This window comes from Rhinichthys klamathensis, unplaced genomic scaffold, assembly GCF_029890125.1.
Source record: "Rhinichthys klamathensis goyatoka isolate OS25496 unplaced genomic scaffold, OSU_Roscu_1.1 h1tg000048l_1, whole genome shotgun sequence".
In the NCBI taxonomy this organism is placed as follows: domain Eukaryota; kingdom Metazoa; phylum Chordata; class Actinopteri; order Cypriniformes; family Leuciscidae; genus Rhinichthys; species Rhinichthys klamathensis.
This window is the reverse complement of record NW_026606594.1, coordinates 454,233-598,411: the sequence shown is the minus strand read 5'-3', so window position 1 is coordinate 598,411 and position 144,179 is coordinate 454,233. Positions and strand designations below refer to the sequence as shown.

The 144,179-nt window shown below is 38.4% G+C and overlaps 2 protein-coding genes across 6 annotated transcripts; both read left to right on the top strand.

Annotated features, from left to right (window-relative positions):
- Positions 1-4,332: 4,332 nt before the first annotated feature.
- rps16 (ribosomal protein S16) lies at positions 4,333-9,678 on the top strand. The gene is made up of 6 exons (XM_056247461.1): positions 4,333-4,423; positions 4,513-4,564; positions 5,417-5,518; positions 9,093-9,189; positions 9,351-9,398; positions 9,489-9,678. The coding sequence occupies exons 2-6, from the start codon at positions 4,517-4,519 to the stop codon at positions 9,632-9,634; spliced, it is 441 nt and encodes a 146-aa protein (XP_056103436.1). The 5' UTR covers positions 4,333-4,423; positions 4,513-4,516; the 3' UTR covers positions 9,635-9,678.
- Positions 9,679-54,126: 44,448 nt separating this feature from the next.
- ppp1r12a (protein phosphatase 1, regulatory subunit 12A) lies at positions 54,127-141,164 on the top strand. Of its 5 annotated transcripts, XM_056247452.1 has the most exons (28): positions 54,127-54,467; positions 98,055-98,185; positions 102,844-102,962; positions 107,509-107,668; positions 108,336-108,480; positions 108,604-108,678; positions 108,769-108,860; positions 110,969-111,129; positions 111,226-111,356; positions 112,745-112,852; positions 114,992-115,213; positions 115,358-115,446; positions 115,665-115,781; positions 117,472-117,618; positions 118,627-118,740; positions 118,829-118,975; positions 119,754-119,844; positions 123,159-123,338; positions 123,438-123,597; positions 127,021-127,148; positions 127,796-127,858; positions 130,247-130,263; positions 130,399-130,525; positions 130,616-130,720; positions 132,297-132,344; positions 133,374-133,424; positions 135,510-135,711; positions 139,446-141,164. In XM_056247452.1, exons 1-27 carry the CDS (start codon positions 54,231-54,233, stop codon positions 135,642-135,644), a joined length of 3,300 nt encoding a protein of 1,099 aa, XP_056103427.1. In that variant the 5' UTR covers positions 54,127-54,230; the 3' UTR covers positions 135,645-135,711; positions 139,446-141,164. The 5 variants fall into 5 exon arrangements, with proteins under 5 accessions (XP_056103427.1, XP_056103430.1, XP_056103429.1 ...); XM_056247455.1 differs by lacking the exon at positions 117,472-117,618; XM_056247454.1 differs by lacking the exon at positions 112,745-112,852 and having other exon boundaries at positions 54,128-54,467.
- Positions 141,165-144,179: the final 3,015 nt, after the last annotated feature.

Sequence of the window (144,179 nt, the reverse complement as noted above, 5' to 3'; positions counted from 1 at the left end):
TGACCCTCACCTTTCAACCCGTGACATCTCACCTGCCCTGACCTGCTTCCAGCACCTTCCAAGGCCACGTTCACTCATTTACCAATACTAACCCTGACTCTCTGAGAGCAAGAAATGGGAAAGAATAAGAATAAAACGAAATAAATTTGATTTCTACATTTTCTGAAGGAAATGTAAACGGCATTTGCCAATGCAAAACTTGCTGGCATGATGCTAGAGTGCTGTGGGTCTCTTGGTTTCCATTTCTGTGGCATTGTTCAGGGTAGCCCCATCACTATGAAATCTGATTGGTCCAAAATCCTGTTCCACGTAACTCTATATTAAACATCAATTATCTCCTGTTCGGCTTTAATAGCGTGGCATCCGTTTCATCCTCAGTCAAACAGAAATAGATTTTACAAAGTGTGAGAAACACTGCTGTTTTTGAAGACAAAGAAGGATGTTTTCAGTGGGACTAATTCCCTTTTAGTTCAAGTCTGGGCTAAATGCATTGAGAATGAGTCAATGCTGGCCACAGTGAGCGTGACTAACCCACACTGGTTCAATAACTTGATCTCACTCTCTGACTACATATAAATAAAGCTAAATCTGTGAGTTTTGGCACTGTTTCTTTCATACTAATGCTATCTTTTCCCAATAATGTGCTTTTCCACCTAAAACAAAGAAACCTCGATGAGACAATGCTCTACGCAGAACAAACCAGCAATGAATCAATCATCATTGTGGTTTTCACCATTGTTCCAGTGGAGAACGTTATGGAAAACATGTTAAGTATCTGAGAGGTGGCAGTGACCAATCAAAACTCTCAACAGGATCCTTGTCAAAAAAATTCTAAAGGAATTTCCATCATAATATAATTTTGTATCAATGTGGAACTAATCTTAATGGTATGAAATATAAAATTCTACCAAATGAAAATCATTGAAAATGAAAATGAAATTCATTGAAAATGAAAAAGAAATCCCTAAAGAAGACAATTCAAACAATATTATGGCAGATTAAAGCATTAAAAACTTAAACAAACTTAAAACAAAGTGGTTAAAATAATATAATATAAAAATACAATAATAATTCTTGACAAATGACTTAAATGAGACACAGAGCTCAACTGTTATATTAAAACATTTTAAATTATTATTTTATTTATTTATTTATTTATTTTAGAATGTAGGTCTTATTTGATTCTTATAGGATTCTTATTTAATCAATCTAGGACTTATTCCAAATGATAAAAGCCTGACTATATGGTCTTTTAGACTGCCCAAGCTGGTTAAGCTAGTCTGTTATGCTGGTTTTAGAACGGTTTTGGGTACTCTAGCCTAAGACCATTTTGCCGAAGAGTTAAACACCATCTTGGCAAAGCTGGGAAACCAGCAAAAAGCAATTAGCTTTTTCAGCAGGGGTGCCATTAGCATCCATTAACATTATTTTGGTGTTAATGCATTAACATCTAACATCCATTAACATCTATTTCTAACAGCACAAGGACATCTACATGTGACAATTCTTCCAGCATTGCTCCACCACCCCAGCACCTTTTTTTCTCAGATTTCTAATTAACTTCCATTTATTAATTAAGAGGATGGAGCTTACACCCCAAGTCACGTCATGCTCCAGCTTGTCCATTTGCCAAAACTCTTCATCTGTATCATTGTCCTATGAACATGCGAACTTTTGAAAGAGTTTTTGGTTTAGATGCAGCAAAGTGAATTACCTCAACAAAAGGATTTTGAATACAAATGGTGGCTGTTTTGAATGAACTTCATAGATCTCTGAGAGGAACTAACCTACTAAAGCAATTACCATCAGCAGGAACGATCAAACCAGACTTTACAATGGTACACTTCAGTGATCAAAAGGTGTTATTAACATTCACCATAATGAGCAAACCAGATCTGCATTTTATGCCAATGTATGTATTATATGAACAAGCCAAAAAGGATCAAAGCTGCATGTTGAGGTCCATTCTAAAGAACAAAAGCAAATATTGTACTCTGAGCAAGATTTTACACATGAGCTTTGAAATGAAACCATGTTCACCATATTCACACTTGAAGTGCCAAAGTTGTGATGGCACATCTGTTTAGTGTGTTATAGCCAAAGAGGGAGTGAAAGGAAGACACTGGGTGAGTGTTTGTGTGCTGGATAGTGACAGGCTGGTATAAAAGTGCTTTGGCAGGAGTCCTCATTATCTCATCGCAAAACAAACATCAGCGTGTCGCCCAAGTGAGCTCCATTTCCCCCACAATAGACCCAACATCTGCCCGACTCTGCTACTGTTCAGCTAGCCCTCTCTCTCACACACACACACACACACACACACACACACACACACACACACACACACACACACACACACACACACACACACACACACACACACAGCACACAACTTCTCCACTAATTAACACCCTTTGCTTATTGTTACACATCTCACAAGCACACCTCAGCATAAACAGGGCAAAAGGTACCATGAGGAAGTGTGAAATGCAAATCTCACAATCCTTTTCAAAGCAGCATTGCTAACAGAGGGCGTTAAGGTGGAGGGAGAGGGACGGGATGACAAAATGCATCCTGACTCTGCACCTCCAGTGTTTGTGTAATTAGTGGCTGGAGAGGTAAAAAAAAGTGTGAAAGTAGGAAGATGACGTGTATATGAAGGACAGAGAGAGGATGGATAGATAGATAGATAGATAGATAGATAGATAGATAGATAGATAGATAGATAGATAGATAGATAGATAGATAGATAGATAGATAGATAGATAGATAGATAGATAGATAGATAGACAGACAGACAGACAGACAGAGATGGATGGATGGACGGACGAACAGAGAGAGAGAGAGAGAGAGAGAGAGAGAGAGAGAGAGAGAGAGAGAGAGAGAGAGAGAGAGAGAGAGAGAGAGAGAGAGAGAGAGAGAGAGAGAGAGAGAGAGAGAGAGAGAGTAATATCAAATATTTCTATTTGAAATAAATCCAGTACTCTTGGGAATTTCTCAAAGACCATCCAACTGTTCATACAACAGATCAATACTTCCAACTTTCAAATCCCTTTGAAACTCAGACTAATTGTTCAGCGTCTCAGTCCAGAAAAAAACTTGTGTTTGTGAGTGTGGTTCAATGAAGCTGCCAGTTGAGTACCTGAAAGGCATCATTTTCTCAGTCTGAAGACTCTGATGTCCTCTTGTCTTGTGGTTGTGCTTCTGTGCCTTCAGTTCTCTCTCAGTAGTTAGATCCACTTTGCTTTTTTTCTGTCAAGACAGTAGTGCACACATGGAACAGCCTTCATATCTCAAAAGAACAATAGACTGATTAGAATGACTAGAGAAAGCGTTTTATAAGCATGTGCTAACTGCTAAGATAATAAAAAAGTTTCCCTATACGAAGCTAGCAATCTGATAACTTAGTACGGTAGGCTACTAGAGTATAAGATAACAGTAATGGTTGCTTACAATGGTTATTTGCCTTCACTGATAAAGATCAAATGTATAAATAAATACATGAATAAAACCCTCATTTAAACACATATAAAGACTTTAATATAGTATAATAATACATAAAAGTCATGTTCTGTGACTATTTAGTGCAGTTTTATATATATTGCAGGATCCATTGATCCATTCTAGTAATTTTGCTTCTGTTTAGGGGCCATTTGACCCCAGCAAATACACATTGTAGAAAAAAATACAATAAAATAAATCATAATCACAACTGACTTAGTGTACAACAGTCAGATCATCTTATTAGCTAAAACTAGAGAAGCTATTAACCCTTGGGCTATAAAAAGAAAAGAAAACGAGGGTTAAAATTATTAATATGATGCTTTTAATGGTCTCCTAACCTAGCCAATACAATACATTAAAATCATCAAAAGTATTACCTAAATCTGAAAGATGATGCACTTGGTTTGCCAAACTCATTTTACTCCAATGGTGTTGATTCGAATGATTCTCTTGTAACAGAGCGTCATCTAGTGGCGAGGTGTAACATTTATGTAGCATGTTTCTGTTTCAGTCTGAAATACTGTTAGTTCTATATATAATTACGTTATATAATAATATAATTTTGATGTAATGAATAGTACGTAGTACCATTCAGAATGATCGGATCTCTTTTTTTAACCTCTATTTCAACATGATTCCAACCCATCCTTTTAAATGTGTCTGAATAGATATGCTTCCTTCACCTTCAACGGAAAATGAGGTGGATCATAATTGTGTTACAAATTAAATCTATAAATAATAGTTAATCTATTTACTTACTTATCTTGTGAATGTGAAGTGTTAAAAATGAAATGTTAAAAAATATATTTTTTTACAATTACGACTGTCGTAAACACAAGATTGTTTACGACAGCGCCCCTGCTTTTGCGCACGGGAAACCCCTGTGCGGCCTCTCCGAACAGCGCTCGAGCTCTGAAAGGTGGGTTCCTCAAGCAGTTGTCACTAAAATACGCATTTAAAGAATAATTTATGCTTTAATTAAACGACAATCATTTTATTTTTTTCCAGAATCATGCCAGCCAAAGGTCCTCTACAGTCTGTCCAGGTTTTTGGACGTAAAGTGAGTATTTAAACGCTGTATGTCCTCGTGCACGGCGGTGATGCGGGTTTGAGATTAGCCGGCTATGCTAAAAGATGTATGCGGTTGTAAATGACTGTGAATCTAATGTTTTATATAGTTTATGTACTAAACGTAACCGTTAGAGGTAATACAAAAGTATATGTGCTCTTAAACCATTGAAATGTAAAATAAGCATATGTCCTGTGTAGATTAATAGTGAGTGATGAATACAGTGTTGGTAATGGCTGTTTGCTGACACGTGGGAAAGTTCAGTGTGTAACGTTACATATACAGCAGTAATTCATACAAAACAGTTGCTTTTACATCTGATCTGCGTGTTTTCTGTTGTTCAGTAGTTATATAGATATTGTAGAGCGGCGACTTTGTCTTACTAACTGTTAGCCTGTAACGTTACTTGTATCTAGTATAGCAATGGGTCTTAATTCTGATCATAAGAATATCATCTAATAGAATATTTAACTCCGGTTTCACAGATAAGCCATTAGTCTAGTCCCTGGCAAAAATGCATGTTTGAGCAGTTTTAACTAAAAGCAACTTGCACTGGCATATCCTAAAATATATCAGTTCCATTGTGTCTCAAGATGCACACCAGTAATGTGTATTTTCCTAAGGCACATTTATAAAAAGCTACTTAAATGCCCCAATTGAACTAAGCTTAATCCTGGCTTAATCTAAGCCCTGTTTGTTAAACTGGGCCTTTAGAAAATATCCTAAATGTGCAATGCTTTGGTTATGTACAATGACAGTAGCAAGATTTAATACCACCGTGCTATAACATCTTAATAGTGTCATATTTGATGTGATGTCTGATCTGTTTTTCACTATCCACAGAAAACAGCCACAGCTGTTGCCCACTGCAAGAGGGGAAATGGGCTTATTAAAGTCAATGGAAGACCCCTTGAGATGATCGAGCCTGCCACTCTTCAGTACAAGGTAGAGTCCTGCGCGGGACTGTTTTCTTCATCCCGCTCCCGCCCGCCGAATTTTTGACCATTACCGCCCGCTCACGCAAGTATGTGTTACACTCCCGCCCGCTCCCGCAATATGTATGTCCACTCCCGCCCACACCCGCAAAACTCGGAGAATTTATTCCCGCACAATAATAGAGATGCACTGACTTTGTGTCTTCTCCCGTCCCGCAGGAAAAAAACGCGTATTTGTATTGCTATTGTTAATGAGAATTCATGGGGTTGTTGGTTTCGTTTCCCTGGCCTGCATGTATTCTGACGCACTGATCAGGAAGATGAATAGTAAATGTCAGACTTGCTTTGCTCAGGTTTTGTACTGTAAATACCTCGTTTAAGGTTCTTTTCCACATCATTGACATCTCCATCATGTCGTTAGGCTACCTCCCAATCCCGCAGGGGTTTTATTTGTCCGCCCATTCCCGCCCGCAGCAAAGTTCAAACCGCCCGCTCCCGCGAGATTTGCGTTGGGTCCCGTGGGACCCGGCGGGACTCAATCCCAATGCAGCCCTCTAGTACAAGGTACTTTAATTACAGATATTGAGTGCTTAGAATAGAAATATTCAATTAGATCTCTATTTCAATCAATTCTTGAATGAATTGTTAATGGTCTAAACGTAGATTGTCATTCATGCCGTTCCAAACCTGTTTTCCCTCTGTGGTAAATAAAGGTGTGTTTTTATAAGAATATCCTGATTTTTTTTTTTTTTTTGTATAATAAAAATGAATCAGGAATTGGTGCTGTCACATTTGTGGAAGAAAAACACCAAAATGTCAGGTTTTGTTTACCGAAAAGCCTGGCATCCTCCACAGCACTTGTTGCCATGTTCATCAGAGAAGTAATAATGTCAGGTTTGGGAAAATTATGCCGCTTTTCAATGTATTAATCTAATTTGCATTCATGAATCAAATCAGTCCAGTTTTCAAGTCTCACTCTGAAATTAAAATTGAGACTTATTTTTTTTATGGGATATTTCATTATTAATGATTTATCAGTGTACTTAATAACTAACTTTCATGTGCCCCTCGTTATCATTAATCAGAAACATTAACTTTCCCTCCCCTTCACGACGGCATCTTTTCTCATCCGTCTGTCTCTCGCATTAGATTGTAGCAATTAGCAAACAATGACCCGTTCAATTCCTGATGGAGAGTCAAGTCTTGGCTTTTTTCTTGAGAAGCCGTACCACTAGGATCTGTGTCATAACAGTAAATAATAGATGATCGCAATTTCCATTGCATCAACTTTAAAGGGTTAGTTCATCCAAAAATGAAAATTCTGTCATTTACTCACCCTCATGTCGTTCCAAACCCGTAAGACTTTCGTTCATCTTCAGAACACGAATGAAGATCTTTTAAATGAAATCTGGGTGATTTCTGTCCCTCCATTGACAGTCTTCGTATAAAGAGATTGTAAAACTAATCCATGTGAAATGTATTGAGTCACTTTATATAATGAACAGAATGTTTATATGTAAATAAAAGCCTAAATGTAATCCATTCATCATAAAGCGATCGAGTCTCTTCAGAAGATTTGTACTATACCGCTCAATATGGATTAGTTTCCCGATCTCTTATGAACTTTTTGTAATATTTATGTGGTTGTTTGGTAGCTGTCAATGGAGGGACAGACAGCTTTTAGATTACATTTAAATTAGTGCTGGCCGGTTCGTGAACGAATCGTTCTTTTGAACCTGTTCTTTTTTGAACCGGTCGAACCAGTACACTAAATCGGACTGAATCGTTCGAAACAGTTCGCGTCTTGCGTCAGTGCTGATACACAAGTTACTAAAGTTACTCACTTTCAGACATGCCTGACAGTCCCTCTGACTCGAAATAAACCAATATCCCGGAGTATATTTCACTCCAGTATTTCAACTCCAGTTTGAAACGTGTTGTTTTTGAGAGAAGTGATGAGCACGAGCAGCTGATACTGCGCATGCGCGTACTACCGAACGCACAAGTACAGCGGTTATCGGATCACCACCAGTACAGAACCGAGAACTGTTTCTTTCGGACACGTTCGACATAATGAGAACAACTGATCGATGAGCTGAGCATGCGTGCAATTTTTTTCTGAGGGACGAAATGTACCTTTCTTAAGTATTTATTTAGTTGAACATCAGTAAGTGTAATAAAAAAAAAAACATGTTGGAAACATGTTTATCACATAATTACTGTATTATCACTATTATTTTAAAGTTTGGAAACACAATGAATGGATTGTAAAACTGTCAAACTAAACATTTATTAAAATAATATTTTCAGGAACAGCTCATTTAATTTCTAAGTAAGTTGATATAAATAGTTGATGTAAACTCTTGCCAAAGTTTTAATGGTGCACACTGCACAGTACTGCTTAGTAAATGTTTATAATGTGTTAAAACATAACGTATTAAACATATTGGAGAAAAAAGACATGCATCGATTTTTTTTTTTAGTTTTGTCGACTGTATATTCAGGTTTCAGCAGTTCTCAGCTCAGCACACAGGCCTATGCTACGGTTCTCGAGTCAAGAACTGGTTGTTGCAGTTCTTGAATCACCAGTACAGAACCGAGAACTGTTTCTTTCGGACACGTTAGATACGGAGAACCGATGAGCTGGAGATACTGAGCATGCGTGATAGCACTGTCTCTAAACAGAACTTTCTTTCGGCCAACTGATGATGTGCTGATGAGCACGCAGCACGGGTGAACCGAGGACTTAAATGAGGGGCCGAATTCGGCGAAATTTAAGTTTATTACAAATAAAATGAAGACCACTTATGCACTTTTTTAAGACATGTTAAACATCCGCGTTTGCACATCGCCTGTAGGCTACAGGGTTTGTTTGCAAAATGTAAATGTAAGAAACTTATCCAAGAGGATTATGACGATGAGTACTATTATTTAAGTGAAGTTATGATTACAAATGCCTTTAAGTATTTTTATCCGCCGGGACGATATAATTGACGTCATTACGCGAGGACGTAAAAGAACTGGTGAACCGGTTTTTTGAACCGGTTCATTGAAACGAACTGTCCGAAAGAACCGGTTCGCGGAAAAGAACCGAACTTCCCATCACTAATTTAAATATCATCTTTTGTATTTCGAGGATAAAAGTCTGACGGGTTTGGAACAACATGAGTAAATGACAGAATTTTCATTTTTGGGTGAATTAACCCTTAAATTGAAGTGACGTGAAGTCCAAGTATGGTAACGCATATTCATAATTTGCCCTCTTCATTTAACCCATCAAAGTTAGTGCACACACATTAGGAGCAGTGAACACACACACCCATAGCAGTGGGCAGCCATTCACTGCGGCGCCCAGAGAGCGATTGTAAGTTAGGTGCCTTGGATCAAGGGCCATTTCCTGCCGGTACTGAGAAATCGAACCCACTACCTTTGGGTTAAAAGTTCAACTCCCTAACTATTAGGCCACAACTGCTCAACTTTAAGTGTACCCCACTTATGTACATTAATCAGGATAGAGTTCTTTAGCTCTGTGTGAGGAGATTTTGTTCATGCGTCTACTAACGGAGTGTTTCCGTTTCCTTTAGCTGCTGGAGCCTCTTCTGCTGCTGGGTAAGGAGCGCTTCGCTGGCGTTGACATCAGAGTTCGCGTGAAGGGTGGTGGACACGTCGCTCAGATTTACGGTTAGTAACACTGGCTGATGGTGTAAGCCGTTTGCTCTGGATTGTCTTACCGTGAAAACATTTGTACATGATAATCAGTGAACGGTAAATGGAATCTTACCTAAGGCCGCAGTGTTCAAAAACTTCTGTACGGACATTAACATAATTTATTCTTCTTTCAGCCATTCGTCAGGCCATCTCTAAATCCCTGGTTGCCTATTATCAGAAATGTAAGTGTGTGTTATTGTAGTCATTATGTTGTGAAGATGAATGTGTATGTGTCTGCATTTGTCATATTTTTCTATTTTCTCTTCTCCCAGATGTGGATGAGGCTTCCAAGAAAGAGATCAAGGATATCTTGATTCAGTATGACAGGACCCTGCTGGTCGCTGATCCCCGCCGCTGCGAGTCCAAGAAGTTCGGTGGACCTGGAGCTCGCGCACGCTACCAGAAGTCCTACCGTTAAAATCTCTCTGTACATTTTCATATAATAAAACTGAGGGGGAACAATTCTGTTGTCTTGAGTTCTTCTTAAAGGGCATATTGCAGGTTAGAGGACCCAACGAGTCAATGTATAGAAAAACAATGTAGTAATTAGATTTTCTTTAAAATATACTTATAAATACATTACATTGGCTTCTGGAGTCGTTTTTGTGAGAATTTTACTTCCGCATCTGAAAATGGGCGTGACGGGCGTGACGTAACGGGCGGGAGAGCGGTCGATTCAAACCATTCAAACAACAGGAAAACAATGGATCGCAATGACATTTCGGACTTACTCGTATGACAGACCACGGACGACAGCCTTACAATTATGAGCCTGCTATGCTGCCGAGAGAGCAGGCACAGGCCAGGATTAATGTTAGACAGAACAACGGTCAGAGGACACACACATTATTGTAAAAGTATTATTATAAAAAAACTTGTGTGGAGTGAGTGTGCGCAGCTGCAGTTTATTGCATCACTTAATCGCGTGTATTTTTGATTAGCCTAGCTGTCAGATACTGAGTAAACATTAAAAGAACAGGCCTATTCAATCTTCCCTGGATGTTTTTTTAAGAAGAAATTAAATAATAGCAATCAGGAGAATGGAAGCAGCAATAAAAAAATGAGGACTGTAGTGCTGTCGGCAAAACATTATACCACTGCAATAAAAACTGCACTGCAACAAAAAGGTAAGGCATATGTGTTTTTATATTTAATGCTGTTCACTGTGAGTTTTAATTAAGTGTAATAGAGTTAATAGTGCATCGTTCATTCTGTTTGGTAAAATGTGAGGTGAATATCGATTATTACCATCGTATCAGTTAATAACAAAGCTATTGGTCATCTAGGAGTATTGGATTTTACCAATAAAAGAAATAAACTATTGGCCTATAAGCTTTGATCAGGCGCGTTTGTCATGCTCATTAATATCCGTCCAGACTAACGTTAAGTGATATAACTTAGCTCATCGAGAGACAGATAGATATTTTTATTCCTGATATACACGTTTTTGTTCCTCAGATCTGGTGTACGCTACACACGATCGCGATTTTGGAAGCCGATGCGGAAGATAAATCCTGTCTCTACAGCTGCACAAACCGCACACAGGCACGATAGACAGCACCGTCCCTTTTCTTGTTAGGAAACCTGATTCGATGTCCTGACAGGCCGGAGTTTTTGCAACCTCCACAAACACAATAATTTACCATGGTGACGATGATAAATTAAAATATAAAAACTACCGAAAACACTAATTCACGACCACTCTTACTGACTTTTTTTTTAATTCGATGCCACAAGAACAGGTTTTACATATTCACAATATCACATTAACATTAGCTGCCAGGATATAAAAAATACAAAAAAAGTTTTACATAAAATCCTGTGCTTTCAAAGCATTACATGTTTTCATTGCTTTTTAGTTTTTAGTTTGTTTGTTCCAAAAGATGTACATAGGCTATAAGTCATTTATAAAACGTGAATAAAAGCCCAATTCTTTTTATGTATATGGTATTTTCCTAATAAAACAAATAACTGTAAAATATGTTGTTCTTTACATTCCAAATTGTCATTCTGAGTATAGAAAAGCAAATTTACCCGCTCGTATTGAATACAAACCTATCTGCGCTGCTGAGGCTCCCTCCCTCTGGTGACGTAAAATGACGCGATGTTGAAAAAAAAAACGGTTTTTACCAGCAGTCAAAGAAACGCTCACTTTATCTACTAAATTTGTGCCCTTATGTCGTTTTAAAACATTTTAAATCCTGCATTACCTTTTCATATGGTATTTTCATACAAGGTTATATATTAATTTAGATTTTTTTTTTAACCTGCAATATGCTCTTTAAGACTGTGCTTGTAGTCTTGAGTTTGAATGTGTTCTGTGAATCGCTGATGAATGCATGGAATGATTATGATAGTAAAATTCAACAATGAAAGAAATGGCCTGTTTATATTCTGCAAAAGGATAGTGATGTGAAATAATATATAGAGCTACATCACATCTAAGAATGTGTTTTGAGTGAGTATACATGCTGATTATTGAACCACAGTAGCATTCTATTATTCATTTTGCCATAGAAATAATTGAAATGTGGCTCTCGAGTTCAACAACAGTGGTAGATTTTAAGTGCATGCCTAAGGAGGTTCCTAAAGCAGCACGAACTACGGGTGAAGTACACTAAATAGTCATTTGGAATTGAGTTCAATATTATTAATCAGTAGTGTGAATATTCTTATCTTAGAAATTTGTTACAAATTATTGTAGGCCTAGTGTATTTTAAATGCTCTATATGGAGTTAAATTATTCTTTGAATAATATTATAAACTAGAATTCATCTGTTATTTTGTAGTAGCCTAAATGTGGTGCTGCACCTCGGTCATATCGGGTTCTTCTAACCAGTAATACAGAGATTTACAGAACATTTCCTTGAACGATGAAAGCAAAAGCAATGTATATTTGTATCCACTAGAGGGAGCAAACCTATATTATAGTCCTAAAATGTAGATCATTCAGGTCAGCCGAAATAGTAGGCTACTGATGATGATGACTGATATCTGAAATTTCCAGAAAGACAGCAAAGCATTAGTGTGAGCACAAGGGAGGAAACAGTAAAAGCATTCAGATTAAAGAAGCATGCATACTTGTTTTGTTGGTTTTAATCTCTGCAATACATCCTCTGAGTGTGATTCATCTGTTCTGTAGCTCTCAGATTCTGGGTGAGGTAAGAGCAAGAGATAATGAAATAAGAGCTGTCTTGCTATAGGCCACTGCTGCTGCACGGTCTGATGTGATTCACTTATGGTAAATGGCTGGTATTGATCCATTACTGGCAGTTGGATCACCAAGTGGACGCAGATGGTGAAAATACCGTCTTCCAGCTCTTTTGGACATTTGCATCCTACTACTTTGCCTGAGGATGCTTCTTTCATTACGGTCTGATTCATGTAGATCGCAATGAACTGTGTTGTCATACAGATATGACACTATGGACCTAGAAAATGCACGGGTTTGATCCTATGATACTATACAAAAATATTGAATTTAAGTAAGTTTTCAAATAATGATAGAACAGTAGTTCGCTTCTTAGAAACAAGTGTAGCTAATTTGTCAAAGCACATTTTAAAATGATAAAATATTACGAATAGAACTTTATTCTACGTTTAATCATTTCTGAGTTACAATAGTTAAAATAAGTTAGTCCGAAACATTCGCGTGTTTTTGTTTGTTTGTTGGTTTTAACTGAATTGCTTTACTTGAAGATATTTAAGGGCGCATGCCCGATATTGCTCCCGCGCGAGAGAGCACGACGTGAGCGAGCAGGATAGAGAGGTGATGACCGTGGTCCGTGAGTGTAAATTATTGGCTGGGCACGCGCTCCTTTATATATAATAATGAAGATTAGACAACATAGAACGAGGATATCAGGGTGAGGGTGCCTGCACATTTAAATTTTTGGCGAATATTCAGGGGCGAATGTTTTTTTTTATATATATTTTTTTATATGAATATGTGATTGAGAGATTGAGAGTGAGTGAGAGATTGGCGGGGCTAATTTGCATATTCATAGAACTGCGTAAACTATACGAGGCAAGGTGTAGAGTCATATTCAAACTATTATTAGGCATGAGTATTTTCTTTCCATATTTTGTTTAAATATGTAATTTTGGTGATCAAAGACGAGTTTTTTTAAAGGATAAAATTATTGACTACAGGGGGACTTTAAGGAGAAAATACTAAGCGATGGTGTCGACTGATTAATTTGCACGTGATATAACACCACATAGATATTAAACAACATAAAAAACTTGATTTTCACCACAGGGGTCTCTAAGGACAAATTTACGTGCACATGTGCTGTCAGAAATTTAGAGTGAATTTTGCTTAGGCGGGCCTACATAAATGCATAAATTGTGCGAAATTATAAATTGAAAGAGGCCTATTGGCATTTTTTTTTAGCTGAGAAGAACCAAACGTAATTGAAATACTACATGGCGCATAACTTAATAATATGGATGGAAGAGTTTGTGTTGTTAGCTGCATTCAATTGAATATCCACCCCTCTTGTTGCTGATGAGTTTCAGACGGAGACAGGCCTGACCTGAGGTGAAACTTAACCACAGAGTGCAAACGATTCACCACTACTGCTGAGCTTCCTGGACAAAGACATGAGAACTCTGCTGCTGTTCACATGGGATAGAGAGGAAGTACATGGGTAAAAAAACAGACTGAGCCAAACTTTGGGGGAAATATTATGGTAATATCGCTTAGTAAATAGAGATAGATACCATATTGGGTTTTGAAATGCTAGTATGATGGTATTCCCACAAGGATGAGCAAGTTAGTCAACCTGCTTCACTAGGTCTTTTCAGCTGCGTAGAAGGAAGTGAGCATTATGAGAAGATATTTTTTAAGTTGTTGAGAAGGTTTTTGTTCAAGGAAATTGATGGAGAGAGTTACGATAAAGCAGATAGTTACTAATACAGGACATTGGCAAAATAGAAGATACTCTACATATTGTATCATTGCACAATGTGGTGGTAAATATGCTGTTGTTTGTCAGTTCAACTGTGTTGAAAGTAAGTTGTCTGTCTGAACTAAACTAAACTAAACTAAACTAAACTAAAGCTTCCATAGTAGCTTTTGGGGATTCTTACCCACTGCGAGGAGGAGCAGAGAAGGTCCACTCCTCTCTGTTTACTCGGTGAGAGGTGATTGGTCAGTCAAATGAAAGGTTGCAGGCAGACAGATTTGGGAATCTGTACACTGTAATATGACTCATAAGCTTATCTTTCTATCTGACATTAACAGAGCAACTTAAGCTGTTTATGGAGATGGACGGAGTTGGGCGGACACCTGGCTTCTTTTGGCATCACAGATGTCTCCCTGACAATATGACCTGTATGTTTAAAGTAAGAGTCCTGGTCCAGAATCAGCTCATCCTTGCCAGTGGGGCTTGCAAAGGTAAAACTGTATGTATGAAATGTAAAAGTAACTCATCCAACACCCATTTGCGATGGAAAATCAAAATGGACAATTCTTATTTTTCTTACATAATTTTGCAATGTTTATTATAAATGATTTATACGTGCACATCATTATTATTATTTGTAAATTCACATGCCTTCATAATCTTCAATATAAAATGTTCACCTCCCCTTCAAAACTTCTGTTCTGTTCATGACGTGCGTCTCGGTGGAGGATTGGGCTCTATACTGAATGCAAACTTACACTCTGATCTGCCGCTATTTACTTTACAAGCCAATCAATTCCCGAAGGACAAAATTAAATTCCGGCCTACATTTTTCTCATTCCAGGAGTCGTTTCATTCAGATATATATATATGTCACAATAGGGAAGAAAAGACTATCACAGCTTCCGTTTCATGCCAACTTTAACTTCAGGAATGTAAAACTGTAGTTAATATTACAGAACATGGTAAGAAGACCAAAGGCTGCAAACTAAACATGAATAAATATGAATACATACTTACACACTTACTAAATGTACATTTTTATTGACAAAGCTGTACAATACCAAAGCATTAGTAACATATGCACATTTATATGTATAAAAAATTTTAGCCTTACTTACCAAGGCTACACTTATTTGATAAAAAAATTGAGTTGAAACATTAATATTGTTAAATATTACTACATTTTCAAATAACTGCTTTATATTTGATTATATTTTAAAATTTAATTTATTCCTGTGATGCAAAGCTGGATTTTCAGCATCATTACTCCAGTCTTTAGTGTCTCATGATCTTTCAGAAATCAGTATAATAATGCTGATTTGATTCTCAAGAAACATTTTTTAGATTTTTTGATGAATGAAAGTTCAAAAGAACAGCATTTATTTAAAATAGAAATCTTTTGTAACACTTAGAATGTCTTTAGTCTCATGACTTTTGATCTTTTTTTATCTATCTTTTTGATCAATTTAATGCATCCTTGCTGAATAAAAGTATTAATTTATTTAAAAAAATTAAAATCTTTCTGACCAAAAACCATAGAACTTTAGTGTACATGCAACGTAAAATAAATAAATGAATAAAAAAAACGAACAAAACAAAAAAATCTGACTAACATTTAAACTAAATACTTTACTTTAATATTTACAATTTCCAGGTTTTGCTTCTTCCTGTTTCGCAGTATGATTTTTTTTATTTCCATGCCATTTTCTTACCATTTTCCTCTTAGTATTTTCTCTTTAGTCTTAATAATCATAACACACAAAGACACACACACAGTTATATGAGTATACTTAAACTGCTCTACTGAGGTTAACCTATGTTATATCCTTCCATCCTTGCTCTGTTTTTTTGCATCTGCTTTTCGTCATTTTCTGTTCTGAGAATCGCCCTCCTCCAGCCCTCCATCTCCTCCCACCCCCGCACTGCCTTTCTCACTGTGTTTTATCTATATCTAACATCTCTCTGGCTCTTATATCACAGTTTTGTAGGCAATCATTGTAACGGCCGTCTTGTTGGACAAATACACATGCTTGTATTTACAAATGCAACCCCTGTGTGTCTATTGAGAGATTTTGCAAAGCACTAGGCTAAAAATTGATTTCAAACCGTGTGCATTTCAGATCAAGCTTTCATTTGTGTATTTAAGTGGCGTGTGTCTGGTTTAGCCATCTGTAGTAATTCATTTGCATCACTTAATTACTACAGTATACTTTATAAAGACAGAAGTCAGACTGATTTGTGGCTGATAATGGCCAGACCAGCAAACCATCTGCCAAAATATGCTGTATACAACAGAGCTCACTGTGTAGAATACTGTATCCAACAACGCAATGCACCTAACCTTCAGTTTCCAGTGTGACACTGAAGCAAAATCAACACCAACATCTCCTTTTCTAAAAGCAAAGATCTTTATAAATAATAAATACCATTACAGTGAGATGGTGAATCTTTCTGACCAAAAGATTATATATATACACTATATATGTCACTGGTGTGGTGCGGGCAGATGAAGAGGCAGCAGTCAACGGATCCAATTCAAATAAACTTTACTTTTAACAAAACTCAAACCGGTACAGGCAGGCAAAGGGTACACACAAGATAAATCTACGTGACACAAAACACTATGACAATAACAAGAACCGACCAAGACAGACTGAACACAAGCAAACTAAATACAAGTCCAAATGAACACTAACGAGGTGAAGACAGGTGACACAGATGGTGAAGATGAACAGGTGGATGATTGAGGGAGTGAATTCAGGTGTGGAGACAAGAGGATGCTGGGAAGTGTAGTGAAGATGACGAAGACAGAATGGTGCAGACTATGACTGTGACAATATACTAATAATATACTATATACTAATAATATATACCATTTCATTCATTCAACTGATTTGTTCAAAACGTTGAGGACCAAAAGTGACTGGCTGAAATTGGAATAGGAATAGCTTCTTGTTTATTGAACTGCTGTGTAAAAGCAATATCACAAAATGTGGTTCTGCTACTCCAATAATTTACCAACAGCAGATCCTAAATCTGTGGTGAAAGAAAACCGTAACTATTTTACATGGTGATGATTTTGTATGTAATTTGTTGGCGTGGTAGATTTCCCCTATGCACCTGACTTATAGGGTTAGTTCACCCAAAAAGGAAATTTCTTTCATTACTTACTCACCCTCATGTCGTTCCAAACCCGTAAGACCTTCATCTATTCTCGTCGCTTCATAACATTAAGGTTAAACCACTGTAGTCACATGGACTAAATTAACAATGTATTTACTACCTTTCTGGGCCTTAAAAGTTGCAATGACGTTGCTGCCTATGGCTGATTCAGAAACCTCTCGGATTTCATCAAAAATATCTTAATTTGTGTTTCGAAGATGAACGACGGTCTTAAGAGTTTTGGAATGAAATTAGGGTGAGTAATTAATGACAGAAATTTCATTTTCAGAGTACAACAGTTTTTATAGAATAAGTGTATGGCAAAGGTGAAATGATTCATTACATTATTTTCTCTAATATGATTGGTTTTTCTTATCTGCAACTAGATAAAAGCAAATTTAGATTCAGCTTGTTGTTAGGGGATTGAAGTTAAATATAGATATTCAAACGTCTAGCTCTCTTGTTCTATTCAGACAGTATCTAGTTTTGTTTCCTCTTTTGTTATATTCAGACACATATTCAGACACTTTGGCCAGATATTGGGGACATTTAGTTTTCAAAGCATACAAATGTTAATTCAAATGTTAATTCTGCACGAAAAAGCAATATATATATATACAGTATATGTACATAACATGTTAAGTGATAATGTATGGATGCTTGCTTTTAAACATGCAATGTAGAGAGGTCACGTCACAAAAATGCTTGAAACATTTGCCACTGCATCCTGGGTTCACTTTTCACATAGTACTTTGAGAATTAGGCAGCATACAATGCATACTGCACAGTGCGCACTATTCTAGTATTTCAATCTGAACATAACCTGTCACAAAACCCACATGGCCTGCTATCGTAAGTGTGCTGTCCCTGTCAGCCTTCTCAACCGAACGATCTCCAGACCTCAGGACCGTGTCTCATTAAACTCTCTCACATCACTGCTAAAGTCATGGTATTCCTGAGGCTACGTCAAGCCCCTGGGTTCTGCACAATCATCATATATCTGACCCAGTTCATACATGGACAAAAGGAGACATTTGCAGAAGCATAAACAGTGAAGCCGTTTGCTTGCCACCTACAGAAGTGAGCTTGCGCAGTCCGCCCGTTTCATGCTCTGCAGTTAAACAGTCACCTAGTAAAAGGCAAGAGAATGTCATATAAAGAACTAGCCATATATGGTCTTTTCCTCTGTGTGCACAGCGCTATGGAAACACATCACCTGAAGGGGCGACCCCGTGACCCCTTCCTGTCACTGCACTAGACGATGGGTGCAGATTTACGCAGGCCCAGGCGCTTTTCTAGGCCTGCCATGTCGTCTCGTTTGACCGTAATAGGTACTGCAGCGGGAGGAAAAGTAATTGAAGTTTCTCTCTGCGTTCGAAGGTCTGCCAAGTGCGGAGGTGGGGGCTCACTTTAGTGAGGGATACAGTACTGCCGTTGGCATGGCAACAGAGAAGTACTGTTTGGGCATCGCTTATTTAGCAGAAAAGCGACATCCCAGAGAGAAGATAGAGAGATGGTGTGAATAATTGTGAATTGCTATTTGCCTGCCAACAAAAATAATGGTTATAGCAACAGGTCCTGCCTCCCTATATATTTCCCTGTGACTGTCACCCCAGCTGACTCTGTACAAAGTTCAAAAGCATGTAGTTTTAATAGACAGAGCTCTTGTTTAATTAAACAGACAAGTCAAAGAAAGTTTCTGTATATAGTGCTCGGAAATCACTGATTATAACATCTATAGTTCCACTTCTATACATTTTACCTTTTGAAACTGTGATTGCTAGGGTGGTTGCCAGGGCATTGCAATTTGGTTGCTGAAGTGTTTTGCAATTTGAGGTGGTTTATAGTTGGTTTCAAGGTGGATGCTTATAGCCCAAGCCAAACGAGCGGGCATTCTCAAGACTCTGATATTGTAGTCTCTATGTATGGTTCAAGTCCCTCTTTCAATGTAAATCTTTAGAACTTTTTTGGCCCGTTTTATTGTCTGCCTGGTGAAGATCAGACCTTGTTTTTGAGGTCTACTAGAATAGGTTTTCATGATTGAATGTTCAAAACACACATTATTTAAAATATTTTACACTATTGCAGTGTAAAATGTAATAGTCTGCATCAGTAACACTATGTTTGTCAGTAACACTATGTTTAGTTCTGCTCTCTATGAAGCCCCTCCTTCTGAAAAGCATAATTTGTTCTGATTGGTCAGCTGGATACTTGTGTTGTGATTGGTCAACTGCTTCAAGCATGTTTAGAAAATGTCACGCCCCTTAACCTAACAGTGAGTTTCACACTACTAACTGAACTCAACCAGGCCTCGGCCACTTTTTTTTATTTATGCCTTGGGTCGGAATTATTTAAATGAGTTATATTGTGACGTGTACGTTTCTGGAAGAAAACTCAAGACTACAATCGAGGCGTTTGAGGGAGTTCAGAAACCGTGCTTACTGATGTATAGAGAATAACTCCCTTTGGACTGGAGTGACTTTGTGCTTTGTAACTTTGCAGACATTTTTCATGCTTAAACGGCAACATTACACACTAAAGAAAGTTGAAAATGCAAAAAAGCATAACCTTTACCTCTGATTTAAATACTTATGTTTAGTGGTTTGTTCAAATCCCTATAACCTAGCTGAGCAATACTAATAGTGATGCTTCATACATGAGTGATTGAATGAACAGCTGTTGTTTGTTCACTTTGTAATTAATTTAAAATTAATCTCATAATGTTTACGGGACATAAAGTGCTTGTAATCTAATGTAATTCATTATAGTTTTGTAAGAACTAAATATAAAACAAACAATTTAAAAGCTCTTTTGATTCAGGTTTTTTTTTAGTAGGGATCAGAGCAAACCCAAAATAATCCTCATCCAACAGCAGTAACTATTGCTGTATGCATGTGTTCAGTCTCAGACAGGGTTCTCAGAATAAGCCAGACTGAGCCCTTTTGTTAATTTGGTCATTTTATGTCTGTACTTGACAAATCGCTGCCTGCCGAGGCAGTTGTCTCCTACACCAGGGTATTGAGTTCGTCTTGCTCAACTAAGAATCATGTGGAAGCTGAGCAGTTATGGTTTTAAGTTTGCGAACTTCTTTGAAACCAATACAAGAAAATTTTGCTTTCACAGGTGTGCACTTTTTGGTGTGCACCCGGGTTCCTCAGGGTTTTAACCAAGTGTAAAAGCACACAATTTCAGAATCAAATGTTCAGGAGGTACTGTATGTGTTTTAATATGATTTACTGACCAGTTGCCATTTATTTCTGTTTAAACCTGAGTAGTTAATCAAAAATTAGAATGTCCCTTACAAATATTCAAGTGTGCTATTAGTATACTTATTTTAAACTAAAAAATAAGAAAGTATACTTTTTGTGTACTTCTCAGAAATATACTTAAAATTACATTTAAGTATTGGCCCATATTTGTAATCAATGTATTTTTTCTGTTGGATTACGTTCAGTTAAAGTACAGTTAAATATAGGCTATCTTTCAAGTATAAAAATGAGTACCTAAATAGGAACATAAAGTATACTTAAAGTGCAAAAATAATATTTAAATAGTAAACTATAAGTACGATGTTAAGTTCACTTAAAGCACACTTACAAGTTTACTTGCAGTATAAAACTTCTAAACTAGTAGTTTACTTAATGTATACTTCAAAGTGTACTTTCATAAACTAAAAATGTGCTACAAATATTTAACTAGTAAACTATCAGTATACCTAAGTTCACTTGTAGTATACTTGCAGTACAAACGAAAAATGTAGTTGCAAACTTGCTGTGTGCTCAAAGTAAATGTACAAAGTATACGTTTATTCACTAAGAAGTGGGACAAGTTAGTCCCAAGTTAAAAATAGTACACTTACAAGTATACTACTAGTACACTGATATTAGTATACTGACTACATAAAGCATACTTAAAAATACACATGCACTTTACTTAAGTATACCTAATAAAATGAACTTGAAGTATACTTATTTTTTGCAAGGGATAACAGCAAACCCAATAGCCTTCAAGAGCATGATGGAAAAAAATGGCTCCAGTTTGACCTCACCTGGTTTCTCAGTTGAATCATTTCAATGCTGTTTATCTGATGGGCAGCAGTGCAGTGGACTGTGAAAGCATTATGATTCATATGACCCCCTACCCCTCTGCTAAAGCTGATGAGCAAACTTGTCATGTGACACCAGGTTTATCTGTGCAAAGACTGAATGCAAGACAAAAAAGAGTGGAATAGAATAGAATAGAATAGAATAGAATAGAATAGAATATCATTTGTCTGTCATTGTTTATTGAAACTATGTTAATATAAACCTGTATTACTTTATTTATTCTATGGGGAAAAGTAATAAAAAAGAGACTGTTCCTTTAAAACTGTTCCTTTAAGACCCTGATTGAAGAATTTACCATGTGATTTTTGTTGTTGTTGTATGAATACACATGAGACTATTTTTTATCCATTTAAAATCTACTTTTCAGCTGTCTGTTTTATGCAGCATATCCCTTTTTCAGTAATTATAGCAAGCATGTGTGAAACTGGGCCAGCTCCTCATAGACTCCGCAGGAGCTCTCCTTAAAAGGTCAGGATGGATGATGTCGACTGTCTTTTTTTCCTTCCACTTTCTCGCTCTCTCCCACTTATTTCTCTGAGGAGAGGCCCAGTAAGCTTTGGGAATCTCATCATGCACATTAGAGAAACTCATGAAATGATGACTTACGGGAGAGGAGGTGCGTTAACACACATACATGGCCCTGGCCGCTGAAGAACCGTAACTCTCCATTAGCTGAAGTGGCAGAAACAAGACAAAACACATATATCTACCTGAGCAATGTTTTCTTGTAATAATGCTGAACAAGATTGTAACAAAGTATCATAAAATTGATCCATTTGACACCTGCTCTGCATTACAAGTCTTCTGAAGCGATTCAATAGCTTTGTGGGATAAACAAACTGAAATTTCAGTCGCAATTCATGGGTAATCTTATCTTCAAATTCGCTGTTAATCCCTGTGAGTGGATTTTTGAGTCAGTGAGTTTTGAGGCCCAATTCGTAAATGAATCATTTAGACTGTCATGATTAAGACCATTAATCATGAATAACCACTACAATTCCTCAATAACTTGTTTTTGTTTTTGCAGAGCCTCCAAAGATGCATAATGAAGAAAGAAAATATGAGATGGGAGAAAAATATATATTTCAGTTGTTTTGCATCTGCTCATAAAAACATTGTAATTCTCCCGTGAACGTTTGCTTTCGCCAACAACAGTTTTGTGTTCATCCGAAAAACTCACAAAGAATGCAAAAGTTTAAAAAGTGACCATGTCCCTTTAGGGACTCTGTACTTTAAAGCTATTGTATGCATTGCAAATTTCTTCTTTTGTGTTCCTCAGAAGAAGGTCAGTCATACGGGTTTTGAATGGAGGGTGACTAAATGATGACAGGATTTTTATTTTGAGGTGAACTATCCCTTTAAGTTTCTTGGTCAATTGTCTATGTTTCTCGGAGTGCCTGCCTAACACAGTGGTTCTGGCTCATTTGCAAAAATGGATTGAGTTTAGGAAGAGCATGTCAGTAATAAAACCATAAATGGCTACAGCTCAGGCATAACGCAGCAGCACTGGACCAGGGTCAGCAGGTGCAATTTTATATAGGGAAGTGATTGTGAAATGACTTCCCCCTCATTGCAAAAGATCAGAACAGCACAGCAATTTCTGTAGAACAGTTATATTTCAGCTCTGAAAGGTGAATGGCGTGAAAACAAGACTATCAACGAATGTGAAAGTGTCTTGCTTGATAAGTTAAGTCATGATAATTAGCATAAATGTGGGATATGGAATAGTTAGCCTGCCAGTGAGCAAGTTTGATAGGCCGTTACACGGTTAAAGTGAGTAGATGAGTGGCACTCTATTTCAAATCTACATATTTTTGTCCAATTAAATTGTCTCTAAAACAACAATGTTCTTCCTGTAAAAGTTCCTTCCACCAACTAGCATTATAATTTGCAAATCAGTGTTCATGGCCATGACATAAACTAATGGCTATTGGCTATATAAAAACTCAACTTCCGTCAACAGAGGAGTCTTTAAGTGTAGTTCAACTGTGTCCAAAACTATTTGCCACCATAACAGGGTCTGTCCATAATAAAGGTGCAGACAAAGAGAACGTGCGTTTTCGGACTACAGTTGCCAAGCTATAGCGCTTTTTAAGGGATTCTGACACACTTTTCCCACCAGGACCTTTGAAGTGCTTCATATACAGTACACAGCGAAAACATAAAAAGTCCCCCCCCTTTCTGTCTGGAGGCCGTATTATGCAAGCTTTTGTGTGTTTGTGAGCAACTGCACCTTGGGCCTAAGGATGCTCTTGTCTGAAGTGTGTGTGCGGGCTGTTATTGTTTCCCGAGAAGAGGGCAGAATCTGCTAGCCATCTGCTGTTATCTCTGGAATGCCGTACTTCTCTCATGGACATATATGTACCAGTGCGTTGACGTCTCTGCTATTTTTAGCCCCTACCCTCCACTAGAGGTTGTCGTGATGATGTCTGTGATGGCCACAGCCATGGCCTCACAACCAGTCTAAGAGCGGTAACCTCATACACATTATACATTTGTTGCAGATATTTATTTAGTTACAAATAACTCACAGGACACTTAGTTCATTTCACACACATTATACTTTATTTAGTTGATCATATTTAAGTATCTTTTTGGGAGCACGCAACATTAGTTACTTTTGGATTGCCATTCTGTTTCTATAATTATTTTGTTTCTGAGCTTACCAGTGTTGGATTCCACACCCGGGAGAGATTCAGGAAGTCGGCTGGCTTAAAGGGGTGGCGTTTGGAGCAGGAGCAGCTTTATAGGGGAGGTGGCCTAATTGGACCCTACCACTGCTTGTTATGTCTGAGGGGTTGCTTTATTCTCTGTTTAGATATTATGGGGGTTAGATTTATATTATATTGAGTATTTTTGTTTAGTTGAGGATAAGTAAAAGCATATTTCTTTTGGAATAAGTTTTTAGGTAGGTTTTGCTGTTATTTGTAGTTTATGTAGTAGTGTTGTTGTTAGTCTTCCCTTGTGTGTCAATTGGTTTGGTCAGCCAATATATAAGTCCCCTTTGTTTCTTTTGTTGGAAGGTCAGTTGTGTTTTTTGAGTCTGTTACGTTCAAAGCTTTATTTACCGTCTGTTTATTTGACCTCTTTTATGGGCCCAAACCTTTATCTTTATTTTTGTTGTAATGATTTATGGGAAATAAAAACCCTTACTTTTGGAACTTCCCTTGTGACTCCTCTTGCTTAACTGCTTGGTCCCTGACATATGGTGGCAGCGGTGGGACTAGCCAGTTGAGGAGTGCAAGGTTTTTTTTTTTTTTTTTTTTTTTAAGCATGCGAGGAGGGAGAGTGACAAGAGGCGGCCAGACAGAGAATAAGAAGACTGAGTCAACCCATATAGAAAGAGGACACCGGGCAGAAGGTGAGGACACAATGGAAGGTGAAGCACTAAAGGGAGCATCAAGTGGTGAGGGTGAAGATGGCAGAGAGCCAACGCTGAGTGACCTGGCCGGGATCATGCGGTCATTTATGGGTCAGCAGGAGACCAGGGAAGTAAAATTGAGAGAGGAAGCTAACCGCCAGGAGTACCAGTTCAAAGCACTACAGCATCAGTTTCGCCTTCTGCAGCAAGAGGTAGAGGTTCGCACATCTCCAGTACCAGAGCCTGCTTCCACAGTGCCAGATCCTTCTGGGGACTATGATTGGAATGTGGATCATCCAAAAGCCCAAGCCTCACCCTCTATAGAGTCAATCCACCCCACCATGTCTTCAGCAGGTCAGTCTCGATCTTTTCATGAGCCTAGACTGGAAAAATTAACAGAAAATGATGATGTTGAACATTTTCTAATTACCTTTGAGAGAATTGCAGTGGCATGTCGGTGGCCAAAAGTGGACTGGGTGTTTCGTCTCCTCCCACTGCTGACGGGTAAGGCCAGAGGAGCCTATGTGCATATGGATATAGATGATGCTCATGATTATGATAAAGTGAAAACAACAATTCTGCAAAAATATGATATTAACCCTGAGACCTACAGGCAGAGGTTCAGATCCCTCTACGTGGAACCTGAGGAAAGCCCCAAGGAGCTGTATGTGAGGCTAAAAGAGCTGTACGTAAAATGGATCCAACCACAAGGTAAAACACTTCATGAAATTGGTGAAATCCTGATCATGGAACAATACTTGAGAATGCTGTCCCCTGAGCTTCAGGTTTGGGTAAAGGAGCATGGGCCGAAATCTGCTGCTGAAGCTGCCACACTTGCTGATGTGTTTGTTGCTGCCCGGAAAAAAGGCCAGCCATGGAGTAATATGGGTGGGAAGGCTGGTAACGATGGCCACCAGCCAATACCCCCTCAGTACCAACAGAGGGCGGCGCTAGGAGGAAGTAAACCTCCCATGAGGGAGAGCCAATATGCACCATCTAGAACTCCTAACAGAACGCCCATTTGCTACTTGTGTGGACAGGAAGGTCATATTAAACCAATGTGCCCGAAGAACCCAGCCAAGCTGACCCAAATGTGTTTTGTTCCACGCCAGAATGCTAACCCTGAACCCAAAGGTAACCACACCATGAAAATGGCTTGGGTTAAAATCAATGGGGAAAATCTCAGAGCCCTGATTGACACTGGCAGTACTCAGACCCTTGTACAGAGGAAATATGTACCAGCTAATGCTATCTGTACTATTGAGACTGTCCCTATTTGCTGTGTTCATGGTGATGAGAAGCATTACCCCACTGCTGATATTTATCTGGAGATAGAGGGACAGATGTATCTGTTAAATGTGGGAGTTGCGGATCACTTACCTTTCTCGGTAGTTTTGGGTGAAGATCTGCCAGTACTCTATGATTTGATAAAGCAGGTGCAAAGTTGTAATGTGGTCACTAGAGCACAAGCTAAGCAGGTAGACGCAGACTCCATAGCCCTCAGTGCCTTGCCCTTCTATAATGAAGAGTTTGAGACATGTCCCGGGAAAGCTCACAAGACTCGTAGTCAGAGGAGGCAAGACAAATTTCAGGGCACGGCTATACAACCATCAGCTGAGGCTACTCCAGACATGCCCCTGGGGTTTCAAATACCCACAGATATAATGCAAATGCAGGAAAATGATTCAACCTTGTCTACCCTTTTGCAGAGAGCACGAGGAAGGAAGCAGGAGACTAATACTAATGGTGAGCAAAAGGAGTATGTCCTACAGAACGGTGTTCTTTACCATCAGAGTGGCCAGGTGAAGCAGCTAGTGGTCCCACAGGTGGCCCGAGAAATAGTACTTACCTTGGGTCACTCCATTCCCTGGGCTGGCCACTTAGGGAAACACAAGACCACTGCTCGTATTAAGCGCCATTTCTACTGGCCAGGTTTGCAAACTGATGTCGCCCAGTTCTGTAGAAGCTGCTCTCAGTGCCAAAAGACATCAATGAAAAGTCCCTCCAAAGCTCCACTCCAACCTCTCCCAGTTACAAGTATCCCCTTTGAGCGTCTTGGGATGGACATTGTTGGTCCGGTGGAGAAAAGTAAAACAGGAAACCGTTTTATGTTGGTAGTAACTGACTATGCAACCAAATATCCAGAAGTCTTCCCATTGAAATCAATTAAAGCAAAAACTGTGGCTTTTTCCTTGGTGCATTTTTTCTCAAGAGTTGGTTTCCCTTGTGAAATTTTAACGGACCAAGGCACTAATTTCATGTCTGAACTTTTGAAACAGGTTTACCAACTCCTTGGCATAAAGAGGGTGCGCACTACACCGTACCACCCGCAAACAGATGGGCTGACAGAGCGGTTCAATCAGACCCTCAAGCAAATGCTCCGTAAGTTTGTGAATGAGACTGGATCTGACTGGGATCACTGGCTCCCCTACCTCCTCTTTGCATACAGGGAGGTACCTCAGGCGTCCACAGGTTTTTCCCCTTTTGAACTACTCTATGGTCATGAAGTGAGGGGTCCTCTGGCCTTATTGAGGGACACTTGGGGAGGAGATCAGCGGAAGGAAGGGACCATGAATGTAATCTCCTATGTTGTCCAGATGAGAGAGAAACTGCAGCGAATGGGGGAACTAGCCCAGACACACATGCTGGAGGCCCAAAAGCACCAAAAGACTTGGTATGACAAGTCAGCTCGACAGCGAGGCTTTCAACCGGGCCAGAAAGTCTTGGTTATGTTGCCTACCAGTGAGAGTAAGCTCCTTGCAAAATGGCAGGGGCCCTTTGAGGTGAAGAAAAAGTTGGGGCCCACCACCTATCAGGTCTCCACTCCAGGACATCAGCGTTCTAGCCGGGTGCTTCATGTGAACCTCCTTAAGGAGTGGGTCCCAAGAGCTGAGGTGTTCCTGATTCAGGCGGTAAAGGAAGAGGAGGAGGCAGATGACGAGTATCTGCCCTTGCCAGTGTCCACAGAGCTTGATGTAAGCCATCTGTCAAAGGAACAGCAGTCTCAGGTACTAACTCTACTTCACTCAGACATATTTCAAGAATATCCAGGGCGCACGAACCTGGTGGAACATGACATTGTATTAAAACCTGATGCAACAGTGAGACGTATGAGTTACAGGATACCAGAGCGCCTCCTGGTGTCCCTGAAGAAGGAAGTTGACCTCATGCTGTCTCTGGGGACAATTCAGCGATCTAAGAGTGAGTGGTGCAATCCTGTGGTGCTGGTTCCGAAGAAGGATGGGACAATAAGGTTTTGTATCGACTTCAGGTATCTAAACTCAATTTCAAAGTTTGACTCCTACCCCACCCCACGAATTGATGATCTCATTGACCGCCTTGGAGAAGCAAAGTATTTAACCACCATTGACCTCTGTAAGGGTTACTGGCAAGTGCCCCTAACCCAGCAGTCGCAGGAATTGACAGCCTTCCGAACTCCCTGGGGGCTTTTCCATTTTACGGTGTTACCATTTGGGCTGCATGGGGCTCCAGCCACGTTTCAAAGACTAATGGACCAGGTTCTCTATGGATTGTCTGAGTTTTCTTGTGCGTACCTTGATGATATTGTCATCTACAGCACAACATGGGAGGAACATGTGGAGCATCTCAAAGTGGTCTCTGACCGACTACATTCTGCTGGCTTGACAATCAATCCAGCTAAATGTTTCCTGGCCAAGAAGGAAACTGAATATCTGGGTTTCACCATTGGAGGTGGGTTAATTAAACCTCAGGTTCAAAAGATCCATGCAATTGAGTCATGTCCTCTCCCACAGACCAAAAAGCAGCTCAGATCTTTCCTGGGGATGGCTGGCTTCTACCATCGGTTCATCCCCAACTTCTCAGCCAGGGCTGCTCTACTAACGGATAAGACGGGCTCAAGATGTCCCAACCAGATCCAGTGGACGGGGGACGCAGTGGCAGCTTTTAAGGACATTCAAAAATCACTGAGTAAAAGCCCTGTTTTACATAGTCCAAACTTTGAGGAACTGTTCATATTACAAACCGATGCCTCTGAGAGGGGTGTGGGGGCGGTACTTCTACAGGGACCTAAGGAGGAACGACATCCTGTGGCATATATCAGTCGGAAACTTCTACCCAGAGAGGTCCGCTATTCAACAGTGGAAAAGGAGGCCTTGGCAGTCAAATGGGCCCTGGACTCTTTCAAGTATTACCTGATGGGCAGAGAGTTTACATTGGAGTCTGACCATAAGGCACTGCAGTGGCTGGAGAGGATGAAGTATACCAATGGGCGGATTACCAGGTGGTACCTTGCCATGCAGCCGTTCCGGTTTACAGTCCAGTACATCCCTGGCAAGGTCAACACCACTGCAGACTACCTCTCTCGCTGGCCCAGCAGCAGCTCTGAAGGGGGGGGGTGTGTGATGGCCACAGCCATGGCCTCACAACCAGTCTAAGAGCGGTAACCTCATACACATTATACATTTGTTGCAGATATTTATTTAGTTACAAATAACTCACAGGACACTTAGTTCATTTCACACACATTATACTTTATTTAGTTGATCATATTTAAGTATCTTTTTGGGAGCACGCAACATTAGTTACTTTTGGATTGCCATTCTGTTTCTATAATTATTTTGTTTCTGAGCTTACCAGTGTTGGATTCCACACCCGGGAGAGATTCAGGAAGTCGGCTGGCTTAAAGGGGTGGCGTTTGGAGCAGGAGCAGCTTTATAGGGGAGGTGGCCTAATTGGACCCTACCACTGCTTGTTATGTCTGAGGGGTTGCTTTATTCTCTGTTTAGATATTATGGGGGTTAGATTTATATTATATTGAGTATTTTTGTTTAGTTGAGGATAAGTAAAAGCATATTTCTTTTGGAATAAGTTTTTAGGTAGGTTTTGCTGTTATTTGTAGTTTATGTAGTAGTGTTGTTGTTAGTCTTCCCTTGTGTGTCAATTGGTTTGGTCAGCCAATATATAAGTCCCCTTTGTTTCTTTTGTTGGAAGGTCAGTTGTGTTTTTTGAGTCTGTTACGTTCAAAGCTTTATTTACCGTCTGTTTATTTGACCTCTTTTATGGGCCCAAACCTTTATCTTTATTTTTGTTGTAATGATTTATGGGAAATAAAAACCCTTACTTTTGGAACTTCCCTTGTGACTCCTCTTGCTTAACTGCTTGGTCCCTGACAATGTCATAGCCCCTCTTAAAATATATCCGAATGTTTATCTTGGGTTGCTCTGTGGGCTAGCTTCTCATGTCATGTTTGTTTGTGTTTGTTAGTGGTTTCTCATTTTTTCCACCATCACGGGGTTCCTCACAAGTACAGTTTGCACTCTTCTTTTGGCTGTAACATGGACATGGAGACATACTGTCCAAAAACGGGTATTAGGAACGTACCATATTTGTGAGAATGGAATTATTGTTCATGGTGCTTTATGATAGAATTGTTGTTGTAAGATTTTGCCATTTGACCCTAATAATTGGTGTTTATTTAGAGTCAGAACATAAGTTCAAAGAGACAGGAGCCCAACTAGTCCTCTCAAGACATCAAAATCTATTGTCTAACATTTAAAATCATAATCATGTTAACTGTTCTGATTTTTGCTGAATATGTAACACATCTGCTATACTATTTAAATATCAAATATGTAAAATAATGACAGATACGTTTACAAACTGTAATTTTATGCATTTCGTCAATTTGGTTGAGTTATTTGATCATGACAGACTGCATGCCTATTTACATATAAATGAGTACATTTATTTAGCAATGATGCATCAAATTGTAATAAAGTGTCAGTAAAGACATTTGCAATGATTTCTATTTAAAATAAATGCTGTTATTTTGAACTTTATATTCATCAAATAATCCTGAAAAAAAGGATGTGTCCACAAACATATATTGTCAACATTGATAATAGTAAGAAATGTTTCTTGAGCACCAAATCAGCATATTAGAATGATTTCTGAAGGATCATGTGACACTGAAGACTTCAGTAATGGCTGCTGAAAATACAGCTTTGCTATCACAGAAATAATTTACATTTAAAAATATATTAAAATAGAAAATAGTTATTTTAATTTTAAGAATATTTCTTAAAGAATTTCTGAAACATAAAAAAAAAAATCTTTCCGACACCAAACATTTGAACAGTAGTGTACATCTGGATTGCATTATATAATTCTATGAATTATATATTAGCTCTTATCCTTATTATGTGATGATGCGTAATGCAGAATGAAACAAGATATAGACTTTAATTAACAGAGAACTATACACAAACCAAAGTAGCGTTAACAACACAAAGAACTGAGGAAGATTGAAGGCTTAAATACTGATCAACAGAACAGGGAACAGGTGAGGTCTAATTAGAAACCATGACAACAGATTAATAGAACTCAGGCAAAACAGACAATGAAAACTATGACTAAAACTAAACAAGACAGAGAAACAGAACATAACTGTGACGATTGGCTTAGGTCATGATAAATAATAAAGATGTTTTAATGTACATCTAATTGACAAAATTATAAATAAAATTAAAATACATTTAAAATTAAAAAACAGTTCTGAGGGGGTTGTAATACTCCAGGGTTCTAACTTAAACTTTTCACTTCAAATAAAAACAATATTTTTTTACCTGCAAATCTAAATGTGTTACTTTTCCACAAATCTCCCTTTAAAGGGGTCATAATAATGCCATTTTTGTACAAGCTAATATGATTCTTTAGGGTCTAAATTAAAAGTTTGTAATATACTTTAATTGAACATTCTCATTAGTATTGTAAGAAAACACTTATTTTACTTGGTCAAAAACAGCTCTGTTTTCAGCACGCCGTTTCAGTGTATATGACTTTAAACGATAATGAGCTTTGCTCACTCCGCCTCTCTGTTCTGTGCATACACCATTTGTAACTCGATAACACAATAACCATAACGCGTTGTTCAGTATAAACGTGGGATAATGTACCCTGAGTGTAAACCTTAGACGCATTCATTGTGAAGCGTGCAGCTAGGGATTTGCAAAGATTAATATATTAATATAAAGTTTAATAAAACGTTACACTCACTTCCGTTCTTCTGGAGATTCAGCAGGAACACGAATATCTGGTACCGATCCATTTTTCATGAGCAGCTTCTTAGCAAATCCAGCTTTATACTGACCCTCCTTATAAAGCAGTCTGGTGTGTGAAATGATTCGCGCAAACATGAGAGCATTGACGTTGCTCGTGGGGAATATTCCCTTCGAAAACAAACTCAGCCACTGCGTCTTCAGCGGTTCGGATTTAGGAACATTAAAATGACTGCTGTGTTCGTTATTACACCCAAGAACAGAACACCACAATCGCTTAGACGCCATTCTGCTCATAGACAGTGCTCCAGCATATCAACAATGACCGCGCTGGTCCGCGCAGACTATGATTGACAGCTCCCTCATGAGCGAGGGCGGGTCTGTGTTGAAACGCTGCTGTCAATCAACAATCGTGGGAGGGGCGTGCGAGCTTGTGACGTCACACGGTCGAACGGCTCGATTTGAGACGGGGAAAACATATAAGGAGATTAAAACAAAAACACTGGATGGATTTTTATCATTATATGATGGTTGTGTACAGGCACTGCCAACACACATTTCAGTACAATCAACTTGTAAAAGTGCATGTACCATTATATGACCCCTTTAAGAAATAAACATAATAAGACCTTTTAATATCCATAAAATAAGTTTGTCACTATGACAAAAAATAGATAATTTGACATAAAAACTTTTCATATGGAATACATTTCACAGATTTTGGTCTTCAGATGAGAAGTCAAGCTTAATTAATAACTATGTTAATAAAATAAAGTGCAGAAGTTTAATCAGAGAATTAACTCCTTATAGTGGAAAAATCTTATCTAATTGTCGGCAATAAAACCTCTTCAAGGTAAAGCTTGTGTTTATATTTCGTGTGCATTGTGTGAATAGTACTAGAGTTAGTTGTGTTTTTGTTGTTGTGTTTTTGTTGTTGTAGTATATGATGTGTATAATTAAATGGTTGCCTCGTATATACCTCGATTTATATGGTGTTGCATAAGGCGTATGTATGTGTTTGTATATCTTGGCATGTGCATCTGTATGTGTGCATTTGTTAGCACATCTGATTTACGATGTGCTGACAGTGGAAGTGCCCGAGGGAGTTCGAGGAGTAGTACGATGACTGGTTCTACAAGTGCCATGTCACACACACACACACACACACACACACACACACACACACACACACACACACACACACACACACACACACACACACACACACACACACACACACACACACACACACACACACACACACACACACACACACACACACACACACACACACAGACAGACAGACAGACAGACAGACAGACAGACAGACAGACAGACACACACACACACACACACACAGACAGACAGACAGACAGACAGACAGACAGACAGACACACACACACACACACACACACACACACACAATACTGCAGTCAGGAGCAGATCAGAACTTGTTACAGACTGCTGATAGATTCCACTGCAGATTGAGAGGCGTCAGTCTGCAACAGGTACACAAGCAGTGAACTCACTGCCCACTGTTGATGACCTGGATGACCTGACACTTCCCTAACCAGGCGCAACGTGACAAGTTTCTAGTAAGAAGTAATATGTTTGTCCATGCTGAAAGCAAAAATTCTGAGCGAAGGGACGCAATCACAGACAATCAGAATACTGAATGCTTGATATGCTTGATTTTAATTTTGTGTCACAGATCCAACTTGTAATACATATAGATACTTATGTGAATATACTTGTACATTTCATGTTATATAAGGGTATTTTAACTTTGATTTTATTATGTTACATTTTGCTTCCCCTTTTCTAGTTCTGATTCGACATATGAGACTGTGCAATTTCCATCACAGCCAACCTTGACCTAGTTAAGCCAAGTGACTCTATATTTAAACTCTGTCCTTAAAACTCCCTTATGTACTCTTATTGTGACATGCCTGACTGTTTGTCTCAGCTGCGAAAATCATTGGGTCAGAGTGAGTTTAGTCAAGAATTAGCTGTGTTCTTTGTCTTGGGAGAGTTAGTGCTCATGCCCAAAGCAACAAAGGACAGTTATCTATGGTGGCAGAGAGAGCTCAACACACTGCAACTGAGGAAAACACATGCAAATAGAAAAAACACCATCAAATTAAGAAAACATCTTCAGTTTGACAACACATGAGCTGCAAATACTCACAAAGCAACCAAATATGCTGCAAATACTCACAACGCAACCAAATACAGAAACACGCTGCAAATAGTCACAACGCAACCAAATACAGAAACATGCTGCAAATACTCACAACGCAACCAAATACAGAAACACGCTGCAAATACTCACAACGCAACCAAATACAGAAACATGCTGTAAATAGTCACAACGCAACCAAATACAGAAACATGCTGCAAATACTCACAACGCAACCAAATACAGAAACACGCTGCAAATACTCACAACGCAACCAAATACAGAAACACGCTGCAAATACTCACAACGCAACCAAATACAGAAACATGCTGTAAATAGTCAAAACGCAACCAAATACAGAAACATGCTGTAAATAGTCACAACGCAACCAAATACAGAAACATGCTGCAAATACTCACAACGCAACCAAATACAGAAACACGCTGCAAATACTAATAACGCAACCAAATACAGAAACATGCTGTAAATAGTCACAACGCAACCAAATACAGAGACAGAAACATGCTGCAAATACTCACAACGCAACCAAATACAGAAACATGCTGCAAATACTCACAACGCAACCAAATACAGAAACACGCTGCAAATACTCACAACGCAACCAAATACAGAAACACGCTGCAAATACTCACAACGCAACCAAATACAGAAACACGCTGCAAATACTCACAACGCAACCAAATACAGAAACATGCTGTAAATAGTCACAACGCAACCAAATACAGAAACATGCTGTAAATAGTCACAACGCAACCAAATACAGAAACATGCTGCAAATACTCACAACGCAACCAAATACAGAAACACGCTGCAAATACTCACAACGCAACCAAATACAGAAACATGCTGCAAATACTCACAACGCAACCAAATACAGAAACACGCTGCAAATACTCACAACGCAACCAAATACAGAAACATGCTGCAAATACTCACAACGCAACCAAATACAGAAACACGCTGCAAATACTCACAACGCAACCAAATACAGAAACATGCTGCAAATACTCACAACGCAACCAAATACAGAAACACGCTGCAAATACTCACAACGCAACCAAATACAGAAACATGCTGTAAATAGTCACAACGCAACCAAATACAGAGACAGAAACATGCTGCAAATACTCACAACGCAACCAAATACAGAAACATGCTGCAAATACTCACAACGCAACCAAATACAGAAACACGCTGCAAATACTCACAACGCAACCAAATACAGAAACATGCTGTAAATAGTCACAACGCAACCAAATACAGAGACAGAAACATGCTGCAAATACTCACAACGCAACCAAATACAGAAACATGCTGCAAATACTCACAACGCAACCAAATACAGAAACACGCTGCAAATACTCACAACGCAACCAAATACAGAAACACGCTGCAAATACTCACAACGCAATCAAATACAGAAACATGCTGCAAATACTCACAACGCAACCAAATACAGAAACATGCTGTAAATAGTCACAACGCAACCAAATACAGAGACAGAAACATGCTGCAAATACTCACAACGCAACCAAATACAGAAACACGCTGCAAATACTCACAACGCAACCAAATACAGAAACATGCTGCAAATACTCACAACGCAACCAAATACAGAAACACGCTGCAAATACTCACAATGCAACCAAATACAGAAACACGCTGCAAATACTCACAACGCAACCAAATACAGAAACACGCTGCAAATACTCACAACGCAACCAAATACAGAAACACGCTGCAAATACTCACAACGCAACCAAATACAGAAACACGCTCCAAATACTCACAATGCAACCAAATACAGAAACACGCTGCAAATACTCACAACGCAACCAAATACAGAAACACGCTACAAATACTCACAACGCAACCAAATACAGAAACACGCTGCAAATACTCACAACGCAACCAAATACAGAAACACGCTGCAAATACTCACAACGCAACCAAATACAGAAACATGCTGTAAATAGTCACAACGCAACCAAATACAGAGACAGAAACATGCTGCAAATACTCACAACGCAACCAAATACAGAAACACGCTGCAAATACTCACAACGCAACCAAATACAGAAACACGCTGCAAATACTCACAATGCAACCAAATACAGAAACACGCTGCAAATACTCACAACGCAACCAAATACAGAAACACGCTGCAAATACTCACAATGCAACCAAATACAGAAACACGCTGCAAATACTCACAACACAACCAAATACAGAAACACGCTGCAAATACTCACAACGCAACCAAATACAGAAACACGCTGCAAATACTCACAACGCAACTAAATACAGAAACATGCTGTAAATAGTCACAACGCAACCAAATACAGAAACATGCTGCAAATACTCACAACGCAACCAAATACAGAAACACGCTGCAAATACTCACAACGCAACCAAATACAGAAACGCGCTGCAAATACTCACAACGCAACTAAATACAGAAACATGCTGTAAATAGTCACAACGCAACCAAATACAGAAACATGCTGCAAATACTCACAACGCAACCAAATACAGAAACACGCTGCAAATACTCACAACGCAACTAAATACAGAAACATGCTGTAAATAGTCACAACGCAACCAAATACAGAAACACGCTGCAAATACTCACAACGCAACCAAATACAGAAACGTGCTGCAAATACTCACAATGCAACCAAATACAGAAACACGCTGCAAATACTCACAATGCAACCAAATACAGAAACACGCTGCAAATACTCACAACGCAACCAAATACAGAAACGTGCTGCAAATACTCACAATGCAACCAAATACAGAAACACGCTGCAAATACTCACAACGCAACCAAATACAGAAACACGCTGCAAATACTCACAATGCAACCAAATACAGAAACACGCTGCAAATACTCACAATGCAACCAAATACAGAAACACGCTGCAAATACTCACAACGCAACCAAATACAGAAACACGCTGCAAATACTCACAATGCAACCAAATACAGAAACACGCTGCAAATACTCACAATGCAACCAAATACAGAAACACGCTGCAAATACTCACAACGCAACCAAATACAGAAACACGCTGCAAATACTCACAATGCAACCAAATACAGAAACACGCTGCAAATACTCACAATGCAACCAAATACAGAAACACGCTGCAAATACTCACAACGCAACCAAATACAGAAACACGCTGCAAATACTCACAATGCAACCAAATACAGAAACACGCTGCAAATACTCACAATGCAACCAATTACAGAAACACGCTGCAAATACTCATAATGCAACCAAATACAGAAACACGCTGCAAATACTCATAATGCAACCAAATATAGAAACACGCTGCAAATACTCACAACGCAACCAAATACAGAAATGTGCTGCAAATACAACGCTCATACGATCAGGATGTTGAACTAAACAAAAAACTCACCTTTTAGGTCATCGACACTACCACTGATGAGTAGACATTGAACAATAAGTGGTCCCAGGCAGGGACACTTGTTTGGGTCCCTTTGAAACATTTCCGTTATGGTCTGTGCTATTTGCAGCGTGTTACTGTATTTGGTTGTGTTGTAAGTATTTGCAGCACATGTGTTGTCAAACTGATGAAGATGTTTTCTTAATTCACTGGTGTTTTTTCTATTTGTATGGGTTTTCTTCAGTTGAGCTCTCTCAGCCACCGTAGTTATCCCTAGGCCAGAGTAATTAAGTTGCTAGTGTGATGCTTCTTGCCCAAGGGAAAGAAGTTTCTATGATATTCTGGTCTCTAGACATGACTTCTTCAATGTGTCTTTGAGATTTTTTCGTCTGATTTATCATCCACCAGTATTCTAGTTATATTCATGTCCAAAGCACAAATGTTGTGGGACGTGTTTTGTTTCCAAATGTAATCCTTCTAGGGGTTTTGAAAAATCCCTAACTCTGAAGTCCAAAGTATACGTTTGGTTTGCTTATACGAATGCTTAGTGTATGCGTACAGTCTAACAATGGCCTTTCAAAGCATACTCTGTTTGTTAGCGTGCAAGAACACATGCGCTCTAGAAAGTTTAATCTTTGTCCAGTGTCTGCGCTATTTCTCTCTAGAAGTTACAACCTATAAAAATGTCTGTGTACTAATTTAAACTAGAGTTTGTGGGCATCTATTTACCACCTCAGACAAGCGTTCGTAAACACGGCCATTTGTTGTTGTTGCGTCTCCAGTAATTTGTTGTTGAACATCCATCTTTATCAACTGTAAAACAACAGTCTGTGCCAGTGTTGCAACTTGTGGACCAACTAATCTGAGCAAAAAAATCTGTACACAAACGACACTGTACTCACACTTTACAGTAGTGTTTGCGTAAAAACCTAAGTATACTTTGGGTTTAACTATATAAGCAATAATATAAGTAATGCTTCCCCTTGAACAACATGAAACTTTGGCATGCACATAAACTATAACAAAGCATGAACAACAGACTTACTGTTACTCTTACCACATTATCCAATAAATGACCACTACTTGGAGTTTATAGGTATAAGATTGGTTCCGGTGTGTTAAGAGTGAGTGAATGTCAGCTCTAGAATGTGAAGGACAGGAACTCTGGTGTAAAATAAGGGAAGAAGAGTCTTTTCTACTTATATCTGCAGTTAGAGTAGGAGGGTAGTGCTGTTACAGAGCCATGCAGCGGAGTCTTGCACATGTTTCCTGTTTAAAACTGGATACCTGTTACTGTAATCTAATCATGTGGTTGTGAGTAAAATAACTAACCTACTAACCTAACCACAGAGAATTTCAGGCTCAGACGACATGCCTACAGACTGCCCACATTCTGATGACCCTCTGATGGGTCAAAAAGTTTTGAGTTCTGCCTGTGAAATAATCAGTATATACTTACGACTTTGAGATGAACCGAAATTCAAAGGCTATATACACATTTTCTACTGTCTTTTTTCTGTACAATGATTTGCTATATACTAATTACATTTATTATGTAATACTAATTATAACAATAATGATAATAATATTTGTTATTAAATAAATTATATTAAATATATTTGTATATAATAAATAAATTATATTTTATATATTTATATATATACAGTATATATATTTTTTTCCAGTTTACATATTCATTTTATTAATTATTTTTTTATTTTTTTATTAAATATTTCTTATTATTTGTATCTATTATTGTGATATAATTTATTTTAGATAAACAGAATAATAAATATAACTGAACTGTCTGGTCACTTTACAATTTTTCTAAGTGAACAGTTCTTCGGAAAGTGTATCAGACTTTATGTTATAAACAGGTCAAAAACAAGTTAAAAATTCTGCCAGTGCAGTAAGACAAAATACACTTATATTCAAGATACAATGTGTGAACACATCAAGAACTTAATATGTTAAGTTAATTAACAAATCAAGTACATTTTTCTTGTTTCAAAGATTTTTAAATACTTTACTGGAAACAAGTCAAGAAAGCCACATTGAAAACTTAAGATTATTTCTGCAGCATAGCTAAGAAAGTCATAAGGTTACCAGGTTATAAACCAGGTAATTGTGAGCAGTTTATTGCCACCAGTGATTTGTTACAGAGTATGACACCTGGTTGTAGGAAGGATCAGTTTCCTGTGTAGTGACCCAATGACCTCTGACTCTTCACCTCTGAGAGAGACCTTTCTGTCAACCCCACCCTTTAAGAGACAAGGACAATTTCATTGTTGCATTGTATGTTTTCTAATTAGCAACATATGAGCTTTTTTTGCAAAAAGTTTGTATACACACTTAAATACACACTGACCCTTGAGACAACACTGATTGAAGCTTGAAAGAGCTTTTTACCAAGCATCCATCAAAATGGCCGTGTCTTTTCCTGTGAGATAAGTAACAGCAATCAGAGGAGCTCAAGAGCTCTTCAGCGAGAGAGACTCTAAACACACTGCCCTGGTGCCACTTATCATCCCAAGCCGATAACGCAGGAATACACTAATGTGCAAAATGGCTATTGTTGATATCTGAGGCACCCTTAAGCAGAAGCTCATTAGATTTTACAAATTACTGCTGTCTTTGCCTGCACGGTTCGAGTGAATGCAGCAATGATTGCTAATGGAACAGATGATAGATGTGGCTGGTTCACATTTTGCCCACTGCACTCTCGAAGTGTTTGCGCAAGCCACGGTAACCATGGCAATGAGTGGGCATAAGTGCTTCCTCCTCAGAAATCTGCAGAACTACATGTCAATGCTGCTATCAGCATTCACAGGCAAAAAAACAACAACCTCACTGAAGTGAAGCTTTGCAAAAACTAAGAAAATACATTCTTTTAAAGAGACTCGTTTGGCCTTGCATGCAGTGTTAGCCTATTACTGCACTCCTCCAGATATACGCTATAATTAGCTCACATCTCAATGAAACAAGGTTATTCTATCCATGTCTGTTTTAGGCTGTCACTTCTATTTCTGCCACTGCCTTTTGAGAGCTCAACTCATACTTTATACAGTACATGAATGAATACACTTTTAGCTTCGCAGACTTGATTTCACACACTAAATGAAATTCTGAAATTTGTCAGCACACATAATGTAGTGCAAGTTAGCATTACAAAGGTAAAAACAATTAAAACATTCTTCAAATTATCTTTTCTGTTTAGGAGAAGAAAGAGTCATATAGCTTTGAAACGACATAAGGTGGAATAACATTAACAACATAAGCTAGCTTATGTTAGCACAAGAATGCACATCATGTTCAGCGGCACCACATGCTTGAAATAGCCTATCCTTTCTGTTAGCATACTTGTGTATAATATATAGATGCCTCCTAATTTGCATTATTTTGTGCCATTTTGTAGTATAAATAGTCCGAGTAGTGTGTTCACAATTATGATTCCAGCAAGAAAAAGCGCATTTCAAATAGACTTAACTGTGAAAAAAAAAAAAAAAATCATGCTCTCGACTATCACAGCTTGTCTTGCATAACTAAAGGAGAGTGGCTATCAGACCCTGATGCTACTCGACAAAATAACCTTATAAAATTCATACACTGGATGGTAGAGTACATAGTGTGTAATATAAGGTCATTGTGTAATTTGGGACACAACTTGTTTATGACGATCTTTGTTGCATAGCACACTTTGCTAACATTTTTTGCGTTTACCAATTCAGAGGCTGCTTCAGATGGCATTTCTTTCAAAGCACATGTGGAAAGTTTGCAAACCAATTATTAAGACTAGTGAGGGGCAATGTGTGTTTACTTAGTCTTTAGTGGCTGTCATTAATTGTACTGTAGCTTTAAATGCTGCTAAGTGAAGAAAGCGACCCTATTTCTGGCCTGGGTTTAGACTCAGCTGTTGTCTGAGTGGGGATCAACACTTGATCACTCATTCACTCATGTTCTAGCCATCCCTTGGCCTCTAAGGTCATTTTGGAAAGGGCCTAGCCAGTAAAATAAAAGTTAGCACTGATGGCTCCATACAGATTAGCTGAATAGCATACAGTGGCACGTCTGGCTTGCAGTCTTTAGAAGCACTTCAACTCCAAGCAAGACGAAAGACTGCAATGTTACCTTGTGCAATATACGCTTATACCATCATTTGGTCACGTTGGAAATGTTACTCAATCAACATTCTTGAACAAAAAACTGAATTCCTATTTGCCAATGAGATTTTAGTTGGCCTCAACACTCTTGGATCATGAAATAGGAAGATCTAAGGAGGTCTTAGGGATCTCTGGAACAGCTGTGGTTGGGTGATGGGTAGAATTGCCATGGATCCGTCATGTTTTGTAATTATGATTTAGCAACATTTATTAGGCAATGTAAAGGCCTGTTCACATCAAGATAAATTCGGTGCGAACTTGTGATGCGATTTATCATTTAATTTGAATGAGTGACTGTTAATTTGTCTGTTCAGAGTCAGACTAACTGACATGGATATTTGCAAGCCGTCAATGCGATTTCTTTATTTATTCAATTAATGAATTAATGAATTAATAAATCTGGCCAACCAATTCGCCTTTGGCTAAGCCCCGCCCCCCTTAGTTACTGTTGCTACGTCCGACAAACAAATTTCATCTGGGCTCTGGTATCAACATGGCTTATGCTGTGACAGCTCTTCCTGCTAAAATTTTATCAAACTTTTATAAAGCAGCAAATAAAGTGTCCGATAGAAGTAGGCAAAAAGGGCTGCAATATACGCTCGAAGGCTATATTTACGACATACAGGTGAAACGCAAGGAACAAGGCATCCAAATAGAGGCAAAAGCATACCGGTCACAGTAAAAAAATTAACCACCGCATATCCTACTAATCGAGACGGAGGCTGGGACTAACAATATCAAGGAGCAACACTGTTCATGCAAAGCTGGGTAGGTCTCTACTTCTATAATCGTTATTACAAAGCAAACGGACTACGCGAGTATAACGTTGTATTTATTAGCACTGCAGTGTGTGCTAGACGACACTTGTCAGGATTTGACTTCGGTTTTGGGAAGGGAAAAAACGGACACCCCCCTCCAACCTCTCTGGGAAACGCGTATCTGTGTTACAAATGCCCCAGGCACAACATTTAACCATACTTTTGATAAAACTACGACGGTAATAGCCTGCCGAGACCAAAAATATGAGACGCCTGTGTTAAAGTCAATGGAGCGCTGTGAAAAAGTGTCGGACCACTGTGGGAGCTCGTTCTTGGCTGCGCTGTGATTGGTCAATCTACATTCTAGGGTGTGGCTCAGCCAAAGCTCAATCGCATGCTCAGAGCCGCTGCTGTTACATAAAACTTGGTGGCGCTCACAAACAAACAATTTTGTTTAGCGACAGTGAATAGCAAGAGTTCTTAACAGGCTCTCTTGTCTTCGTACTCTTGAATTTGGTAATGTTTGATAAAACCATAACATGTAAATACTGTTTGACTTAGTGTCTTATCTGTTAGAATGTTAGAAACAGAAACTTACATAGCACTGCTTTGTGTACTCTAGTAACCGGGGTAACCACCATATTCCAGCTGTTCCATAAGCGCTTTCCTACTTTCACAGAGTGAGTTTGCAATTTCATTCAGCTCTTCTGTCATTTTTGCGCATTGGTCTGAACAGACAAGTTGGATGCAAAAATCTGAACAAATTTTTGTGCTGAACAGTTTTGTTGGTGTAAACAGGCCTTAACACAGTTCTTGTCCAAACCCTAAAGACACAGTCAAATTTACCAAATTTTTATGCAGGGTAAAATGCTGTAATTTTAACAGGAAATGTGAATTTTGCGTGAGGGTGGAAGAGATTTCGCTAGTGACTTCTGTGTGAACTGTGCTTCATACATCGCTACATTATTGACAATAGATAATGGATTTTTTAGTGTCCACAAAATTTCTCTGTAATTTTGCTAATGTGAACAAATTTCTCAGAACATTTGGACACTAGGGTATATTTCATTAAAGAACATATCCCAATCTAAAAGTGAGACAAATATTAGATTAATTAAATATTAGTTTAAAATATTAGAGCACAACCCAGACTAAATCAAAACGCACACAAGCACACGGACTGCTGAACTCACAGCTGTGATGTTGTAGCATGTGACACAGATCAGGATGCTAATATTAGTGAGAAGCAGAACTTTCAGTAACTGAACATAGCCTACACGTATATATAAAGACAACAATCAGCTGATTTATGCGTATTATGTCCATGTCTATACATGCAACTGTGGATGACTAACACACTTTCCTAAGACGCACTTTAGCGCCTAAATTCATTTGAAAGGGAGGAACTGTATGAAATACATGCAATCACACTTCAAAGTAACATCAGAAGTGAACTTTGCACATAATGTGACAGCTTCCTCTTTTAGGAGAGCTAATAATGTTTGGGTTAATTGGAAATGGAATAGTTTTAATCAAACGATACATGTAGTTGCCTTCAAAAATGACATCATGATGGGCATCACATTGATATTGGACTGGAGAGTCAAAATGAGGCTTTGGCATCTTTGTGTATATTTGCGGTGCTCTTACACCCCTGATAAGATCAAAGGCAAGTTATTTCCATCAGAGTGATAGTGAAACACTCTAGACCAGCTGGGAGTGCGATTGTGTCATAGAAACGCTAGGAGCACAGCATAATGGCAGGGGTGTCTGGGTTCACACACATAGATACCCTTATGAAAATTAACCATACTTTTATTACATCAACCTTGGTTCAACTGTGGTTTTTGTAGTAAAAAGTAGGTTGCTAGGGGGTTTGCGGGTGGCCGCTAAGGCATGGATGGGTGTTAGAGCACTCTGGGTTGTTGTTAACTTGTTGCTTTATGTTACCTAGGGTGATCTGGGTGATGTGATTGCTAAGGCATTGCTGCATTTCTAGGTGGCTGCTAGGGGGATTCGTTGTGTGCAGGAGTATTGTGGGTGATTGCTAAGGAGTTTTGGATGGTTGCTGGGCTTTGCTAGGTGGTCGCTGGGGGGTGGGATGGGTGGGTGGGGTAGTTGTGGATAGTTGCTAGAGCATTGCTGATTGCTACTCTTTTGGCATACTGTTTTCCGCATACTGTTTAGTAGGGAAGTATTCGATTTTAGGACGCAGCCATGTTCTCTAGGGTCCCTTCTTTAGTGAAAGTTTTATTTTTTTATTCATTTAATCATCTGCCAGATAAATCATAAGTCTTAAGTAACAGCACACAAATTGTATGATTTGAGGCATCATTTGAGCCTGTTACTCAAATGGTGTGTGGTGAGATATAGGCTTATATATGAAGTGTAATAGGGTTACTAGGAGTTGTAAGTATAAACAATAATAATACTTATATTTGCTTTAGCCTGCGCCACTCGTAAAAACCCTTGGTACATGGCCATGTGGATCCCACAGCACCAGCAAACCTCTGCCACATTAAAGTTCATTTTATTAGGTATTACATTCAATCAGTAGAGGAACGTTTTTGAAAACTCCATTACACTCTAAATACACCATCAAACCATGTTTATCCTCGACAGAAACAGTTACAGAGAGTGACAGAGAGGTGAGTGGAGAACACAGCTGCGTGCTAAACAAAGAGCGATGAGACTGTCTTTCCCATGCGGTCAGGTTTTTAAAGCTGTGTTACTAGAAAGCTCAACACAACAATAGGATTACAGAGTTAGAAATTTAAACGCATTTAGCAAAGCCTGTATTCAATATCAAGATGTAATGCAATATATGCATTATACACTACTGTTCAAAAGTTCATGCAATAATGTGATCAAAAGTGACAGTAAAGACATTTAAAATGTTACAAAATATTTCAAATTTCAAATAAATGCTGCTCTTTTAAACTTTCTATTCAAAGAATCCTGTAAACCTGTATTGTGATTTCCACAAAAATATTAGGCAGCACAACCATTTTCAACATTTATAATATTGAGAAATGTTTCTTGAGCAGCAAATCAGCATATTAGAATGATTTATGAAGGATCATGTGACACTGAAGACTGAAATGATGCTGAAAATTCAGCTTTGCATCACGGAAATTTTATATATAATTTTATTTATTACTGTTGGAATCGGGTGAAGAATAATGCCCACCGGGCCTGGCAAGGGTTCAGACGTTTAGCCTCTCTGAGATATTCCAGATTCCAGTGGTCTGTTTTGCCAGTGACGCCAATCCTCCAAAGCCAACTTGATAGCGAGAAGTTCCCGGTTACCTATGTCATAGTTCTGCTCCACCGGGGATAACTTTTTGGAGAAAAAGGAACATAGATGGAGTTTAGGTGGGTCCCCCTGCCGCTGTGACAACACCACTCCCACCCCAGTGGTGGAAGCATCGACTTCAACGATGAATGGTAGATATGGGTTAGGATAGATTAAGGTGGGACCAGTGGAAATGCCTGCTTGAGTTGATGGAACGCCTCCGTGGTAGCTGGAGTCCAGGACAGAGACTTGGGCTTCTTGTGTAACAGTGAGGAGAGACGAGCTGATAAGGTGTTGAAGTCAGAGATGAAGCGGCGGTAGAAGTTTGTGAAGCCCAGGAATCGCTGAAGTTCTTTCACAGAAGTGGGAGTGGACCAATTCTGCACTGCATCCACCTTCCCCTGGTCCATCTGGATTCTACTGGCATTAATGATGTAGCCAAGAAACGGCATGGATGAACGACTTTTCCAACTTGAATACAGGTTGTTATCTCTTAACTTGTGAAGGACCTGCGCAACGTGGAGGCGATGGTCTGCCTTGTTCCTGGAGTAGATGAGGATATCGTCAATGTAGAGGATCACGAAGCGATGGAGGTACTCCCAGAGCACCTCATTCATGAAGGCCTGGAAAGCGGAGAGTGAGTTGGACCCGAGTATGGCATGACCCGATATTCATAATGCCCAGATGGTGCTATGAAGGCGGTCTTACATTCATTTCCCATTCAGATCCGGATGAGATTGTATGCACTGCGCACTTCACTTGGTGAAGATGGATGTACTGCGTAGCTTTCGTCCTTTTTTGCCACAAAGAAGAAGTTGGAAGCAGCAGGAGATGTAGAAGGGCGGATGTATCCTTGGGGAAAAGCCTCTTCTACATACCCCTCCATGGCCTTTTGTTCTGGAACACGTGGCTTGTTGTTTACTGAACATCCTGGAACGTCCCATATTCCTCAGGAATCTTGACCTGGTGGTGTTTCTCTGGACTTTCAATGGTGGTTGCTTGTAAGAGCACATTGGAAGAATTAGCTGATGGTTTGATTCGGGTAGGAAGCATTAAGCAGGAATTAAAGCAGTCCTCACCCTACGAGAGAATGTCCAGGAGCTATAAGGGGCATGTTGTTGTAACCAGGAGTCTCAGGATGATGTTGGTCGTTGATTCATTTAGCACCAGCAGTGATATTGATTTGGAGCAGGTTACTACAATGCAGAGCGTGAGGGATTGTGTGTAGTGAGTTATACAGCCTTTTCCAAGCGGCTTACCCAGGATGGAATGGACCTTCAGTTTCGTCTGATAAGGGATCTTCAGGATTTGGAAGCAGTTGATGAAGTTTCTTGAAATGAATATACAGGCATACAGGATACAATGATACAGCAGAGAGGTTATTCTGGGATATACATTAATGTTACTCACTGCTGGGCGACGTGGTCATACAGGACACTCAGACATCAAATGTCCCTCAGCCCCACAATAAAGGCATAGATGTTGTTGAATGAGTATTTGTCTTTTATTTCAAATAAAGCACGTTATTTATCATGCCTGATCAATTAGAGACAACAACATGCTGCTAATTTATGCCCATTTTAAGATTGACCTTTTCAGGCTAATCACGTTTTCATGTAATGTAAATATTAAGTATAGAAAAACTTGATACAGCATGTTTTCAAATCTAATTCTCAAATTGTCACTGTCTCTATTCTCTCACAAGTTTGAATTCATTTGAACAATTTACTGAACTATAATATTTATATTTATATATTTTAAGTAGGGCTGTCAAATGATTAATCGTGATTAATCACATCCAAAATAAAAGTTTTTTTTACATAATATATGTGGGTGCACTGTGTATAATTATTTTATATATATAAATACACACACATGCTTGTATATATTTAAGAAATATTTTCATGTATATACTGTATATAGATTTATATATAATTTATATAATATATAAAGATAAATATTTTATATATAAATAATATTTTTTTCTTAAATATACATGCATGTGTGTGTATTTATATATATACAAAATAATTATACACAGTGCACCCACATATATTATGTAAAAAAAACTTTTATTTTGGATGTGATTAATCGTGATTAATCATTTGACAGCCCTAATTTTAAGTTAAACTTTAATGAACATTTGCTCCTATCAAATAATCAAATCCCACTTTTGCAAAAAACCAAACCGGTGCAATTTTCAGAATGAAATGTTACATGTTTGGGAAAGGAAAATTGCTTTCAAGTCATTTAAAAATCATGGAAATTCATTGATCAAAAAGAGTGAGAACCCTGGGAGATCTTTTCATTATAGTGTTTATCTGAAATGGCTTACTTTGCTGCTCTATGTTGTCTTTTTGACTCATTTGTGAGTCAACACACCTGTAAACAATCAAATCCAGTGTACAGACAGTGTTTGTACTGTTCTGCTAGTTACACATCAGACCAACTCCCAGATACTGCTGATTAATAGGCCAGTTAAGTAAATACTGTCAACAAATTTGTAAGGTGATACACCCAAACAGTGCGTTGGTCGAGGGATGGGGATATGCTGTTGGGTCACATGACAGTCAATATGAGGCAATATGACCAATGTTAAACAAATGGTAGAGCTTATGTGATTAAGGAGACTTACCTTGTATGTCTTAAAGAAATATTCCAAGGTTAGAGTTAAGCTCAATCGACAGCATTTGTGGCATAATGTTGATTACTGTACAAAAAATACTAAACAAAAATTCATGCTGCGTTCACATGGTTACCGTAATATCGAGATAACAAGTAGTGTAAAAAATGGACTGTATAAAGTTATTTGCAATTGTACAACTTTATTGTACATGATTGTTGAACAGTTTTACAGCTCAATGTTTTTAGAAAATTGTAGCTTCATATTTCTGCTTTGAAATCCTTCAAAAATGGTCCCCATTCACTTCCAATGCAAGAGCCGCAACGTAACCTTGATTTCTCTCTCTCTTTTTTTATTGTATGAAACTGAAGTTTTGATAATCTTTTCTTCCCTATTGTGACGTACATCTGAGTGAAACGGCTTCTGGGACAAGAAAGAATGTAAGGGCGGGGCTTGATTTTGTCAATGGTCAATTGATTGGATGATTGTAGTTTGCTATTGGTCGATCTCATGTCAGTGACCGGTTATCCTGCCCTCGCACCAGTAAACGCACATGAAAAAAAGGGCACATGAATAAAAAATAAAAAACAATGATGTAAATCTTTTATAATCAAAACTGCAATATTCCAAAAAATTTGTTCATTTTAATTTCATGGTGACTTTAAAAGAGTTGAAATTACTTTTTGTGGTAATAAACATTATACCACACATGCTGCTGAATGACTGACATTTATTGATACTGGAATATTCCTTTAATCTTGACTCATGGATCAAGATGGTAAGGATGGAGAACATTGGCAGATTGGTACCTACAGATGGACATCACAGTTGAGTTCTCCATCTGCTCAACTACAGAGGCCAGTTCCCCTCATTGTATGGTTAAAATCAGCCGGATTGGCCTTTTGATCCACATTTTACCGGAAACAATGAGATATTTTGTATAATAACTTTTCTTTGGGTTCACCGATAAGTTGTATGAACTAATCTAATGACTAAAAAAACGCGAGCCTTTTTATAAGTAATACATTTGTTCAAATTTCCTATAAAAGACTATTGCATAATGGATAATTTGTATTACATTCAGATGGCTGACATTTACAGGCATGATTCCTCATGGTTCTCAAATAGGCAGTTGATTTTGGTGCACCAGTAAATCTAGTGGAACTGACGTATCCAGTGCACAGTGAGAATTTGTCTTGGAACGAGTTTCTGGCCCAGAGACGGTTTTCTAATCAACTAAAAAGATCAACACACACACACACACACACACTTGCCAGCAGCTGATTCATGCACTGATTGTGCTGAAATCTATTTAAGTAAGACTCCTGTCTTGAAAAGTCCACAAAAGATGAAATATGGGCAGGATCGGAGTTTGGTCAAGCAGCAAAGAACATCTCTTGCTTAGTTTTACCATCCTTGTTTACAACATATATTTAGCATATATTTTAAATACATTTAAATTGCCGTATGTATGGGTATGCTTTACATTACTATTTTATTAAAAAAATGTCCTCAAATTTCTGTCCTGCTGTTAGAGAAAAGTATAGAAGTGTCAATTTCAATTAGACATCATGTCTAATCAGCGTGTACTGGTGAACCAAAACACACGTTTTATGCTTGTCTCTTCATTACACGAATCCGTGATGACGTACACACCTGGATCGTGTCCAACTGAAATTAGTTGAGTAATTACATTGACACTTATTGCACTTCAAGTCATAAAGCTCATCATGATGATTATAGTTAGTAAGAGAGATGGCAAACATCTGAACTAGCTCTGCCAGCTACCTGCTCAAACCACACAAACATGGGCCTGTGCCAACAATAACGCACCACAGTGCCAAAAGAAAAATAACACTTTTTACCGGCCCGGTAGAGCGGGTCAAAAGGTTCCTGTCAACTCAATTACCCAGATGAGGAAACTTCTATAAGCCTTCCAGGGGTAAAATGGGCTTTTAAAGTAGTCAGTTGATGTTTAATATTTGATTTAGAATATTTGATATCCCCATGATATATAAAAAGATAATCCAAAAAAGTAAGTAAAAAGGATGATCATTTGTGGCACATTAAATATACAAGTAAAATGAAATAGTAAGCAGTTTTGATATTGTACTATGCAATTTGTAATTTCACATTTCACCAGTATGAATATCTGACATCTTTTTACTGTCCTCAAACAATTTGTGCTCGGAAATAAATTAAAATAACCAGATAATTGATCAACTGATTATTTCTTGAACGTACTTGTAATAATTTCAGTTTTATTACATTTTCTTCAATGCCTGACATGCAGCTCAAAGTGCTTTAGAAACAGATTTAAATGAAGGATAATCAAATAAACACTGGCAATAAAACCATTAAATGCAATAGAAGAGACCTGATGGAAGCAAATTGAACAAATTGGAAGTGTCAAATAGATGTATATATATATATATATAAATAAACTATTTTCACTGATGTTATATAAGCTTATGTTAAACTATTGTTTGAATTTAGTGCTTTCAAATCTATTAACAGGGTCCCCGCGGGTCCTTAAAAAGTCTTAAAACGTCTTAAATAAAATTTTCGCTTTTTAAGGTCTGAAAATGTCTTAAAATCTGAAATTTCCGATAAGGAGGTCTTAAATTTCACGGACGGACCTTAAATTTCTTGTAGGAGACAACAGGTGTGTTCGACATCGGCTGCGGCTGGATGTAAGCGATCGGCGAGAGTAGCCGCGTGCAGGCGGGGAGGAGCTGCAAACGGAGACGTGAAGTCGGACACTTTCTGGTTCCCGTAGTGACCGCTCACGTGGTGTTTGTATACTTTACCACAGCTGAAGTGAAATAAATTCAATATTTGCCAAATGCACAGATGTTTCAGACACATTTTCATTCAATACTTTATGTACTGCTTCATACTGCATCTGTTTGAACAAGAATAAAGTTCAAAATAGCCACTATCAATGAAGTGCAGTCGATGTTTTTTAATCACTTTTATTTTGATAAACATAACACAATATAGCCTAACATCACGACTACATGAAAAGAGTGTTTACTGTTATAAAAAACTGATTTGTGAGCTTTAGTGGAACTAAAGGTGTGAGAATAAACACGAAACGCACGTGATCGTTGTCATGCGGTGAATCCGGCCAATCGTGGAACAGCTGTGTCGTCATCAGAGCTCGTGCAGCCCCGAGCAGCCGCTCTTCAGAAGCTGCGCTGGCTGAGTTCTCCGGCTGCTCTCGAATCGCTCTCGCGGTATTTTGATGGCATACGTCACAGTCACGTGGCGTCGGCGCTGTATCAAGTCGGACAACATTTCTAACCGGCATGCACTGCTTCAAGTCAGCCGCCGATCGGTCTGCGCAGAGCTGCATGAAGTCGAACAAGCCTACTAACAACACATTACAGACGGTGTTTACGACCGTTCATGCTTACGGTTGCCAGATTTAAATAATTAAATCCCCAGTCAGAGCTTTTCTGTTAAAATAACAAGCTTTCTACCCGGTCTTGTCAATAGTATCTGGCAACCATGCTCGCGCGCGCGCTCTCTACACTGCTGAAGAAGCGCGGATGATCTGAAAACACTGACAAGTAAGCTGGAGTTCAGTGATCTTCATTTGAGATTTTCTACTTACATTAATTAAAGTGTCATTCAGTTGGTCTTTATTCTGTCACGAGCCGCTTGCGCTGTTTGTGCGACTAAATCTGCGATCAATACAGGCTGATATCCAGCAGTGTTTTTAATGTTGATCATATTATTGCTATTTTGCAACAAAAGCCACGGCAGCAGACAGTGGTGATTCGAGAACGAATCTGTGGCTTTGAACTAATCGTGAGATTCAATGACCCGTTCATAAATACAGCCACTTGCTTTGTTACCATAGACTGTGTTATACCTCTGGTTATACTGAATGAATGAATGACTCGATGACGGATGACTCACTCATAAAGACAGTGACTTACCGCCACCTACTGGCGATTTTAATTTAATGTTAAAAAGTATCACCTCGTTTTTACCATCATTGCATATTTATTGAACATTGTTTTATTTAAAGCATTATTTCTTTTATAAAAGTATTTATAAAGGTAAAAAATTAACTGGAAAAAATCGATTAAAAGGGGCAGATATTGTCCCTTAATGGAAAAGGTTTGACTGCAGTCTAAGTGCAAGAGGGGTTACGGCACTCAAAAAAATTGGAGTACCACTGAACTAAGGAACAGGGATATGTAGAATTGCACAAGTGCTACTGCTAAAGAGTTAATTGTCAATACAGCCTGTTACCTTGATTTAAATGTCTCATAAGCTTAACTGAATTGGCCTAAAGCAAAAAATTATAATGTCATTTTTTGTCTAAAGACGACATATAAAATAGCTACCAAAATTTATGTCGGTAACTGAAGTTTGACTAAAAGTTGACAAAAAATGCAATGACTTTGTCAACTAAAACTAGACTAAAACTATGAAAGAGAAAATTACAAAAATGGCACTAAGACCAATAAGCATTTTCATCTTAAGACTAAAACAAAAACGGCTGCCAAAATTTACACTGTCGTGTCGTGCTTGAACATTTTCCTGTTTTTTTTTTTGTCGTGGTAAAGTCTTAAATTAGCCTTTTAGAGGACTTAAAAAGGTCTTAAAAGTCATTAAATTTGCTGTTAAAAAATGTGCAGATACCCTGATTAATCGCGATTAATCGCATCTAACATAAAAGTTTATGTTTACATAATATGTGTATATTATATAAAATGTATATATCATATATATGTCTGTTTGTGTGTGTGTGTGTGTGTGTGTGTGTTATTCAGTACCTTATCAAAGTACAGTGGTATTGTCATCTAATGCTATCACTTTACCATCACAGTATGTTTTTATTTTTGTATGGCCAAACATTATTATATAATTAGTTCCTCTGAATAAGCACTGAGTCTGTGTATATTGTGTTTTCTGTCTGCACATGTAGGCTAAACATTTATTAAGACTTGATGGGCACATGTTCACATTGGTAATTGTATACTTCATTTGCCATTGCTGAGTAACAATTTTCCCCTCTAATTTCTAATATGAGTCTACAAAATATTACATAAAATCAAAGTTTAAACTAATGGAAGTGCTGCACACTTATTATCCATGGAGGTGTGTTTCCATTTCTTAAAAGGTGTTTTAAAAGCTGGGAGTTGATGAACAGTCATATTTGGGTACATTTCACTTGCATATAGTGAGATACTATTAAATAACAGTTATTATGTGATTCTACCAACTGAGATTACTAAGCACTTAGGCAAAGCAAATTGTATTGTTTTTATATGAAGACGTAATTCACAGAGTAAACATTATGTGTATGTGTTATTATTATTTTCTAATGCTTTGTAATGTTTTTTTCTTAATGTATGGAAATTAACATAAAAAACACTGAACAACATTTTACACATGTACATGCAAAATAGTTAATTATTATACAAACCACCAATACAGACAACTTCACTTATATTTAATAATATTACTACATGGGCCTACTCTAATAGCCTTTTTTTGTAAATCTAATTACTCTAACAGGCTTTTATTTTATTATTACATATTTATTATGTATGATATTTAATAAATATTTTATTACACAGGCAGCGGGTGCTACTTGCCTTTTTGCTTTTATGTTAATTGTATATTTAGTTTATTATGATTATGTTTTTATAATTATGCAATAACATCTGCTTTTCCCGTGTTCTGTGTCAACTCTAAACATAATTTGCATATACTGTAGACAGACTTTTTTTTCTTTACTGCCCCATAAAGATGACGTTATGCTGCAGATGCAGATCCTGAGCTGACGTCGCTTGCTCTCGCGATATCTCGGCGTAACCAGGTTTGTGAGCCTAAACCCCCCTCCCCTCTCCCGTGCCGTGCCGTCCCCTCCCACGCCCCAGCGCGCTGTGTTGGGATAGTGGCAGTATAAAGTATATCTTCCATTCGAGACAGATAAGAAGCGCCAGGCTAGAGGGGATGAAGATGGCGGACGCCAAGCAGAAAAGGAACGAACAGTTGAAGCGCTGGATAGGCTCGGAGACGGACCTTGAGCCGCCCGTCCTGAAGAAGAAGAAGACGAAGGTGAAGTTCGACGATGGCGCCGTGTTTCTGGCCGCCTGCTCGAGCGGCGATACGGAGGAGGTGCTGCGAATGCTCGACCGCGGCGCGGACATCAACTACGCTAATGTGGACGGACTCACCGCTCTGCACCAGGTAAGAGCGCCTCAGAGGTGGCTGTTGTGCACAGATCCGTGTATGAGGATGGCTTGCTCTCTGGCAGTGTTTACTCAGTCCAACACCACCACCATCATCATCATCACGATCTTCGTCGGGCCGTTTTGCGGAACCCCGTAGCCGCTGAAGCTAATTGGGTTGTGATCGAAACAGATATTTGCTTTTTATGCGCACTGTGCTGGATAGATGATCCCGGAATAAACGTATTTGTGTGTAAAAGAGTGTGTGAAGGCAGGAAGAGGACTGTCTGAGTGATTGTTGGGTGTGTGTGTATGTGTTAGCTTCTGGTTAGCCTTTTAGCCGCTCAGCTCATAGATCAGTGCATACAGTAACGTTAGATGATCTACAGCACAATGACACTTAAATCTGTTTATAAAGGCATCGGATGAATGTGCATGGAGGTTATTCTATATAGATGTACTGATCCGACTCGTAAATGTGTTTTGATCCGCTAGTCACCATTGAAATAACGCTGAGAAGGTGCTTAGCAACCAGTTAGCACGGCTGTGTATTTGGAAAGAGGCTTCCCTGTGTTGACACGTATGTTGCGTTACAGATTATTGACCGAAATTGTGGCATTTGTGGAGAAAGTCTGTCTACATTATGATTTCTGTGCGGGAGATTGAATTATATAAAATACGACTGCGAGGGAGCGCAAAAGCAGTCAAAATGCAGTTTAAAACGAATAATTCGCTCAGAAAATAAAATGCTAATGGACTCACTCTCATGGTCTTCCAGACCCGTATGACTTTCTTACTTCTGTGAAACAAAAGATGATTTTTGGCGGAATGACAGCTTCAGTCACCGTTCACTTTCATTGCACCTTTTAATCGCACAATGAACATGAGAGGCGACTTACGCTGTCACTTATTAAAATTCGTCTTAGCATTTAGATTTGCCTTCCACATTCGAAGGAAAGTCAGAAAGTTTCGAAACATGCTAAAATTGAGAAAATAATGACAGATATTTTTTTGTTCACTGTCTCTTTAAGACGTAGGCTAGTTTCCTTGGCTTGACTGTAAACATCCGAGAAAGATGTCACTGTAGTTTAGTTTTTCCATTTAGAACCGTTTTAGGCGCTAATGACTTTTGCAAAGAATTACGTGTGACAAAAGAAGGATGTGAGCTTACATGCAAAAGTACTTTCTGTCAGTTAACCAATAGAGTTTTTCTTGGTATCTAGGAAAATTAGTATAATATAAAAATATTTGATCCTATTTTCTTGTTACTGTTCATATAGGCTCAATTTAGTGAGATTTCTACTTGAAGGCATAGTTCACCCAAAAATGAAAATTCTGTCATCATTTACTCATACAGGTTAGGAACAATAAGTTGTTCCTTTAACATGTATGAATTTATTTCTTCTGCTGAACTCAAAAGAAGATATTTTGAAGAATGTCAGTAACCAAACAGTTGATGGACCACATTGACTTCCATAGTTGGTGGGAAAAATACAACTGTCTGGTTGCTGACATTCTTCTTTTGTGTTCAACAGAAGAAATAAACTTATACTGGTTTGAAACAACTTTAGGTAGAGTAAATGATGACAGCATTTTCATTTTTGTTTGAACTATCCCTTTAACCAACAATTTTGCACACAGACACAATCAACGTGTTCACAGTCAGATTCAGGGGTAAAAACATCGCTAAGCAGTCCTAATAAAGTAATTCAAAGAAGCTGAGTTTTTATATTTGAACTTAAGGTTCTAGGTGTCACATAAATAAGTTTTTAGGTCTCTAAAAACATCTTGCATTTTAAACAGGAAAAGGTGGCATTTGTTGTAAAACCGTAATATCTATTGCCCTGTATAGAGTCTTCTGGGTTTGATGTGTCTGTAAGTGACGGCATGGGTTGTCTGTACAGAATGCGTTTAAAAGCACTTGCCTTTTTTTGGGCCGGTGTTCAGACACGGGGAGGAAAGAATTTGGATGCAGCTCTTGAGACCCAACCATGACTGAGTGGAGAGGCTCCTTCCTCTATTGGGTCTGCTGTGTGTGTTTATGTATGTAGACGTGTGAGGTATAGCGGAGAATTTTAGCATGTGACCAGCAGGCAGTGAGTTCATAGCGAATGGTATTTGTTTTTAAACATGCTGATCTTGCTGTTAAATATGCACTGGTTTAGTTGTTCAGGAGGCATTTTGTGTTTAAATTATGTACATCTTCTGTTAGCACTTTAAAATTTACTTGGTTTGACAATTGCATCAAGAAATTTGAATTTTTGTGTTGACACAAATGGTTCCCGGGTGTGTTATGATAGGGCAATTGCTAATAATAAATTGCACCTCACAATATAATTGAATATACTTTGAAGGCTGGCTTATAAAAGTGCATAACTTTTAAAATTGAAGAGAAAGTGCTTTCCATAGTGTGCCTCATGTCAAGTTTTATGTGTCTACTCAACCTTATTAAAGCAAATTCACCTGTAACTTGGTAATACAACTCATATACAATTTTTATTTTTATTTTTCCATGTGTTTGACTGGTATATTGCACTTCAGCAGTTGTGTAGCATTTACAGTATTGTCAATTCTTATAAATATTTATAGAAAGCATTAATAAGAATGCCTGGTTGTGTAAAAAAGCCACACAATGTTGTAATTTTGATCACAGTCCCCTGAAATTAATCAAATCATATCAAGGCTGACTAATTACACTTTTATTAAGTTCCCTTCTTTAAATGCATGACAATCTGTGGCTCTGCAGGCCTCTTTGTTGAATGATTCCCTTTTATTTATGTATCTTTTGACTTGAACTGAAAGGCAGTTTAAAATCCTCAACTTGATTAGAGATACGAGGCTGCTAAGGGGTAGTTTAAGTGTAACAAATCATGTAAAAATATTATTTCAAACTTTGATAATTGCCTTAATCTTTTAAACAACGAAGAAGATAGTATTTAAATACATTTGATAAAAATCAACTGTCACATTTATAATATATATTAAGTCAGCATTGGACGACTACAGGGATCTCTCATTTAAAGGAACACGCCGACTTTTTGGGACTTTAGCTTATTCACTGTATCCACCAGAGTTAGATAAGTCCATACATACCCTTTTCATCTCCGTGCGTGCTGTAACTCTGTCTGACGCACCCACCGCGAGCCTAGCTTAGCACAAAGACTGGAAGTAAATGGGTCCAGCTAGCATACTGCTCCCAATAAGTGACAAAATAACGCCAACATTTACCTATTTATATGTTGTGATTTGTATAGTCACAGTATGTACAAATAACAAACTTCATATTAGACACAGACATCTTTTAACCGTATACATACTGGGAACTATATTCTCAGAAGGTGAAGCACTGCTACTTGGGCGGAGTGATTAGCGCAACACTCTGAGTGAACTCTCTGGGGAATCAGTCAAGAATAGACAATTATTGAAAGTATTCAAATCAGGAATGTCAGAATCAGAATGTGTAGTTTGTGCATACAAATGTTCGTCAAAGCCAACTCGTTGAACGATGTTTACTACACCAGCAAAGTTTTACAACAGAACAAATGTATGCTCACGTGCGTTACGTATTGCGTACGTTATCATCTCTGAAACACAGCATGTTGAAGCTCCTCAGGGCATCATTTTCTCCCTGTTCTCGTAAAGCGATGACACATTCAAAACATCCGGTAGTGTGGGTTTTCCAGGAAATTGGTGTACTTGCTGGACCTGTATTATTACCTGGACTTGGATCTATTAAAGGGATACTGGAAAGATGAATGTGTATTTAAAATGGGTCATGTATGTAGAAGAAATGTGAAATTATTTTTGAATTTGGAGCTTTCTAGACTGAGAAAAGCCAGAAAATGTATTTTTGGCTTATGTGGATGAAAGACAACAACTCCCAGAATGCACTTGCTTCGCTGCCCTAGGAGGCCACGCCTACCGGTAACAGAGCGCAGTAGTTAAACAACAAGTCTAGGCTACTAGTGAGTCTCCGTGATGAGTCTGCCCGAAAATGTGTTTCGAGATCGCCCAAAATGTCTGGGATTCGGCTTTTGCGTTCTACAGTCGCCATTCATTGGGTCTCATTCATGAAACATTCGTAAATATACGAGTAGATATGCGAGTGATTTGCGCGTAAACAGACCTTCCCGAAAACTCTTCTCCTGGTTCACAAAGACGTAAACGTCAGATGTGATAGTGAAATGTGTGTGTGTGTGTGTTAATGAATTCCAATCAGTCGTAAATGGGATGCGCGTGCACGTTCATTCTCAATTACCATAAATCCCGCCCATTAAATCCGACTGACAACTATATATGGGCATCATATTATGACATGAATGCGAATGAAAAAAAAAATTCTCAGATGCAGAAATTGAAGTTTTATTATCAGAAGTTCATTCAAAACGCCACATTTTATTTTCAAGCGTACATAGTGGCGTATCGGGTCCTAAAAAAAAAAGGAAGCTTGGCAGCATATTACAGATGCAGTTAATGGAGTTTCATCTGTTAATCGAACATTCCCAGAAGTGAGAAGAAAATGGTTCGACATTAAGCTTGAGAGCAAAAAACGAATTAGTTCACTTCGGAAAAATAGTATTCAAACTGGAGAAGGACCACCATCGCAGATGCTATTACTGGCTCTCATAATAAGAAAAACCGTATGTAATTACTATATATAATATTTTTCCAAAATGCTGTGCAAATATGTACCCGATTAAGGTGAATTAAAATGCAGCCTTATTAATGAGCAAAACGTTCGGGTGTTAAGCGCACTATTTACGCGTGGCTGGGAGCAGGTGTAGATTTCTTGTGTAGGCCTACCAACTAACATTTGGAAAATACGAACATTTTAATGAATCCGAAAATTTACGCCAGAACCACTTTACACACAATTTACACAAAAATTCGTTCTGCTCGTGTTTCATGAATGAGACCCATTATGTTTACTGAGGCGAGCAGGACGAGACTGAGGGCCGCGGGAGAACGGCGCGAGGCCGGTGGCGTGATTACCGATGAGAGACACCTGTGAGACGCACCGCTCTCGTATCTCTCACGGAGGAGCGGGAATTTTCTTAGCAATGTTAAAACGCACATCAACCGATCACTTGTTTAGCGTTCATGTAAACACTACATTCAGATTCACCAATCGGAATGAATTCAGTTAGATTGAAACAAAAGGTGTGCATGTAAACAATGAATGGCGACTGCAGAAAGCAAAAGCTGAATCCCGGACATCGACGGCCGGACATGTCCGGTAAAAAGAGGATGGTAACCCCTACTACTCAGCTTTCTCCACAGAACAAGAGCCTGCTAGTTTAGCTTCCTAAAAAAAGATGGCTGACACTGTGTACATTCTGTGAGTGAGATCCCACCCTCTATGGGCGGCTTGAGAACATGCGGGACAGCCCCTACTACTGACTGTAGTCTTTAGCCTCTGGCCAAAAAATCCTCCGATGACGCAAAATGACGATTTTTGCGTCATCGGAGGATTTTTTCCAGACAAAAAATACTTAAATCTCTCGTCTCAGGGGGATATGAGGGTGGAAATCATGGTAATTTGAAAATACTACAGGTTTTCTACTAATACAAAGCTTAAGGATAAATCCTGAAGTATCCCTTTAATAATGGACCTGTTCCATTATTAAACCTTAGCAGATTTAGAATTATATTGAGGATTTGAGTCATGTGGTGTTTAAGTTATATCTTTATTTAGACATCAATATGACAGCAAAAGTTGGTTTGTCAGTGTTTTGGTCACTCTGGGCTCTCCCAGCATGACTCTAATGCCCCAAGCAGGCTCTAGAAGCAGGAAATGGACAGCTGTGAAGCTTCGTAGAGTAGTTTACTCACACCAATGTTTTGACTGAGCCACAATTAGGTTTTAATTGTTATTTCTCATGCAAAATTATGTATGGACTGCTAGTTTTCTCATTAATTGCAGAACTGTAGAAGAGTGTCTGACTCAATCCAGTCAGCCCATATATACTTAAGGTAGAGTAGTGAAGGTAGAACAGGGACCCGTTCGGGAGCGTTTCACCGCATCTGTGCTGCCTGCGACAGGTAGTGACCTCACTTTCAGTGCACTGCTGTGTTTATCTATGGAGGGACATGCTGTGCTGGTTCCAGTGACTTTTGTAGCAGTATGGCTGAGGTTATAAATATCACGTGCTGTCGGGCTTGCAGGCAAGAGTGTAAGAGCACTAACTTTAGCACCCAGTCAACCCACATTCTGCACCGTTCAAGCTCATAGTTAAGAAACCTAGCACAGGCTTCTGTTGTCTGTTCGTAGCTCGGATGTTGTGTGGATTGATGTTTTGAAACAAAAGTCATCCACTTTGTATCAGAGCCATGACATAGTGGGTAGTTGAGGTACTCATGGCACTCGAAAGGACTTGTGCCCACAGGGGTCATGTTTGAATCTGACTTGCATTATGTTGTGTTCTCTTGATTTTGCCCACAACTTACTTTGCATCTTAACTTTTGTGTTACAAATACAGAAAATGCTTAAAAATTATCGAAAAGATCCATAAAAGAGTGAATCTTGCAAAGCCTGTCGAGAACTGGTCCATTTTTTTTTTTTGCACATTGAAAATGATGGCAATTTTTACAGCCTTTGCGTTGACATAATTTAAAAAAATGTATATTATATATTTAAAAAATATATTTTTATAATCTAGACTTAAACGGTAATATCGCATGAAGAAAATATTTTTGTTTACAACCACAGGGTTTTTCCTGGGTCAAAAATGGTCTTCGGTGGTGGCTGACCAACACTGTCATCCTTTCTTGCTCTCTTTTTAAAAAAAGCTGTGATTTTTCCACTGGATTTCATAGCTTTGTAAGATAAAATCCTTCTTTGCTAGACCTGATAATTATTTTGGTATATAATCATATCAATATTAAAAAGTAGAATTAAAAAGTAGCATAAAGTTTATTTTAATAGTCTAATTTTTTACCATAATACAATTAAATAAAATTAGCAGCTAGCTTGCAACTTGATTTGTGCTTTTTTTTTTTTCTGGTTTCACCTCACTCCAGTCTAAACTAAATTATTTTTTAGGTATTTTTTCTACACATTGTCAGATAAATAACCTGAAAATACTGTAGTTTATTAGGGCTAAATCTTGCTAAATTGGGTAAGCACACTTGCGTTCTCATTTCAGTTGTTCTGTAAATTATTTGTTGGGAACACTTTACAGTATGGTTTGATTTGTTAACATTAGTTAATGTATTAGGCTAACATGAACTAATACAAATGCAATAAAATAATATACATTTATTATAGTAAGTATTGTGAATATAAATTGCGTAGGCTACGTTCTTTCTTTTAAATAAAAACCCGTGGCGTCATCTATTATGATTATGTTTACACCATTGGTTTACGCATGTCACACTATGGCCTGTGCGTTCGCTTCGTTTCATTCACTGTCAATGGTTCGCGCTCGGTGATGATGGCTGCGGCGCGGCTGCTTGTGAAATACGTCTGTATGAGCCTACATTTAGTCGCTCATTATTCGAAATTCTTAATGGTCAAATAGGGAATCGATGTTAACGTCCTTTTCTCGGAGCCCGTCCAGCTCGTCATGACATGCCCACCGCGAACGCGCGTCACACAGCAACTGCAGGCTCTGACAAACAAACACACATAAGTGTGGGAAGCCAAACACACCGAAAGGGGGACGAAACGGCGCGGTGTGTTACAGAGTTCGCGCTGCGCTGACTTGTAATCTGCGTGGCTCAATGGACTGAGACGCGCGAGCGCGACAGACTCGACAGCGCAGGAGAAGTGTTTGCTTGCGCCAGCCAATGGTCAGAGCGGCGCGAATTAATCTCACCAGCGCCGCGCTGACCAATAAAACAGCACATCCCATACCGAAATGTACTAAATTGCACAAAAGAAAATCGACCATTCCATAATATGTCAGGACTACTTAATCGGCCTATAGTTTCCTACAATGCGCCTAGCTATTTGACCACACTGATTTCCGTTAATAATAGCAGATGTTTATGGGTCAAATCTCTCACTCTCTCCCTGCAACTTTTTGTTACCCTCCTTTCCTGCCCCTAGACCAGAAAGGGGGCTTGTAACAGTATGGGTCAAATGTAAACGAATGGTGCCAAACGCGCTGTTTTATTGGTCGGCGCGGCGCTGGTGAGATTAGTCATTTTAATTTATTTGTTTCCCTCTGAAAATCCACTTTCATTGAAATCTAGTGGCTCCTTTTTTTCTTTTGATTCTGCCTATTTTTTTCCAAATGAATGCAGCTGGAATTAATGCAATAAATATGTTTTTTTTTTTTACAAAGATTTCAAATTGTTTGTGGTCTATAACCTGTATCAGAATGAGGTTCGCAATGGTGCGCCCGAAGGCATGGGGGTTGAAGACCCAGTCAGTGACATCACGATATGCAAATTTGTTTAAATTCATACCGACCTAATCACCATGACCAAAATTATCCTTTTTTTTTTTACATTGAATCTTGAAAAAAAAATATATAGACCGACCTACCGACCCTTTTTTTTTTTTTTTTGCTGTTACTGCAAACCAAAATATTTTTAAGGATGGCCTGACATCCATAACTATGTTTTCAGTAGTGTATAAAGAACTTACTTATTAAGCCGTAATGTTTTTATTACCTTAGAATGAGACATTTATATCTCCATAACCGCGGGCACCCCCTTCTATGAAGGTCGACATATTGTGACGTCATGTTTCTACCGTAGCCGAGCGCGAACACACAGCGCTACAGAGCGCGTTTCGTCACTACCTTGAAAGAGAAGCAGCAGAAAGCTAGAAATAAACACCGTGACTAGTGACTTTTCCCTTGTCAGTGGTGTAAATATGTAGTTGGATTGTTTCATGTAACTTAGTTCTTCTCCCTCGCTGTGTAATGGCTTTGCTATGTGGGGATAAATGTGCTGGTAACGTTCGTGAGACAGCTGATTAGCACTTTTGTCATTGACCGTAAAACAGTATGTTACAGGAATCACCAACCCGTCGATCGCGGTCGACAAGTCGATCTTAGAAGCATTTTAAGTCGATCGCGAAGTGTTTTCAAAATCAGAGAAAAAAAGCCTATTGTGTGTAGTAAGTGGTGTCTAGGGGATGCGGAGGCGCGCGCGCTGTTACAATCATGTCATTTTTGCCGCGCGCACCTTTGGGCTCATGCGGACGCGTCGAGTTTAAACGAGGCTTTACGCTTTAACCAGCTCAGCCACAGTAACAGCTCATATTAGCCAGCTAAACTTTTACTACCCTGTTAGAAAAAATATATAGTTGCATAGTTTCATGTGGTTCTTCTCCCTCGCTGTATTATGGGTTTGCTATGTGGGAAGAAATGTGCTGGTTACGTTTGTGAGACAATCAGCTGATTACTATTATTATATTATATATTAAGACCCTTGATCCTAACCTGACTATGGCTTTGTAAACTTTATCCATGATGTGGTTTATAATGGACTGTGGTACAGAAACAGTGACAATGTTACACACTCTTGGCTTACTCTGGCTATTCTCTGCTGTCTCAGATGACGGTATGTTTGTCCAATTTTAGCCACCGTAGCTTCTTTCAAAGGGAGGGGTGAGCAGTGGGCTGAGCCCTTGAAAATGACGTAGCTAAAAAATACACACTGTACCTTTAACTAAGAATAATAAATGCTGTAGAAGTGCAGTTTATTAATAGTTTAATAAATGGAATCTTATTCTAAACAAAGTGTTACCGATTTGTTATACACCGATTCAGACGTCTCGTGAGTTCAGTGTTGGACAGATCAGTTGTTTTAACCATTCATTAAAGTGAATCGGTTGAAATGAGTCATTAGTTCGCGAATCAGATGTGTACACGTTGTGCAAAACCAAGCTGTTTGGACATCGCACAAGAGTTTTGTGTCAACAGAGAAAACTTCATCACTGAATGAATAGGTTTTGTTCGTTTAAGTGTGGTTTATGTCAGCTGAATGTGCGGAACGCTTTTCAGAGAAGATAAGGCAAAGTTTTTTTTAGCGCAATTCACACAGCGGTAATTCAGTAAAACAAATCTCCGAATGCGCCACGTGAAACATGGATTCGGTCTTCCTACCTTTTACCATCGTGCCAATTGATTTTGATCAATATGTGGGAGGGAGAGAGCAAAGACAATGCTTAGTTTGAAAAGAGAGAGAGTGCATGCGGGGGAGGGGTTCTTAGCTCGTTCTCTCTGTTAACCTCTTAACCGTTGCCAGAGCGTCGGCGCACTGAAGCGTTTTTTTTTTTATTTAGTTCAAATATACTATCAGATTTAATGTTATACCTTGACAAACTATACATCATTAAAAAGATATAAGACTCAAGATTCAGTATTTGACCACTATTGTATTCTGAGAAACTTATAGTGACAGTTATGTCTTAATTTGTGTCAGGAGTTATGAAATGAAAAAAATGAGTCGATACCTTTAATATGAATTATGAGCGTCAGCCGGTCCATTCATAAAAAACACTCCGTGCTGTCGTCATGACAGCGATTCACAAAACAACGTCCCTGAGGGCTTTTAGCTCAACAATGTGCAGATGTGGAGAAATATTGATATATTGTCATAGATTCACATCATATTTCTATAGACAGGAATAATATTTATTGAATTTATACCCAAATGCGTCGATGTAATCATTATGATCGCTTCTTACTGAGATGTGCTGTGTTTTCCATTCATACCAATAGCATGGGGGCGCTATTATGTCCAATAAAAGTCCATATATGGATCATGAAGAAGACCCATAGTCATGTGACATTCCAGGACGTCACTGAGTGATACAGAAAGTAGCTGACAGAGATCGCTGTAACATGCAGATAAAGATGTTTTGAAGACAATAAACATGATTGCAATGATATTTGAGTTACCTGTGTTCTTCAAGCCATGCCAGGTATTTCATAATAATAGATTATATTTATAATGTAATGCTAATCGATATAGATTTCATCATCGTTCAGAACACTAAATAATACATTTTCTGTCGGATTTTTTTTTATCTGAAGCCAAGTTAGATCACAGAAGATTATTTAAAACACTAGACTTGCGTTATATAGTAAGTTTGGAGCACAAACATGGTTTTAATCTCACAAATGGTCGTGTATTGATGGTGTGCTAAGCTAACATGCTAGCTAGCCCAGGTGCACCTGCTAACAGCAGTTATTGTTTTATGATTTTTTTCTAAATAGGAATGCTTACTGAAATGTTTCAGTGCATTTGATACCAGTTTCAAATATTTAGTGAGAACTTTGATAAAAGAAATTAGGGTTTGAAACCCTATGAATAGCCTGTGAATAGCCAGTCGTTAGTAGCTATAATGCAGACAAAAGAAATGCATATTTAGAGTCATAATAACCAGTCTGGAGAGGTGTAAATGTGTGCAGGGGAGACTGACACTGAATGGGGCACCACAAAACAATAGAGACAATAGACTGAATAGATGACTCAGAAGATGACTAAACATCAGTTTGCTAATAGAGTCTAATCAAAATAAAGTAATTTGACATGATCTTGAAAAACATTTAACTAAATACAGATTTTTATACTTATCATTTTCAGATTTTAAATATAAAATGGTCAGACATGTGGCTTTAGCTGCAGTGCATTTCTAGATTGCTCCAGGGCCAACTTCAATTTTATTTTCATGAAGATGTTTCATAAAAATAAATTTCTAATAACTTTACAAAACTTTGAAGCTATTTAAAATTGTTTTTTTCATTATGACAATAATTAATTCTACATTTACAATAAACAACCAGGTGTCAGCTTTCAAATGAGATCATACTTGTGCTTTTAGTGCAAAGGGTTCATGAACTGTATCTGTTTCAGTTTGGGTATGTCATTTCTGGGGATTTTTCAAAAGTGGGCTTGAAGCTTAACAGGTTAACATGCGCTGCAATAATCATCTACGTCACTCTCATAAATCACAATAACTAATTAAATAAGTCTTTAGCAGGACAAAAATTCGCTTTGGCGGCCGACTCCGAAAAATTTCAATGCAGGAAAAACCCTGAACCATTGAATTTAGATTATTTTCATAATATATTTTGTATTAATTATATTAATATCAAACTATATTAATTTAAAACAATTAAATGTAGGATAAAGATTAAAGCTTCTTTTTTTTTTTTTTACAACCTTTGCATTGCATAATATCATTTTAAAATATAATTTACAAAGTAAAAATAAAATAAAAAATTATACATCATTGCAGTGTTTATTTAAATGTATTTTGATTTAATAGTTTTAAAAAAAAAGGTCCATATATCCATCTGGACATATTTGAAAGAAATTCTCCCAGATAAGAGTGTTGGCAGAAATATGGTGCATCTTTCATGTATATACTCATTCCAGTTAACCAGTTCAAGAAAATGGTTGAATTTATCTATAGGCCTAGTGGCTCAACAACTTTGTGGAGGCGGAATCCAAATAGAGGCGAGAAACAGCAGATTACGCCCGAGGCCTAAAGCGTTGGTGTCTGCAAGACTGTTCCTTAATGTTTTCCAAGGATGCATGTTTCATAACTTCAATATCTTTCAGATTGATGGTTTACGTACACATAATCTTAAAGTCTGTTCGACCTCGTATGGGAGCGGAAGCCTTTTAGTCCGAGATGTGTCATTTACGGCATGTGTGGAATTGTCTGCAGTGCTGTCATCATCGCTGAGGTCAGGGTTTAGGTAGGTTTCAGTAAGAAGGTATAGGCTAGGTGAAGACATGCAGTCGTCCTGTCCCTGCATTCCTGCCGTGTCTCTCATTGGAAAGACCCAGAATTCCTCAGTTGTCACTTACACCCCCAGCTAAAATGGTCTCCACCTCAACAGTCACATTGTTTTACTCTTCTCTTCAGTGTCACAAATAGAGGCACATGATGAGGCATAATTAAGGGGCTCATTAGGCAAAACAATAGTTGTACCATTCATTTATGTTTTAATCTGTCATTCTGTGACAAATGTGCCACATTGTCTCTTGTTACATGAGTCTGTCTGTTCAACAATACTTGCAAAGAGATGATGCATAAAGATGGTGTGGTATGAATTCGGATAACTTGTGAGCTGATGTGACAGTGTCCAGGAAGGGAAGCTCAAGGAAATGGTGCTACTTAAAGTGAAATTTAACATCTTGTACTGTGTGTTTTACAAGAATGGTCATTTACTGACCATGTAGCTCCAAAACATATGACTTTTTGTTCTTCTGTGGAACACAAAAGTAGAAATTTGTACACTATAAAAGTAGTCCATATGACAATATTCCATGTCTTCCTGGTGAGTTCATGAGAGAAGTATCAATAGACAGATTTGTGAGCGAATCAGTCTGATCTTTTCAGGAAATCAATTGATCTGGTTAAAAAATCTGGTCTCACTGAATCAGATTGATCTGTTCAACTCACTTAATTTGGTTTTCAATGAATAACTACTTAAATGTCCATATTTTCCTCAAATATATTGCTCTGCGTCTGAATATGCCTATTTCCCTTTGTAGGAGAAAAACAGTATGTCAAATGTATGTCCGAACTGAGTGAATGTAAACTAAATAACTATATGGTGATGTAGGCTATATTATCGTGAAATGAAATGACTCATATCGTGATATAAGATTTTGGTCATATCGCCCACCTCTACTACGCACATTTATGCTGTATAAAACATACTTTTTTACGGTCTCAAACTCGCAAAGTACGTTCCCTATCAAATGTAGTAGTAGCTACTCAGACAGTACGTGATTCAGAGTCAGACACACATTTGGAATATGGCACAGGAGTCATTTGGACGACTTTGATTCCTCTACTGTCATCCTTTTTGAAGGTTCAGAGTTTTTCAGAATTTTTCCTTTTTTGTGGAAGGCATTCAGATTTGTAACAACATGAGGGTGAGTAAATAATGACAGCATTTTCATGTTCGGGTGAACTATTATTTAACGTGCTTGTCATCGTTCATAGTACTGCAATCATGTGATAATCTCAGCAATGTCAGCATGCATTGTGAATCCTTAGATTCCCAGCTGTGTCTTGAGCCGCCCAGTTGGAATGTCAGCTGATATCTGGTGTAGATACTCAAAGAAACACTCCTCAGGATTCTTTGCATTGTTTGTGAACCTTTGTTTGTGAGAGGTTGGTTTTTTTCTCTTTACGTTGTGAGTCAACATGGACAGCCCAGTCATTATCGGGTTGCTGTAATTTACGAATTGAGTGATTCAAAACAACAATCAAACCATCTACCAAAGAGAACTTGTGTTGTGCATCTTCAGTCTTTTTGGAGATTTGACATCACATTTGCCAGCTTTTTCAAGTTTTAGTGTGCCTAGCTAAACCTTTTTTTCCCCTCCAGAACTCCATGAGGTGACACACATTTAGATTATTCTTCACAAGAAACAACTGCACGTGGTTCATTTTGGCTCTTGGCTGTCAGTTCCACAGGATATACTCAATAACAATACATTTAAAACTCTAAAAACCATGGTATAAAAGAAAGATTTAACAGGGAGCGTTGTGGGATACTACATATCACCTGATCTGAGCAGGAGATAGTTTGTATTAGGGCCTGAAATCTAAAACCAGGCCAAGGTAATTTTGACTTAAATGAACCTTAAATTAGCCTGCGTTCCTGGGAAACAAGGAGATGCGATTCTGTTCATTGCCCATTCGCTAAAAGGAGTTAAGGGCTCAGCCCTTACAAAAACTTGCCATGTCAACCATAATTTTTGCTAGTAGAAAACTAGGGCTGCACTATATAGCAAATTACATTAGGTATTGCAATATGGCTTTGTGCAATTATCAAATAGGGAAGGTTTGGATTTTCATTAAATATATATATATGTGGTTCCGGTTTCACAGTGAAACCATTGTCACTGTTTATTTGCATTTATTTTACAATGCAATGGTTTAATTGCAATATGTTTTCTTATTTTAATATATTTTTAAAATATTCTAATTTATTAATAAGCACCGCAATAAAATAATAATTATTTTATTAGTCATTTTGAATTGGTCATTAATAAAATGTGGCCTATTATAAAAACTCAAGTGGAAAGAGATTTTTTTTAAAAAACCCTTACTTTATGGTTAATAAAAAAAGGTTTGAGTTGGTTCTAGTAAAGAGTTAACCCAAGTGAAACACCCAGATTTGACTGGTTTTTCCTAAATCATCTAAGCCCTAATTGGATGGTTTGCACTCACTAAGTAATTTTTATCAGAAGTCACCAATTTTAGTTTCTATACAAATGCACCACTCTCCAGCAAAATCATCTCAATCATTTTGGAATGAATTTTTCTCTCTCCAATTTCTAGTCTTGTGGTGAAAACTTCGGAACATATATGGCAGAAAAACGCAATGTCAGTTCTACAGAATACCATATAATGAATAATAACGTAATAAATGAAATTAATGAATATATAATATATCTTTCAAACAGCATAAGAAGCTTTCAGAACCTTTTTTATGTCTGTAGTAAAGATGTACTACTTGGTTGTTACCATGGTAAACTTTGGTATGGCATGACACAATGTTTTGTCTTGCAAAATGTGGTAGACATTCTTTGACCATTTGAATTATGGCTAAATTGTGATTTCCCCCTCCCCCCATTTCTCTGTATTCCATTCAATTTTATTGTCGTTTGTCTTAAATCATGATATCAGTTTGGCTGATGACGGTCATAGCAATGTTTATAAAAGGGTGATGGAGTCATGTTTTCTCTTTCGTCAGTGTATGAGCTCAGGCCTAAAGGAAATCAGCCCTGACATAAATTAGGTGTGTGGGCCATAATTTATTTCCTCTTGGTTGGTGCAAAAAGCACGCTTTGCCGCAAGCCAAAAACTGATGTCAGTGCTTGTGCTTTGGCGGTACCATAATTAAGGAATTTTGGTTTTTACGAGTGAGTTAAAAGCTGAAGACAGGTCAGTGGTTTTGTGTTAAAGGTATGAAATAATTTATGGATTTAATTTAACATTATGTGTGGTTTATTAAATTGTTTGGCCATGCATTTTGGCATTTTCTGGTCCAGTAAGTGCAAATGTTATGATGCCATATTTGTCTTAAATAATTCATGGTAATTGTTTTTAAATTGGTTTCTTATGGGGTCCATCCCGTCACCAGGTTTCTCATGCATATGTAATGGACGTGTAATTTGCATGTCACTCAATTATTCATTGTTTACTGGAAGTGGGTGGGAGTTGTCAAGATGAATCAGCATGGTAAAGGTTTTAATCAAAGGTTAGCGATCTGTTCAATTGACATGTTTATTGTGTTGCCCTTTTTCCTGTGCAATATTATGCGAAGCAGAATCTAAAATGATTCTTGGCCGTCACTATGGGGTTGTGTAGTCATCAAAGTCTGTCTACTGCTTGATTGACATCAACCAGCACACCAACAGTTCATGTTTTACAGTTTATAATAAGCAGGTTTGGCCCTGTCAGGCAGGCGGTGTTGAGATATTATTTTCGGTTGGATGTTTGAAAGGAACCCATAATCAAGTGCAGGAAGTCTGTTAAAGAAGTAAAGCTACAGCGTTGTGTCATCTGTTGTCTCTGATTTGTTGTCCACGTTGACTTGTCTTCCATTGCATTTGGGTATCGCAGTTGGGTGGAAAAACTGTAAAGCCCAGCCTTGGTTTTGACATTTTTGCTGGCGATGTCAATCGCTGCGTCTTAAAAACGTGGTGCACAATAATCCGATTCCAATTCCGGGACTCACAATCTGATTCCAAAATGATTCTTGCAAACGACAGTGGGGGCGGTGGCCAAGTAATGTAATCGTTGTATGGCCGAACACCACAGTAAGCCTAACTCACACTAATGCACACACAGATGTTTTGTTCTGTCTGTTTAATCCCTTAAGATCTAGGCTAACTGACTGTGTTTACATTAATTGCGCCTCATAAAAGCATTTTGAGATGCTTATATGTATTTAAACACTTATTCATGGAGTCACATACAGCCGCATGCCGCGAGCTCTCTACACAAAGCGCACGTGAGCATTTGAAAGCAGCAGTCTGTTAGTAAGTGAGGTTTGTGTTTTGAATTATATATACCTACTGCATTTAATGATGCTTTCATAGAGCATTTCTAAGGGAGAACACTGAATTACCAGCGATTATCTGTGTTTAGATGCTAATGTTCTTAAATTATATTTTAATTGGGTTAATTTATTGGCACTTTAATTGTAATTCATTTCTCTGAGCTGCCACCAAACTCTGGAATGTCCTCCGTTGGTTTTGATGACTGTATGGCGAAGCAGGTGAACAATTTCACACAAGCGTCACTGCAGGTTCAAACTGGTTTACCTGAGTATTGCTGATGCACAAAATTCTTGAGGAATGTTTTCGAGCTTGAAGCCCACCTTGTAGTCCACGGACACACACTGATTGCTGTCTTAACCTTTCATACACATGATTGCCAGCATTATCCAATCAACAGGTGTGTGCTATTCTTTGATTGGCTTTCTAATTGGTTGATGCGTTGATAAGAGCCTGTTTTGTTTTTAATGTTGATTACGCCAAGTCATGAACGGTAATGAGCCATTTATTTGAGAGAATCACTAATGAGTGATTGCTGCTTTATGTGATTTAGTTCAGCAACTTTTAACTGGAAATTGTCCAAAAGACTACATTGAGCATATTTGTTGTAAATCTAGTAGCTTTCAATGTCAGGGCTCGACAATAAGGACTGCCCGATGGCTCGTGCACGTGTTTTTAAGCCTTGCCAATTTAAATATTCACTCAATTCAGTAACCGCGGGCTGTTTGAGAAGTTTTGTGTGGGCAACAAACATCCGAAGCCCACGGCCAGAAGTTTCCATCTCAGTTAGCGTGCAAATACTGAATTGAGTTATTTTACGTCGTCTTGCTCTTAACCGCACATATTCACACAAAATTGTCTTGGCAAGTACCCTCGTAAACATAGCTATGTTGTATGTGGTGTATTAACTTGCTGCTCCTGACTGAATAACTTTTGTAACTTTAATAAAGGTTAGTCTATATTTCATTTATACACTGACGACTGCAGTGTTTTACTTGATTACTTTATTCAATTTCTGTACCAGAAAACTACTGTTAGTAGAGATGCACTGATTGATGGGCTGGTGACCGGAATCGGCCGATTTTCACGTGATCGGCGACCGGCCGGTCAGTCTGACATAATCCGATTTTATGCCGGTCAAATGCACTCGGGCGCCGCATGATTAACATCGCGCAACATCAGCATTACACGTGCACACGAAACGCGCACATGTAGGAAACCTCGTGAATTACGGCTGTTTCACACCGCAAGTGGGAGCAGCGCGTTTTTTTTGTTTGGCGTGCATGTTAATCAATGAGTGCATTCACACCGGGAGCAGGAGAAGCGCGTGAGCGTCGAGCAGGGGCGTCGCGAGAGCAACAGTGAAGCGCGGGTTTCGGCGCCGATCGAGTCCATTTTTGCTGCGCTCAATTTAAGTGAAAGCACACTTTTGATGGACAAAATAATTATGATTTCATCCAAAAAGTGCCCAAAATGCACAGAATTTGCATGTCTGGTGTGTTTTAACAAGAACTGAAGTAGGCTGGCAATGTCAGAAAGAAAATGAAGAGACAAAAATATTTATAGAAAATGTACCCATTTAAACTTGTTTTTATTATTTCCCAATCGTTTCCCTGCACATGCCCCACTTGTCCTGTTTAGCTTGGCTGGACATGTGTCAGATTAGAGAAGAACTGTTTGAGAAATATAATTTGCCATTGATGTACAAGTGATTGCAATAGGCGTGTGTGTGTTAGGGGTGGGCGATATGAGCAAAAATTCATATCACGATATTTTTCACTGTCCGGACGATATCGATATTATATCGCGATATGAGGAAAAAAAAATTGGAATCACATTTTAGTACACCTTAGTTAAATTACAGGCAAAATATGTATTTTAACAGTAGATAACTAGAAACAGGTGAGGCATTTCATTGGACATAGACCTGAAATGTTTTTTTTTTTTGTGCCATTTTTTTTCTCAAAAAGTGCAAACGTGCAACATGAGGTAGGCCTGAATGCACTTGTTATGTCTTTCCACTTTTTGCTCGTCTTGTCATAATGAGAACCGGCAGCGAATGAAGACTTTATTGATTTCTGAGTGAGAGCCGTCTTCGGGTGTGCTCTGTCTCCGGGAATATCTGTTGTTATAGTTTTGCTTTTTTAAATTAGTTTTTATTTTAATATCGTTTTCAATTTTGCTTTAAATTTCAGTTTAGTTTTAGCTAGTTTCATTAATGGTTTTGTTAGTTTTTATTTAGTTTTATTTTGCAAACACATTTCTATATAGTTTTTATTTTATTTAGTTTCAGTTTTAGTAATTATAGTTTAGCTTTAGCAGAGCGAGCAGAACACTTCCAGTGTAGACCAAAGCGAGACGTTTAATTTAAGTTTAATGTTTGCACAAATTACAGTTAACTCTTATGCAGACATCTTAATAATAAAAATAAAATAATGGTTTGAGATTGAACAAAGCACCAAATAAATAGAACTTAAAAGTATACAAGAAAAAAACAATGAAAATTTTCATACAAACTAATTCATTAGTGTAAGGAGACAGAATAAAGGCCTACAGTTTGTACAGTATAAAACCCATTACGTCTATGGAGAGTCCCCACAAAGATAGTGGACCAGTGTGTGTGTATGCGCGCGCTTATGTGTGTGTCGTGTGTATGCGCGCGCTTATGTGTGTGTCGTGTCCTGTTATTCATAGCCTAACGTTACATTGCGGGGAAATGTCTCCACGTGGATAATATTATTAGCAGTAAATGTTTTGTAAAAACAAAGATAATAATAGCAGCTTTCAACCTTCATGAAAACATGACATCTCAAACATACAGTAGCCTAGAACTTTAACGTTTGTTTGTGCTTGACGAACTTGTTTTGGTGTTGCACCCGCGTCTCGCAAATGAAACGGCATTCTAAAAATGCTGCGATCAAGTTAAAAGTCAAACTTGCCTCTCATTACCTTGTTATTTCCCATTCCACCGCAAAAGATGCATCCTTTATGAACAGCCGCTTATCACTAGCGATGTGTTCTACGTTACGGTCCTTCATTGAACGCGTCACAGGACAGCGGTTAATCGCCTCAGCAACTTCACGCGTATGAAGCGCCAAATCAGCCATTTCCTTAAACAGCGTATTCGATTCTGTATCGTCATTAGTGTTAACAGTTGTAAAGAGTTGGCTACCAAATTGAACAAAACAATATAACTGCAAAATTTGAATATATGAATACGGTATCCTCGGTATCGCAAAATCCATATCATGGCACAACATAATACCGGTATTCACGTTCATACCGGTATAGCGCCCACCCCTAGTGTGTGTGTGTGTGAGAGAGATATCTTTATACTGCAAGGCAATATTTATTTTATTTTTATTTGTTATTTATATATTATTTTATTGTCATTACCTGTTTTCATACAGAAGTTTAGTTTGCTAAATATCAAATTGTTTTAGTTGGATATTGGATGTGAAAAGGAAATGGTTCTTCCATAGCACTGCACTTTAGATGTGTGTGAATTTCCCACACCAGGAGTAATTTATATAGCTCTATTTTATAGCGATTATCTGTTCAAAAAAATGTTCTATGCAAAATGTTCTATTAAAGAGAAGATAGAAAATAAATATTTGTGTGTGCTGTAAAGTGGTTTGAAAAAAATGAAATCGGAATCGGCTAAAATCGGTATCGGCAGGTCAAACTCGAGTCAAGGAAAAATCGGAATCGGGATCGGCCTTGAAAATTGTAATCGGTGCATCTCTAACTGTTAGACTAACCTGAAAAGCACTGTTTATATCATTTGTATGTTTGTTCTATTGAATTTATTTGTACTATTGCTTGTAGTCTGATTATTTGTCGCTTTTCTTGTCATTGTCACATTCATACTGAAACTTTGTGGCTGTCATGTCTTTACTCAATGCTGGCAATTACTGTATTTGCTTGGGAAAAGTTCTATGCTGTATTTGAAATCACCCACTAATACTATACCCTCATTCACTATTCCCTACATCAATCCACTAATTTAGTCAACTTGAGGGAGTGAATGAAAACGAGTGAGCGAATTTGGAGTGTAGTGAAAGGGATGCGGACACCATCCTCTGCTGTTGTGGGGATTCGATGTGACACTCTTACAGTGCACAGGTATTCTGTAGTGGCTAGATGTAACCAAAACTAAATTCAAGTCAACATGTTCAGAGACAACAGATGAAATAGCGGTGCATCATGGGATTGAATGAGTGAACTATAATGTCCACTATTGTTTCGGACACCACTAAAAATGGCTGTCCTATCATTATATAAGGGTTTTGTGGGTGATTTTGGACACAGTCCTGGTGTTTTGGTGTACAGAATTCCAAGGAAGTTCTCAGAAAAAGCTGAGGAACCACTTGGGTCTCCCCTCAGACATGAGGCATGTCTTCTGCCCTTGGTCCAAGTGAAATGACATCAGCTTACGTTTTCCTTTGCATGCCTGTCTCTCTCTTTCTTTTTTCCCCTCACCAGGCTGTAAGGGCAGGGCTCTACTCTTGCACTGTCTGGCCAAGAGTTTGCAGGATAGTGATAAATAGCATGCATGGATTCTTAACTGCTTGCAGCTCAAATCAAGTCTGTGGTCCCGCTACAAGTTTGTAAAAGAGCCAACATGGCCTGCTTTTGGCAATAACATTTAAGCATTCTAAGGAGCTGCTGCTGAATATTTTTGAGTCTAAATAATAGGGATAGGTCATGATGGTAGACTAGTCTATATCAATTTTTGTATGTGTCTAGCAGCAGTGATTTAATGAGTGTTTTAACTGTGTTAACATAGAACCTAAAAATATATCTGATTTGGGTCAGGTGAGCCCTAAACCAGCCTAATTATACAGACAACCCACTAACTAGTCAATTTTGAAAGTTTGTAGGTTTGCACATCACTAGTACCTTCTAGGGCCGCACGATAATGGAAAAAAACTAACATTTTGATATTCACTTTTGCGATTATATATGGAGAAATGCAGGAATGTTCACCAGATGAGTTGAATAGGTATATTTGGAAAGAAATAATCAATCTAGAATCAGTGGGGTGATTTTGTTGGGGGTGTGCAAATTTACAAGTCATTTACAGAAGCTAGAATATTATATGGATCATTTTTTTTTATTCCTTTACTTTAAAAAAAAAAGAGTTTATAGTACAACTGTAATATTACAATACTAATGGATTAAGTCTTAAATTCTTCATTTTCCTACGTTAAACCTTTGGGCTTTTGTAAATGAGCAGTGCCACTATTTATTTAATTAAATTGCAGTCTGCGTGATTTCACAATCACCATATAGCAATATTGATTTTATTTCGATATATTGTGCAGCCCTAGTACCTTCAATGTGTTTGCTACTCTCAGCCCATCCTCACACTCCATTTCAGCAATACATTTTGTGAATCTATCTGTTGGGATTCACTTTTATTCAGTGTTTTTGATATTGTAATGAAAGTTTTCTGGGGGAAAAAAGCATGTTAAAATCTCTCCCAAACCTCAAAGAGTATTAAAATGAGCGCTTCTGTGAAAAACAATGTTCTACCTGAAATTTACCCCTCTAATGTGTTTATAGAACAGTTCAAACTATATTGGGAAGTGAGGGAACACTTTCAAAGAGCCGAATCAGAGTGGCTTTTTAACAAAAATGAGATTAACTATTTGCAGAGATCTTTAATGATGTGCCACACATCTCTTCAAACAGCGAGAGACCGACAGCTTTTAGATGTGCTGCTTATTGCCCACTCACAAATGAAATTTGCTCTATTGCATCATGGAGACACATCCAAGTTATGTAGATCACATTGAAGCTGCCTAAACAGTAACACACAGAATCTTACATAATTCTCGCATACGTTAGTGCAAGATTTAATGAACCCATCTGACAATACCGATTATTTTCTTTAATGCAGCAATATATTTCTAGACTGATATATAGATTTTACTTGGTGTCAGATCAGTAATATTGGTCCAATAGAGATCTCTTAGCAAATATTTTCTTTTTAGTATTGGTCACATCAAATGATGTGAAGTCCACCAGTTGTTTTAGAATTTGTTAAAGATGGTGCTGTAGCAGCGGTGCTATAAAACTGATGAACTGATGCTATTTCTCAGAGAATGGTTTTGCATGCTGCTGAAAATCTGTTTTGCACAATGTCAGCATGCTAGAACCCTTTTTGAGAAGTTGCATTATTCTTTTACATATTCCCGCAAAAACATGATACATTTAAATCCACTGTTTCCCTGTACGTTTTGTTGTAAATGTTGTTTACTTTTACATTGATGTAAATAGCATGACAGGGACAAAAACAGGAAATGAGAAGCCACAATGACTAACACGACAACACCTTGATCTCGCTATTTCACCTTGACCATGCTATTTTACTTTCACACACCATTAAATAATATTTAGAGCTATGCAGTCAAAATGTGTGTCTCTTACTTAAAACCGATTGTTACGAGCCGGTCACCCTCATGTAGGTGGGCATGCAATCACGGTCCGAGTGTTTAATTACAACCACCGATAGTTGAATCACAACGGAGGGACGTCAGAAGTGGTCAGCGTCTTAGCAATTTACTAATGACTGTCAGTGCGTGTGGGCGTGTAACGTCATGCGGGCTGATGTGATCGTGAATCGCGCTCTTGTCCAGATGGAGCCAATCAAATGTTTAGAGCTTGTAGCTTGCAGTCACCAGATGTCGGAATGCTTGTTTGGGTTTTACACAGATCGGAGATGAGGAATACAAGTGGACGAGGGAAAACATGTACACAAATTTATACACTTGAATCAAAAATTGCAATGGTACAGCAGTGACTTAGTGTAAAGGTCAGCTGCTTCTGACCTTTTCCTGAGCTTTTCTTTCTTGTTTGTGTGTATTTATTAGGAGTGTTCTTTTTGCCGTTTGTTTGAGTATGGGTTTATCAGACCGTAATGGGCGGAGGGGGGCATTCAGTTGTGAGAGTGGAAAGGGTGTTGAAAAAAACCCTTTGTCAGTGAAACAGGAAATAAGTGTTTATTTTTTCATTTCCTCACCAAGGCGTTAAAAGTGATCTTCATCCACCCCTAGAGCTGGCTGTAAATCACCCTCCTTTGCATGCCTGTAAACTTTTGGACCAGACTTGCATCATCTTTACGCCTACGCACTAGGCTTGCTACTATAGTCGGTGTAACCGGTGTTCAGAAGCAACACTGGTTACATCACTTGCCCACCGCGTCCCCTCCCCCCACGTCCATTTGATGTTTTATATTTATATATAAAATCATTTAGTTCAGTTAGAGAACAGAACTATTAAACTGAACGTGTCTGCTTAATAAATCGTGAGCCGAACGAGAATCACAGCAACAGATTTCATTCATCACGAGAGTGAGGAGCTGACTGATAAAATGACTGTGGAATATTTGGTGTCAGCGAAATGTAAAAGCGCCTATTTAAATGAATTTTGTTGTTGTATTTTTCATTAAGAATAATAGGCTAATGAACTAACCATTCAAGCAATCTGCCCCGAATTGGCGCTAATTTGAAAGTAAAACTAAAATGCACACGGCCGCACGTGTCCGAGCGAGCAGAATGGAACAAGCATTTTTCCATAGGAATCAACTGAAAACTCTGCCACATGCGGCCCGTGCGCATTTTAGTTTCTCAAATTAGCGCCAATTTGGGGCGTATTGCTTGAATGGTGAGTTCAGTTGCCTATTATTCTTAAAGGAAAACACAACAACAAAACAGTGCTGCTCCGCACTATTATGAATGCCCGTGTGGACGCGCGCATTTTACGTTTGCCTTTAAATTAGCGATTTAAAAACCCCTGCCAGTGATACCAGCATTACCGGTGTTGTCACACGTCGATTAAAATATCCTCACCGTTACTTCCCTACTACGCACTCGATTCAATTCACCTATGGCTAAGCCACGCCCCCTCCACTCACTCGGACAAACCGTCAACATTCGGTGACAGGCGCTATGGCAGAGATTTCACAGGAGGCAATTAGGGCTGTGTTGAAAAAATCGATTCACCAATTCAGAATCGATTTTCATATTAATTTCTAAAGATCGATCCGTAACTCAGAGGATCGATTTAATAATAGGCTTACATTTTCCCCGTGAACTTTAACTTGCCGCGACTGGAGATCCCTGTATGCGCATTGAAAGGCTTTCACTCAGCGCGCACATTGTTACGACAACGGGCTTTGAGTGAGTCATTAAACCGTTCATTCAACGAACACGTTCAAAAAAGCTGATTCATTAAAAGAGATGTAATGAAACAAGGTGTGCTTCACTTATTAGAGACCAATATGGCATTGATTCAATGCGTGACTCGCTGATTTTATTTCCCCGCGGCTTCCTCACGCTGTGGAATGCTGACCAGCGCTGCTGCTGACGCGCGCATTTATGGTAAATACCCGTGACGTGAACGTTAAAAGGATGATAGGACAAATATTTCGCTTTCCTTTGACACGGCAACCTTTTTCACGAATACATATGACTTCAAAGACAGACGCAGGTAATCCCACGCGCTCTGCCGATCTCTCTCATTCACTGTCTGTGCGAAGCCTCTGTAGGCTACACATCACTACGATAAACAGTCTTGTTTGTTATCATTATGAACTTGTTTAACATTCAATACACATGCATGAAGTTCAAAAGAAGAAGGGTATAGCCTTATAAAAAAAACGTGAATATCGCGGTTGCTGCGGTTAGCCTACTTGCAATCCTCTGCGGTTGACTTGTCAGTAGCGCGGTACTACAAGATTGCGGTAATCGCAACAGCCCTAGTACTGCTGCTGATATACCTCTGCGCCCTCTGTCGTCTACACCAGTGCAAGTTTGTGAAAGCAGTTGTATCAACACTCTGGAAGGGGGATTGTTCTTTACAACCATCAATAGGCCTACTCCATTAATTTGCGGTTGAATGTCTATAATAATAGTATCAATATGTTGCATAACTTCAGTCCTGTAATTCAGGTAACAGCTGGAAAGAAAATGCTTTTTTCAAAAACACTCATCTAAATCTCGAAGATCGGATCAGATCGAATCGAATCGAATAATGATAATCGATTCAAGATCTTGAGAATCGGAATCGAATCGATTCTTGAAATTTGAATCGAAACCCAGCCCTAGAGGCAATTGATGATTTTTGGACACAGAAAGATTATATATCATCTCGAAGTCACCAAAAGGGCCTTAACTATGCATTGGAGGGTTATATTAATAATTTTATTGTTGAGAAGGTCGATGAAAAGCTTCAGCTCGAGGCAAAAATTTACAGGTCACAGTGTAAACTGCATACGTTTCCAGGACAAGCCTTTTTACCATCTTTACCAAGAGTACCTATCCGTTAATTTGGTGCTACAGTATTTACATGAATCATTCAGCACAACATTGCGAACATTTGTTATCTCAGTTATTTACAGATACGTTAATGAAGCTAAGTTACATGATGTACAATGCAGCTAGAAGCTAACATTAACGTTTTCTAATGTTAGGCTAACATTACCCTAACGTTACGTTAGAGATGTTAAAGATAACGTTCAAATACGTAAAACGTACTTAACGTTACCTTAGAACAGATTTAGACATCCTTGTTTAGTTGGTGGTGTGGTCTACCGCATAACTTAATCCAAAGCAGACACTTATCTCGGTTGAGATGTTTGGGAAAGGGAAAGGGCAAAAAATACACACCATCGCTCAGCCTCTCGGGATACCTAGTGTCGGAGTTGCATGTACCCCATGCACACCGTTTGACCATTTTAAACTTAAAATGACAAGAAAAAACATATAAAAACGAATGAAAACTCACTAACTGCAATGGATTTCAATGGGCGTGGAAGCAGAGAATGTCCGAGTGTATTGGGATAGCTATGCGCACTGTGATTGGCTCATCGCGTTTGGGGGCGTGGCTTAGCCATAGGTCAATTGGGAAGGATGTTTCACTTGGGTGTATAGTAGGGGTGTCCTGTCCTGCTCCTGGAGGGCCACTTTTCTGCTGAGTTTAGCTCCAACCTGCTACAACACACTTGCCTGGGTGTTTCTAGTAGTCCTGAAGACTTTGATTTAGCGTGTTCATGCGTCTTTAACAAGGGTTAGAGCCCTGACATAGAGAAAAATGTAAGGGTTGCCAAAAGTGGGCAACCAAAATGTATCCCTAAGAGCTGATTCCAGTTCTTTCAGAAATCGAATTCACTGTATTCCACTTGGTTTCAAAATTACCTGGACCCCCTGCCCCCCTTAAAAATATACCCTATGTATTCATGTCCTCACATGTCAAATGCTCAACAACAACACATGCAAAATGATCATCCACCCTCCCCGAACTTCCACATGTTTCCCAATGTTTTCACTCTTCCCCCTTGAAGAATTCTGAATCACCATGAAACATTCAAAATGTCCATTCTCTTGCTCTCTCTTTTATAGCCTCCTTCCTCCCAGTGATCTATGTCCTGTCATCGGCAGTAGCTCCGTCTGTGGATGAAGCCACACAGTCAGCTGGCTCTCAGCATCTCCTAACCCTCGTCTTTCAGGGACGTGTAATTAAGCAGCTCCCTGGAGCATGACAGATCATAGGCGCTGACACTGCTACAAGCCCTCAAACCTGACCGGACCCATAGCCATGCACATCCAAACAAACTGCATTGTTGCGACCACCCATTATTGAAGCCACTTTTGCTGATCTATATTTCCTGTGATAATAGGTATGGTTTGAGGTCTTCGGCACACACACATGGGCAAAAGTTAACTAGTTCATTCCACCAGAAGAAATGTACCTTTAGCTTTCATTGGGACAGTACACTCAAAGTTTCTTAGTATGTTTAGGTACTTAATATACAAGTTACAAAGGTGTACCTTTTGGGAGTGCTGACCCCTTAACAAGCTCTTACTAAGGTACAGTTTTTGCACGCACGAATGCAAAGAGTTGTCTAAATGAGAACGACCGAGTTTATTTTAGCTCACTTCATCTACCACTTGCTCAAAAACAGCCGCACAACTGCTTGACCTTCAGTGATTTACCTTGAATTAAAAATAGTTTGTTTATTTACTGGCACTTGAGCATCGGATCGGTATAGGACTACGAGATGGGACTCAACTCGTTACCTGAAAGTGATTTTGCGTTGTATGTCAGAACGCTGCCCATAAGAATATGGCTCTGAAAGAAGCTGTTAATTTTATAGGGTTCCCAACTTCCCATCCATAGCCAAACGGATTGTACCTATTCCTCTGTGTCAAAGGCTTTGTTTGAGCTTTCCCTATAGTGTGTAAACACCCTGAACCACTGTCTGTGTGAACGGCCCTTGACACTTCCAGAGAAATGTCACTGTTGCAAATTGTCTGCTTTATTTTTCTTTCATTGTCTAAATGCCAGGACAGGGGCAGCATTATACAAATGTACTGTTCACCCTATAGCAGTTTAGACGTAATACCAGCCACCAACCCCCTCTATGGCCACAGCCCAAAGAAGCACACATGGCTCTTGCCGGCTGGTATTGTTTTGGCTGCTGGGTGTAAGCTGAAGTGCAACGTATACAATCTCTTCCTTAATTTCCCTCTACCTCTACCATGCCGTCTCTTTTTCCATGGGAATCCCAGGGCCATATATGGCCGTCAGAGGCTGGCGAGGCAAAGTAAGGCTTTTGCGCTCCCCCCCCCCCCCCCAAGTCCAGCTGTACCCCTTTCTATGGCCTCCTACAGTAGAGCAGTAGCTTTTTTGTCCTCTTTCCCTCTCACAGTGAATCTGACATAACTTGTCAACAATATGCTCGTCATATTTCACCTTAAACCCCCCAATTCTCATTACATGTATTAGAAAACAATTTTTAAATTGATTTAAAAAACTTTTTAAATTGTTTTTAAGTGTAGTTTTTATCTATATTTATATACCGAAATACATAATACATAAACCGTTAATACTTGTATAGTGGTCGATAACCAATAAAAAGTGGATAAATACTGGTGTTTTAAATACTGAATTTAGACATGGTGTTATATTGTACCTTATGCATATAAAAAGATAAATAACTTGATTTTGAGAGCTTTTAAAGGAAACTTTGTTTTAAGTAACGCTTGTAGTAAGTAGAGTATTAGTAGTTTGTGAAAACCTCTAGTAATGAACTTTCATTGTCATGCACGAACACACAGCTGTTGTTACATTGTTTTGCACATCAACACCTGCACGTTTAAAGACCTAGCTTACAGCAGTTGTATCTCTTTAAGTTAGTGTTAGAAGAATGCAAATTTATATTTAAATAATATGATATTCCACAATTAAATATCCAATATACAAATACATAAAATGTATTTCTTTCTTTCTTTTTGAATTCAGTGAAATATGACCATCTCCCTTTTGCCTGATATTTCTTTCTCTGTTTTAGTTGCACATACAACTCTCTTTCTGTGTGCTGCTGCTTTCTCTTTCTACACACACACTAACACAGCAAAGAAGGAATTCCTTTTGTGGAAGTGGTTGTGTGCTGGTGCGTTGGTGATGTAGAAAGAGGAGGCGGGGCTCTGGCTGGCTCAGGGCTCGGAGCTGTGCTGTTACTTATCTGGGAATTTCTCCAGTGGTATGATGGAGCTGGTCCCGACTGCAGCCTCGCTAGGTGGCCTCTGCAGCAGGAGAAAGCGAGCCGGCTGGGGTGGGAGCGGGTCGCCGTTTACGTCCGGGAGAGGCAGCGTTGTATCATTGCTGTTGCTTTATAAGGGAGTGAATTGGATTTCCCTTTAAAGAAAACATGTGCGTTATCTGACCTTAGACTGTATTCCCTATCTTTTGTTATTGCATGAGCTAGTGTTGGCTCATAAAAGAAGGCAGCATTACGGTTTTTATTTGGTCGCATATGTGATATTTTTCGTTTTGAACCAGCCCATTGATGGACTGTTTGGGTTTCGTTAAAGATACTCAAGAGGTTATCATGTGTTCTGCTCGGTAATAAACATTTAGAATGAGATAATCAGTTTCATGATGGCTATAGCCAGAACGTCATGTTTTAAAGATATGAGAGCCCATGAAAAGAAAGTTTGCATACTGTTTGCAGAAATATTTGCTTTAAAGTCTGAAGCTAACTTGGCTACCAGCTGAAGCCTTTTTGCTGTTTGTAAAGAAACTTGCTAAGCAAATTATGTCACGCTCTACTTAAGGACCAGATCTACAGATGAGCCTTAACCCTGTGAATTAACATTTCTCTTGATGTTCATTATATAATCATATTGTTGCGTTGCCTGACTAAATGTCCAAAGCTTTTGGCAAAATCTTTTTTTTTTTTTTTCAGGTAGAGAATACTGCTTGGCTGGCTGTCACTAGGGATGGGACGGTATGAAAATTTCATATCACGATTATAGTGTCCAAAATTATCGTGATTATCAATATTATTATCACGGTTTTGTTAAAATTAGATGAAAGTGTTCAAAAAGAACTGATGCTCACACTGAAAACATTTCAACAAGTTTTATATTTGAAAATCAACAAACAACAAATAAAACAAGCAGCTCTATGCAGTTTTTTAAGCAAGATTCTATTTTGTGGCATTTCCTTCTTTATAATGCCCGTCGTCAATAGCAACGCATTATTACACAGCGCACATCCATGTATCACAACGGACGGGCGCTCGTTTCATTCAAATACAACTTGCCGTCTTGCGTCTCCCGTTTTATCGGAGTTGACTTATTGTTTACAGAGTTTGATAATATTGTTGTGATCATCTTGTCTGGACGATTGTTTTGTACGCTGTACAAAATGGATTTATAAACGGGTAAGATTTAAAACATTAATCTCAATTCAATATGTCCCCGTAATTATGTGGTAAAAATAAAATCGGTGTAACAAGTGTACAATGAAACTATACATTACTATCCCTTAAAATGTCACTCATAATAATAGTCTTGTTTGAAGTTGTTCGTTCGTCTTTGGCTCAAAGCCGCAAACTTTTCTTCGCGTAAGCTGCACGTTTATTTCAAGTGGGTGACAAAATATTTCAACTCAAAACAACATTGTGTGCCCAATTATTTCCCAGACGTAGTTTTGGTATTGAGGTCAAAGTTAACTTGCCTTGCGTTCGCTATACAACACTGGGTGATGGTCACACAAGACGACTCGGCAGATTTGAAGTGTTTCTATTGCAGCGACTTTTTGTTCAGCAGCAGGGTGACCATCCTCGATCAAGTTTCCCTCAGGACTTTTGTAAAAGCCAAAATATGACCACACCTCAGATTTCGTCCTCTTAAAAGGCTGAAAAATCTCCCGAACACGAAAAATCTCACTGCCTTCCGCCATTCCTTCTCGAATAAAAAAAAAAAACATTCCGCGCTGCACCTGCGTCAGACTGTTGCTGGCTTGACAGGATTTACAGTGAGTTATTAAAATCGCGATAATCAAACACGGTTTTAATGATGATTAATTTTTAAACGATAATACTAACCGTCAGTATATTTTATCGTGGTTTATCGTGAAACCGGTAATCGTCCCATCCCTAGCTGTCACCACATAAAACCATTTATTTTGGCTTATGCTTTTGTGGTTTACTTTTTCTGTTGAGACGACTAATAAGATATTATGAAGTGTCTCCAAGCTGCTGTTTTCCATATAATCAAAGCATATAATGACCAGGGACTGCCAACCAACAAAAATATCATAAAAGTGCAAGTGGTTTAAAGGTCATGACAACAAAATGTTCCTGCCTGGGTAAAATTCAATTCTCGCTATTAACTAACTATTAACTGCAAGGTTTGCCTCAAACTTCTAATCACTGCTTATTAATAGTTAGTAAGATAGTTAAGTTTAGGTATTGAGTAGGATTAAGGGTTGTAGAATATGGTCATGCAGAATAAGGCATTAATATGTGCTTAAGTACTAATAAACAGCCAATATCCTAGTAGTATGCATGCTAATGGCGCTTTTCCACTGCATAGTACGGTACGGTTCGGTTCGGTACAGCACGCTTTGGCGCTTTTCCACTGCATGGTACAGTACGGCTCGGTTCGGTACGGCTCACTTATGGCGCATTTCCACTGCATGGTACGGTACGGTACGGCTCGCTTCGGCTCGCTTTAAATGGTACCTGATCTTATGAGGTTCCAAGCGTACCGTACCGGTACTAAAATGTGACGTCAAAACACTGCAGATCACTGATTGGTCAGACAGACAGAATCGTCACTACCAGCGTCATTGTATTTGCGACACGAGACACTAACCCGCTACATTTAAATAGCCAGCAGTAGACAACAGCCAACGCTGTAGCACCTGTTTTTAAAGTATTTGCTTGAAAAAAGAAGATGAAAACTTCAAAAAAAGAAATGGCTGAATCGTGGTCAGTGGACGAGGTGCAGACGTTCCTCTCGTTGGTTGCCGATGAGTTGCGCAACTATAACGATCAGTCCCACCCACTGAAGCGGTACTACTGCAGTGGAAAAGCAACCAAGCTAAAGCGAACCGAGCCGTGCCGTACCGAGTCGAGTCGTACCACGCAGTGGAAAAGCGAAGCGAGCCGAACCGTTCCGCGCCGAGTCGAACCGTACCGCGCCGAACCGAGCCGTACCATGCAGTGGAAAAGCGCCATAATACGGAACTAGTTGGTACTGGTAGTGAGAATTGGACCCTAAACTAAAGTGTTATCTGGAACTTTAGTTTATTCCATGACCCATTTGATGAGTTTCCCAATTCTAAAGGACTAGTACCTTACCAAGAATCAAAGGACTGGAGTAAGTTTCTGCAATTTGAATTTGAAGGGTACATAGTTGGCCGCTTAAACGGGGGAATGCCAAGGACGGTTGGCTCTCACACACCACCTCTCGCTTCTGGGCTTGATCGCTTTGCCGGCTGCAGACATTTCTCAGACAGTGGAGCAGCACACCTTTTCAGATATTCTGTGCTCTGTCAACAATGATACACTTGATAATAAATTGTAATATACAAATTATATTAGTTTTTTTCTAATATGAGACAAATGTTTACTTTGAAAGCAAAACATTCTTGAACTCTAGGAAATTTGGCAGCTTTTGTGCTTTTAGTTAACACATGCATGCTCGCTCTAAATGTAGAAGTTTAATGCAGAATCCCTTTGTGAAAAGTATTACCTATTGCAAAGGCCTTCCTGACTGAGTTGTTTATAACGTTTACTGATAAGAATATAATGTGGAAAACACCTCGAGAGCATTTAACTTCTCAAGCTCTTTGACATGGCAGCCATAAGGCTCAGCCTTCTTTAAAATGCTTATAATTGAACACATGCTTTGCACTTTGTTTTTACACTTTTGTCTCCCCATCAAATGCTTTTTGATACAATAAATAAAAGTGCATAAGTTATGTCACTGACTGATGTTGTATGTGCAAAACGAAAAAACCCGGCTGATTATTAGTGAAGATTTTCGTCCTTGAATTAAAAAAAATTGCTTTTTTGTGATGATTTAAAATTGACTTTGAAATGTTTACATGACATTACATTATACATGACACATTGGTTATTAATTGTAATATGTATAAGAGTGGGCATGTAAAAACACTCAACGTACTTAAGTGTTGGTATGTATGAATGGTCATATATTAATGTGCTCATTGTTGTGAGTTGAATGTCAATTTCTTTTTTAACAACTGCATGGCTCAACGCTAAGGATTTTCTCTACTAGCCCAGTGCTTTTCAGGTTGGTCTAACAGTAGTTTTCAGCTGCTGTCACTTTAAGACGTAATTCACGGATCCAATATACTGATATTTACATTCCACTGCGCTACCTTTCCATCGTTTGACATGATTTTGTGTGAATATGTCCGTTCAAGCGTGAGAACGCTTGAAAGAGGACTCGATTCAGTTATTTGCGTGCTGTCTGAGGCACGGCTTTCTGGGCATGTGCTTCGGATGTGTGTGAACTTCTCAAACAACAAGTGCCGAATTTACTTCTCTTTCGCATCTTCATGTACTTGAATATTTAAATTGGCGAAGCTTAAAAAAGCACTGGCCTGATCGGGCAAGTTCCGTCTACTGTCCTGAGCGTCGTTCACGCTGGCCCAGGGTTATCGGGCCGTCCTTATTGTCCAGCCCTGTGCTGGATTTCTATAAATGGTCTGGTTGGACTAGGATAAATACTCATAAATTGTTGTTAACTCATAAATATGTCTTCATGGTACATCAGGTCTTTCTTTTCCATCATACATGACCTTGTTTAGCTTGTTTTTTATTAAAATTTGATTGTTGTTTGCCAATGGAGTAATGGTGGAAGAACTACAAGATTGAGAAAGTGTCCCGATTTTTCAGCTGGGAGTCTGCAGGGGCTACTAGAGGAAGTGAGATGGGAGGGGGCTTCAAGTGTCTTCTCCCCTTGAAGTGAAGTGCTGCTATAGTTAGCTCCAAACGCTTTGTGTGATGACTTGGGAGATAATCACTCATGGGTTTGCTGCTGCTTCACACACACAGTCACCGGCCCCTGTGTACGCACACACACACACACACACACACACACACACACACACGCACGCGCGCACGGGGGAGGCTGTACTCCTCTCTACTCTGGTGGATTGAATTCACAGTTCCTTTTAAAGTATGGAAAAAGCCCAGTGTCCTTTTTCTGAACTGCAAGCGATGGGTAATTATTTGACCATGGATCTGGTTTGTCTTGTTATGGTTGATATAGAGTTAATTGTAGTTGTGATGGGATTATAAATGATGTAGCCTTCTCTCTCTCTGTCTGTTTATAGCATATTGTTGTTACCTTCTCATGACTTTATTTGGTTAATTTGACACAAGTAGTCCGAGTAAACAATAAACCTTTCCATAGATGCCCAATACAGGCTTATGTTATTTGATCAACAAATATTAGGAGTGGGCTCAATAAATTAGCTATTAGGAATTGCCAGGGAAATTTGCGCAAACAAAAAGCTAAATCTATTTAATAATCGTAATGGTAAAATGGTTTTACCCTTGACTGGTTTTGACAGAAAATTTCTTTAGTGACCATTCATACAGTGTTTTACTATTTGGCAGCAGTTGCTTCACAACGGTAGAGGGTTTTCCTCTTGGTTTTAACCTATTATGGAGAGACATCATCAGCTGGTTCAGACAGACTTTTACCCCATGTTCAGGGGTCCGTAATCATGTGTTCAGAGTTTGACCATAAAGGGCCATGAGAATTGCGCTGGTTAAGCCGTACTGAAGAGCTCAAACACAACCGCCGCTGCTCCAAAAGAAGTCGGACCCCCTCTGGCCCTCAGCTGTAAGACTTTCTTTTCATCTTCCCCTCGGCCAAGTCTGTCTCCAGGGGCTGCTGGAACAACCCTGGTGTGTTTTAAATGAATTCCCGTCTTTTATTTATTTATGTTAGTTACAAAGGGCCAACGTGACCAAACTCTTGTCTTTTTTTTTTCTTCTTCTCCACTTTTAGCCCCATTTCCATGGAAACAAGCAGGGCCTCATCTTCGCATGCACGTCAGTTGTATGTTTCAGATCTGCGGATTTGCCTGTCTCTCCCAGCGTAGCCAGAGCTCTCAATGTGTTGTGTTAGGATTAGGCTGGCGCATCTGATGGGCATTGTATTGTTTCAGCTGTAATCTGAGCCATGTTTAACCTTTATTGTGTCTTTATTAAGTTAATCTATAGATAACACTCTGTAATCAGCGCTGTTGGTCTTGTCCAAATTGAATGGCGTGTTTGAGGAGATGCAAGGGTCACGACCCACCTTCTCTTTCTCAGCGTAGAAGGTTATCTCATGTGGCACTTTTGTTGGGGGTTTGTCATGTCCCTATCTTCATCTCATGTCCATGGTTTAAAACTTGAGTGTTTTGATGCTTCTCTGTAATCTGCTCTAGTTGCTACCATAGTGTGTAACATCAGGATACTATTAATTATGAATGGAGACATGTTGAGCATTAGCATTTACTTCCTTTTGGATACTTCAGCGACATATATTTTTTTTAGTATTCTTTATTTTTTCCTTTCAATTTTATTTATTTATTTTTTATAATGTAATCAACCAGAATTTTAAAAAGAATTAATATTAATTAAATAATTCAAAAATAAATATAAATAGTCATTCAAAAACAATTTTAAAATACTATATTTTATTAATTAATGTATTCTAATTGTATTCATATTTATTTATTTATTAATCTTGCTTCTAGTGTCACCAAACAGAATTGCCAAAATGATTTATCCAAATAAATATTTTATTAATTAATTTTAAATATATGTATTGTATGTATATGTGTATTTATTATTAATCTTGTTTGTTGTGTCACCAAAGAGAATTGGAAAAAATAATTAATTCCTATTCGTTATTATTTTTCAGACATGTGTCCCAAATCATTTTCATTATTCTCCATTGATCCTTGAACTATTGGACAAGCCGATATAACTGCGTCAGGCTTGTCATGATGCTCAAACAAACAGAGTGATGTTTCGGTAGTGCCACGGTGTTTAAACTTCTGGGAATCATCCTACTAATGGTTTACTTTTAGCTGTCTCTGCATATTACACACTTCACTTTTAACTTACTGTCATTGCATATGGTCGGTCTTGTAGAAGTTTGAGGTCTGTGTAAGATCAGGTTTCATTATGGTACAGTGCTACAGAGGCATCACTTCCTCCTTTTGGCCCCCACAGCAATGTGGCTCTTCAGCAGCCAATCATTTCCTTGCTCTCGCAGGCTGATGTTTGGTGGAATGGACTTTCAGTGGTATAAGTGATTTTATAGGGGTTACACGGTGTGGAACTGATTTAAGAGAAATTCTCTTAAATCAGTTCCACACCGTGTAACCCCTATAAAATTGATTGGTTGAAAACCTAATGCGTTTGTGTTAATCGACGTGGGCCTGATTTGAGAAAACTTTCTCAAATTGGTTGAAAACTTTCTAATGTGTTTGCAATGAAGAGTGCCTTATGGGAAATGAGTGCATGATGTCTCTTCTCTTCTGATGAGAAATTCCCTGATGTCCTGTTTCGGATTTGCTAACTAATTTTTTTTGAAAAACAGTATGGCTTTTGTAGACCTATCAGACTAGATTATATTGTCCATGTATCCACATCATTTTCCACATCCACTTTTATTATTATAGTACATGATGGTGATGAAGTCCTCAGGTCTGCAAACTAGGGCTGGGTGATCAGATGCTCACGCTTTTATTTTTTTGTTGACCATATAATATATAATGACCAAAAAATATTGAGGTTATTGTGCATGTTAAAATGGTTTATTTTTAAAAGCATCTCTAATTTTAAAGGGCTAGTTCATTAATTACTCGCCCTCCAACCTTGTTCCAAACCTGAAAGACTTTTGTTCATCTTCGAAACACAAATTAATATATTTTTAATGAAACCAGAGAGATTTCTATCCCTCCATTGAAAGTCCATTCTACCAAAAAAGGAGGCTTCAAAGAGTTCATAAAGACATCGTAAAAAATAAATCCACATGAATGGAGCAAATCCCAATCTTCTGAAGAGACATAATCTGAGCTAATCTTAATCAACAGATTGAATTTAGGCTTTTATTTATGCACTTATAAACACTGATAAACAACACACAATCATAGAGCACATCATATTTGGTCAGTGGCAGTTTAACCGTAGGTTCTTGACGCACAAAAGCAAACCTCACTGGCCAATGAGGTTTGTTCTTGCACATCAAGCAACACACCTAACAAGTCCGGTTGACCTTCCATTTACAATATTTCATTAGCTCTATGTATTTGCATTGATCATTGTTTGTATACAAATGAAAGTCTAAATTAAATAATGACCTTTTTTTTCATTTTTGGGTGAACTAATCTGTTATCCCCAGAAACAAAAATCCAGGTGGAGTTGAGATGCTTGTTTTGATTTCTGTCCGTTTCAAAGTCTGATTCAGTGATTTGTTTGCGTCACCACTCAAAAATGTTCATGCATTTTTACTCCTCAATGTATGATATTGACTTGTTTTAAGCTATATGCTCCAGCTCAGATTTTTTACAATAAGTTTCCATAATAACCGTTTCTGAATGAAGATAAGAGGATGAATATGTCTGCTTTGATTATTTTTGTAAGCCTGCATCCTTGTTGATTTGAGTCCAGAATCAAGCATCTGTAGTCATTCAGAAATGAAAATGTGGACAAAATGGCCTTCAGTTTTACTGTGGTCTCTTATGTCTGGTCAATCTTTGAAAGTCTACAAAAAGGTAGGCAGTTTGTACACTGATCCTACCTCTAATTAAACTCTTGCTCAGCAGTATATAAATTCTCTTTTGGCTGCTGGGACAGTTTTCACTTAACTGCGTATTGAATTCTGCATGCATAGGTCTATCTGCAAGAAGTGAGATGCAGTACCGTCAAAACAGAATTACTCATATCTGTCAATGTGGCATCGACTGTAAGGGGCTGTTTACACCTGGCCACTAGGCATGTGCCGGTATCAAATTTTCATGCTGCGATTAATTGATTGAGCTTTTATCACGGTATACGGTATTATCACGATATTTTAATTGCACAAGAGAAACAGATGGATTGGGGGTATCTAAAAAAAACTTGCATCACAATGTGTAATTGTGATTGTCAAAACATTAATTTTATTTTTTAGTGACAACATGTTACAATGTTTACATGGTACAGTTACTGAGGCTACTGTTTGTATTATTGCTTAACACAATTTTCACGATTTCAATTAAATTCTTGGATTTAATTTCAATCTTGATTCAATATTGACTCATTTGGATAAATATTAGGTAGGCTACAGTAGATAGCCTGCATTTAAATTTTTTCTCAAGAAAAAATATCTCACATAATGCTGTAAACATACAGAGAGAAATTAAATATAATGCATACAATATAAATATAATATTAATATAAATATAAAAATGCAATATGCCGTAATTTTCATTATAATAACAATTATATAATGACAAGTAAACATGTATTAAAATATGTAATATAGTGCACATATTTAGCAAAATACTCCTCTCTATAGCTATTTTCTTATAGTCAACTAACATTAAACGGCTTTCCTGAGGTAAAAGTAACGTTCTGTGACATAATTGTTCTCCTGCAGTTTTATTGACCTCTTTCCGTGGTTGAAAAACACTGATTGATCGAAAGTACGTACCTTTCGGTGGGTTGTACTGTATCTTTAATAAAAAGTAACAGATGATCGGTTTACTTGAACTGAGGCGCGCGATCTGTCACGTCACATTTACAAGCAGCAAAACAGTATTTATTGTCTGAATTTCGTTATAAAATGGACAGAACCTGAGAGCTGATGTTTTTCATATCAAAAGTAACCTGCTCTGTCTAGTCTGTCGGTGTCAGTGTCCTCTTTGCTCCGCGATTTTTCTCTGCGTGAGAAAATGGATGTGTGGCGCGAGACCGTGTGAAAGTGTCAATTGCGTGAGTCTCAAGCTGAATGCGTGAGAGTTGGCAGCCATGCGGGGGATAAATAGTCGGCAGCGTTCCTCCTTCCGCCGTGCTTCTTCTCCACGTGAGGATTGTTTACATTAGACTAGAGTGCGCACTGCATGCACACAGTGCTTATACATGTGATGTGGGGATTGTTTACATCAAAGTGCACATGTGTTTTGCGCAGCATACGCATTGTTTTTTAAGCGGTTGATGGAAAATAAGCTGATGCGCGTTCTAAAAATCTAAATTCGGATCTATTATTTTTCACGGTATTTCGAAGTCCCCGCGATAACAATATCGTGCATATTCATTACCGCGATTTATCGCATTACCGAATACCGGCACATGTCTACTGGCCACTTTATGCTTTTTCTCAGATCGGATAGCTATCTGATTTATCAAAACGATTCCATTTACACCTGGTCACATAAATGTGTTTTTGCAAAACGGATATAAATCCGATCTTCAATTCCCGCGCTATATGCAGATTCACGTCAGTGCACGTCACCGAAAGCAACACATATGAGCTGCATTTTATTGATCATCAGCTAATTTTAAAATCAAAGACGGCAATAAGAGAGAGCGGCAACAGTCCTGGTAAGATCATTTCGTTTCTTTACTTTTAATGAAGATGATTGTGTGTTAAAGGAGAACTCCGGCGCAAAATGAACCTTTGGTCTAATAAAACATTGGTACCTAGTCAACCGTTCTCTGAGATTTGTTTTCATGATAATCGAATGTAAAGAGTTTTGTCTCTAAAAACTGTTTAGCGTATAACGCTAGTAATGGGGGCATATAATAAGTAAAAAGAAATCGCTAGTTTATACCACTAACAAGGCTCAAAATAGCCCCACACGAACACAGTAACATAATGAGGTTCCATTCATGCAAAACGAAGCATTGAGAACTTTTTAAGTGTACAGACCGTTTAATAAGAAGATAAAGATAAAGACAGTCCACTTCGTGTATACAGACAGGAGCCATCTTTGGAAAACAGTCTCGACTAATCAAACCACGAACGCCATTCATACAGTTCAGAAGTTCACTGAACCTCATACAGTTCAGCTAACTTAGCACGTCGTTCGTGGTTTGATTAGTCGAGACTATTTTCCAAAGATGGCTTTGGTCTTTTCACGATCGGATAGCTATCCGATCACAGAAAACGCATGAAGTGGCCAGGTGTAAACAGCCCCTAAGAGTAAAACCAAAACTTAGCATGTGCTGGGCTGAAACCCTCTATTTTTAGCAGTGCGTCAAAGACCAGATCCTACACAGCATGGTGCTGACAAATTTGGTTACAAGGCAGATCAGCAGCTGTTTGGATGTATTTGTGGTACTTTTGTCTATTGAAGTTCACCACTTGTTCCTTAAGAGCAGCTTAAGTGGTCTATTGTTGACATTTTAGACAGGAATCCTTATGGGTTCAATTGAACGTCACTCATCTCGGTAGTTCTGCAGTTTTCTTCTTTACCATCAGCAACATGGCTGTCAGCTGCAGAGTTCTGCTTATGACCAAAGTTGTTTAGACCAGCATCATTAATATTGCATGAAGTTCAGACACATTAGCAAAATTTTCAGGCATTTTGCTGAATTGTCAATATTCAAGCACTTTAACATAAATCCAACATACAGTACAATAGCCTAGTTTGAACCGGTGTAAGATTCCTTAACTTTCTTTATCATAAAAAAAATCTATTGCCTTACAAAGAAATTAAATAATGCAAACAAGACAAAATTACTTGTGTTTAAAGAATAAAAATGTATGTGCCATATTCTAGACTGCACTTGTGCAGATTTCTTTTTTTTTTTTTATCCACATAATATATCTGCTGTATCTCCATGTCTGTTTCTAATCCATGCTTTCCTCCAGCGCTGTCAAACTGTTTTGAACCGAGATGTGACAACTTTTGAGTCATTACATGTCTGTGGTCTCTGTACGTGTACTTGCCTGTCCGCGACCATCTGTGATGTGCGATTTGGATGCAATCCTTGCTATTGTTACTAATGTTAATTTTCAGATTAGCTCCCAAATGTATCCTGGACGTATAGCCGAACCGCCAAGTAAAAATCAGTTTGACGCCCAAATACCAAATCTGTCTTCATTACACACTGATGACATTCTTACAGCTACCCTGTGCATTTTTGGAAAGGAATTTACACTGACATTTTTTTTTACACAAGTGCTCCAAGATCCAACGAGTCCTTTTCTTTGGAGAGTAATTTCCCTTGTCTTGTAGCTCAAAGTCCAGCTCTGCATTCACTGATGTGGTCACGAACTCTCACACCTGTCAGGCCTGAACAATTACAGCCATCAAGGGATTGCCATTGTTGGGCTGTGAGAATTGCTGGGTTAGGCTTATAATAAACATGGTGTGTTTTGAGGCTAGAGGGAATGCTTGCTTGCCTTAAGGGGACTGGGTAGGACACATATTATCCCGAGGCAGGGAATGACATAAGGCAGTGAGCTGTATTTGGGTGCCCATGAAAGGTCTCCAGATTAAACACATTTTGTATCATGTTAATAAGGCTGCCGACTAACCGTTAGTCGACTAGAAGAGGCTTGGTTGACCCAAATTTTATTAGTCGCAGAAAGTTAGTCGACTGTTTGGACAGTCCTGGTTACCTCTACCAAGCTTGACAAGACCCTGATAAGAGCGCCCACACGTTTCTACAGCGGTACTGTAAACAGCCCAAATTTGGGCAAGGATTTCAACTAGATAGTCTTGTGCCCTGAACGTGAGGCTGGTTCGTGTGTTTCCCCCTTTGTCTATGCGGTATTGACAAGGCAACCAGCTGTAAGACCTGGAGATTTTACGGGCAAGCGTTCAAGAGGGGGGCACGTGGAGAACCGAGGTTGGACGCTACTCAAGGTTGTGACTGAGTTTAGTCTGAAAATGGGCACTGAAAGGCCCCCTTAAAATATATGAAAAATTTGGTAGTTAACATGATCGCTGTGACCTAAAAGAGTTTGCCGATTGTAGAGATGAAGAAAGTAATGTATTGAATTGGTGAATTTATTATCCTTTATTTAACCAGGTGAAAAACTAATTGAGATTAAAAATCTCTTTTACAAGAGAGACCTGGCCAAGATGCAGCAAAAAACATAAAGGACAAATTTCAACATATAAAAAATAAAAATAAAAAAAAACACATCAGAATACACATACATATACATATATATCACAAAGACCTTGTGGTGAAAAAAATAATCTTATGAACAATTACACTGACCAATGTTCACCTGCTCCATACTTTTCAGAGTGGAAACAAACTGTCTATAAGAAATTAAAGTAATCATTTTTAACGATTTTCGAAGAAGGTTCCAGGCAGAAGGTGCAGCAAACATAAATGCTTTTTTTCCTAATTCTGTTTTTACACCGGGGACCGACAAGTGTAATACATCATTTGAACGTAATCCATAATGGCCGTGATTTCTTGTTAAAAGGACACTCATATAGGTAGGAGCTAGTCCAAGAAGTACCTTGTAAATGAAACATAGCCAGTGAGTGTATCAAAAAATGAGGGTAAAGTTAGTATTTTTCTCTCTGTATGGTTTATTTAAAAATGTTTCTCTCTGTTCAAGTCATGCTTTCATGAGCCCTTTACAACAAAATGGTTGCACTGGTAAAACATCTAATATAATATCACAGGAATGTTAATTATTTCTGCATTTTCAAAGCTGAATTTTCAGCAGCCATTACTCAATTATTCAGTGTCACATGATCGTTCGAAATCATTCTAATATGCTGATTTGGTGGTTTTCTTATCCATGTTGACAGTGGTTGTGCTACTTAATATTTGTCAAACACGATGCATGTCTTTACTGTCACTTTTGATTAATGCGTCCTTGCTGAATAAAACTTTAATCGAAGTAAAAATCTTACTGACCTCAAGGTTTTGAATAGTAGTGCCTGTATTGTCAATTTGTCATGGCAGTGACAATGCTAGTCTCTATCAAGCTCTTTTGTCTCATCGAGTGGTGACATGCTTTAATTACAGACCTCCATATTTCCCTCAAGGGATTTTGGTTACCTGATGACATAATGTGTCTTTGTTTGGAGGAATAGGTTCCCACTGAAGATTAATGTTTGAGCCTGAAGCTCACTTTTGGGTTTATGAAACTGCTTTGCTAAGGCTCTTAATCTGAACCATGGCTAACTAAAATGCTAAATGCTGCATGAATACTGTTTTGAAAAAGTCAATGATTTGAATAGGTTTACTCTGTTAAACGGCTAGATGATAATCTTGCTTAGATGTTTACTCCTGTCGTCTTTTTTTCAGGCCTGCATAGATGATAATGTAGACATGGTGACCTTCCTTGTGGAGCATGGGGCCTGTATCAACCAGCCCGACAACGAGGGCTGGATCCCCCTTCACGCCGCTGCCTCCTGCGGATACCTCGACATCGCTGAGTAAGTACCACTTCCCCTCCACAGAAAATATGAAGTTGTTTCTTCATCTTCAGGCAGTTTTTTGTCCCAGGTGTTGATTCTTATTAAAATGAACTGATTTCATCATCTTCTTTTTTTTTTAAACCTTAATTTATTTTTTGCTACTTTTCCAATGCCCTTGATGTAAAGTTTTTGTTTTACCTTTGTCCCATACTTTAAATAAAAAATAAAAAAAGTATAAAATACAAATTATAGCTGTAATTGTCAAAATAAACAAAGTGTGAAATTATCAAATTTGATCTATTATGATACACAACGCAACAATTTTAGGAAGTTAAGTGCAGAATTTTAGGAAGTTAAGTGCATTTTAAGAGTCGCTTGTAGTTGCGAGGTGTTCAGCCGAAGCATGTGATGAAATATTTAAATGCTTAGTTGTACATCTAGTTTATTTTTTCCCTCACAGATCATATGTTGATAGGGTTTTTTTGCCAGCGATGTGTAACCTGGTTAAGAGGTCAGCCCAGGTTTGAAGCCCACAGTGAACACTGTTCTCATGCTACACCATAGGGATGGATTAGCACCTAGCCTGTGCTGAAATCATAGCTGTGGTGCATATGATTTGACACTTACACTCTTACAACAGGGAATCCAGTTCCATTCATTGAGTCATTCTTCCTGTACTAAGAATTGATAAACACATTCTCTTCTATGAAATGATTGTTTCATAACCTAGTGATCTGTATTGCTGCCCACTACCTACATACGCAGCAGCCTTCTAAGGCAGTGTCCTGACCGTCATGGAATCTTAGAGGTGACAGATTGGAAACACTGTACTTAGGCAGCACCTCTGTAGGCTGCACAAATAATGCTGCAAATGAGACAAATTGACGCTGAATTGATGTTGCTAAGACATGGCATTTTTAATTTTTTAATTTCATGCTTGAGCTATATTGGAAGCTTGAGATCTGTATAGGGAACACGGCACTCTAGAGAAAATATCAGCTGACTTTTAAATGGGGCAAACAGTAAAACGGAACAAGCTTGCTTTTGTCCTGAATATTGGGAGTACTCTGACCTGTTTTGTATGTTGATAGGACTAATATTTCTAGAACCCGAAACAGCAGTTGCCAGTGGTTGCTGTACAAAACGACACGGGCGTCAGTTTGGTTTGAAATGTGGTGGGGACAGAGACTCATTCAGAAGTGCATTTTCAAAAGTGCTGGGTACAAACTCTGCAGCCTGTTTAACCCGTAAATAAATGCATCAATCCGCAAAGTTTTGTTTGAGTTCTGAAATGGTCTAGTGCAGGGTTTCCGTTGTCCGGTAATTACCGGTCATTGGCCGGGAAAAAAATGAAATGTCCGACAAAATTAAATCTCTCCGGTCAAATTGTCCGATTAAAATTGCGTAATAATCCCGCCCCCCTAACACAATATGAATTTGAGAATAATTCTAAAATGTATAAAGCAAAAATACACCGACCTTTGGCTATGTTATAAAGGAACAGGCTCTAGGGTTTGAAAGTTATAAAACAACATCGCATGCTGCATTTCAAATAAAGCGCACGCCTAGAACGGCTGTAATATAGACCTAAACAACGAATGATTGCGTGAGACGTTTCAGATATGGCCAGGCCCATTGATATTATTGATAAAGTTGATAATTTGATAAAGTTGACGATGCAGACTCGCCATCTTCGCAGTAGTGAACGCGCCTATAGAGAGAAGTGTGCACGCGCCGGCGCCTCCGGGTCCTGATTAGCCTATATTGTCCACTATTGCTTCTTATTTATTAATCCAGGCAAATTTGTTGATGAAACATTGATTAAAATTAATATACAATTTATACAAAACGAAATTTCAAGCAAAAATAATATTCGAAGATCACTGGGTTGATTATTATTCGAAAATCGCAGCCCTCCACCACATGCACGCACACATGCATTAGACTACACACCAGAGCATGAGCAAAGCGGAGCGGTGTGACGCTTATTATAAGTTAAAAAACTTAAATATACGTTTCATATTTATAAATAATATAATGTTATTATTTTTTTTTTCATCTATGTTGATTAGGCTATATGAAAAGGGAACCGCATGAGATGAGTAAGATAGGATCATAAGATGACCAACAGGCCTATATATCGGAAAACATTTGGAATTGGTCAGACATGATTTTGACCACTTATTTAGTTTTGTTTTGTAGAAAGCCTTTCTTTTAAAGTTTATTTCGTTTTGTATAAATTTTATCTTCATTTTAATGAATGTTTCATCAACAAATTTGCCTGGATTAATAAATAAGAATTTATTCATATGAAGTGAGCATTTCTCTCTCTAGGCGCGTTCACTACTGCGAAGATGGCGAGTCTGCATCGTCAACTTTATCAATTTATCAACAATTTAAATGTTTCATGCATAATCATTACTTTCGCCGGTTATTTGTGGCAAGCTTTATTTCAGGTGTTGCGTGATATCTCTGCGCCCAATAACAGTGCTTCGCCTGTGCAGAGTCTCCGCAACAGCGATAGATTGAAACGCGCGTCCGAGTGAAGATTGCGCAAGAAGCTTGATTTAAAAAACAACTGATTTTAGCGCTAGATCTCTTATTTAATAGCGAACTAAATGAATGATCTGCTAGTTAACTGGATATGTTTTATTTATTTGTATTAGGTACATCCGTGCCTCAATGTTTTAAAAAGTGAATGTGTGTGAAACCATAGTAAAAAACAATTGGTGTTAATTGACGCCAATCGGACGTTCATGGTTTTTTCCGTCTATTTGAAAGTTAGGCTAATAATAACATGTTGCATTCTATACGGCCTGATTATGTCATTTTTTTAAGTAACATAGCCTGCCTCGAGTTTTCCTCAACTTGACTAATTAAGAGGCGATATTTGACCGGCATTTCATCAAAATGTCCGTTAAACGAAACCTCTGTCGGTCACTTTGACCGGCACCATTTTTTTCTAGCGGAAACTCTGGTCTAGTGGTAGATCTTTTGCCAAGCGTGTCAGAGGTTACGGGTTCTAATCCGCCCTCGGTATAGTTTTTTTTTCTCTCAAAACTGAATATGTTCATCAGTGGTTACAGTCTATATCAAGCAGCCAGGGACACGTTTGTGTGCATTTTATTTTGTAATTTCACCGGAATGAATATATAGAGAGTCTCTCCGCAACGGCGATAGATTGAAGTGCGCGTCCGAGTGAAGACTGTGCGCGAGCCACAGAGAACACTGTATCCACGACACTGATAGCAGCGGACACGAGCGCTCAGCTTGAGTTAAAAAACAAAACATTTTAGCGCTAGATCTCTTATTTAAGAGCGAACTAAATGAATGCTCTGCTAGTTAACTGGAGATGTTTTATTTGTATTAGGTACATCCGTACCTCAATGTTTCCAAGAGTGGTGGGTACAAAATGACTCATGACGAAATCTGGTGGGGACGCGTACCCACCGTCCCCACCGAAATCGACGCCTATGCAAAACGATACACTATGAAACACCTATGTACACAATATTTCAAACGCCTATGAAAAGCCTTATGATTCAGAAATACAATTTATATACTAATATGCACATTTTCTACATGCAATTGGACATTTCCCAAAGTTTCTTCTCGAAAACCATCCTAAATTCTGAAAAAAGCTTATTTTTACCCATAATGGGGACAGGGCTCAAGGCGTGGTCAAAAGGTCCATTGTCTATTATCATTACTGTAGCAATGCATGCAGCACACCTTAGACAAGTCACTTTAAAACCAAGCAGCTTTTGTTGGCCAACATGACGAATCTGCATGACCAACTTGAACCAGTTGCAAATTCTGTGTTGGTAATTTCCCTATCACGTGGATTACCATGGATTTTGCCTGCAAAAATTCACTGAACACTGGCAAATGTGTCAACCTTAATATGTATACGAATGAGCCAGGGTGGTTGATTAGTTTAGTCGTCCAATAACCGACTAGCTAGGCCTAGTTAAAAAATGTGGAGTTCCGCACATGCCTTGAATAAATAAGGATGTTTTTTTTCTCTATAATTCTGACCACCCTGCAAGATATTTGATTCGGATGTCTGGTTTGACGTTGCCAGCAAATTAATCTCAGCAAAGCAAGAACAATGAAGGCGCATCACATTGTTGTTGAATGACCAGTTTCAAACAAGTTGCAAAGAACAATTCATAAGTCGAGGGCTTCGTATTCTGTACTTGCAACAAGTTTTGCAAGTGTGTTTGATTCATATTAAGAAACTGCTAGTTGAGCTGCTTTGAATATGTAAGAAGATCCAGACTGTAGTAATGGCAGGTCTGTGTGGTCTTGTTCCCTAGTGCTGTGGTTTTTGAATCTGACATATGAGCAGTGAGGTTAGTGAGGGCGATGTGTTGATCACCAAGGTCAATGCTGAAACGGTCTTTCAGGCAAGAGACTGCCACTCCTTTATAACTCTAAAAGCCTATGTACTCTGTGACATGAATCCACGCTGTTAACCAGTAACAGAAGTGAAGGACCACTAAACTGAATTTTGATCAAGATGCTAATCACCACTTAAAGTCTTGAGGTGTCTATGAAGGTAGTAATTTTTAATTTTAATTCCAAATGAGCAGTTGTCAGTTCAATTTGGATCTCTAAATGATTGTACTAATCGCACCTGTTGCCTTTTTAAACGTTATGTCATGTCTTCGCAGGTATCTTATCAGTCAAGGTGCAAATGTCGGTGTAGTAAACAGCGAGGGAGAAACACCATTGGATATCGCAGAGGAGGAGGCCATGGAGGAGCTTTTGCAAAATGAGATCAACCGGCAAGGTACTGCTACCCTTCATCTTTACTGACAATGATTTGGCATGGGTGTACAAGGCTTAGTGTCATGTCCGCGTCATGCTGTGGTTGAGATCATTTCTTTCTGACGATTTTGAGTCAGTTCTTCAAATTAATTGCCTCGTACAAATGGCCAGGGGTGATATGTGCATCATGATAAACTTTCCCAGCTGCCGTGCACTTAAGTTGAGGCTGCAAGTCTTGGCAGGACTCCAGCGGGGTGCATTGACTCAGAATTAATATTAGAGCAGTGCTCAGACAGTAACGCAACACACAACGCCCTTTCTCCTGTGGCCACTCTTAACCTACCTGTGGACTTGCCTGGGTACTTGATGCCCAATGTATGTCATGCGTGTACAAAGTCATAAAGGATTTAGGGAAGTCGGTGCGGCCTGCTGTAGTGATGTCTCTTACATAATGGAGAAACATGATCCATTTAACCTGCTGCCCATTGTAATTATCCCAAACTAGATGGAATGGTTTTTCTATTTTTGGCCTTTACCAGTCTTGATGATGAAACAGAGCCCCACTGCTACTGAGAGGCACTGTTCAGACATGCGTTACCAGCCTGAGGTGGTGTTTGGCTCCTTGCTCACCAGGATGTATCAGCGGGAGATAATAAAGGCTGCTCTGGCACAGGAGAGGAGGCAAGAGCGGCTGGTGATGGAGCTGTAGCATTTCCACTCTCTTCTATGAAAATCTGTAAATAGGATTTAGCCATACATTTGAACAAGCTCCAAGACCAAGGTTCTTGCTGGTTGATAAGCAGTGTCAGGGTGGTGCAACTGTCCTGATAGCATAATGAAGGAAAAAGCCTCAATAAAAAGATAAAATGTATTTATTTTTATTTTAAGAATGATTTGTGGTGTTTTGCCTATATTTCTGTTTTTCTTAATGTTGGAGAAATTTGCCTTTGACCCACTTGACTGTCACTCATAAATTGGGAAAGTCTGATTAGTCAGTTGATATTTGACCATTTTGGGACTATCACATCAATTAACAGAACTGATTTTTCTCACTTTAATCTATTTCAGAACCTAACAATAGCCTTAGTTAGTTTTCACTAGATATTGACATTCACCATTGAAAAATTCATATTGGCTGACCAAGGCATAAAAATGTTTTGTGAAGAAAGGTGTGCCTTCCTCAGGTTTAGCTTTTGTGGCTTTGGCCAGCAGTAAGCCCACAGTAGCTGCTGAAACATGAGCCCCATCTTGGTATGCGGCAAGAAGACAATTCTCAGACTGCAAAAATCGAGCTTGTCCTTTATCTCTCCTAACAGCTCAACATTCAGCGTGAATTTGTTGATAATTGATCGGCCCTGCTATTTGTTAGCATGTCACACTCTTTAAGAGCATGTTATATAACATTCGCATTTCAGCCCACACTCATGGGCATTCAGTGAGGCCCTGCCAATGGGAGCTGTCAGCTTTCATTTGAGGGTTGGACACTTCAGCTTTGGAGAAGAGGCGTCAGCATGTATGATAGACCTATGCACACCTACAGCGTACAGTTCTGCATGCGCAGACTTAGGACTTCAGATATCATAACTGGTAAACCCTAATGTTTGAACAGCTGAAATGGATCATCCTTCTCCTCCTGATCAAGGAGGATGCTTGTCTTTCGGTGGTCAGACTGGAACGAGAGCCCACGCTTTACTCCATGCATTGTAATATAAGACACAGCTCTATTCTCAGCTCAGAGATGGCATTATGTAACGATGAGTGTTGTATAATACCTTCAACCTCTTCTAATGTGATTATCTTTTTTTTCCCACTCCCTGTCTCCTTTTGAACGAAACCCTAGTCATGAGGTTAAACTTAAGCAGAGGCCACCACCACCCCCCTCAGTAGGGTCATCCCTTAGACTTATTAGCCGTTGCTCATTTCCACGGGAATCAGGTGACCGAGGTGCCTCTTCCAGCCAAAGCAAGAGACATTTCCAGCTCCTGTTGCTTGGAAAATCAGATGTCGGAGGCGCTAAGTCCATCATAGATGGTGACATAATCTGTCTGATGATAACTGACTTTTGGTATGAAGAGGATTAATGTACCTTATATAAAATAGCCTTGAAGTCTGGTAAACTCACAGCAAAGTTATTTTTTCGTGCTTTGCTTAAGGGTAAAAAGAAGTATGAAATACTTAAGCAGTGGTTGGTATACTGTTAGCGAACATCCCGATGTAGCCCACACTGCTGGGAGCCGAGTTTAGATAAATATTTAAATATGTTCTATGCGCTTTCCTCTCAGTAACTGTCACTTTCATTTACAATTACAACTTCAATTTGTGTTCATGTTTAACTCATGTACGTCTGACCTTGAAGGACTGAACAGAAAAATTGGACTGAAGAAGGTGAAGCTGCAGAGCACGTCCACCTATTATGTAAATGCCACAGGCCAATAGTAGTTCACTTTGGCAAGCTGTTTTCAACACCTGAAACAAACTTGGTTTTGGCTTGATTTTGTTTGAAATGATGCCACCAGTTCCTCTTCTGATTTTGCTTGAACTATTAGGGTTGTTTTAGCTGTCTGGCAATATGCTTGGCTGTTGTTTAGCGCTCTTGTGGAGGTCAGTTTGTCTCTTGGTTTTTGTAAAGGCTGTATATTCTCCTGGCACTCCGAGCACTTTTGTTCTACCTGTTTTTACATGCTGCCTTGGTCTTTCAGATGAGAAAAAAGAGCCATTATACTCATCAGCTGTCTGTTACACAATGCATTCAAAACTATTAAGAAGGAAAAACAAAGCAAAGCTGTTTTCCCCCATCTTTTGACCTTGTTGAATCAGCAGAGCCACTGGTGACATCGCTACTTGTTCACCATTTTGAGAAATCTTCATCTCGATGGCCTGTCGAAAGTAGGCTATATCTTCAGCCTTTTGTCCTGGGTTGCTGAGGAGTGGTGGTGCTCCGGTTTGCACAGGCAAATAAAGAACTAATTGATACCCGTAAGCAGAGATAAGTCACACGAATGGCAGCACACATATAGTTCTGAACGAATGTCCACTGAGACTCTAATGTTGTGTTCACAATGACATCTGGCATGTTCTCAGAAATCAACAACTCTTGTTGAAAGTGAATGGCTTTTTACTGTTACTGTTAGACATTACTTAAACTTACTGTTTAGACATCACCTATTAACTCCAGAAAAGCCTATGATATTCAGTCTCCACTGGATGAAGGCATGTTCTTAATTCTCGTAATTACTTCCCACAATCGGAAATTTCCCTCTAAACTGCACTGCTCTGTCATGGAATTTGCACAGGTATTCCTACAGATTTCTGTCCTGTGGACCTTTCTTTTTCATGCTGCTGGGTTACTTCCAGCTCTCTTGTCAAACTCTTCAGCTAAACTGATCAAAATCTGTCACTTTAATCACATCATAGTTCACTTCCCCCAGCAGTCGCACCTGCCGGACATTCAGTTGGTCCTGTAGCCTAATAAGGGTTGTGGCATGCTCCTCATTTGTAATCTGAGATGCCTCCTTTTGCGTTCATTATTCTGACAAAAATGGAAGGTCAAGTAGCAGTCAGTTATCTTTCTATATATAAAGGTTTGACCTTGTTTTGGTACTCAGTGCAGTGGAGATGTTGCTAAGCGTTTTGATTAATGGTCGCTTACTTCAAAGTTATATACTCTGAAGTTTCTATTGTTGTTTCTGGTTTTAGCTTAATGCTGTTCAGTGGCCAGTTGCATAAACTTCTTAGACTAGTCTTAAAAGTTAGCCATCTAATTTTTTTCTTTCTTCAAGACTGGTTCTAACATTTTAAAATCAGTTACATCAAAAGGCAGAATATAATTTAGAATTCGTCAGAATACAGTCTAATTTAAATCGAAATGTAAGACTGATCACCTCTTGTCTTACTGTTAGACGTTCAAACTAGTTCTTAAGACACCGTCTGAACAAGTGGCTAAGTTTACGCAACTGGCCCCAGGTCTCTACATGCCTGTGTAAAGGTCAGGGTATATAGACTAGAGGACCTATTTGGCAGTCCTCCAATATGAAGTATTTTTCATGTTGTGTTTTAGATACAATTAAAATCATTTAAGTATGCATCGAATATTTTTCTCCACACTTGAATAATAAGTGATATGTTCTGGCACAGCAGAAAGTTAATTTACTTTGATTATAATGTTATTTTGTACTATCAATCAGATAGTAGTCAATAAAAGCTTTATGTACTTGAACAATTTCATTGAATTTAATTGACTTAATTCATGAAAAATTTGTAATAGGCACATTTTTTTCCTCACAAACAAACCTTTGTCTCTATTATAGACACACCAGTCATTCCTAAAACTGTTAACCTGGCTGCACTGTAGTCAACATAGTGACCCCTGTTGTTCTTAACTGCAGTTAAACATGCGCCATTCACATGAGCCATTCAGCATGCTTAACACATCATAAAATAACTTACCATGTCGAAGTATTCTATATTTTGCTTTTCGAATGGTTGGCCTCATGGACATCCTGCAGTTTGGCCAGGTCAAGTATATGTACTAATCCTAAGTATCTGCCCCTCCCTCCATCTTGCTCCAGGCGTGGATATCGAGGCGGCCAGGAAAGAGGAGGAGCGGATCATGCTAAGGGATGCGCGACAGTGGCTTAACAGCGGCCTGATCAACGACGTCCGGCACGCCAAGTCTGGGGGGACCGCACTGCATGTCGCTGCAGCCAAGGGATACGCTGAGGTTTTAAAGTAAGTTTGCTTGCCTTCATTAGAAAGATTTAGCCATCCTCAAAGGATTCAGAGGACACCTGTGATAATATTTGTCTTTATTCTTTTGCCAATAAGTGAGATTTAGCAGCTAGTGATGGTAGAAACAAATGAAACTTTGGTACAGCAGGTGTTGAGGCTTTACTTGGTCCATCCCATTCTTCACCTTTCAACTCTTTTTGGTTCTTGTACACAGGACGAGACAGTATGTCACCTGTTTATCTGCCTCCCATTACAGTAGATTATCATGAGCTGTTGAACAAACACTGCTCAAGATGTGTGGCAGGAGTTAGGCAGTGTCTCTGTTTACGGTGCTTTCGGCCTTTGGATGTCAGAGTTGAATGACTGTGACAACTGCTCCATCTGCTGCTGCACCAAAACAACAGGGCTGTAACCGGATATACTTTTTTTTTTTTTGGTGTGTGGAATCTCTGAAAACTTCACATCTAATGTGTATTTCTATGTGTGACAACTAAATGTTGGCATGCGTAACATGCCTTCTAGGCAATGGAAAAATGAGCCCATTGGTCTACACAATATCCCAGGCCTTTGGCAAATGAGGCCAAGCTTAGATTGCGGCACCAAAATCCAAGAAACCCAGATTTGTCTAATCTCATCATGCTATTTCTGTCGCTTTAACTGTTTGCAGGCTTTTAATCCAAGCAGGGTATGATGTAAATATTAAAGACTACGATGGCTGGACTCCGCTCCACGCTGCTGCACACTGGGGCAAAGAAGAGGCATGCCGGATACTTGTAGAACATTTGTGTGATATGGACGTCATCAATAAAGTGGTATGGGTTTTATGGCTCCGAGGAAGACTACACTGAAGCTAGTAGAACAGACAGAGTCTGAACTACAATTAAAATGTCTCTGATTCTAATTGAACCCTAACAATGTTGCATTTTGGTTTTCAGGGTCAGACGGCGTTTGACGTAGCTGATGAAGATGTCTTGGGATATTTAGAAGAGCTGCAAAAGAAACAGAATCTGGTAATTTCACACTTTTGGCATCGGTCCTTCAATCATAAACAATTCTGCTTTGTTCTGTAGCCTTAAGCTGACATGTTCTGTTTGCTTTAGCTTCTGAGTGAAAAGAAGGATGTTAAGAAGTCTCCTTTAATAGAAACTACGACTACTGGGGACAATAATCAATCTGTGAAACAACTGAAGAGGTAAATGGGTCCTGCTCACTAGAGAAAAAACACCATTATGTGATTGATAATACTGTTTGCCCACTGTCTTGACCCTACCATAAATGTCAAGGACACACGCACCTGAATCCACTTGGGCGCTTGCACACTGGAGCTTTTGGTGTGGACACAAATCTTTTTTTCATCATTGTTTGGGTGATAATGTGTTAGCTGTTTTCCCAAACTTGGATGCATCTGCTTGAAAAAGTGGTCTGGGGTTCAGGTCTGGTAGTATAAACTCAATCAGTTTTAAATGGCAAAACTGAACTGCTATTGAGGACATATAATTTGTAGGGATGTCCCGATCCAATCACGCGATCGGAAATCGGGCCCGATCACGTGGTTTCAGACTCGATCGTAATCGGACGTTACCTCCCGATCAGGACTCGGATGTAAATTAGGGGTGTAACGGTACATGTATTCGTAATTATTGAACCGTTTCGGTACGAGGCTTCCGGTTCGGTACGCACACAAACCGAACGATTCCTTGGACCATTTTTCCTGCAGACAAAATCCGCGCTGGCCACAACGTTGCGCAACATCAAATGGCAAACGTAATGAAAGCGGAACGAAACTGCGCTACTCATTATATTGTGCTTAACGGACCATTTATCAGTTCGGACCAGCAACATCTGTGCAGCGCGAGATCAAGCAACACTGTGCTAAGAGATCCAGTGAAGAAAACATTTGAATTTGCCACTGAAGTAATAACATTGCTGCGAGATCTAGTGAGAAGCATTCACATTTCTCCGTTATTAACCGTAGATCTCTATTAGATCAAACAGCGCTGACGTGGGAACCAGGAGAAACATTGTGCCGTGAATGAACATGGATTTAATGTTGCACTTCAAAACTCAAATATTATATAAATATATATTTAAATGTTATTTTTAATGTGATTACCAAAACATTATTTGTTCATCCTTCATAGATTACCCCCATTTATAAACCTGAAAGTTTCAAGATGTAGGAAAACTCAAACTTATTTAAAAATAGTTTTTCTTTTAATAAATAGGAAATTTCTCTGGCATTTCTTTCTTTTTGCTGTATCGTATCGAACCGAACCGCAAATTTTGTGAACTGTTACACCCCTAATGAGTATATATACATTCTCATTATTTTTTTATACACTTTTAAAACCTTTTTATTTTTGTTTACATGCTTGCCGGGTATTTTAAGTTGAGGTGCTATTTGTTTTTATATTAGACTTTTTCTATATTTACTGTTGCACTAAAGTCCAAAAGTGAAGATTTTATGTTATTTATTACTTGATTGTTCAAGCTACCTCACAGAAGTGCTCTGTTTGTTAACAGAGTTGTTGAATGTTAAAATAAGGTGAATTAAATAAAAAATAAGGAACATCCTGGATCTGTTTTTTCTCTCTTCATTATTCTTTTTTTATGTATTATATAAGTATCGGATCGGGACTCGGTATCGGTAGATACTCAAAATCAAATGACTCGGACTCGAGGGCAAAAAACCCTGATCGGGACATCCCTAATAATTTGCATCTGCAGGCACATGCATTACCATTACACTAACACACAATTTTCATAGATGCTCGTTTCTGTTTGTACCTAGCAAGTGAATAAAATGTGAAAGCCTAAAGAACATTCGATTTGATCGAAAAATAAGCAGATGACCAATAGTAATTGAAAGTTTCATCTTTGTCCAGTGTCTGTGTTATTTCTCTCCAGAAGTTACAACTGATATAAATATTTGCCTACTCTTTTAAACTACAGTTGTGTATCTCTTAATATCCTCACACAAGCACTCTTGTTGTTGCGATCTTCAGTAGTTTGTTCGTTGTTCTGCCTCTTCCGACTGTCAAACTGAACACCCTAGGGACCAACTTATTAGTGCAAAAAATTCAAGGTGCATGTGACAAATCAGTCTGTGTGTGTATAGAATATGTGTACTATGCTAATGATGAAATTTACGTCACACGCATTGTACACATACCTTTGCGTACGCGCTAAATTCAAATTATACTTGGGGCTTTAGTGTGAATAGGCCTTAAAAGTGAAAGCTTTGTGTGTGAGGAGTTTGATGTAAGTGGTGCTTAACCATTGAGTGCATCTGTGTTTTAGTAAAGAAACGGTTCTACTGGAGCCAGAGAAGACTGCCCCAAGAATCGAGACTCTGGAGCCAGAGAAGGTGGATGAAGAAGAGGGGGAGGGGAAGAAGGACGAGTCTAGCTGCTCTAGTGAGGAAGAGGAGGAGGAAGACTCGGAGTCTGAGAACGAAGCAGGTAACTGTTCGAAACATTGACCACCACATATGCTTCCCCAACTAGCTTGCTGTTTAATTAGTGAAAATTATTTACACACTATTTATTTTTTTCCAGACAAGACCAAGTCTTCTATTCCATCAAGCATTTCCAACAGTACACCTGCACCTGCGCCTACTAGTATCACCGTCACGTCGCCGACTACCCCAAGCAACCAGGTGACCACCCCAACCTCACCTACCAAAAAGGTACATCTCCCCTTGAACGTGCCGGCACGTCCACCCGGTATCTGTCTTCCATGTTTCTCTGTCTTTCAGCCCACAGCAAGAATTCTCCTTGGAAATATCATTCATTCTTCATGCATAGCATGTATTTGTGCATGTGTCAGTAAGCCAGAAAGTTGCATTTGCAACTCTTCGGAATGAATGTTATTGGCTGTTTCAAGTTGGAACAGTTTGTAGGCTTCATAACAGAGGAGTTTCAAATTCATTGTTACGTGGAATCAGCGTAGCATGGTTGCAAAATTAAAAAAAGTCAGCTGATCTATGTGGTTTTCAGGCATCAGTGTGCAGTGAATTCTTGTACTGTGCACTTGAGAGTAGAGAAAATGTCCTCCACACTTCTTTACCATGTTCCTGCTGCCCTCTGCTGGAGTGTAAGGGAATTTCATCAATGTCGGGCTTTCATCAAGTTTGAAATCAAATCTGTTATGAAAAATAGCATTTTCTAAAAACACTCTAAACAGATTTAACACTGTAACCTAATGTAATTCAGTTTGGTTATTGTTTGTTTTTAATAAGTTTAGCTTAATTATGTTTTAAATAATTTGTTTTCTTATTATTTATTTAAACTTGGCTTTATTTAATGCTAGTTGCATTATAAAAGTATAAATATTTTTGATGAATGTTAAATTTGTGTAAAATGTAAAATAAGGAGACGCCCATGTTCCTGTAATTAAAAGTCTTCCTGAAGCTCAGCTGGTACAGCATGATACTAGCAATGTGGGAGCCAAACTCTATCGAAACTGACTGTTACCACATAACCTACCCACAAACAAACAGGCTGCATCATAATCTTTGTTTATAAGTCTGTTCATCAGAAGCTCCTTTTGGTGGGAGGCAGAAGTTATAATAAATAATAATGAATAACAATCAGTTCAATAAATTTATAAAAAAAAAAAAAAAAAATAATGACTGGAGCTGCTGTGCACAAGATACATATCTGGCCAAGATATGTGCAGTAAAACATTTTAAATGCACAAAACATTGATTGCTATTCCTCAGACGTTATAGGGCAGTATAATCCAAGTCATTATTCTTTGTTTAATATTAATGTTTGTTTATTTTTTATTATGTAATGTGTCCAAGAAGAATATTGCAGTAAAATTCTGCTATTTAATTACTTATTAATTATGCCGGCTAAACTCATTATATGTGGTGACTGGGCTTTTCATATATTTTCTTTTTCTTTGCTGTCACTCGTGCATCATGAAGTATCTTTTTCCTTTCCTTTGCTGCTTGATTTATTTCATTCAGGGGTTCTTTCTTTCTTCCTTTTTCTTTCTTTTTCTTTACAATCATCTGTTTTTTTCTCCCTCTCTCTCTACTCATCATTGTGTTGTCTTGGATGGCTTTAGTCTGATAACATTACTGCCCTTGTGTCTGGGGGGGAGCCAGGCTGTCCTGCGTTGTGGCGTCAAGGCTTGCGCAAAACTGGCATTGCGCTTGTGCCCAAAAAAGCGATGGTGAGGCCTCGGTGTGTTCAGCATTGTGATTCCCGCCCTATATGTTCCCCACCTGACCACGTCCTTAACCAATCAGATAACTGCCTAATCCAAGACCATTTCCTCTTCCTATTACTGGCTCACTGCATGGTGTTGTCGCTGTCAGTCATGGCTGTGATGACGTGCTGTTTTCTGTCGAAGATCATCTTTGTGATAGTTTATGACGGGTGACATCAGTGTTGCGTGTACTTTGATAAGGGCGAATTAATTTATTATCGACCCTAAACCCTAACAGGTCACCAGGATGCTGATGAGTTTGCAAAAACTAACATCTTGATTGAAATTGGGCATGTTTGGTTTTGTCATCTGTGTTGTTTTTATAATATCATTTACCATTCTTATCATCTTAAAGGGGCACTTGGTAACTCTAGTCATTTCTACGCTGATTTTCACTTTTGTTGTCGCATGTTTTCTCATCGAGCTCCCCCTACAGCTGTGCGGCGTATATTTTCACAACACTGTCATAAAAACTCACTTGCGGCACCTTCCTCCCGCTTTCTACCGCTGCTCATGTGCATTTGTTATTATCGGAGGCGGCCAACTTTATCGTGTGGAGCTTTGTCTACCGAGTGGGTTATACTACATCATACACAGTATCATAGAATTATGTCGAATTGCCATAAAGCAGTTCGTGTTTCTCGCTCGTTCTCGCTTCTCACGAGACTTGCTATTTCCAACTTACCGGGACGTTAGTCCCCATGTTGCAAGGTTGGTTTTCCGCCTGTGGACGCTGGGGGGAGCGGGGAAAGTCACCATTCTCTCCAGAACAGGTTATTGAACCATTCAAATGATTTCTAAACGGTTTTATTAAGTTGAAATAGTTGCCAAGTGCCCCTTTAAGGACTAGGTTTCTTTTATTTAAACAATAGTAATTCAAGTTTGCATTTCTGAAGGCAATGGAATCCACAAAATCGTTCAAAATGACCCCACACGTGTTTCCCTTGAAGTTTATTTTTGAATTCTATAGGCATCAGAGCACTAGGGCTGGGCGTTTGTTTTTATTTGTTTGTTTGTTTATATATAGTTATTTAGTAGATTTTTTTTAATTATTTGTACTTGTTAGTTTTATTTTTTATTATTAAAATATATCTATTTAGTCATTTATTTACTTTTATAAACAATTTATTCTAGAATAAAATATTTATTTTAAAAACATATATTTTTAAAAATGTTTCTTTATTTTTTTTATAAAATATTGTATTTACCCCTTTTAATATTTTTATTGATTATTGCACAATTTCTTTATTTTATTAAAATATGTGGGGGGTTTTGTTGTTGAATATTTACTATATACAATTTATTATTATTATTTTTTTTATTTATTTTTTTGCCATTACATTCTTTGAAGGTCGAGCTAGTGGATTTTGTCCATTTCAGAGCACATACATAAATATTGAGGTGTGAATGTATATATATATATATAGAGAGTGCAACAGTCAGGTTCCGAAAGTAAAAAATTGTCAATGATAACTTCTAAACCTTACTGTGAGCTATGAGGTTGTTAATCGATGGTATTAGCTTTTGTAGAGGTCAGTCCACATTATTTCAACTTGGTTTTAAAATAATCATATTTAACTGCGGAATTAGTGGTGGATAAACTACATTCATGATGCTGTACAGAAAATTCCACCAATCAGAGATGCGAAACAAGCAAAACGCATCCCTAAAGCCTTTAAGTACACCGCCTTGTACCTTTATATTTTTGTCAGATTTTCAAATACTTTTTCGTTTCAAATCAAAATTTTTAATGTTATGATTCACTTCATTGCTGCTGGTTGGCTTGGTTCATGACTTAAAACGCTTTGACAAAGATTTTTTTGAATTCCCTATTGGAGAAATGAATGGAAAAAATACTTCCGGAACCAACGCCGCTGAAAAAGAAGGCGGGCACTGTTGCACTCTATTGAAAATCGTTAAAAATGTGAAAATATCAAAAGGTTCCCCAGCCCTGCGGTCCACTGCTCCCATATGTATACCCTCCTTTGACCTGTCAAGCTAATCCGTATTCTTTGTTCTCACACCCCTTGATGCACTCCCAAAACGAACTAACTTTTGTTTTCCACCCCCATCCTTTCTTTTTTTGTTCTTTCTCCTCCTCAGGTGAGCACACCTACAGGGAAGGTGTCCCCTAAAGAGGAAGAGAGGAAGGATGAGTCTCCTGCATCATGGCGTCTGGGCCTGCGGAAAACCGGCAGTTACGGAGCACTGGCAGAAATCAGCACAACTAAAGAGGCACAAAAAGAGAAGGACACAGCTGGGGTGATGCGCTCGGCCTCTTCTCCTCGCCTCTCATCCTCACTGGACAATAAGGACAAGGAAAAGGTCTACTAGAATTTAGTTTAGTTTCATTTGGGGGGGAAATAATCCTGTTTTTAATTGGAAGGTTGGAGCTGTTTGCATTCGATTCTGGAGTTCACTTTATAGTCTTGTTTCCAGATTTTTGAGCCTCTTCATTTATGCGCACAGGAAAAGGAGAAGACACGCCTGGCGTATGTTGCTCCATCCATCCCGAGGAGACACGTTAGCACATCAGACATTGACGAAAAGGAAAACAGGTAAAGAAAGGACACGTGCTGTTTTGAGAGCACCTTCTGATGCTCCATGTTGTGTGTTGAAGCACAAGCTCAAGTGTAGCATGGTTTTGTGGCTTATGCAGCATGTTCACTACTAAGAACGATGTTCTGGTAGAAGTAAGCTAGGCTAGTAGTCTAATAGATTTTTCAATCGTGGTTCTCTGGAATCGGAGGTACTATTTCTAGCTTGTGGTTCTCAGGGATTCGGCTGCTAGTCTGGTACGTAGCGGCTCATACACCAGGAGACGCTGGGATGAAGACCTGAAGAACAACGACGGAACGGCCTCACAAAACAGAACCTCCAGCTATCAGCGCAGGTTAGCTTTTACCATAGTAATAATATTCATGTTATTGCCTAGCGATTGAGACTAGTAGATCGCTCGCTTCTTCCTGCTGCTGCTGCTGCCTGAGATGATTCTAGCACCTTTATTTTCCTGTCAAGCATTTATAGCAGCTGCTGTCGTCTTGCGTTTGTGTGTGACGTTTTGCGTGACGATCTTAATATCAACTAGGTGTAAGTACTGTAGTTTAGAAACATAACTAACTAACAGCTAACTTGAGTAGAACTGCAGAAGTGCGTTAATCTCGGCTCACTGACATCGTACATTCTTGTAGATGCTCTTTCTTCCGTCATAAGCATATATAACACAGAGGTTTTCAAGCTTTTTAAGTCTCGTCACCTTCATTTATAAAGCGCTTTTAACAGGATGGATCGTTTCAAAGCAGCTTTACAGTTATAATAGAAATTACCGGAACAGATTGTTTAGGCTTTACAACAGCATTAGGATAAAGTTATTGTCCTGATAAAGTTATTTTTGATTGATTCACTTCCGTTGCGAAGATCCTTATTTACTGCCAAGATCCCACAAATATCCCCTTTCAAGGAATATAAATTTCTTAAATATAAAGGCACCTGTATATTTTCATGTATATAGACACATTTTGTAATCATATAAAATGTTGTCTCTATTTACACTAATGTTCAGAAGTTTGGGATCTTTGGGAAGTAGTTAATGTTTTTATTCAGCAAGGATGCATTCAATTGATAAAAGAATTACAATGAGGAACAAAAAAATTGTTTAAATAAATGTTGTTTCTTTACTTTCTATTCATCACAGATTCCTGAAAGAAATTATCACGATTACCACATAAATATTAAGAAGCTCAACTGTTTTCCACATTGATGATAATAATCAGAAATGTTTCTTGAGCATCAAATCAGCATATTAGAATGATTTCTAAAGGATCATGTGATGCTGAAGACTGGAGTAATGATGCTGAAAATTCAGCTTTGCATCACAGGATTAAATTATATTTTAAAACGTATTCAAATACAAAACCGCTTTTTTAAGTTGTTATAAATATTTATTATATTTTGATCAAATAAATGCAGCCTTGGTGATCATAAGAGACTTCTTTCAAAAACATTAAAAACATCTAAAATCTTACCGATCCTACACCTTTGAACGGAAGTGTATTAAGTCATATCATAAAATCAAATCTGTATTCAGATTAGATTTTTTTTTTTATTACTGTTACAAACTAGAGCTTTAAATAGAACAAAAAATGATTAATGAATATTCTCATGATCCAAAATTAAGCTAAATTATTTCATTAAATATATATTTCGTTAATAATTTCAGTTAACAGCCTAACTTTGACACATAAGAATACATTTTAGTAAAACCCTGGTCTAAAATTAGCATGACTGACTTTGTGCTGCTGCCTGGTTTGGAGTGTTAGACCCCCCGAAGTGTTAGATCTTTATTTTATAAAGCATGCAAATGGTTTCTAGATAACGAGTAGGTTTCTTTTTTCTATGCCCAGTGAAGTTATTGATGGTATTTGATGATTTATATCCCAAAATATGACTTTTATAAGAAACCAAGCCCCCCCACAAGGGAGTCAGTGCTTTAAACATACGTGTAACATTTTGTGTGTGTGTTTGTGTTTGTCCGCTGCTCCCTGCTAACTCACCTCTTTCACCCCGCCACTTCCACACGGCAGTACGTCTCACACGCTAGCGTTAGGCCGCACGTCTAGCTCTCGCGACCTGCCCGCCAAATCCTCCTCTGCCTCCAGCCTGGAACCTAACAACTCTAAAGCCTGGCAGCAGCCTTCCTCCTACCACCAGTCTTACAGCATTCACCGCAGGTACCTGCACGAGCACCGCGCAGCAAACGCACACACACACACACACACACACACACACACACACACACACACACACTCACACACTCACACACTCACACACACTCACACACTCACACACTCACACTCATACTCCATGTCCTCCGTGTGTCTTTGCATTCCCCACATGTAGCTTCTTGCCATTCTTGCTGTCTGGTGATTTATAATAGTTTTACACTATCCATTAGAAAACACTGAATATATAGTGCTGGTCAATATAATAAAAATTCACAATGTATTCGCCAAGGTTGACGAGATAACTTTAATTGAGTGGTTAGTAACTGAAATTTCAAAATACGATTTCAGAAATATTCAATTAAATATTACCTAATATAATGTTGAATAGTATTGTTTTAATTTTGATTCTCAGTTGAGTAAACAGTGAATAAATATGCAAAGGCAAAAATATGCAAATAAAAAGTAAACTGTGTTTGAAGTTAAATATAGAATTTTTTTTTTATATTGCCTAGTCCATATTGTTATTTAATTTCTTCATTTGATTATTTTTATTTGCACATTATGGACATGGCTTTTGCTTTGCTTTGCGTTCTATTTTGTTTTGCTTTGGTTTCTCTTTTGCTTTTGATTTGCTTTTTGTGTTTTTGTTTGGTTTGGTTTATTATTATTATTTTTTGTGTGTGTTTTTTTTTTCTTTAGTTTGGTGGGTTTTTTTGTGCACTATGGACCTTTCTCAGGTTTTTCGGAATAACGGGGAACTCTTTCCTGTTTTCTCTTGTGGTGGTCTCTCTCTCTCTCTCTCTCTCTCTCTCTCTCTCTCTCTCTCTCTCTCTCTCTCTCTCTCTCTCTCTCTCTCTCTCTCTCTCTCTCTCTCTCTCTCTCTCTCTCTCTCTCTCTCTCTCTCTCTCTCTCTCTCTCTCTCTCTCTCTCTCTTCTCTCTCTCTCTCTCTCTCTCTCTCTCTCTCTCCTCTTAACCTATGTTTTGACCACTGACTGTTGTATGTGTTGTCCCAGCGGCTCGTTTGGAAGGAGGCAAGATGATGCTTTAAGTTCCACTTCTTCTGCCACTTCCACAACAACGACCTCCTCCGTTACCTCACCCACAGGACACCGCAGCCTGCTGTCTAGGTACGAGCACACACACCTCTTTAAATTAACTTACAAATTAAACATTCAAGAGTTGGTTGTGACAGTGAAATGTGTTGATGCGTTACAGGTATTGGGCCGAGGAGAACGCGGACAAGGAAAAAGAGAAGGAGAAGGAGTCGGCCGCGGTCATCCCCACAATCAACACTGCAGCCACCACCACTACCACCTCCACTACTGGAACTATACTAGGCTCTGACGGACGAGAGAGACGCAGGTACACACATGCACTGCAACATGGGATCATGGAGTGTTACTGCACACTTATTTTTAGCACCATTTGTTCTGGACGTATTTTTACCATTTTGTTTATGTCCATTGTGATTTTAAAAAATAAAATAAAAAAGAGACCAACCAGCTCCAATTTGATTTGACGCAAAAAAGCTGAATTTTTTTTGTGAAAACATAAATGTATTCAAACTTATTGTATCTACGTGTAAACGTCCATGCAACCAAACGTTTCAAAAAGTTCATAAACATAAATGTAAACCATATGAATTGAGCAGTTTGATCCAAGTCTTCTGAAGAGATCACTTTAAACAATGAACAGATTTTAAGCTTTTATTCACACATAAACCTTGATCAATGCACACGCATAGAGCTCATCAAATATGGTAACAATGATATACAGATGTTGAATAATAATTTAATAAATCATTGTTATTAATTATAATAATTTAAACCTGAATTGAGAAGGTATACTAGCCATAAATATTTATTGCCAGCCACAAAACTGTATTTTGCCATTTTAGACGCAACGAAACAATATGTTTTCTTCATTAGATTTTTTTTGGTCTTTTATTTGAATTCTACATGTCAACATTTAAATTAAGTTCAAACAATGCATCATGTTCCAGTTCCTGTCTTATAAGTGTACTGTCTTATTTATTCCCCAAAGCCTATTTTTACTCTAATTAAACTTGCCTTGAAGAGCCTCAACAAAAGCACTTGTTGCTTCAGCTGTGGGATTTAGTTTCTTTGTGTTGCGTCTGTAGATCATACCTCACCCCTGTGCGTGATGAAGAGTCTGAGTCTCAGAGGAAAGCCAGATCCAGACAGGCACGGCAGTCCAGGAGGTCCACACAGGCAAGTCTAGACTCTCATCCAAACACCTCTGCAGGAACTCTCTCTAATAATAGACTGAACCACAGTGCGCTTTACAAATAATTTGTGGTGAGATTTTAATGGTTCTTGCTTCAAATTTTTAGCATTGAAGCTCAGGATGTGCTTACTGGGATTTATTACATTCTGAGCTCTGTGATGTGACAGGGATTTATGGGAGAAATAACTGCATTAGAAATAACTGCATTTGCATTAGAGATGAAATAGAGTTTTTCCTTTTCAAAAGTAAGTCCATGTTTCCTCATTAGTTGTGACTAAAGCCTGTTTTATGCTTCTGCGTCGAATCGACGGCGTACCCCCGCAGACCTCTCTGCGTCGCCGCCAACCCCTCTCCGACCCCTCCGCCGTAGCTCGACGTGCACCTCCAAAAAATTGTAACTACGCGTCGAGGCGACGCAGACCACAAGGGCTGTGATTGGTCAGATACATCATTTCGGGAGTGAAGCTTTTCCAGTTTCCCCCTCCCGCTATACCGCCATTTTTAAAGTGACCACTGCACTGTTTGTTTTAACGATATCAAGTTGAGGAACATTTGATTCTTCTGCGATTTAACATTTGCAATAAAATCATTTGTTGTTCAACGTCGATTAGCTCCAGCTGCAACAACATTCTCTCTCTTTCGCTCGCCATTAGGCTCGTTTCCATTACAGATTTGCGCAAAACTTTTGCGATTTTTTTTTTTTCTTTATGTCGATAAAAAACTATTGCGAAATGACGGCGTTTCCATAACCGATGTTATGCGACTTAAACGTATTTTTTTCCTCTCGCCATAAGCCATTCCAAAAATCATGGTAACGGACGTTGGTAGGTTTAACGTTATAGCCTATATCAACTTTTATTCAAGACACAGAGGTCCAGAGACAACACAGTACAGATATAAATGTAAAAACAATACAAAACAATTAAGAATGATGCGGATGAGGCATCATTTATAGAACATATACAGGCTTCGGGTCCAATGTTTCCAAAAGCAAGATGCTATACCTTGTGTCACTATAGCCACCGCAGACATTATTATTAATGGAAGGAGACGTGGTGTGTTATCCAAGCATTGATGGCAGGGAAAGACACGGAGTTCTCCCTCGTTTCTGCTCCGAGGTCTTGATTGTGGCCTTTCTTTGAGGTTTAGAGTCCAGTATGCTATTCCTGTAATTGTTTCTTTTATGAATTTAATAAAGAACTCTGTCTTGTATTAATTCCAAACGGTCAGTGTAGCCTACTTTTGGGTCCATTCGTTTTCCCTTTTTTAAACCGTAATTGCAAAACGAAAAATGAACGGTTGTTGTATTTTTTTAAAACGCAAAGTTAAACACAAACTTTTTAATTTGAACTGTACACCAAATGCTGCGCAAAAAAAAAAAAAAAAAAATTATAGACGAAATTTAAGATAGCCTATTTGTTTATGATTTTTTGCTCCTTTATTAAACATTTAAAATATTCACAAATTAATATGGAAAACATGTAGATTTTACTGGTTTTCTAAGGCCAAATTAGAACCTGGAAATTATATTTTTCCCGCAGTGCTGAATGAAAGACCATAACCACAACCTACAGAAAGGTGATTTATAGGTTATAATAAATGTGTCTGAAAAAATAACGAGGCATTTTAATTGTTTATTAATAAACTATTGTTTTCTAAATCAATGTCGGCTAAAAACATCTCCATCTCCGGATGCACCTTTAGAGAGAAATGCACCTTTCATACGGATTACATAATCAGAAGGTATTAGCTTTCGATTCGAATTTGTTCGTTTTAAAGTGGACATTTCAAGCTTTAGCCTACATAGGCTATATTTTGTTTCAGTTCTCGCGCTTCAGTTCACGGAGACCATGAAAGCACGCCTGATTGTTTTGTTTTATTTTACAAAACCACAACGTTTTCTTGTTATTGTGAGTTTACGCAAATACAATTAGTTGCGAATAATGTAGGCTATTATTATTTTCTGTATGACCAGAAATGATAGAGTATTTTAAGTTGTTTCCACTGTTGATAGGGAAATGCAAGTGTTCGCGCCAGCGCGCCTATCCCTGCCATCCAGTGCGCGCTCCGCTTAAACACTTGAATATGCGTCAAAATCTTGTGTTTATTTCTGATAATCTTAGCCCCGTATTATATTATTGTCCAACTCCAACCTTTATTTTGAATGAGATTGTGACGAATTGCTTTGTTCATTTTTTTTGGATAAAAGCGTCTTCTACATAGGCTATGTAGCCTAATAAATGTTATAATAATGATGATAATTATTATTATTATTTGTGGACACGGACCCCAAACACACCGCGTCTTCTAAGTCAGGTGACTGTAAATGCGCAAAACCTTCCATTGCAGTTTTGCTAAATATTCCTTTTTCGAATTGCCTGAAAAACCTCCTCATGCGAGCATAAAATCTTTTTTTGCGATAAACGGGAGTTTATGCGAAATGGACGTGGTTCCATTGTGCGTATTTTCAATTCGCAATTTCAATTTGCGCAATTTGAATGGTAATGGAAACGAAAGCGGAACCGGCGCACGGAACCAAAACAAACTAGCAAAAGGATTCGCGAAGCACACACCCCCTAGCGTTCTGGCGGTGAAATACACCGCGATGCAACGCAACCTGACGCAGAACCATAAAACGGCCACGACGCCGTAGGAGTGACGGCGTAGCTACGCCGTGGAGTTGACGCAGAAGCATAATGAGGCCTTAAGGGCTCTAAAAACTTGTGGCTAAACAAAATCGTTACCATGTGGTAATGCCTATTTTGCCTATATTTGCCTATGTATTTAATTCCTATAATGCCTATAGGAATGAAATACTTTACAAGTAAAAGTTCCTTCATCTTGATTTATATTATTTTTTTATTGGTATTTTACCTACATATAATAATATTAATAACAAATGATGAGTCAGTTTCATATTATATAACACTTGAGCTAAAACTAAAGGAGAAATATATGTCGTAAATGTGATTGGATAAACAAAGTTAAGCTGTTTTAAATTGGAAATGCACTTCTGTGACAGTGTCAGCTCATATGATCTTGTTATTAATATTAATCAAATAATATTTCTTATTATTAATATTAAATAAATATTATTATATACAACCTTTATTAATAATATTATTATATTATTTATATTTTATCCAAGTAACAGTATCGTAGTGCCCTGCCCTGGTTCTTATTAACGTAATATGTTTGTATATATCTTCAGTTACAGCAAAATTACATCATTATTGAGGTCATTTAGCAGACTCAGAAATGAATGACATAATTTTAACATTTTGACTTTCTTTTTCAGGGTGTGACCTTGACTGATCTCCAGGAGGCGGAGAAGACCATCGGTCGCAGTCGCCCCATAAGGCCTCGAGAAGATGAGAAAGAAGAGAAGGAAAAACAAGACAAGGAGAAACAGGAAGAGAAGAAAGAGACCGAGACCAAGGAGGATGACTATAGGTCACGCTACCGTAGCTTTGAGGAGGTGAGGAAAACTCACAGGGAACAGGACAGTTTGTGGAATTTTAACTAGCATTTTTTGTGTGTTTTATGTCACACGAGTGTCCTCTTTGTTGTCCTCCAGAAGTACCGGAGCACCTTGGCCTCGACCACCACGGCCTCTTCCACTCTGCCTTCTTCCTCTGGCAGCTCGTCTTCTCTCTACAGCACCTCCTCTCTGAACCGGCCAAACAGCCTGAGCGGCCTCACTTCAACCTACCGCTCCACACGTGACACTGAGAGAGGTACACATGTCCGGGTCTCGTTTCATCCCCCCCAAAAAAAGCTTTTTATTCATAACAATAATGAACTAGCATTTTGTTGGAAAATGAAATATTTATTACGACATGACATTTTTAAGACGATGCAGAAAAAACAAAAAAAACAAGTTAATTATTATATGTACTGTTCCAAGCACTGCAAATGCCCTTATTTGTCATGGAAAAAACAACAGCTGTGTGTCACTTTAAGTAGTGACATGGCACAGGAAGGAAAATGAGTGATATGGTTTTGTGACGCTACAGGAACTGGCATACAGACAGGGACTTCCTTTAGTATGGCTGCAGACTGACTAAGCCAAGCTTCAGGCCGTTGAAAATCTTGCGTTCGGTAGGATTTTTTTATGTTTTTGAAAGTAGTCTTTCACCCAAGCTGCATTTATTTGATCAAAAATACATAAAAACAGTAACATTGTGAAATATTATTTACATGCAAAATGACCGTTTTCTATTTTAATATATTTTAAAAAGTTATTTGTTCCTGTGATGTAAAAGCTCAATGTTCAGCAGCCATTACTCCAGTCTTCAGTGTCACATGATCTTTCAGAAATCATCAGGGTCCCTGCAGGTCCTTAAAAGTCTTTAATTCCGTTTGATCAAATTTAAGGTCATGAAACATCTCAAATATCTTAAATGATAATAACAAAAGTCTTAAAGGATTAGTTCACTTTAAAAAAAACTTTTGCTGATAATTTACTCACCCCCATGTCATCCAAGATGTCCATGTCTTTCTTTCTTCAGTCGAAAAGAAATGAAGGTTTTTGATGAAAACATTCCAGGATTTTTCTCCATATAATGGACTTCAATGGTAGCCAAACGGTTCAAGGTCCAAATGACAGTTTCAGTGCAAACTGCAAACTGTTCAAATGGTTTTAAATGACACCAGACGATGAATAAGGGTCTTAATCAAGCGAAACTATCGCTCATAAAAAAAAAAAAAAACAACGTTTAAGTTTTATAAGCTCACATGCTCGCCTTTCTCTGTTCTGTGTAACTCTCCTGTTCGAACTCGTTCATCAAAATGAACAAAGCTTTTTCCGAGTCAATTCGTTCATTTCGGTCGTTAAATGAATCAAATGACTCGAAAAAAGATTTGTTCATTTTGATGAACGAGTTCGAACAGGAGAGTCACACAGAACAGAGCAAGGCGGGCATGTGAGCTTATAAAACTTAAACGTTGTTATTTTTTAAATGAGCGATCGTTTCGCATGATAAGACCCTTATTCATCGTCTGGTGTCGTTTAAAGACATTTTAAGCTGCATCTGAAACTGTTATCAACTGTATTTTGGACCTTGGACCGTATGGTTCCCATTTAAGTCCATTATATGGAGAAAAATCCTGGAATGTTTTCATCAAAAACCGTAATTTCTTTTCGACTGAGGAAAGAATGACATAGGCATCTTGGATGACATGGGGGTGAGTAAATTATCAGCAAAAGTTTTTTCAAAAGTGAACTACTCCTTTAATTATCCATTTAAGAGGTCTTAAATTTGGGGACGGTAAATCAGGAATCACAATACGGCCTAATGTGTTTATTATACTTCAAAAAGCTATGACGAAATGAAATAAATGTGACCGCTGCACGGTGCTGTTGTGCGTTCTACAGGCTCATGGTTTCAGAACAGTTTGCGACAAATGAATAGTGCACGTTAGGGATGTTAACGATTAATAGACGATCGATTAATTGTCGATAATACATTTAATCGCTAAAACTTATCGATCGTCGATTAAGCAGGTTCATGCGTGTGCATGCTGCTCAACCGTGAAACATGTAAAGCGAGCGCGCCGGAGTTATGTTTGGGACCATTTTACACCATCTTGACTATAAGTTTGCATGTGCATTCGCAATTTCGCAGCCTTTTGTTTTGTGCAAATGTAAGGTTTAATATTGTGTTTATTTTGTGTAGCCCTATCTATATCTGATTTACTCTTATATAGGATGCATTTGGTTAAGAATTAACGCGCGCTGTAGTAAAGTGTACGGTGATCATCTTCAGCGCACGCAGCTAAAACGGCAATGCACGACTAATAATGACTATGATTGGGACTGTCATATCATATTACATAACATTATAAAGAGAACAATATTGTAATAAAACACTGTGAATTATTTGGGTTTAGTTGCCGTGTTTCATCTCCTTGCTCCAGGAAGAGCGCGTCCACAACATGAACTAAGTTACAAGCCATAGAGAATGACTTAAGTTCACTTGTGCATTCGCGTCATTTTGTGCTGATATAATTTGTAATATTATTTTTTTGTTTCTGATTAATCTCATATTGGATGCATTTCTTTGAGTCAAATAATGCGCCAGCAAAGTGTTCATTCAGCGCGCACCTCAAGCAGCAATGCACCGCTAATAATAACTATGATTGGGACTGTCACATAATATGAGAACACTATTTTATAATAGTTTAATAATATTTAAACTATCGCATTTTTAGTGTGTTGTTCCAGGAAGAGCGTACACATTCTGACTAGCACGCATCTGAGACGGCGTTGGTGACACGTTGTTTAAGTCGTTATATTTTCTAAGTAATTTAATTAAATGATCACTCACATCGAAACATCCTGCCAGCCCTTTATTTAGATTAAAACTCTTCTCAATCATTTGGTGAGGGACATAGCGTTTTGAGCAGCATTCGCACACCCTGTCCTGCTGTTGGCCATATGCACTGCAGCAGACACATATTGCAGTATTAAGGCTATCGATTAATTGATCGTTAATTTAAACGACGATCGATCATGGGAATTTGTGAAAATTGACATCCCTACTTGCACATTCATGGCAATCATCGCTTTGATCTAATGTTGATGAATTGACAATGTTTATTTTATGGTTTTTATATTGTAATGTGTTGATGTTTTTAAGTGTGACTATTAAAGCTCCCTAGTCTTTTTGCTGATAAGCAGTATTACATCCTTGTGGAATGTCTGCCCCAGCCTATTAATCAAGTAAAAGAATCTGAGATGCATGATTTATTTTGAGATTTTATGGTTTTGTTCTCTAGGGACATTAATTTTATTTTAAAAACTCTGCAGATACCCTGAGTCATTCTAATATGCTGATTTGGTCATGAAATTTTTCTTTTATTTATTTATTTTTTAAATCGTACTGACCCCAAACTTTTGAACTGTAGTGTATTTGATTTGGCATGCTCCAGCTTATAATAGCTACAATTAAACCCGCTAACCTTCATAATAATAATAATAATACCAGTTTATAGTTTCATTTTTTGAGATTGATTTTTGTTCCATTAGCTCAGCCAGGATTAAGTCCTGGAGCAATATCATTCCCATAAACAAAATGGGGGTTTCCACCAGTGGTTTATGCATATTCATAGTTGCTAATTTGTACTCATAAACAACCATGTGTCTGTTTTCTGACCAGAGTATGATAGAAAAGAAAGAGAGGACGATAAGGACAGTGAAGACAAGTCTCAGCCACGCTCTATACGCGACCGCAGACGACCTCGAGAGAAAAGACGCTCGACTGGAGTGTCCTTCTGGACCCAGGATGTAAGAAACTCTTGCACATAAAGCGCATTCAAAACTCACTCTATATGGATTCGGATACAAAAGACATAATGTGAGCTTTACGATCAGCATCCAAAACTAGCCACCAGGCAGCCACAAAACTGTTATGGTTCTAAATATATAAATATATCACATTATTACACGACTCTCTGGATGACTTAATTCTGATTAGTCAATTGCAGCTGGCCAGAAAGATAACTTACCTGCCAGCTGATCATTAACTAAATTTTATATTCATGCCAAAGCATGTGTGTGCATTTGGTGAATGGCAACTGTAAATTTTGGACCCTGTTTACTTTTATAATATAGTTTACAATAAAACTTTACAATAAGGTTCCATTAATTAGCATGCATTACCTAGTAATGAGCAATATATTTGTTAGAGTATTTATTCATCTTTATGTTAGTTATTAAAAAAAACAGCTGTTTAATGGTAGTTCATGTTAACTCAAGTCCATTAAATAATATTAACAGATAAAACATTTGATTTTAATAATGCATTAGTGAATGCTGAAATTAACTTCAACTAAGATTTATAAATCCTCTAGAAGTATTTTTCTTTGTTAGTTAACTAATGGAACATAATTGTAAAGTGTTAATGGAATTTGAAATGTGTTTGTATGTTACAGAGCGACGAGAATGATCCAGAGCACCCATCAGACTCAGATGGCAGCACTAAAGGAGAGCCTCAGGTGAACATTAACTCACCCACAATGCATCTGCCAACACAAATGTACCAGTTAGACAAATGCTCAGTTCCTCAGTTCGGCTACTTATTGTGTTGGACTTTGAGGTTCTTCCTCTGTCCAGCTCCTACTTTCACCTTGTATAGTCAAAGAACAGTTTGACTTTCCTTCATGTTTGGCATGACAAACAATTCACTGACATTACTGTGTGTCTGCGGACCCCCTCCTCCCTCTCCAACTTCCTGGAATTGTCCCAGCAGCATTAGTTCTCTTATAGATGAAAGTCGATTCACAGCCCGCAGACTGTCACTTATTACAGGAATAGTCAGCTAGCAATTCCTAGCTGCAGAAACTCACACTTACAGCGATAAGAGAAAATACGTGGCTAGTCACATGAGCCGTGTTTAGTGTGTACTTGAGCTGTTAGTTGTGTGACTGGAGTGATATTGTGAGTCTAGCGGGGATAAGATAAATATCCTGCGTATCCTGTGCCAACATGATCCTGGAACCAGATCACACGCAGTTGGGCGGAAAACTGGGAATGAGTCATTCAAAAGTGACAATTTATTAGAGTCAGGAAGATAGAAATACAAAGAGTTAGACAAAGCTTTGTTGTTGACTGTTGGGTCAGTGGATGAAGAATAGGAAACTGCTTTTTGCATGTATGGAGAGGAAGAAAACCCAGCTGACACATTAAAGCACTTTTCCAAGTGCACTTGTTACAGCATCTCATCCATGTTTAAATATAGCTCAGATATGGCCTAATACAGCTAAAGATCAGTTCTTGCTTGAATGGTTCCAAATGATAAGTGTTCAGAGGGCGGCAGTATGAAAGAAAATCTAATGAGGTCTATGGGTTCTTTATGAGACAGCTGTTTTTTTGTTAGCTTAATAGCACACATTCCTCTTAGTGAGCTCTTCTGCTTTGAAAAGGAAGCCTTGATACAAAGCTCAGTGCTGCAGAATGCTTCCAGGGCAATCAGCTACAGGAAGTGGCTGCGCAGTTGCACGGGTCATTGCCTGAGAGTTTCTCACAGCCCTTATATCAGTCCAAAGTTTCCAGCCTTCAGCCAACAATAAGCACAAATGAGAGAAACGGATATGTTTGGATTGGAATGTCTGTGAGTTCAATCTTGATAAAGTGATTTAAAAAAATTTTATCCTGTAATTACATACGACTGGAAACATAATTGAAATTCTTCTTTCAGAAAATTCGAGAACTCTATAAAGGAGAAAATCGTGGTTAAAGATCGGACTTAATTATACTACCGGTTCATTTGCACAGACACATTAAAATGCTGGGAGACATCAAGCTAATCGGCTTCGTTTGGGGTGTTTCCGCACCGTTGGCTCTAGTCGGACAACCTCTGGGTTTTTTGGGCAGATTCATCACGTTGAATCGGCGTCGGGCCGACAGTGAGAGAGAGAACTCTGGCTGTTCAGCTTAGCGAACGAGTCGGTGCACAAGAATAAAAGTAAAAGCGAGCAAAGTCGTCAAGATGGTTCCGACAGAAGGCTGTTCTAATTTTACATCATCTTACCTGAGCGTTCAAATGCACGAATATTTTCATAATAACATAAGCCGACTGGAATGAAGAAAGAGACAGAATGCACATGCTAGTTGACCGTCACCTTTAGTCCTTTTGGTGTGTTCAAGCACAGTTATTTGGCCGAGTAAGCTTTTGCCGTCGGCTCGTTGTGTCCCGGGCTCAAGTCTCATTACATTATGGCATACTATATCTCTCATCTTGTTACTGAATGGTAATAGTTCTATGCATACAGAAAATTTGCATCGTGCACAATATGCATAAAAATAATTGTTAGTATGCCAATCCAAACTCATTCCAATACCCCGTGTGTGCTCTGAGCCGCCGGGGAATAAGATCAGACCCAGAGGTCTTGGCTGCGGATCAAGAATTCATGGAGAAAAAGCCCCAGCAGGGCTGAGAGGTCTCGGAGCTCAGAGAGAGAGGAAGAAATAAAATGAGCGGAGGAGGGACGGTGACCGAAGTCCTTTTACTTCCACTTTGATAAATGTGGCACTCGTGTTGAAGTTGAACCTTTTGAAGCATGACTCTTATTAGGACAAAATCAAATGGATTACGCCCAATGTCTTCAAACGCGTCCTTTACTGTAGAGCGGTAAATGATAGATTGCTGACCCGCACAGACTCTCATTAAATGGCAGCATTAAGCAGGCCATCAGAGCTGGGAATGAGAGCGTCACAATCCATCCCAGACTAATTGATAATCTGCATTCTAGGCGCTCTGATAGGCTAGACAAACAGACACACTAAATGCATTATGAGCATGTGATTGATTAACTGCAGGTACAGACTTAGTAATAACTTCCCTCTCTCTTTCTCCCTCTCTCTCTATCTGTTCACATCCACAGAGCGACAGACTATCCAGGTACGTATCCCAAAAAACACTCTGTCATTACGTGCTTAACTATGTCCTTTTAAAATGAGCTAAATATACTTGCATTCATGCTTATTATGAAAACAGCGGTGAATATTTGAAGTACGCATCCATTTCCCCCCTCAGGAATGACCCTCTCTCTACTAGCACTTCCTCCACTGACCGTTACGAGTCTTATAGTAGCCGCGGCTTTGGGGAGAGTCGGCGGCCGTACTCGCGCATCGAAAGAGACGACACCACTGATTATAAGAAGGTACAAACATGGCGCTGTATGATTACGACCGGTTAAATAATGGTTTCCTTACGTTCCAGTGTTTACTCAACATGCTCTTTCCGCTTGCAGCTTTATGAGCAGATTTTAGCTGAAAACGAGAAGCTGAAAGCTCAGTTACGTGATACAGAACTGGAGCTGTCAGACCTGAAGCTGCAGCTGGAGAAAGCCACACAGGTGAGTTCCTTTTCTGAGAGAGTTCTTTTGGGCTCTGTTTGCCTGTGTATCATCTGCACTGAGGTCTGTTCACACCGTCTCACAAATCGCGCAACAAAAAAAAACACAAGTGATCATTTGTTTTCAGTTAATTCACTGACTTGGTCATATTTTTATTTTATTTTTTATTTGAGCTCCTTTTTTTGTTCTTGAATTGTTAGTGTCATTCTTTAACACTGAATAATACTACGTAAAAAAAAGTAATACTGTAATTTCAGTACTATTTAGTTGGATCAGACAGGGTTGCCACAGTCATGGAAATTCTGGAAATATCAGTGAATTTAAAATGATGATTTCCAGGCCGGGACGAGAATAGAAATGATTGTAATCTAAAATTAAACAAACAGATAAATATATACAGTAGTGGCCTATAGTGATTTCCGGGGGGGGGATACTTGTTTTTAATTTGATTTTAGTTTGATTATACCATCAGGAAATTATTATTATTATTTAAAAAAAATAAAATGAGGGGAGAACAAAACACTAAACTTGGTCAATGTATTTATCTGACATAATAAAAAAAATAAAAAAAGCTCACAGGGAAAAAACATTGACTCCAACCTCCAACATAATCAGTTATTAATATTTGGCTGGTTCTGTTGTTTTTGCATGTGATTATAACTTCTTGCCAAATGCCAGCATTTTTAATATTTAAATAATTGGTGAAGATGTTAATATTCCTAGGACGAACATCACTTTTTGCCACTACTGTACAATTCTTAATTCAGTGCCTTTATGGATTTTTTATTTGTTTTTTGGGATAACCTATGAAAACCTCCATCCATTTAGTTTAGTTCAGTCAGGACCACTTTGAGAATGACATTTATTAAAAATCTTTGGATTTGGCGAGAGGCTTAGGCTCTAAGGGGCTCGAGCTGCCATACTAGACAGCTTGAGATACATCCTTGAGACACAAATACCCCAAGCCTTTTAATAACCAAATGTTTCTTAGCATATGTGTACAGAAGGAGATACAATGATTACGTGCATAGAGTTTCTATACAGAATCCACTGCTCTATCATGAAGATGCTAGGAGGTGGAGCTGGGTGTAAATGTCTGTGCGACAGACTGCGGAGCATTCGTTGAATGAGCTTAAATACTATAGTTGATTAGAGTAGGTGGAGTAACAAATCAGCTGAGCGTCAGCCGGTTTTGTTTAGCGATCAGTGGTCTGCCTGAACTACGCTTGAATTCCATTCGATCACTCAAGCTCTATTTATTTTCAAATTGTTAGTGTCATTGTTTAATGGTAAAATTGAATGTAAAAATGTATACCATCATTTTAATACTGTCACACCGTTTCATTATGAAAAACCTGGAAATGTCAGGAAATTTTCTGTTATGATTTCCAGGCTGGGAAAGAATAGAAATGAATTCTAATTCTAAAATAAATAAAAATTATATTTCTATTTTCATATACTACATTTGTTTTTAATATTAATAATAATTAATGCGATTTCTGGAAGTCAAAAAATGTCATGCAAACCTTGATTGGGCCTCAACGCTGCTCACCTGCTACATTTCTTTTAATTACAGAGGCAGGAGCGCTTTGCTGATCGGTCACAGCTGGAGATGGAGAAAAGGGTAAAACAACTGTTACTTGAACTTTAAGTTTTAATGTATCGAATCATCATTCTCCACCCAAGTTAATGGCAGTGGATGAGCAGGTGTACTTCACACTAATGCAATGATGGGGTATTAAATCCATAAAGGATCCTTCAGCTCAAATGCTGAGATGTGTAAGAACTGCTCCAGATAAATGCTGAATTCTGTCCTCCATCGGCCAAACGGTTGGTAACTGTTCCGCACTGGTTTATGTCTGAAGGTTGCAGGCAGGTCTCAGGCTCAGCTGGGTGCTTTGGGTAACGTTTAACCTGAATTGAATGTGTTTACAGCTCTGCTAGTGGCTGAATCACATGCCTCTCACAGCCCCAGGGGCTTGGAACCAAACCCCATCAGCCAATCACAATCCCTCTTTCACTTTTTGCCTTTGAGTCACAAATGCAACACACCTTTCTAGACTTGTACAAGTGAATATGCGTCTCGTGTGAGATGTAGAGTATGGTGTGGTTTCTCTTTCAAACATTGTATCTGCATGTGTGTGCGAGACTTCGTGTGTGAAAAAAATCATCTTAAAATTTGTATTTGCATCTTAAGTGCAGTTTAATTCATTGTTACATCTGATCACAGTGAGTTATTCCTCGAAATGTTCAGTCATTTTCTCTTTTCCTGAATTGTAGTACACATGCCTTGTACATATACATATACCATACAGAACGTTTTTTTTTTTTACTAATATAATTAATCCATAATTATTACATACCGGTATATTTTTTATTACAATTATTTCTTTTTATTACACTATACATGCAAGTAATTTGTGTAAGCATGAATAGTCATACTATATTTCCAGCTCTCGATCAGCTTCACTAAGCAGTGTGTGGTTCCCTTCACTTTGTTCACTTCCCTCTGTTTTGACATTCAATCACCTGATGCCTCCACATGATTCTGTGTGTGTATCTCTCTTTGTTTGCAGTGATAGTGGATCATGGAGATGTTATTGTGTTTTATGGCCATGTGCGGTAACATGTCAACGTGTGTGTGTGTCTGCAGGAAAGAAGAGCTCTAGAAAGGAAGATTTCTGATATGGAGGAGGAACTGAAGGTAGTACTTTTTGCCTGTTTTTCGAAGTGTGTTTTTGTGCATCACCTTTGTAAAAATCAAGAAAAACAGAAACCAAAATTTAAAGTTAGTCCACGCAAGGTCGTATTTACCATAATTACGAGATTCCAACTTGTAAAAAGCGTTCACGTCCTCGTAAGCTTGTAAGTTGGGAATCTTCTGAGAGCTCCTACTTGTACCACCTGACCGCTGCATATTCATTTATCCATTGATAGTGTTGTCATAGAAATGCATAATTCCCAGTCCAAGGACATGAACAGCTCCGAGTAGAGTCATGTGTCGTCATCTCGAAATTATGGTAATTACGACATGCTGTCGTTCTTGATAAGGGAACTTAAGACTCTATTTTGGGGAAAAATTGTATGCGTACACTAGCATATCCACCTTGTTCCTCGCTCGACTCATAGCGGAATTATCCTTTACATTTCTGGTCTCCAGTGTTTCTAGTCAAATTACCATGTTTTCCGAGCTGATAATGTAATGTTAAACCTATGAAAATGGTTTTAAAAAAGCACAAGGCTCCATACTACCATCACTTTACAGTGTCGCAATGACATCTTTTCTCAGTGCCTCATCCGTCAAAGTTTATGTGTGTAGATGACATGAAGCTGCCTGAAGTTGGCTACAATGAAAACAGATGGGCGCTCATATCCTACATACAGCTCCCGGTTGGGTGAAGTTTGGGGGGGGTTTGTCCTTAAATTATTGAGAGTGCACATATACCTTTAATGGGGAGTATTTTAACTTAAGTGCTGCAAGCCATGCTCGCTTTCTCTTGTCAGTCTTTGGCATAAAATGCAAGGCATATGTCGCCATATACGGACATTCTTTTCAGATTTGCTGGTGCTCAAAACGCATACTTTCCAGGAATTTCTTCTGTTTATTGCTGTTGTTGTGGTAACAGCACAGCTTAACCCTCACTTTAATTATTAGTAATGTTCAAAAATTTTGTTTAATTAATTCAGTTGTTTTTTTTAACTCCGTTTGACAATGGGTTCTTATGGAGAACGGAACAGGACCGCATACAAACAGAAGTTAGCTCATCGTTTGCTCAGGAAAAAGGTGGATAGATGACCTCAAAACTAACAGACATGGACTAAAAGCTACAAAACTTTGATTTCTTCCTTTTTTTTATGGGGGTTTTACAGCCTGTTTATGTGATTGCGTGAGAATTGAGATTGTTGTTTCACTCTGTTCATTTTATCTGCTTCATTTCAAGTTGCAGCTCAGTTTAGCTGTTTCAGCCGTACTGTAAATGTTCCACATGTTCTCTCTATTCTAATGTCTCTATTCTGTGTGTGTGTGTGTGTGTGTGTGTGTGTGTGTGGAGGGGTAGCAGAATTTAAAATCTTAAATTATGTGAGCGAGAAGTTTTCCAGGCCTTGGTTTTAATCTTTCTGTGACATGATGAATTTCTGTAGATTTCAGTATTTTAGCATTCCCCATTGAAACCCCACTTCTTAAGTATGTGTGTATCCAACTGTATTAAGGGGACATTTTCCTCAGAATTGTGCTAAATCGGACAAAACCTAATTTGGGCACATCTGGGAAGGTCCTCGTTACTAAAATTGATCTATACTGTATATTAACCTTTTTTTTTTTTTTGTGCAGAAGACCATGAAAACCCCAGTTCATAATTTTTTTTGTTTTGTTGGTATATTAACTTTTTTTTTTTTTTTAAGGAAACAAATTAAAATAAGAAATATTATGTCAGCTAACGTGTTGAATTTGACCTGTTTTAACTTTGGATTTGGTCTTTTTATATAATTTTAAGCTTAAGGTCCCTCGTCCGTCCCTACATCCTGGTTGAGAAGCAATAACCTATAGTGTTTTATAATAATCTGTATTTAAAAAATAGATTATTTATAGATCAAATGTCCCCATTTAGATGGCTATGTATGTGTGTGCCTTCACACGTGTCTTTGTTTTTTATTAGTTCTGTTATCCCATATTTGGTCACTTTTTGTACTGTTTACCTTAGTTTGCGTTTTTTTTCCGCGTTTATTTTTGTCTGATGTCTGTCATCTCCTCTATCTCTTTCTCTGTCTGTATTTCTCCCTCTCGTAGAACCTTCCTCAGGTAAAGCAGGTGCAGTCTCTGCGCCAGTATAACGAGCGTTTGCAGGCAGAGAACAGGGCGCTGTCCCGCGTGCTCTCCAAACTCTCGCAGGGCTGCAGCCACCTGCCCGCCGCAGACCTGTAGACCCGCCCCCACCTCCTCTTACACCCCTCCTCATGCTCCATTCAGCTCCGCCCACGCCCATATAAAGGCAGGTGCCAGCCTGTGTCTGAGCTGATGCTCCGCCTCCCTCAGTGCTCTCTGCTTTTCTTAAAGGGGATGTTTTTGGGGCTTTTTTTATTCTTATTTTGTTTTATTCTTTTTTTTAGTTTTTTTAGTTTTAGCACAGTTATTGCTTAAAGGGATACTCCACCGTTTTTTCATATTAAACTATGTTATACTCTTATCTAAGACGAGTTGATACATACCTCTCTCGTCTCAGTGCGTGCACTGAATCGCTCTGTCGGGCGGAGAACTTTGAGAGCAGTTAGCTTAGCCCCATTCATTGTATATGGGCCAAACAGAGATAAAGTTAGAAGCGACCAAACACATCCACGTTTTCTCTATTTAAATATAGTTACACGAGTAGTTACACGACCAAGTATGGTGACACTAAATAAAATGTGGCGCTTTCTATAAGCGGGTAAAATGGATAACTATAATGTATGGCGGAATAGCACTTATTGGGAGCACTTCGACTCGGCGCTGTAATGTCTTCACTCGTGAAAAGTCCTCTCCCCCTGTCCCTCTCCCTCTCCGTCAATAGAACCAAGGTGACCTGCACGCCTGCAGTAGTAGTAGTTTTTTGTGCAGAGTTGACGAAGTATCAGGGAGAGGGAGAGGGGGGAGAGGACTTTTCACGAGTGAAGATATTACAGCGCCGAGTCGAAGTGCTCCCAATAAGTGCTATTCCGCCATATATACAATGAATGGGGCTAAGCTAACTGCTCTCAAAGTTCTCCGCCCGACAGAGCGATTCAGTGCACGCACTGAGACGAGAGAGGTATGTATCAACTCGTCTTAGATAAGAGAATAGCATAGTTTAATATGAAAAAACGGTGGAGTATCCCTTTAATAAAGTACTGTTTTGGTATGTGCTTTAGAAATGAGGGGGAAAAAAGAGGAAATATTTTGCATTAATTTTTTTATATATTAAAATTGGTCATTCATTACAAAATTACATAAACTAATTCTGCCAATTTTTTTTAAATTTACAAATGGCATGTTTTAATTTGTTATAAAAATATGAAATAAAAATTATTTTTACAGTCTACATTTTACAAAATGACATTTTGCTTTAATCTGAAAAATTAGTATTTTCATTTAAAATAACATCTCTTCATGAATGACATGCCATATATTGTATGTTGATATTAAACTAAATAATTTCTTTAAACACAGCTCATATCCATCACACAGTTCCGGCTATTTATAAACAGTTTTTAGTAATAAATTGTCTTATTTTTTTTGTTGTTTTTTCTTTCTTTTTTCTTTTTTTTTGCCACTACCCTCGAATGTGTTGCTGTGAAGTGCAGTTTCCTTTTGGATGACTCTGGCATCTTGCATGAGGTGCTTGACTGGTTTTTGTGAAACTGTTTCTCTGCTTTTTTCTTTTCTTTTTTTTTATACTTTGGAGACCATTCCTTTTCCTTCAATCCCAGATATTTTGATCCTGGAGCTGAACTGCCATATATGCTCTGCCTGAGGCTAATCTAGATTGCATGGCTTCTGGAAACTCATGCATTTTAATCTACAGATTGTCCTTGGTGAATGCTTAAATTACATTTGGAGCTTCTCTTGCATAATCTATGCAGTGTTACACAGATTGAAAGAGGAACTTTTTTTTTTGCCTGTACTCTTACTTTGTTTTTGTCTAGGTTTTTGAGTCCTGTTCCTTTTTTTCAGTTCTGTTTTGTGACTTATTTCAGCACTCAGCTTTTATGGACTGTTTTAATGCATTTTTCCAGTCTATAACTGCAGTACTCGCAGACTGTAAATCTCTCTCTCGGGAGGTATCATTACACTGTTAAAATGTAATTGTAAATGGCAAGTTTATCACAAGGAAGTTGTTTCTTTGTGTTCCTGGAAAACAGATCAATTTCTTTCCCTGGCACACAATACTCACCCTCATATCGTTACAGACCTGTGACTTTCTTGTGGACTTTCAGCGTCCAGTTAGTAGAGTAGTTTGTCTGACCTTTCCTTCTGCGGTCAAGAAGTCCACCTGTCCATCTATGCGGTTTATGGTCAATAAGGACAGTGAGAGTGAAATCTCAGTTAAAGATCTCCATTTCAACACTGCAACCTGAAGACTGAAGTGGGCTGGGTATCAAGTAGCACTCAGTGTTGTGGTTTATACAGACGCCGCTCTTGTGTTCCAGCCCCTTTATTTATCCCGTCCAGTTGAGAACACACAAAGGAACTCTGTGTGTGTAGAGAGAGAGGACCGCCTGGCCTGAGCACTGTCCTCATCTTTACCATCTATCTGAGAGTGCATGGCTACAGTTTTCCATTGAACTGCAGTGTGCTTGTTGGTTTGTGTGCGCAAGTCTACGGTCCCTTTTCAACCAAAATGGTGCTGGTTCTGGTGCCGATGAATCTGCAGACTTCTCTAGAATGTGTATATATGTAATGCTTTTGAAAAAAATATATATATATTTTGATATTGCAATAATTTCTCAAGTAGAAAGTGTTTTTTATTTGGCAGTTACATTTACATTAAAACTCTTTACAGTTGGCAAGATTCAGTGAATCAATTCAAAGCTCTGATTCAGCTATTCATTTACGTCACTGCATGGGATTGTTGATGTGTGTGTGTATATATATATATATATATATATACTACCATTCAAAAGTTTGGGGTCAGTGAGAATTTTGTGTTTATTTTTTGTAGGAAAGAAATCAATACTTTTATTTATCAAGGAATAATTAATTTGATCGAAAGTGACAGTAAAGACATTTATAATGTTACAAAAGTCTTTTGAACTTCCTATTCATCAAAGAAAAAACTGTACAACTGACAGACCAACAACTGTTTCAACATTAATAATAATAATAAATGTTTCTTGAGCATCAAATCCTCATATTATACTGATTTGTGAAGGATCATTTGACACTGAAGACACTGACACTGGTGATGCTGAAAATTCAGCTTTGATCACAGTAATAAATTACACTTTACTATATATTCACACAGAAAACAGCTGATTTACACTGGAATAATATTTAATACTATAACTGATTTTTGTTGTATTTTTAATCAAATAAGCGCAGCCATGGTTATCAGAAGAGAATTCTTTTAAAAGTATTTAAAATCGTACCGACCCCAAACTTTTGAACGGTAGTGTATGTGTGTGTGTGTATTGTATGTGTGTGTATATATATATATATATATATATATATGCGTGTGTTTATAGCTATGCATACTATGTATGTTTTATTAGTGCATTTAAATAAAATTATGATATATATATATATATATAAAAAGTTATCCTTCATCATAATTTAGCATATATGATTACTGTATTATAGTTTATGCATCAATCATTTTGAGTGCACTTGGCTACAGTGGCTGTTTGGTTACTTTTTCTCACCATTTATAGCCATTTTAGAGCTAATATAACATATTAAGATATGTTTTGCATATCGTCAGAAAAATTAAAAAAATACTGAGAAGAATTATCACCTTTCCTAAAATTGACATTATCGTGTTATTATTGGTTCTTGACCAGCAGGTTTGGAAGCCATTCCTGAGCGTTTTTTTCCCCCCGATTCCAGATCAGGCACCATCACCATATCGGTGGAAAGGGGGGTTGTGTTGGATAGTAGTTGCTGTTTGAAGAAAGGAAGGAAGGACAAAAAAAAAAAAAACTGTCAGCGTCAACTACAAAACACTGGTTTCTTGTCTGTGAATCTAACCCTCCCCTCTCCTGTTTTCTCTTCCAGACGCTACCAGACTTGAAAGCAGACAACCAGAGACTAAAGGACGAGAACGGAGCGCTGATCCGAGTCATAAGCAAGCTTTCCAAATAGAAAAGACCCTCCCCACATCCTCCGGCAGTAACGGTATTGCACATCTAGATATTAATACGAGACAACGGCGACAAGAAGGCTCCGTCTCCCCTTCTGTTTCTCAGTCCCCAGCTTTCCCTCGCTTCTCCGCTCCACCGAACGCCCACCTCACCACTCACACAGAACCACTGCGTTTACAGAACTAAGGAAAAGCGTTAGACGAGAGAATGGCATTGAACACTTTGCGGGCGGGGAAAGCCTCGAAAAACTATTTAACCAATAAGCCTTAGTTGTACATACGTCAACCTGCATCAAATTTCTCTTGGCTGTCACAGAACACCTGATTTTATTTGTGCCACACTTTTTTTGTGATCTATCTTTCTTTTTTTGTTGTTTTAGTTTTTTTTTTTTTTTTTTTTTTTGCTCCGCTCTTTAATCTTTCTTCCTGTATAGATGCGTCATGCAATGTGCAGCTCTCTCCTTCCATTTCCTCTTCCTGTCCTCATCCCCTCCACATTGCGCTAGAAGTCCCGCCTCGTCCTCAGAGGCACTGTCTCTCAGCAGAAGACTTCCCAGCATTCCGCGATGTTGGCGCACACTTCCTCCTCTCTCTCGCGGCCTGAGAGAGATGACGGACCCCTGGCTTTACCGATTAGGTGGACCTTGTGAAATCGAAGCTTTCACTTATGTGCAATATATGCATTTCTTTCCTATACAAATGCTTTAAGAATGAGTCTGTCACTAGTAAATGTTCACTTCCTCACCACTTTCGTGGCTCACCCTGGTTTCCTTCCTCTCCCCCGACTTCTTTCTCTCGTTTCTTTGAGTTTGTAGTGTAGTCGTTGGTTTATATCCTGTACTCCTCACGTTGTTTTAGCAGGTACTGAGTGAAGTTGTATATACCTGTATGTATTGTTTGAGACCAGCACATGGCATGCGTTTATGGTTCCCTGTCTGTTACTATTGAAATATACCAACTCCAGAGGACAAAGTGTGTTTTAACTATTTCCTTCTTCTTTTATAGTCGAAAAAGTCATTGAATAACAATAGAGCCGCCCCCTTCAAGGGGAAGGTTTTTTTCTTCTCAGTTTTAAGTGTTCACGTAAAATTGTGAGATAATAATATAATTGCTTCACTACATTTCACACATTTTATTCAGTATCTTTGGAAGAGTGCTGTTCATTTCTTTTTTTTTCAATTTTACTTTTATTTTTTTCATTTACTTTTTTTTTTTTTTTTTTTTTTAGCTGTAGTATTAGCCAAGGTGTTGTCACTAAAAAGATCCTAGATATCGCTAACCCAGTCCTTTTTACAATGTCTACATGCACTGTCAATGCCATGTCAGGAGTCTTGCTGTCTGGTTTAGCGAACTTTTGCCACCGCATCAGATGAAGTCCATGCATCGGAAACACGTTTTATGCATTTCAGTGGCCTTGTACTTAAAATACTGTAGTCGGGAAAAAAAATGTCGCTGTAGTTGGACTGTCAGCTGTCTCCTCTTTGGTTTAGGTTTTTAATTTTTGTTTTGTTTTCTTTCCTTTTTAAATTTCCCATCATCTTGTAAAATAGATGTGTGGCTTCATCCGTGCAAGCTGTGCTGTGACTACCAACCACTGAGAGTTAATTAAAATAAACTTGTACATTGTAAAAATCTCTTTGCCGTTGTTGTCCTGTTTTTTTTGTTTGTTTTTTTTGTCCTTATTCCTTTGATTAGTAGATTAGATGCTTCTAAACCAATGTTAGTTCCACATCTCACATTGTTGCTTTCACCAAAAAAAAAAGAAAAAAATCCAGCTTTTTCTACAAATGATTTTAGGAATAATCTTTTAGCGTAGTCCAATTTTTACAAATATTTAGTTGGATTATTGTTGTTCAATATTGATATTTCCCCTATTAATACCCAAACTACTTGCATGGTAATTAAGAATTTAATTGATCAGGGATCGTATACTATAATTTTTTTATTCAATAATAATCGGATGACATTTAAAAAAAAAAAAAGGACTAACAGAACTATTAATAGTGTAGTAACTAATAATTCAAAGACATAGAATGTAGGATCCATGAACAAGTAAATTTTTCACTTGCATAATCTGTAAACCAAGATGTGTGTTTTATAATTTATTTATAATATATAATTATTCAATCAAACTTAATGGTTCATGGATCTTAATGCTAAACCTTTCTGTTTCTTTGAATTATCAACTTATTTTTTCACCTGTTGAATATTTGCTCATATGTAAATAATCAAAGTCCATTAGCAGGGGAAATTCAATTTATTGCAAATCAGATATCAATACAAAGAACTGAAATGAACAGCAGCTTCAGAAACACTAGATGGCGCCTGACTGAGCTCAGAATTAACAGGAAATGCAGGAAAAGTGTTACCTCATTGTTTGAAATATATATATATTTTTTTTACATAAGGCTTACATTTCTCTATGTGAACCCTTCTAGTATAGTTTGCTTGCTGCTTCCTCTGGGGTTTGAAGTTACCCAACATTCTCATGCAAAGGCATTTTGTCCAAAGATGAAGCCAGATAAAAATGAAACATCTCAAATTAAAGGGTAGTTTCTCATCATTTTTTTTTTTTTTTTAAATTATATCATTCTTCCATGCAACCATGTGTAAATGACATTTTCATTTTTGTTTGAATTGTCCCTTCAATTTTAGCATTTCTCTCAATACTGCAATATCAAAGTCAGTTCAGACTTCAAGACTGCATTGATAAATGTGCTTGGCTCTGAATGCTGCATGTTGTTCAGCATTCAGTCGTGCTATGGAACTTTTTCCTTTTTCTGTATTTTTTCCATTTAAGTCCGCTTCATTCTTCTGTTTCTACCTCAAAGCTCACTGGTCTAATGGGATTCTTGACCAAAACTAATGTGGAAAATATCAGTTGGAGTGTTTCCCGGTTTAAAAGCATGCAGGATAAAAACAGTAGAAACCCTGGCAATTATAGAAACAAATAGATTCAGCGCTTTCGGTTTTGGTGATTTGTACCAGCAGGGTTGCAACTGGATGTCACGTCATATTTCACACTTACATGAGTTATGTGATTTAAGTTAACGATTCATATAGAAGTACACAAGACTGTGGAAAAAGTAAGTGTGAGCTTGTTATTGCTTGATTGAATTCAGAAGGGGGAAAATTGATCCGTCAAACCATGTCATGTAGTTAAGCCGGTATTGGCAAGTGAAATAAAGTAGGTTATAGAGATATTTATCAATCACCCATGCTCTAATAATAATGGAAAATATTGCTATGTTTGGAACAGATATTTTATTTCTGTATTTATAATGACTGAATCATTTCTTAATTCATTATTTATTTACTCATACTGCGTTAACGTTTTTATTTGCATATTTGCGTTATCAGTCTCATTGATTGGACGAAAGCAGCACGTGGCCTATTTACATAAAATCTCTAGCATTGCGCATCCTCATAATATTATTGCTGAATGTATTAAGTTTCTCCTGAATTAACTTCTCTGACTATAAAGGTAAGAATTAAAGTCTTAACTCCAACTAGGGCGTTTTCCGTCACCATTTGACATTGTCGTCCATATACAACGCAGTGTTTGTGACTGTACAAAGCACGTGAATATGAGGCACGCGATTGGTTGTCGGTTGCTGGTCGTAACAAACACAGCTTCGTTTCTCACTGTACAGGTTTGCACCTTTCCTTTCCCCGGGGTTCTTTATACTTTATAGTTTATTTCTAACATATATCTGTATAGCTATACATCAACATGTTTTACATGTATTCATTTAGCAGATGCGCGTTTATCCAAAATGACGTACAAATGAGAAACATCACAAATCTTGCCTCTCTGCTGCTGCCGCCACTTGGTCACTTGCTCTTTTCTTCTTGGTCATTATCAGTTTTTGCAGAAAAAAAAAAAAATCCTACTGTGAACTGTAGCTGTCAGGTGAGTGTCTGTGGAAAGATGATGTCATTCCTGACGTCTTGTGAATCCCTGACAACTACTAGCCTATTTTCTATTGTTTTCATATCTTTTATTATTACCAGATGTGAAATTGATGTCTAAGCAGAACTGCTCTTCATAGATGAATTAAAACCAGACAGTTTCTTAAATTCTTATTGTTCACTGTACAGTGTTCAAATATTACAAATAGATATCCTATCAGTGTTGTTTTAGGATATCATTGATGTACTTAGGTCTATAGTTTTTATTAATATTTTGAATTTGTTTTTCATTTTCATTTAGAATTTTGTAATAAGGTGCAGTATTTTTTTGTTGTGCATTGTTCTTTCTTTATTTCTATATAGTTTGTATTCTTTAATTTATTTTATACTTAAAGGAAAATTAGAAACTTAAAATAAGATTTAGTTTAAATCAATAACTTGATTTATTTCAAGTAACACTTTTTTAAATGGTTTTAGTTTAGGTTTAGTTTTAGTCAATAACCCTGGTTCTAAATATGATGGGATTGATAGTCTTTATTGTCAGGATTTTACCATAAACAAGAGGGAGTGTAATTGAACTGAATTGCAGATCACATAAAAGACGGGCCACCATATTTCCACTGGTCTTTATTTTATGTATATATTTATTTATTTAATTTTTTTTTTTATTTCATTTTGGAGTTGTGTTTTTAAACGCCGCAACAAAATGCTGAACAATCTGCATAAATAAAATAAAA

Bases quoted from the DNA above. Each gene is read 5' to 3' on its own strand.
- ppp1r12a (XM_056247452.1), top strand. From the start codon at position 54,231: ATGAAGATGGCGGACGCCAAGCAGAAAAGGAACGAACAGTTGAAGCGC. The intron at 115,214-115,357 runs GTCTACTAGAAT...TTATGCGCACAG, and splicing joins ACAATAAGGACAAGGAAAAG to GAAAAGGAGAAGACACGCCT. The intron at 115,782-117,471 runs GTTAGCTTTTAC...TCCACACGGCAG, and splicing joins ACCTCCAGCTATCAGCGCAG to TACGTCTCACACGCTAGCGT.
- rps16 (XM_056247461.1), top strand. From the start codon at position 4,517: ATGCCAGCCAAAGGTCCTCTACAGTCTGTCCAGGTTTTTGGACGTAAA. The intron at 4,565-5,416 runs GTGAGTATTTAA...CACTATCCACAG, and splicing joins TCCAGGTTTTTGGACGTAAA to AAAACAGCCACAGCTGTTGC. The intron at 9,190-9,350 runs GTTAGTAACACT...TTCTTCTTTCAG, and splicing joins ACACGTCGCTCAGATTTACG to CCATTCGTCAGGCCATCTCT.